This window comes from Halichoerus grypus, chromosome 10 (assembly GCF_964656455.1).
Source record: "Halichoerus grypus chromosome 10, mHalGry1.hap1.1, whole genome shotgun sequence".
In the NCBI taxonomy this organism is placed as follows: domain Eukaryota; kingdom Metazoa; phylum Chordata; class Mammalia; order Carnivora; family Phocidae; genus Halichoerus; species Halichoerus grypus.
Window position 1 is genome coordinate 71,001,159 of NC_135721.1, and position 144,179 is coordinate 71,145,337.

General features: G+C 41.5%; 2 protein-coding genes and 1 pseudogene across 2 annotated transcripts; 1 reads left to right on the forward strand and 2 right to left on the reverse strand.

The window, feature by feature from the left end:
* Window positions 1-9,264: 9,264 nt before the first annotated feature.
* Window positions 9,265-86,726, reverse strand: MSH2 (mutS homolog 2). Its single transcript, XM_036121649.2, has 16 exons — window positions 86,451-86,726; window positions 77,041-77,195; window positions 72,919-73,197; window positions 71,434-71,580; window positions 65,418-65,567; window positions 64,049-64,182; window positions 52,105-52,304; window positions 37,176-37,285; window positions 24,813-24,936; window positions 23,001-23,151; window positions 19,523-19,620; window positions 16,760-17,005; window positions 15,507-15,711; window positions 13,907-14,154; window positions 11,528-11,703; window positions 9,265-9,713 (listed from the first exon to the last, which is right to left on the reverse strand). The coding sequence occupies exons 1-16, from the start codon at window positions 86,659-86,661 to the stop codon at window positions 9,543-9,545; spliced, it is 2,805 nt and encodes a 934-aa protein (XP_035977542.1). The 5' UTR covers window positions 86,662-86,726; the 3' UTR covers window positions 9,265-9,542.
* Window positions 44,953-46,166, forward strand: LOC118554272 (annexin A2 pseudogene; annotated as a pseudogene).
* Window positions 86,727-96,374: 9,648 nt separating the features above from the next.
* EPCAM (epithelial cell adhesion molecule) lies at window positions 96,375-109,479 on the reverse strand. The gene is made up of 9 exons (XM_036121650.2): window positions 109,209-109,479; window positions 106,802-106,909; window positions 106,272-106,518; window positions 105,011-105,076; window positions 103,302-103,365; window positions 101,746-101,847; window positions 100,317-100,517; window positions 98,405-98,449; window positions 96,375-96,825 (listed from the first exon to the last, which is right to left on the reverse strand). The coding sequence occupies exons 1-9, from the start codon at window positions 109,282-109,284 to the stop codon at window positions 96,784-96,786; spliced, it is 951 nt and encodes a 316-aa protein (XP_035977543.1). The 5' UTR covers window positions 109,285-109,479; the 3' UTR covers window positions 96,375-96,783.
* Window positions 109,480-144,179: the final 34,700 nt, after the last annotated feature.

A 144,179-nucleotide genomic window follows, 5' to 3' on the forward strand; every position in this document is an offset into this window, starting at 1 on the left:
TTCTCCAGTGAGGTGTCCTTGAAGCACGATTCCTTCCCCAAGGGGAGTACGGTATTTACAGCGCTGCCCTTTAGAAATATGACACAACTCCTAGAAAAAAGAAACTGTTCTTTCTTCCAGCTCATTTATTTTCTGGCTCCTCAGTTCTCAACACTAAGGGGGAAAAAAAAAACTGGGGGAGAGAAAAGGATCCTCTTAATAAGTATTATGGTCTTCTGGAAGTCTATAAACAAGGTACAAGAACAGTAATTACCATTTAGACCTGGTTCTCAAAAAATCAGTTCAGGTCCATTATTTCCAGCTAAGCGAATCAATTCCAAGAGGAAGGGAGGAGAGGAACAATTTCCGAATACATAAGAATTTATTATCCACTTCTTTTTTTCTTTTTTAAGATTTATTTATTTATTTATTTGACAGAGAGAGAGACAGCGAGAGAGGGAACACAAGCAGGGGGAGTGGGAGAGGGAGAGGCAGGCCTCCTGCTGAGCAGAGAGCCGATGCGGGGCTCGATCCCAGGACTCACGACCCTGGGATCATGACCTGAGCCGGAGGCAGACGCTCAACCTTCTGAGCCACCCAGGTGCCCTTATTTCTTTTTTTCTTAATGATGCTGTGTGATGAGGCTTTGCCTTGAGATCAGTGTTCGATTGAGCTCTGTGGTCAGAGGACGTGCCTGAGGGTCAGGAGGCCCACTATCCGCTCTGCCACCAACCACCCATGAGACCTGAGGCCTAGCTCCCCAGCTCTGCATGCTGGCTTCAACACTCTGCCAGTCTGTTCTGTGGAGGGTCATTTTGTTCTAGCCATGCCCATGTCCGAGCGCTCCACAACCCTTCGTGACAGCCTAGAGGGAGGTATATACACAGGGGCACACCAGAGTCCATGTTCAAAGGTGCCGATAAGCTGGGTCCCCCCCGGAGCTTACACTCACTACACAGGTGTGTCCTGAGAGCCTCTTCCACACCTACGGTGGTCAGAACTGTGGGCAAGACCGACAAGGTCCTGAATTTGGAGCTTAGTTGGATTCAGTGGAAACAGGATTACAGAACAGAGTGGAATCTGAAGGAGTTATTACACGGGAAGGAGAAGAACAGAAACCAAAGGACACCTTAAGAGGAAATAAATATTAAAGGGGGGGGGGGTTCCGAAGATGGTGTGCAGAAGAAACATCATCATCCCAAAGCATTTACTAAGCACCGAATTAAAAATCCCCTGCCATTCCTAAAACGCACTTTTCAAAATGAGTTTGCTCAAGCGCCCCAATGAGGTAGGGTGAACAGCTAAAGACAGCATTTCCCAGCCCCCTCAGTGCAGGCACCCGCCTCGATTCTAGCCAGGAAGATGCAAGTGGAAGCAATGTGTACCACTTCCCTGTTTCCTTAAAGCTAGCAAGAACAACCTCACAAGCGCCTCCTTTCTGCTGCTTGAAGTGTGGGTACGTTGGCTGGAGCCCCAGTGGCGTGTTGGGCCATGAGGGCCTTGAGAAGAGACGCCACACACAGTGCAGAAACAAGCTCAAGGAATCCAGGGTCCCTGATGTTCAAGGAACCACAGCGCCGAGACTTCCTACCTCCAGATTTCTTTTGCATGAAAGAAAAATAGGGTTTTCCAAAATGAAATTGTATTATCATGAGATTCATAATAGAAAACGGCAGTCTTCCCTGCCTGTCCTGCTCACTGTCCAGAGGGGGCCGCTTTCAGCTCTTAGAATCCTCTGGCATTTGTCCCCATGCTTTTTATAACATGCTCATGCTGCTATGTCTTTATTTTGCAATTTGAGACATTATCTTACAGAAAGAACGTCAGATTTCCTCTCTCATGTACTTCCTTATCCCAAATATATGTACTTTTTTTTTTTTTTACTATTTTCCTTAAATTACTTGTTGGTGTTTAAATTATTATGACTAACTTTAAAATAAAATAGAGTGGAAATCAGCGAAACAGAAATGGACAAACAACAGAGAAAAATCATAGAAACCAACCAAACGCTGGTTCTTTTAAAAGTTAAATAAAATTGACACAATGAACACTGAGTAATGCATATAATTGCTGAACCATTCTATTGTACATCTGAAACTAACAGAACACTGTATGTTAGCTAGACTGGAAGTAAAGTTTAAAAAACCTAGTAAATTATTATGACTAAATGAGCAAGATACCATAGTTGAAGTGGGCAGTATACGATCATATTTTACTTTTTTTAAATGAAATTTTTATATCCCCGGAGTTAATAATCCCACCACATTTCTTCCCAATCACTTTTTCTTTGTAGCTATTATTCATTGAACCCCAAAGTCCTCCACTGCACCCAAACCCAGCAGGTCCAACCTTCCAGGGATTCCTGTCCTCCACCTGGTCGCCGTGTGATTTTGCTTCAATCTACTATTTTTCAATCTTGAAGGTTACTTAAGTCAAAGCGAATTCCGAGGGTCACAGCCTGCTTTATCTCCTCACCCCCACTCTCCCCAAAACGTGGACTTAAGTGTATGCAGGTTGGAAGTGCTGCTTTGATCCAACCAGCTAGGCTTTCGTTTGTCAGGTAACCAGAGGTCCTCTCCCATTCTATGTCCTTGGGATTCACTGGGTCTTTTTTCTCCATGTTTGGTTCTAGTGAAGGAGCCACCAAAAGAGTTTCAGGGAAAAGCATTATCAATGACTTTTTCTACACCTTGACATACTTGGGTACTAAGATCACAGCTGATAATAGGAGATAAAGCAGCCAAGTGTGCTGTTCCTGATGAGAGAATTACCAGCTGGATCAGAAACATGGTACTTGGAGAGGGAGCAAGGAGGACGGGACCCCGTCGGTGTAGCAATTGGGGTGCCGGCGTAGACTGACTACAACAGAGGCTTGAGTCTTGCAGGTGTACAACATCCATTTCATATAAGCAGGAAATATGAGACCACCCCAACGGACACACACTGGTGGCCCTTGGACAAAATCAGACCCGCAGACATATTCTCCTGGTCAGCAGCGTTTCTAAGCTTTTGAATGCTTTTAGGCTGGCGTTCACCTTCACCCCACTACCCTCCGTACCCCGCACCTGCCCGGCCCCGAGGGTGTGGCATTTGAGAACTCTAATAATCTGGTCCCTTTAAATTACAGAAGGTGGCGGGGGGGGGGCGGGGGGAATCTCCGAGGAGGGGCAGTTTCAAGTCACGCAGCTCAGTGGCGACGCAAGGGCTAAGCAGCTCCGACAGCCAGCCGTCCGGATACGCCACTCTGCCGCTCACTCTCACTCAGCCGCATGGCCTGGCCTGTGCGGGCTGAGTCATCAGTTTGCTCACTAGGAACAGATTTAGAGCAGAGCGCCTGAGACAACCAGCAGGGCTATTCCCCACAGGCTGGATAAAACCTTCCTGGCTCAAGAAAGAACATACATAACCTCCAAGTCAAGTGATCAGAACATCTGAGTGTGCCAGCTTCAGTGTCCTGCTAGAAATGCTGCTGACTTTTCATTTCATTCCCCCATTTTGCAGGCTTCTGGCCAACCATCTCTTTTCATTTCAACGTAATCCTTTGTCCAGAGTACAGTGCTGCCGCTTGATTAGAGGGCAGCATTTGGTGATTGGTAAAGGCCTGAAAGAACGTAGCAGCTTCTTAGCTGCTCAGTGTCCTTGGGCTCATAAGCCCTAGACAGCGGCCGTGTGTCAGCCGTAAAGCCGGCGGGCAGCAGGGCCCTCGTGGACGGACCCCTCTCGCTGTGTCCCCAGCCGCCAAGAGAGAAGCCTTCCATAGGAGTGCCAGCTTCCACCACAGAATTAGAAATACCTAACATCTGCACCACACCTCCCTCTATTTTCCTTAACTCCTGTTCCTTTGCCTGCACCACTCATTTTGACACTAAATAATATTTAGAAAGATTAAATTTATCACAAGTGTGCCTTTCAGATTCCTAACTATATTTTAAGGCTCTAAATGGAAAGGGGGAATAAAGTACAGATTTTGGAGACACGTTCCTGGGGTGCAGATCCTAGCTCTGCCACTTACTGGCCGTGTGACCCGGCCGGGTCCCTGAACCTCTGAGGCCAGGTGGCCTCATCTGTGGAGCGCAGACAGAAGTGCCTACCTCTAGGAGCTTCTGGAGGAACAAGCACAGGACCTTGTCCTTTCAGATACTCACCAAGTATTTAATGTTGCCAAACTGTTCATCCAGGTTGTCATATTCAGGATTCATCGTGGAAAGTCATTGTCATGATTGATTTGGCTGAGACACACAATGTTTTAACAATAAAATACCACATTAAAACTGATACTAAATAGGAAGTCCTGATCATTATGTGAAGAAAAGACAGAGAAAATAAACATACATCTTGCTGGACGGACAATGCATACTAAAATTCCAGATCAGTGTCTGAACTGAAAATAGTTACGCTGTCCTAGATTTAACTATGCTTAATTTGGTTTTAAGCTATTTCCATTCAAGATTATTTATAAAATTAAACTGGCTGCCAGTTATAAGTGTCACCAAGATTCTAGGAAATAAACATAATAGTAATAGTGTGATGATACAGGTTAACCGCTACGGTTAAACTTACTGGTTGCTTCTGAACACCAAGGGACTCATGGCCATTGTTCTTTTGTTAGAGCTAATGAATTGTCCACTGAGAGTTTTCCTTTCCTTCTCAATTTAACCATTTAAGGGAGTTTATAATTTCTCTTGACCTCTTTGAAGTGAACCAAAGGCAACAGCAGTGTGGTCTTCTATTCACCAAGCCTAGAAGTAAGAGCAGGATGGTCTAGTGAAGGCTGCCCAACATCCCATATTGTTCGTGCCACTGCTGAATTTCCCACAGAGCTGGATGAAAGATGTGTGTGGGCACTTCTGTTGGACAAACCACAAGCCAAAGCAAAAATATGCTAACATACATTGAATTTGGACCATGTTCTGAATGTTGTCTGACACCATGAAACACTGCTTCCAGGGAGGTGGGGAAGCTGCTGTGTCAAAGGCAAGGCAAGGGCTCCCCATTTCCCTCTGCAGCGGGCGGGAGGCATGGTTACCAGCAACGAGCCGTTTCCTACGAGGGACTCCTCTGTGACACGCAAGCTCGGCAGCACAAAGTTCAGACATCTGAAGGCCACATGGATAAATTCTGAAGCAGAATTATGAGAAAGCTGCAGCTCGCTCTATCAAGGAAAGTGGAGTGGGGAGAACAGCAGGCAGAAAACTATTATTTTAATTCGGGCTCCACTTCCAGGTTTAGCCTCAAACTGTGGGTATCACTCTGGGCATTTTTCATCACCATCCCCGGCCACACCAAATCCCCCTGACCCAAACACGCTGCACCCAGGAAGGCAGTGTTAGATTTCCTTACAAAATCCCCTTTACTCATTTGTTCTTCTTCAGAAGCTGATTAACAGTGTTTAATTTATTTCAGACCAGGAACCGGTTTTTCTTCTGACTGTTCAGCGCACCATTCTGATCAACAGAATGTAACTAACAAGCTTAAAGAGCCACTCAATACTGAATCAGCAGCTCATACCATATGCTGTGGGTAAAAACATACTTCCCAAAAAAGCTAAATGCAGAAAGACCAAGGATAGAAGATGCATTTAATACTTAAGTCTAACAGGATGTGCTTAGTATGTGGAACATTGAGATTTTAAGGGGGAAAAGTTATTCTTTAAATATATCTATCCTAAAACATCTTTCTTCTGTTCTGTTACAGTTTTTATCCTCACAACAGTATTTTAAGGGAAGAAATCAAATTAATTACAAAAACAATTGCAACTTGGATGGATCTTTAGTGCGATCTTTTAAAAAATGCAAAATCCTGTTTTCTCAGAAACGTGGTTATATGGCCCACAGATTTCATGGTAACAGTATGGTTAAGTTCTAAATCTTGGAAAATATATATTCGACTTTACTCCGGTATTATCCAAGTTCATGTCTGAGTGAAGAAAACCCAAACCACATCACAATTACAATTTTTAAAGGTAAGGGTCTTTTGCTTTTGCTTTACATTCACCATTCCAAAAGGAAGGAGACTCTCATTGAAGGCCTGGTTGCTTCATTAGCATATTCATGTAATAAGCACAGCTTAGGCCTGAAATATCTCAAAGGGCTCCATTATGTATTTGTCATTTTCAAAAACATCTTACAACTAAACACTAAATCTCTTAGAGAAATGAAAGCCGCCTGATTTATCAGAGCTTGATAGACTACGTTTTCTTAGCATCAACACCCCCTCCCCCCCGTTTCTTGTAGGGCTAACAACTAAAACCGTGGGCTGATTTCTGTTTTATGCATGCTTTTGTGTAGCAATCTAAAAACACTCTTTCCCCGCTAAGCAGGGGACGAAATATTTCACTGGAATTTTAAAATTGCTTTTGAATTATATGACAGTCTTCCATTTGGAAGTGACTAAATGATTTTGTCACCAATAAAAATTTCCACATTTAAATTCTTCCTAAGTTTACCTTCTACCCAAGCTTTTGGTATCCAGAAACGAAAAACTGATATATAACTCATCCTAATCTGTCGATGATGAAAAAGAGCACAGTAAATTAAAATGAGCATTTTAAAGGGCCCACTGGGTCTTAAATTTTCATTTGTTCTCATAACAAACATAATGGCAGTTTAACAGGAACTATAAAGCGCATGCACAACCACTGCCCGGGTCAGAAGACAGAATGCTATAGCACTCCAGAAACCCGCTAGGGGTCGCCTACCCCTCAGTACCCGGGCCTCCAGAAACAAACCACTCTCCTGACTTCCACATTCAATGTTCTTGTTCTTTAGTCTCAGCCCCTATGAATGCACCACCAAACAGTATTTACCTATTCTTCAACTTCAACCGAGTGGGAAAAAACTACTATTCCTATCTCTCACTTCTTTTGCTTATTGTTAAGATTCCATCCAGGATGTTTTGTAGAGCTGTAGTTAATTTCCAGAGCTGGGTTGTTTCCAGCTAGGGTCTATCACAAACATTTTTGTATACTCATCGTAGTACAACATGTCCAAGCATTTCTAGAGTATGCACCTAGGAGACTTGCTGGGTCCTGTGCATATTTTCCACATACTAGAAAATTATTCCCACCAGCAGTGTGGTCATGTCACATCCTCACCAACAGTTGGCGCTGTCACACTTTAAATGACTGTCAGTCTAGTGCGGGGGCGGGGGTAACCCAGCACAGTTTTCATTTTTCTAAATGGTGATTGAAGATCTTTTCATGTGCACAGACCATTTAGATTTCTCTTGGGTAAAGTCCCTGAACTTTTTCTGAACCAAGTTTTATGGAGATATAATTCAGATACCACACAATGCACCCATTTAAAGTATACAATTCAGTGGCTTTTGGTATACTCAGACAGATGCAACCATTAACAGTTTTAGAACATTTTCATTTCAAAAAGAAACTTTAGGGCACCTAGGTGGCTCAGTCATTAAGTGTCTGCCTTCGGCTCAGGTCATGGTCCCAGGGTCCTGGGATCAAGCCCCGCATCGGGCTCTCTGCTGGGCAGGAAGCCTGCTTCTCCCTCTCCCACTCCCCCTGCTTGTGTTCCCTCTCTTGCTGTGTCTCTGTCAAATAAATAAAATCTTAAAAAAAAAAAAAAAAAAGCCAAAACTTTAACTATCGTTATCACCTCCTTAGCTACCCGTTTTCTGCACACCAGCCCTGTGCAACTGCTAAACTACTCTTTCTATAGTTTTTTATATTCTGGACTCTCATATTAATGGAATCATATAATACATAAACTCTTGTACCTGGCTTCATCACTCATGTCCATCCACGCTCATCCAAGTTGTAGCACGTAGAAGTCTTTCAGTCCTTTTATGGCAAAATAATATTCCACCGTATAGGTATCCCACATTTTGTATGCTCCTTAATTCATCCATTGGCCTTGGCCAATTGGGGTGCTTCCACTTTCTGGTTATTATGAATAATCCTGCTATAAACTTTTGTGCACAAGTTTTTGTGTGTTTCTCTTGGATATATACCTAGGGATGGAAATGCTGAGTCATATGGTAACTCTGAGAAAATGCCAGGCTATTTTCCAAAGTGACTGTACCATTTATATTTCTCAGTGTATGAAAACTCCAATTCCTCCACATCCTCATCAATACTTGTTATCGCTTTTGATCTTAGCTGTCCTAATGCGTGTGAAGTGGAAGCTCACTGTGGTTTTGATTTGCCTCTCCCCATGGTATCCTGTACCTTTTCACGTGCTTATTGGCCATGTGTACATCTTCCTTGGAAAAGTATCTCTTCAGATCCTTTGGCTTTTAACTGGATTGTCTTTTTGTTATTGAGATGTACTAAGACTCTTAAATGCCCATTTTCTTAGTAACTGTATAGAGTAGTTCTTTATATATTCTGGTAATAAATCCTTTGATATCTTACATAGTACCAATATATTCTCCCATCATGGATCTAGTCTTTTCACTATGTGATGCCTTTTAATGAAAAGAAATACTTAGTTTCAATATAGCTGAGTGAATGGTGTTGTGACTTAAGACATCTTTCCCAGGGCGCCTGGGTGGCTCAGTTGGTTAAGCGGCTGCCTTCGGCTCAGGTCATGATCCTGGAGTCCCGGGATCGAGTCCCACATCGGGCTCCCTGCTCAGCGGGGAGTCTGCTTCTCCCTCTGACCCTGCTCTCTCTTTCTCTCTCTCTCAAATAAATAAAATCTTAAAAAAAAAAAAAAGACATCTTTCCCAAAGCCAAATCATGAAAATATATTTCCCTGTATTATTTTCTATAGAACTACAAAACTAAACACTAAAAGCTTTCCAGTTTTGCTTATACATTAGGTCAAAAATTCACTGGAGTTCATTTTTATATATGGAGTAGGGATCCAATTTCATTTTGTTCATATACGGCTATCCCATCATCATTTACTGGAAAGATGGTCCTCCCCACCCATATTCAGCAGGGCCAGCCACTAACTCTTAACCATTCCATCTCTGTCCTGTAAAATAAGAGAAGCAGACTAAATCAGGGTTCCCAATCTGAAAGGTTTTATTAAAATGCAGATTTCTAAGTCTTCCCACAGAGAGAGGTGGGAGAACAGCAGGCAGGCAGGAGGATCACACTAGGACTTCAGGTTTATAGTAAATTCCTTGGCTAATGAGTATGCAGCCAACCTGGCTCCTGCCAACATATGGACACTGTGGAGATCAATGGAAATGATTTCCATGGTTCTTTTTAGCTTTAAGAGCCTTTATTTTTGCAAAGTCTTTGGGTGCAACTTGCTTTTTCCGTATCATTTGGGAAGAAACATGTATACACGTCCTATCACAAAGAAACACAACGCATTTCAAATTCCACAAACTACATGACTTTATTTATAAAATTCAACACACCACCTACTATTGCCCATGTCCATTTAAGTATTCCTCAGCTACAGCTCTCATTCTTCCAAAATAAAAATCTTTGAAAATGTACTCCAAGTATTACTAAATATTTTATTAAGTTGATATCCCATGGGTCTCAAATTGCCAGCACTATGAAAAGAGGGTTAATATAAAACAATACAAAAGTGTTACAGATAACAGCTTATCAGTATTCTCTTCGCTCCTTTGGTGGGATTTTCTCATGTAGTAACTTTGATTCGTGAAATGATTTCATTTACAAAACTATTATTCTTTGCTATTACCTCAGCTTTCAGCTGTTTTAGCTTCATTGTGATGTTTTCTTCTGACATTTCAGTAAAAGGCACTTGCTTCACCTTGGATAAAAACTCCTGAATAATTTTTTCACCTTGCTGAAAGACATATGAATGCTCCATTAGTCTTTAAAATCTCTTTAAAAAGTCACAATAAATTGTAATGAATTGTTTCATTAAATTTCAATCTAAACACACCACCCAATATTCAAAGAACATTCTTTAAATTTTAAGCGTGCACTATCCAGAATATATAGGAAAGCCCTTAGTTGACCACATTTCGTCATAGCAAGTTATTAAAGGGTATTTATAAATACATTCTCAGCTGCTAATGAAAAGGGGCTCAATATTTTAGTAGTTCCCAAATCTGTCACCCTTTATAATCGATATATAAACTTAATCTTCTGGGAGAAAAAGAACTCAAGGTTTATAAATACTGTAATGCCTAGATAGTCCCTGAAAATTCAGTACTCGCATACACACAGAATTTTTAAATTACTATTTTACTGGCCAGTTATTGGCATTCTAAAGAGCATGGCCATTACTTGCCATGTGATCGTGGGGAAATTCCTTAACCCACATTCCTCATTCATACATGGGGATGATATTACCAACCTCACAGGGCTGTTGAGAGAACTGGAGAGTGAATATGTGTGCTCAGAAGTGCTTAGAACAGTGCCTGGCAAAGGGTAAGTACTATGTAAATGTTCATCATCACATACGAAGCAGAACTAAAAAGTCTGCTTTTCATACACGGAGCTAGTTGGTAGCAAGTACCTTAAGGGTTGAAAGGTAGATATCCAAATGGTAAGGTAAAGAAGATATATTTCTCTATTAAATAACAAGTATACTCTTTTTGAAATACAGACAGGATCTAGACTTAACGTTCATAGTTATGCATCTCCCTTAGCTTAAAGTTTTTTCAAAATACAACGTAATTAATATTATCAAAAGTACATGGTTTCTGTTCTAGTTGGAAACCAGGGATTACATAACAGAGCCTACCTAACCCCAGATCACTGTGTTGCTCGTAACAAGACCATTCCAAAGCAACCTCCCTAACTTAAACTAGTAGCAAGATAGAACACATTCCTCCTGCCTATACAGGTACAACAGACAAAACTATACCTTTTAAGCTTAAAAATCATACATGCTCATCTATTACTGTAACAATTATCTATCCTTCAGGTAAGAACATCAAAAAACTCACTGGCTAAAAGCTAAATCATGACAAGAAGTTCTCACAATGCATAACCACAGTAAATGCTGCCAGGACCCACCAGTGAATTAAGATCCTTTTATTTTCATTATTGCAGAGAATTATCCTTTACTTTTAAAAATATACATCAGGCATATGCTGTACCTTTCTGCGTGATTTTCACCCACCACTCAGAGAAGGCCTAACTTAAGATGCACTTCTCCCATGAGAACTGAAACATCCTGCCCACAAAGAGCTTTGTAGAGTAAACATGTCATATACCGCATTATTCTCCTTGACATGTTCATTATTATCTCCCCAACTAGACTCTAGACAACTGGAAGGCAGAACTGTGTTTATTTTTTTGTTAGTCCCTTAACTAAGCAATTAACTGAGTAAATGTGCAATTAACTGGACTTGACCTATTTGTTTATGAAGTAATCAAAAAAGGGCTTGGACATCTGTAACTCCTTTGAATTACTTACTTTAAACCTAGACTAATATTCCTGTCCTCCTACATTTAAAATGTGGTATTGACATGCTCTCTTATGGTCATGTACATAGTGCAGAAATCAAAAACGATATAGATGAAGTCTTCGCCAGGCAAAGAAATCTAAGTGAAAGGCAACAATGAATGATTAAGTATTAGAATCACACGGGACCTGACAGATCTAGCAACACAGGATTAAATAATTACAAACACAATGCGACAAACCTCTCTTTCCAGATAGCACCTCTTTGCTGCTGGTTCCATGTCATCATATCCTTCTGATTCTCTGATATTCTGAAACTCCTCTAGTTCCAGAGCTTTCTGTCTAGCACACTCTATGACATGCCTAGGGAAATTTGCAAGCTCTGCAACGTGAATCCCAAAACTCTGATCACAGACACCTAGAAGAAATTTGGGGGTTGTGAGGAGTAGGGCAGAAAGAGACAGCAACTGATGTAAATAGAACTTATCCATCTCACCTTGTCATTTGGAAACTTAATTTTGTATTTCAAATACATTAGGCCAAATGTTTCACAGTAACTTAGACGAAGGAATTTTAATTAAGCTTTCAGTGGAAAGTAATTATGACTTGGCACACAGTGTTTTGTTTTATCCTTGACAAATGTAGTAGGAAAAATAAAAATACCCCCCAAAAAAGCTTGATAGCGAATCCTCAGAGGTCTGGACAAATATCAGAATCTGAAGAAAAATTAATCAACTCAATTATCCTTCTGAGGTTTTCTCATTTCATAAGGGAGGAATTAAATAAAGTACGAAGAAAAAAAAAAACCAAGATAAATGTGTGTCACTAATTAAGAGCATTTTATTCAAAATATATGGCTTGTTACTGAACAGTCCATCCTCTGCCTATGTCATTTTCTGGAGATAGTGACTTCAGGAAATTGGCTGGATAAATACAAATATTTACAATACTGGTCTTAGAAAAGTTACTTACCAGTCTTACATAATCTTATTCTGATTCTAAACTACTGCAAACACATGACAATGGAATTTTAGACTCACGTTGCCAGTAAATTTTATAGACTAGGTAGCTTATCTTCATCCCCATTTGCAGAAAATAAATGGACTTACAACATTCCTTCCAGACATTTAATACAAATGATGCTCACAGAGTTATCATGGAGCTTCCATTTTTTGCCTCAACTATGTATCAACTATAAAAATTTTTTTGGCCTAGTTATATATCCCATGCACTCTGGGCTGGATACTCCGCACAACTAAGAGAAACAAACAAAAATAAAATAGAAGCAAATGTTGATAAACATCCACAGCGACGGATGGATTTATTCCTATCTTCTCTCAGGTCATCTAGTCTTTTAAAATTCTGAACCCAGGGGAGCCTGGGTGGCCCATTTGGTTAAGCGTCTGCCTTTGACTCAGGTCATAATCCCAGGGTCCTGGGATCAAGCCCCTTGTTGGGCTCCCTGCTCAGTGAGGAGTCTGCTTCTCCCTCTCCCTCTGCCCCCTACTCGTGCTCTCTCTCTCACTTCCTCTGTGTCAAATAAATAAAGAGAATCTTAAAAAAAAAAAAAATTAAAAATTAAATTCTGAACCCACTTCTTGGGGCGCCTAGGTGGCTCAGTCGGTTAAACGTCTGACTCGGTTTCAGCTCAGGCACGATTTTGTGGGGGTCGTGAAATCGAGCCTCACAGCAGTCCCCATGCTCAGCGGGGATGATTCTCTCCCTCTGCCCCTCCCCGCCCCCTCGCATGCTCACACTCTAATAATTAAATTCTGAACCCATTTATCATACAAAACACAAAACAAAAAGCAAAACTTCAACTTCGTGCTAAATGCCAGGTCCAACTAAAAGTATCTGTATTTTATATCAATAATAATAATAAACAGAGTAAGTCAAAAGGATTCCCACTGAAGCATAAGCAACAAAGGATAAAAGAACCAAAAATAATATTGTACTTATGTGTAACCAACTGATTGCAAGAAAATGTTCTTGGTAAATCAGAAAGCTATCTGAAAAAGTTATTCCAATGACTGGTGAAATGTCTAGGCAGCAAAAACTTTACAGCATGTTAATCTCACCAATTTGGTAAATCTCATTAGCTGTAGACCCACAAATGACAAACTTTTCCGAAAAGGATGAAAGGCCAACAAGTCATTCCCTATGTGAGAACTACTAACAATTTCAGGATTTGTGGAAACCCTACCTTTAAATGAGCCTGTTTATGTAACACACCCTTAAAAATACAACGAGATAATTATAATAAATGGTTCCTTAAGCAGCATAAGAGCCCTGGAACTTCAAAGGTTATTATTGCTACTATCTAGTAGATACTTTTGACGAGAAATCAGGCGGCCATGGGAGGCAGTACAAAACCCTCTGTGGTAATGTTGAAGAGCAGGAGTTATTCTTTCTGCAACTGTCTTATAATGAGTGGTCCTATTATGAGACACAGAAATATAATGTACCCTGTCCTTGCAGTCAGATTATGAACTAAGAGTAAATGTGTTCTGTACAAACATCAATAATTCATACTCAGAATCAGGCAATGACTGATGATGTCATGGGTAGAAGTTTCCCACTGCCACACCTGAGTTTACAGTACACCAGTGGTATACACTCACCTTTCTTCACCTGATAAAGCATAGTTAAGGTCTCTTCAGTAGTTAGTGCTGTGACATGTAGATTATTAACAGTTGGTATCTGATTGGCCAAGGCAGTAAGTTCATGAAAATGTGTTGCAAACATGCAAAAAGCACCAATCTTTGTTGCGATGTACTCTGATATAGCCCACGCTAATCCAAATCCATCATAGGTAGAGGTTCCTCTCCCCAATTCATCTATGATTATTAAAGAATCTTTGGTTGCAGACCTGAAACACATAATTACATGAAAATCACCCATGATATGTGATAATGCAAAAAAAAACTAAACTAAGGCAATACATTGGGAAAGATGTGCCACAAACATAACAGATCATCTTAATATATAAAAAATTCAATAGTCAATTAAAAAAAGAAAATGGGCATGGTCATAAACAACTGATGGAAAAGGAAACAAATAGTGAATAAATATTTTTTAAATTACCAATCTCACTAGTAATTGAAGAATTTCTGAATCAGCTATCATTCATTTCTTGCCAATCAAACCAGCCCAGATTTTAGAAAATACCGCATGAAGATGGCACAAGGGTGTCATGTTATGGACACGCAGCTGGTGCACGATGGCCGTAGCCCTACCAATCAGATATTAGCATTCTTCCTTTTCTCTTCTTTAACCAAATGTAAGGAGAGGATTTTTTTTTTTCTCAATTAGAGAATGCAACAGTACTTTTTTTTTTTTTAAAGTAGGCTCCACACCCAGCATGGAGCCCAATGTGGGGCTTGAACTCACGACCCTCAGATCAAGACATGAGCTAAATTAACATAACATTAAAAAAAAAAAAAGACATGAGCTGAGATCAAGAGTTGCACGTTTATCTGACTGAGCCCCCCAGGCGCCCCAAGAATGCAACAGTTCTTCATGTGCTTACCGGTCATTTGTTTTCTGTGAATTGCCACTGACATCTTTTGCTTATTTCTTTAATTTTTAAGTTATGAATATTAGCTTGTTGACCAATTATTATACCAAACATTTGTACTGCTTCTATAATTCCCCACAAACAATGAATAGTAATTTACTAGGCATCTACTACATGTGATGTGCTTTAGAAGACACAAGAAACGGAAGGCATAGCTTCTCTACCTTTAAAGAAGTGTCTAAAAAAATGAAATAAAAACAAAAGATTTCAGTAACCCCTAAAACAAAAAACCGAGTAATTACAGGCATGTCAAAGAGTTCAGAGAAGAAATACCCATGACCTGAGGCTTATGTGACAAGGAAAGTCATCAGAGAAGTAGAATTTCTGTCACTAAGGCCTTTAAAGATTGGAAAGGACATGGGTAAACATTCCAGGTACTGTGAACAGTTCAAGCAAAAGCATGGCAGTGGTGGGGGTTATAAGGCGAACAACTACCAAAAATCTTAAGACAAATTTAAAAATCAAAGCTTTCCTCAACTATTAACAATTACCCTTTTAAGATAATATGAAGTGCATAAAGTTCACAAGAAAACTATTAAACTAGATAAAGGTTCTCCGATGTTTTATCGATGAATCTGCAAATGTACTTCTAACAGGACAGGGACATTCATTTCCATTTTGAGAGGACTGGGAAAATCACTCACCTGAGAATAGAAGCAGTTTCTAGCATTTCAGCCATGAATGTGGAGACTCCTTTCAACTGACTGTCGCCAGCCCCTACACGGGCCAGGATGCAGTCCACAATGGACACTTCTGCTGACTCACACGGCACAAAACACCCAATCTGGGCCATGAGAACGATCACCCCAGTTTGGCGAATATATGTGGATTTACCTCCCATATTGGGGCCTTTAAAATAAATTACATCAAAAAACAAGATTATTAATTTATTTCTGCCACTAATAAATTGCTAGCCCTAAATCGCGTTCTTGTGACTAATCACCTGGTCGTACAGATACGGCATATAAGCAGCAGAACCATCAACTGCCAGAGCAATGCTATTCTCCCTTCAGACAAACCTACACTGCACCCTTCATCGACAGGACCATAAAAAATATACCTTACCTGTAATTTGCCTAGAAGAACCATAGATTTTCCCACAGCTCATACAACTGCCTGCACGATAATTTTATGTCATCCAGAAAAGTAGTACACATCTAATTGATTAACTAAACACAGTAATTCATTAATAAACGAGGCTATTAGTGAATGGGTCAGTATGGTCTAATCCTTCAAATCACTTAAATTCCACACTAAAGCCCTAAGACACAACCCTATTTTTCGCTAAAGTATAATTTATTTGTCTGGGTTAGATCATATCAACAACCTGAAAATCCATTTGGGGAACTAGAATATTATCTCTGTTTCCCAAATATATCTGGTCAAAGACTACCCCCTCCACTTTTGTTCTCTAGAATCTGGTTGGTTAAGATCTAAAAATACTTCAGCTTGAGAGACAGGCTGCATTAGTCTATAAGCAAACTTTTTTTCATATTTCACACGAATACAGTCCCATGTCTTTAAAAGAATTGCTACCCTAGGCTGAGGTCATTCCAGCAGTCAGTTCTGCTTGACCTTCAATGACGCACTATCAAAAAGGTCTGGCTTTGAAGGCATGTTCATTTTTAAATGCACTAAACCCCTGGAACAGAAGTTTCATATAAAGATGACTTTCGCTCCTAAGGCCTCCCCTTCCTTCCAAATCTTCCCTCTAACCCAAATGTGAACATATTACTAACTAGGATGAATAACATGTTCCTTTTCTAACGTCAAGAACTAGGATTTTCTTCATCAGTTTTAAATATTCCACTCCAACATAAAAAAGGGGAAACATTACCCCCCCAAAAAAGCCCATAAATTAGGTGGGGTTTTTTTGTTTTATTTATTTATATATTACCAGTAATGATGTGGAACATCTGTTTATCTTTTTCAAAGTGAACATCATTAGGAATAAATGCAACTTCATCTTGAACTTCAACACAAGCATGTCTGGATGCTTTCAATGTAATTTTTCCTTGTCCTTTCTCCAAAATGACCGGTCGTACATATGGAACAGGGGCTCCATTTGACACATGTGCAAAGCTGACAACAGCATCTAGCTGAGCTAACACATCATTGAGTGTCTGCATTGGTTCTACATAGCCTGTATAAAAATAGAAAATGTGCACAGAAATACTGAATAAAGAAAATACATATAAGCAGTTAGAGGAATAAATTTAACTTCCCTATTTAGGAATTTAAAATCCATTTTCTAATTTATATACTTAAAAAATTAACAGAAGTTTGCCATAACTAAACTTCAAAGGAACACCTAAAACCTCCAAGGTTAAAACGTATTACTACATCTTCCCCTACTATGAATAGACTTCAAAAATAGAAAGAGTGTGATGCCCTCCCTTACCAAAATCCATTAAAATAGAAAACACACAGCTGCTTATCATGATACATGCAAACACCAGGTTGTAAGAGATAAAATTGTGACCATCAAGGCCTGTGCCTGTATAAACCTGACCATACGAGTGTTACTTGAGCTTTTCTTCCCCATCAGTACCACATGCAGTTGAATTTTAGCAAAATTTAGATCCATAATTGTCACTTAAAATACTTTCAATGAGATTCTACTCTTCTAGAACATTAAAACTAAAAGCTATTATGTACACTAAAAAATCCCTGACAGGTGGCAGGCAATTCGTGTTTCAACAATAAAAATGGTCAAAATTTATAGAACAGATTCTGAAATTTTAATAGCGAGGAGGGGTTGGTAAAACATCCCATACATTATGTAGAACTATCACACGGGCATCAATGTGTCAAAAGCTTCAAAGGACATTCATGAGAATTAATGAAATGGCAGGAAATAGGATTCATCTTTGACTCCCTTGTTCCCCATAAAAGTGATAAAATATTTTAAAAATAAAAATTAACTTATGAATGGCTGAATATAAATAATTCTGTTACTGTCTCATCACTTTTAAATTTATTCCTGTCTTACATAACAGGTATTGTTTTAAAAAAAAAAAAAAAAAAGGAAAGGAATGGTTCACACTACCCTATCATGTAGGAACAAGAACCTGCAAGAATTACTTAAACATTAATGGAGTACTTATTGTAACTACTTTAAAAAAGGAAAACTGAAGCCTCTTAAGGTATCTCACATCACCTAGCTCTTAACAGCATCACCTAGTCTCATTTAATAGCAAGATAAAGAACCATAAAGATAACCCATTACATTTTTAAATACAGATAATGTGTATATTAGACCAAGAAAAGGTTTCATTTAAATTCAAGGTAACTCTAGGGGCACCAGGGTGGCTCAGTCAGTTAAGTGTCTGCCTTTGGCTTGGGTCATGATCTCAGGGTCCTGGGACTGAGCCCCGCATCGCGCTCCCTACTTGGCGGGGAGTCTGCTTCTCCCTCTCCCTCTCCCCACCCCACTTGTGCTCTCTTTCAAATAAACAAAATTAAAAAAAAACCTTTAAGTTTATGTTTATTTTGATTTACCATAAAATTCATAATAGTAAAATAATTTATAGAATTACACAAGTACATATTAAATGAGCTTTTACCACTCAATAATTCAGCATGAATATCCTGGAAACGAGGACATCCTCCTACTTACTCACAATACAAACTCAAGAAATATGACACCAGTACCATGTTCTCTCTTATTAAACTTCACCAATTTGTCCTCAGTGTCCTTGATAGCTCTTTCCCATCCCCAACTCCTGGTCCTGGATCCATTCAAGGACCACCTACTGATTTGCTTGTCGTGTCTCCTTAAGTCTCCTATAATCTAGAACAGATCCTGGCCATTCCTTTTTTGCTACCATGACACAGACATTTTTAAAGAGTACAAGCCTTAAAAAAAAGTCCCACAATCTAAATTTATCTCCGTTTTCCCTTCTTGTTAACAATCAGGTTAAACATTTTTGTCAAGAATACCACATGGGCAATACTGTGCTCTTCCCTCTACATCACATCCGGAAGCATATATATGTCATTTGTCCCATTACTGAGGATGCCAACTTTGATCCCTTGGTTGAAGTAGTTCTTTGGTATATTTTTGAAAGGCACAATAACGGTTATACTCAATACACACGTGATGACAGGCAAAACCTTCCAGTTTAACACATCAGCCTCACCTTGTGCTTCATTCTGTGCCAAGGGCAATACCATAGTGTCAAGCCATGCAATTTTCTCAAACAGTGCCCTCCAGAAGAACTCTGAAAATCTACAAAATGGCACATAGAACTTGGAAAGGCTTGTTTCATGTGTAATTTTCTATTTGTTTTTCAGTGATATTTATTTCCAAAACTTAGAGCATGGGCCCATAGATAATCTAAGATTATTAGTGCCTTTAGTCCTTGGTGTTTCTGTTCCTTGTTACAACTACAATAAATTTTGTGCTTTTCTGCAGTGTGTTTTTCAGGGTATTCCCATTCCTTAGCCTGCACTAGCTTCTCTTTCTATTTATAAGTTATTTCCAGTTACTTTTCCCACCACAATACAGCATGCATTATTTAATAGGTAGCCTAACATAATAGTCACAGTATGTAACAGCTTTTTAAAAAACCACTCTTGAAACATCCTGATATTTTTTCTATTACTAAAAACCAGGTTATATTCAGAACATTTTATGTATTGGTTCTATTAAATTTACCTGAAGAAATATTGACAATTTCTTTAACAATGGCATCCTGGGCTTCCTCATACTCGGTTTTATTTTTGGTATACTCTTCATTGAGAGAAGTCAGTTTACTGCAAGTCAAAATAATGACATTATTAAAAATATCAAAACAGGGCGCCTGGGTGGCTCAGTTGGTTAAGCGACTGCCTTCAGCTCAGGTCATGATCCTGGAGTCCCGGGATCGAGTCCCACATCGGGCTCCCTGCTCAGCGGGGGGTCTGCTTCTCCCTCTGACCCTCTCCCTGCTCGTGCTCTCATTCTCTCTCTCTCAAATAAATAAATAAAATCTTTAAAAAAAAAAAAAAATCAAAACATCTACTAAAGTAATGTGTACTATAAAGCACCAAAACAATAATTAAAATGAAAATGTGAGTAGAAAATGGGCAACTCATTAGGGACAGATGTGGATGGAATTCAGTGTATTTAACATTTACACTGTTTGGAAGAGCCCACTGGCACAAATCTTGCTATAACATTTATTCCCCTGAGTAAAATTCTGATCTGTGACCTTTTCTAAAATATTTAAATGGAATTAAGTCTTCATCCTCATTTCAGATAGAGGCCATCTCCCCCCCACTTTTTTTCAGATTTTATTTATTTGACAGAGAGACACAGCGAGAGAGGGAACACAAGCAGGGGGAGTGGCAGGCAGAGGGAGAAGCAGGCTCCTCGATGAGCAGGGAGCCCGATGCGGGACTCGATCCCAGGACCCTGGGATCATGACCCAAGCCAAAGGCAGACGCTTAACCGACTGAGCCACCCAGGCATCCCCATCCCCCCTTTTCAAATTCACACACGCACCACACAGTTTTCTCTCATTACTGTAGTATGGCTGTCTTTTGATATTGAAGGTTGTCAAAGTAAGAAAATGTTTTGAAAACCAAATCTTATTGAGTAAAGAAAAAAATGAAAACTATAGGTTGAAATAAAAAAAGAAGGATGAGAATAAAGTAAAGGAAAAATATTCACCTATGTCAAAGAAAGAGAATGAAATAAAAAACAAAAAGACAAGATCGGGGGCACAGAGGAGAAGAGAAAGAGGGGGAAGCATTCACTAGATGGAGGAGGACATCGACCAAGGCAGTAACTGTGAACTTGATGGATTAGCTGACTGCATCACACACACATGCAGCTAAGGCACAGTGCATGGGCAAGCAGCAGCAGCAAAAACTACTAGGAAACAGGCAAACAGAAAGAATTAAAGGAAGACAAGCAAGAGGCAAAGACATTGTGAAAGTGAGACCATTATGTGAAGGAGAGCAAACAAGAGATGAAAGTGGATGGGGACAGGACCAGACTGTGCAAGTCACAATAGATTTTCCTGGATGACAGACACTGGAGGATTTTAAGAAGGAAAACTGTATGATCAAAGAATCAGATACACAGCAAGCAATTTGTTGACAAAAATGAACAAATGAATCTTCCACAACTTTTAGACTAAATGTGGTCATTCAGCTCAATCTCTTTTACTTGTAACTAACCAATGGCAATTTGAAGATGGTTTTAATACCCCAAAAGTTCTATCTCAATTAAGCCATTATTGAATATAGCTTGAATCAGAGATATAGTTTGCTGGAAAAACAACTACTATTAAATTGGGCAATAGGAGAGCTAGCTGTTGAGTACCTAATGTTAGCTGTCTAATCCTGGGGAATTGGGAGTTTCAGCTTCTTCATCTAAATAATGAAAGAAATAAACCTATTTATTTCAAAATTGTTACAAGAAACAAACCAAACAGATTGTTTTCATTCCTGGGGTGTCTGAACACCCAGAATAATGACTGCACATAATAAACACTCAAAATACTTGCTGAATAAATGGATAAAAGGGGATCACATACACAAAACTACCTGTAAAGTACTGGGAATATTCAGGAGGGGTGGGTGTAAGGCCTGCCATAAATTCTAATATAGTACAGAAGGAAAAAGATATATGCCCCCACCCCAAATCACGGAAGATTATTTCAAAATAATTCTTCTTTCACCTATAAATAATTTGCTTCAGAAACTTTCTAACATCAGTGAAGGAAAAGAAAAACTTATAAAATATTTTTCAACATGAAACAGGATTTTGAAAAAGCAACAATCTAGTGAGTGGCCTCACTAAAGATAGTAGGCATCTCCCTAACTAATTTATATATCCAACTGATATACCAGAATTTTTTAAATTGATAAATGATATCAAAGCTTTCTTACAAAAAACAAACGTGAAAATAATTATAAAGCAGAGATATGATGGGAAACTCTGATATGGAAGCGTAATATAAATTAACTATAATACAATCTCATATTGACAAAAGAATGGTGAGACAGATATGTAAAAACAATTTTTATTTTTTTATTTTATTTTTTTAAAGATTTTATTTATTTATTTATCTGATAGAGAGAGAGCACGCACAAGCAGGGGGAACGGCAGGCAGAGGGAGAAGCAGGGTCCCCATGAGCAAGGAGCCCAATGTGGGACTCGATCCCAGGACCCTGAGATCATGACCTGAGCTGAAGGCAGACGCTTAACCAACTGAGCCACCCAGGTGGCCAAGAACAAACTTCAAAATTTATAAATAAATAAATATTTATTTATTTGAGAGAGTGAGGGAGGAGGGGAAGAGAGGGAGAGAGCGAGAATCTCGCTGAGTAGGGAGCCTGACTCAGGGCTCAATCTCACAACCCTGGGATCATGACCTGAGCCAAAATCAAGAGCCAGCCACTAATTCCACTGAGCTGCCCAGGCACCCCATGAAAGAACAATCTTTTTTTTTTTTTTTTTTAAGATTTTATTTATTTATTTATTTGAGAGAGAGTGAAGTGCGAGAGAGCGAGCGAGCGAGCACAAGCTGGAGAAGGGGCAGAGGAAGAGGCAGAAGCAGACTCCCTACTGAGCAGGGAGCCCAATGTGGGGCTCAATCCCAGGACCCTGGGATCATGACCTGAGGCGAAGGCAGACACTTAACCGACTCAGCCACCCAGGTGCCCCGTGAAAGAACAATCTTAAAAACAGACCCAAAGGGGGCACCTGGATTGCTCAGTTTGTTAAGCATCTGCCTTTGGCTCAGGTCATTATCCCAGGATCCTGGGATCGAGCCCCTGTGTCAGGCTCCCTGCTCGACAGGGAGCCTGCTTCTCCCTCTCCACACCCACCCCCCTGCTTGTGCTCTCTCTCAAATAAATAAATAAAATCTTTATAAAACAAATAAATAAATAACAATAAAAAAAACCAGACCCAAAGTATCCCTTCAGTCAATGAGGAAAAGAGGAGTTATTTAACAAGGGGTGTTGGAACACCCAATGAGGCTCTTATAAGAAAATAAAGCTTCATTCTTACCTGATACCTCATATCAATTAACAAGTAAGGTAAAACTTCCTTATCATAGAACATTCATGTCTCATCAGAGAATAATTTATAGTTCCATGGAGCTACTGAAGGCTTAACAAAATAATGTAGGCATACAAACCTGTTGGTAAATTTAACACCATTCTTCTGAATGTCCACTGTACTGAAGTTTTTATTGTTACGAAGGACTTTTTCTTCCTTACATGTTACGCGAAAGTAATAACCAAACTGTGCACTGGAATCCAGTTTAATCTGTTTGCCAGGATCCAAACCTTCATGATACGGAGATAAAGAAAAAGTATGTCATAGATGTCTACAGCCATCTTTCAATGTAAATGTTTAAAATAATTAACTCTTATTACAAGACAACACAGTGGAAATTATTAAGATGATCTAACTGGGAAATACTGAAACTCTACTTTACTCAACTACATGAATGAAGGCTATCTATAAAATCCTCCAACTCTCATATTAATGGTAGCTTCTGACATGGAAGTGCTCTCTGGGTACAGCCAACCAAAGCTGTAGAGCACAACAGTGGGCTATGGGCACAGGGATGGATACGCTACAGCCCCTGCCCTTGAGGAGCTCTGCACCAGGGTTCTTACTTCACTGAAGCATATCTCTGGATCTAATACAGAGTAGGATTAAGGGGGAACAAACACACCTTCCAAACAAAAACTTAGGACTCTCACAATAAAACTCTATAAAACTAGGACACATAGTTTCTGTTAAGTGTAAGAAACTTCACAAAATAAGCAATGATCGATCAGCTAGATTTTATTTACCTAAGGTTTTTGAGTTTTTATAAGTGTGTCCCCATCATCTCATTCATCAATGTGATCTTTAGAGTATAAATCAGAAGAGAGAGATCATCTACAAATTTGATAGCTAAAGCATGGTTATCAAATATTAGTAGCAGCAAACAACTAAAGACAGACTTCACTGGACCGGGGAGGAAAGAGATCATAGAAAGAACGTAGAAAAGAGCTATGAAATGAGAAGGGTAAAGAAAGGCAAAGATTCTTTACCTAGGGTCTAGTCCATATATGGATTCTCCACTGTAACTATTTGCAAAGTGTTTTGTATGTGTAGATATGGACATATTTCTGGGAAGAGGATTCATAACTTTCATCAGATTCTCTAAAAGTTTAATAAGAATTACTGCTTGAGGGGTATTCTAATACGCTAAGATATATTTATTCATTCAATACACATGAAAGATGCTCAAACAAAAAGGTTCATAAATTCAGAACAAATTAGTGTGAATAATATGAGACTAATTGGGGAATTAATCTAGTATGGGGCACCTGGGTGGCTCAGTTGGTTAAGCATCAGACTCATGATTTCGGCTCAGGTCATGATCTCAGAGTCCTGAGATCGAGCCCCACACTGGGCTCTACACTGGCTGAGGAGGAGCCTGCTTAAGATTTTCTCTCTCCTTCTCCCTCTGCCCCTACCCCCACTCACGCGTGCGTTCTCTCCCTCTCTCTCTCCTTCAAAAAAAAAAAAAAAAAAAAATCTAGTATGGAAGGCAGACATTTAAAAAAAGCTGATGTTAATGCAGTGCTCGGGAACCCCAAAGCCAAATCAATGAACTATTCCTAGTAGAATGAAGCTTATAGAGGAGGTGATGTTTAATACAGATCCTATTTCAAGGAAATGATGCAAGGCCTCTTGGTTGATTTGTGGGATCATCCTGGGGTTGGAGAGTAGTAAGAGACAAATCTGGAAGAGAGTGAGGCTCCAAACACAAAGTATCCTGTACCTCAACTTGGAAGTGTTTATAATTTCATTCTGTGGAAGAAAGGCCTGGCACTTTAAACAAGGAAGTGGCATGATCCACTGTGTCTTCTAGGCAAGTAATTCTGGCACCAGTGGGGATACCATATACACAAAAGAATTATTCAAACCGCCAATGAGGCCTTCTTACCTAAATCTCTCGCTGCACTTACTAATGTTGACTGCATCTTCTTTTCCAAGTCATCCATAATTTCTCTTAATTCACTCAGATTGGGATCAAATGAAGGTTTCACAAGGAATTCATGGTTTTCCACCTATAGACAGAACAAAGAATAACTAAATTTTATAAATGATGGGTAAAGATGGAAATAACAATGTATTTTCTTTTCCTTCATTTAAACTTCACTTGTATTTTGAGTTAAACTTATGTTTTAAGTTACTGTGCCATTTAAGGAGTTTAGATGTAAAATTCTGTTTATAAGGAGCTTATTAGAGCTCTAGACATCCAAAAATTACTTAGATGAAAAAGATGCAGAGCTTATGTCACTAGTAGTATTCAGTATTTTTATTTACACTTCCCCCTAAACAATGTTCAATATGTTCTTCCTAACCATTACTAAAGAATGTTCAATGTTCATAGCCTATAAAAGAATGTGTAGTTTTTACCCAAACCAAGGATCCATCTTAGGAATCTCAAAATTTTTTTTTAAAAAAGCTACAGAATTTCATTTCTTCAAACTGAAAGTTGATCAAAATCTTTCAAGGGGGCGCCTGGGTGGTTCAGTCGATGGAGTATCTGAATCCTGATTTTGGCTCAGGTCATGATCTCAGGGTCCTGGGATCAAGCCTGGCCGTCACGCTTCATGCTCAGAGTGAAGTCGGCTTGGGATTCTCTCTCTCCCCGCTCCGGCTGCCCCTCCCCCTGCTCGTGCTCTCTGGCTTGTTCTAAAATAAATAAAATCTTAAAAAAAAAAATCTCTCTTAAATACTTTGTTTCCCTAAATTCTTACCAACAGCCATCAGGAAACCATAATGAAAGACAGATCTCACTTACAATGGCAAATGTATACACAAAATATTTAGAAACCAAGTCTTAACTATTTAGGACTTTTTTAAAAAAAGATTGACTGACTGATTTGACAGAGAGCGCACAAGCAGGCAGAACAGCAGGCAGAGGGAGAGGGAGAAGCAGGCTCCCCGCTGAGCAAGGAGCCTGATGCAGGGCTCGATCCCAGGACCCCGGGATCATGACCCGAGCCGAAGGCAGACGCTTAACTGACTGAGCCACCCAGGCATCCCAACTATTTAAGACTTTTATAAAAAATAACTGCTTACTGCAATATTTACAACAACTGGTAAGCAAAAAGGTAAACTATGAAAAGAGAAAACCAAATCAATTAACATCTACTCATTCCTAAGAGACTGTCCAATAGGAATCCCTTTTTGAAACAAAACAATTAAAACTTAGACAAAATTAGGAAAGAATACCTTTTAAAAAAGAATGCAGCTTATCCTTACAGACACTAAGAACTATTAAAAAGAATTAGGGGAGGGAAGCCTGACTGGCTCACAGAGCATGCGACTCTTAATATCAGGGATTAATAAATTAAAGCCCCACGTTGGGTGTGGAGCCTATTAAAACAAACAAAAACTACTAAAAATAATTATGTATAAAAGCACAATATAGGAGAGTCAGTTTTCTAAGACAAGGAGATCTTCTAAAACTTAATAAATGGGATTAATATAATCTCTTTCCAGTTACTCTCCACTTATTCGAGCACACCTTCTTCACATACCAAAGGTGAACACCACAAGAATAAGGAATTAAAATTACAAAAAGCTAGCCAAAAAAAGAATAAAACATTGATCAAATAACTTTCTCAATTTAAACTGACAAGAGATTTCACTATACTAAAATTTAAATTTTTGAATAAACCAAATTTAAAAAAAAAACAAAAAGATTTGTAAAAATAGCTACACAAAATGTAAAAATGGAAAGATTAACTTTTTTTTTTATAAAGGAACTTGGTTTGCATGTATTTGAAAAATACCAAGGTCATTAAATAGGCAAATATAAAAACATACAACTCACAGATGAGAAAATAAGTAGCAAAGTAACCCATAAGAAAATGCTAAAGCTCAATAAAATATATGAATATTTAAGTAACCTTAAGATATTCTACAGCTATTTTTTTTTTTAAAGGAAAAGAAATCCTACTACCAAATACTGATGAGGCTACAGTGAAATTAGCATACTCATTCATTTCTGGTGAGAATCTAAGTTGTTATAACCTTTAAAAAAAGGCAGTATGAGACAAGATTCAGAAATATTTGTTATACTCTTTGACATAGCAATTCTACTCCCAGGAATTCAACCTAAGGAATAATGCAACAGATGCAAAACAACACAGGGATGAGTAAGATCTCTGCAGATTTATCTGTTACAGCAAAACCCAGAAATGATAAACATCACACATTTGCACAATGGTACATCAATAATATCATACAGTTGATTCAAAGAGACAGTGAAGATGATCTAGAAAAAAGAACCAAGACTTAGGATAATTCCAAGGGAAAATAATACTGCAATGGTGGGCTGACATTGCTGAAGGATTTGCCTCTTCCAGTGAACTTAAGAGAGGCAGAGCCATGTGGGGCTCAGTGGGGCTCAGTGGGGAGTCTGCTTCTCCCTCTCCCTGCACCCCCACTTGTGATCTCTCTCTCAAATAAATAAAATCTTAAAAAAAAAAAAAAATTTACCTGTACTACTACTATAGTAGAAAGACTTCCTATAATCAGAGAAGTTACATGAAAGATAGATTTAAGTAATTAGAAAGGAGAAATTAAATAGGGAAGATACTAGAGAGCTTAAAACAAACAAAAGCACTCCACTATCCTAGAAATACTAAATATTATAAGCATTTATTAAAATAAATGTATAGTTGAGTTAAAAAAAAAAACTAGACGTCAGAGCCCCTGCAAAGTGGAGGGTTGCCAGCATAAAACCAGGCCACAAGGACCATTTTTAATAGCCATCTTTATCGGCACCTGGATGGTTCAGTCAGTTAAGCATCTGACTCTTGGTTTTGGCTTGGGTCACTATCTCTGGGTCCTGGGATGGGGCCCTGCATTGGGTCTGTTTGGGCCCCGTGCTGTGGGGCTCCACGTTCAGTGGGAAGTCTGCTTCTCTCCCTCTCCCTCTGCCCTCCCCCTGCCCCGCACTTGTGCTCTTTCTCTCAAACAAATAAATAAATAAATCTTAAAAAACAAAAAACAAAAAACAAAGAACCTCTCTCAGCCTGAGCCCGTAGGAAAGGGAAGGAAAAGAGAGAATTTCCTCCCTGACAAAAAGCCAGCCTTCACTGGGGTTGGGATTTCAAATGTCTATTTTTGTTGGCAGTGGAAAAAGGCTGCTCATTGTTGCCATTTTTATTATCCTTTCCTTCTACAGTAGTAGATCTGACCACTTTTCACAGGATACATAACTATCAAGAACAAAGAATCCAGCTCCGGCTTCCCATGCAGCTAGGTGTGGAGATAGGACTAAATTCTGGCCAACACAACATGAGCAGAAATGACGTGTACCATTTCCATAATGTGTCCCCCACTTCTCCTTTTGTCCTCTCCCACTCGCTGAAATAAAGGTAAGGTAGTAAGCCAACCTGGACCTTGAAGGCAATACCCTAAGGGTTCTGCTCTGGAGCAATAAAGGAGGAGGCAGGTCCCAGAGACAGCAGGGCTGTCCCACCAGCCCTGTGCTACTACGCTCATGCTGCTTTGACAGAAAATCAAGCCCATATTCTTGTTTAAGCCACCATTATTTATTTATTTGGGGCTTCTTTTTTAGTAGCTAAATCTTTGCTCCAACAAATCAAAAAAACTCCAGGCTGAGAAATTAACTTAAAAGTGTTCTTGGCTTATGGGGCACTGAGGTGGCTCAGTGGGTTGAGCGTCCAACTCTTGATTTCAGCTCAGGTCACGATCTCAAACCCCACGTGGGGCTCCATGCTCATCTGTCTCCCCTCTGCCCCTCCCTCCTGCCCACACACCCTCTTGCTATCTCTAAATAAACAAACAAAATCTTTAAAAAAAAAAAAAAAAGTGTTCCTGGCTTACATTGTGGGATATATGGCAAGAGTAAATTTTATCTGGGGCAAGGGGAGGATGTATGATTTGCACGGACAGAACCCAGAAAGATGCAAATTCATAATCTAAATATACATAACAGAGAAGGAAAGGAGCCACCAACAAGAAGAGTCAAAAAAAAAAAAAAAAAAAAAAAGACTCAGCAGAAACAAGGGGTAGATTTAAACCAAGAAATTTTAAATATGGAATATTAAGTATATTAAAATGTTTGAAATAATAGAGAATGGAACACATGAGCAAAGAACAAGATGCTACTTTAAAAAAGAAAAAAAAAGACTAGGCAGAGTTAGAAATGAACCAAATAACTTTTATAAATAAAAAATACAGTCATTGAAAAAAAAACCCTATGGACTGGTTAAACATATCAGAGCTGAAGAGACAGTGAATTGGAACATCTGAAGTAATCACAAAGAGAGCAGCACAGACACATGGCAGAAAAAGAATGTGAAAGTCTAACATATGTCCAATCACAGTTTTAGGAGAAGAGAATGAAGGAACACATTTAAAGAGATAATGACTGATAATTTTCCAGAATTGATAAAAGACATGAATTCTCTGATTAAGAGAACACAGCAAATCCAAATAGAAAAAAGAAATCCACTTTTGGACTCAGAGCAGTAAAAGGAATCAATATCTGGAACCAAGACTTCTCAACAGTAATTCAAGCCAAAGGACAGCACAACACAATATTACAGATACTTGGGAAAAATAACTATCAATCTGGAATTGTACACCCACAAAAATTTCCTTCAAGAACAAGGGTGATATAGACCTTTTCAAACAAACAAAACCTAACTAAACAGACTGCCAATAAAAGAACTCCTAAAGAATATTCAGGAAGAAGGAATGAATGGCAAAGAAATTGGTAAGCATATGGGCAAATCTAAACTTAACACTGACTGTATAGAATGGAAAACTAAAGGGGTAAAGAAACAGAACTAAAATACCTGCCAATAATGAAGAAATGTACTCTGATCTCAGATATCCTAATGCCCTAGTATTTTGGGGGTAAGTGAGAAAATACTGACAGACTTGATTTTGATAAGTTATGTATATACATTTTGTAAAAATTTGTGAATAACTTCCAAACCAGTGCGGGTGTGATAGGAAAGGCAAAATGGAATTTTAAAAACCCAATCAATATATAAGAAAGATAGAATGAGTAAGGGGAACCAGGAAGACTAGGAATCACAAAGTAGTATGGTAGAAATAAATGCAAATTACCACTTAAAAAAGAAATTTAAAATAAATAAAATCCAGCTATAAACTTCGTTGACTCACAAAGGATGGAAAAATATACATCATGTAAAAAACTAAAAAGAAGGGCTCTGGCATAGCCCGCTTACTATCAGACAAAAAAAAAAAATCTAAGGCAAAAAGCATTACTAAGGATACTGTCCCTAAAGAATGATGAAGGTTCAGTTCACCACAAAGAAAAGTACAGCTGAGGGCACCTGGGTGGCTCAGTTGGTTAAGCGACTGCCTTCGGCTCAGGTCATGATCCTGGAGTCCCGGGATTGAGTCCCACATTGGGCTCCCTGCTCAGCAGAGAGTCTGCTTCTCCCTCTCCCGCTCCCCCCTCTTGTGCTCTCTCTCTCTCAAATAAATAAATAAAATCTTTAAAAAAAAAAAAAGTACAGCTGTGTATTGAAAACAAATCAATAATGGACTGAACTATATAAAGAAATCCACACTTCTCTCAATAACTCAGATCAAAAATTAGCAAGCGTACAGACAACATGAACAAAACTAAAGCTTTATCTAATCTAATGGACATACAGAAAACTGCAACCAAAATTAGGGAGCACACATGATCCTCAACTACACTGAGAACTTTTATGAAACTGACACATACCAAGCTTAGAAATGAAACAGGAATAAAATTCTGAAAACTGAGTAAGAGACTGTACCTTTAAAAACTTATAGGATACATTCAGCTAAAGCAACACATATAAAGAAAAGTGCAATCTTAAATGCTTACTGAAAAAGAAAAGGCTGGAAAAATAGTGAGCACTCAACTAAAGAGGTAAAAAAAAAAATAGGTGGAAAAATATACGTTAAGAACTGAAATTAATGAAATAAAAAGCCAAGACACAAAACAGGATTGAAAAAGTCACAAACTGATTCTCTAAAAAAACCCAGACAAACTATGGAAAGGAAGAAATGTTGGGGGAGGTACAAATTATATTAAAAATAAGCAGGGAATATATCTGCAAATACAGCAGTGTTTTTAAAAAATAATAAGCATCACTATGAACAACTTGAGGCAAGTGGAAAACTCAAAGAGAAGTATGTATTTCTTAGAACAAGGGTCTAGTATCCAGAAAATATATAGAACTCTTATAACAACAACAAAAAGACACTCCAATTTTAAAATGAGCAAAGGATCTGAGTAGAAATTTCTCCAAAGATATACAAATAAACGGCCACCGAACATATGAAAACATGGCCAACATCATTAGCCACCAGGGTAATGCAAATCAAAACCATAATGAAATACCACTTCACATCCACTAGATTGGCTATTAAGATAAATACCCAAAAAACAAAGAATAGGGGCACCTGGATGGCTCATCAGTTGGTTAAGCAGTCGACTCTTTTTTTTTTTTTTTTTAAAGATTTTATTTATTTATTTGACAGAGACACAGTGAGAGGAGGAATACAAGCAGAGGGAGTGGGAGAGGGAGAAGCAGGCTTCCCACGGAGCAGGGAGCCCGATGTGGGACTCGATCCCAGGACCCTGGGATCATGTAAGCAGTCGACTCTTGATTTTGGCTCAGGTCATGATCTCTGGGTCCTAGGACTGAGCCCTTCGTTGGGTTCTGCGCTCAGCAGGGAGTCTGCCTGAGTATTTCTCTCCCTCTCCCTCTGACTGCCACTCCCCACAAGCGCCCGCTCTCTCACTCTCTCGCTCTAAAATAAATAAATCTTAAAAAAGAGGTAATTATTAGCAACAATGTGAAGAAATGGAATCCTCCTATATTGCTGGTGGGAATATTAAATGGTGCAGACACTTTGAAAAACAATTTAGTGATTCCTCAAAAAGTTAAACATAACATTACCATATGACCCAGCAATTCTATTCCTTAAGTAAGGAATGTGATTGTGGCCAGGTACTCAAATACTTGTATATCACTGCTCACAAAAGCCTTAATCATAATAGCCAGAGAGTCAGAAACAACCTGAAGGTCCACCAACAAACAAAACCAGCTGAGGGGAGTGGGAGGTACAGGCTTTCAGTTATGAAATGAGTAAGTCTCAGGGATGAAAGGTACAGCTTAGGGAACATAGTAAATGGCACTGTAGTAGCGTTGTATGGTGAGCATAGCATTACACGTTGAGTTGTCCATGTTGTACACCTGAAACTAATGTTAACATAGTGTGTCAACTATACTTCAATCAAAAAATAAAAATAAAAAATAGAAAACAAGGACAACTATAAGCAAAAATATCAACATGTATTTAGAGATAATTCTAGGTGAGAGAATATGAATACTTCCTTTTTTGATTTTTTTTTCATTTCCAAGAACAAAAATATTGAAGCATTTATATACTATAGTATCTTTACAGCTTACATATACATACTCACACAATGATATAGTTGTATTAGGATCATGCAACTGTGGCTTTTTAAAAACTATTTCAATTTTTTCTGTCCCAGTATTGTCAGTAAAGATTTATCTAACATTACTACTTTTCCAATAATAGAGGAAATGTCAGTAAGTGTATGTGAAAACTAATATTAAAAGATAAAATGCTCACAGTATAGAAAGATTTTAAAATTTAATATATCTCACTAAATCACACAATCTAACTGACATTATTTTTTGGTGCAAACTCATTGCCTTTTTGAACCTTGTCCTGGGGGCAATATAAATCTACGTTTCTATTTATTTCAGAAATAGAAAATCTTTCCATAAAATTTATGGAAAGCAGACACACAAACACCTGAAGCATTAGATACAAAGCTAAGCCTAGGAAAAAAGACAAATTAACCCAACCATGCATGTAAATGACTGCTCCCTTCACCACTTAAGCTCCTTAAGTGCACAGCTGGAAAACATGAGTAAAGCTTTCAGAAATCATACATGAAATGATTGCTATCCTCTGAGGTTTGTTCAAAGTAGTTCTGAGTCATGTAATTTAAATGCATAAATTCATTACAAGTATCTACAATGACAGTGAAGGGTTGAATTCACTTTATAACCCAAGATAAGTTTAAAGGTTTATAACGGAATAAAGAAGATATTATATTAAGCTGATTCCCTAGAGAATCTAGAGCAGGTTTTAACTAGGAATCATATTTATTTAAAAGACAGCATCACACTATAAAACATGAAAGCCTTTAGTTACAGGACTGTATCTTAGTAGACATGACTGGTTGTCTATACCACAGTCATTCCCCTTCTACCCCCTTCCCAGTAGTGCTCTCTCATTTTCTGTATCTCCAATAGAGGGATAACCCACCCCTAGTTATCTTAGGCCCATCATCACATTCTATATCCCTGGCCACAATCACTGCTTAAATGGTCCCAACAAGGCAACTTGCAGGACTCTTCCTTGGAACGTTGCATGAATTGCTACTGGTAGGCAGCCAACCTAGGTCCAAAGAGGAACCTGCATTTAGCTGAAATTCAAATCACAAAGATAGAAGAGTTCAAGAAATTAGGTCCTTTGGATGGTATCATTGAGCTGCTGGATCAAGCAACTCTACATTAAAGCCTACCCTATTTCTAGACTTCTAATTTCATAAACCAGGGTGTACTGAGGTTTAAGTTATGTGCAAAATAAAGAGTCCTGACTGATACTGAGTTTAACCTCAAACAGTCTACTCAGAGGGGGGAAAAAAAAAAGGAAATCCACAACTCTTATCTTATTGACACAGTACTTAATGTTGATGAGGGGTCCAGAATATGCCATAGTGGCATAAAAATTATTCCAAGATGAAAGCATCCGAGAATAGACTTTGTTTCTGAACCCTCTTATCTCCCTAAAAGCAGAGCTTCCCAAAAGAACTCAGTTGTTGTAAATCCCCTCCCAGAAGTTTCACAACCAAGGAAGTCAAAATTATATCTTCCATCTATTCTCCAAAGGGCTCATAAATCACTCCTAAAAGTCATTTGTCTTCCCCTAAGTGCCCCTTTTCCCTCTCTATTCCCCAACAGTATATAAGCCCCAAATTCTAACAGCCTCCTTGACTCACACTTTTCTGTGAACTCAAAAATCTGTTCTCTTGCTAATCTGTTTATCAGTTTAATTAGCAGACCTCCAAACAATGAACAGAAGAGAACAGGAAAAAAAGTTTTTTCTCCCCTACAAAGTTAACTACTTAATGTTCTACTTTCAGATTAAGAAATTAAGGTTTGTGGGCGCCTGGGTGGCTCAGTTGGTTAAGCGACTGCCTTCGGCTCAGGTCATGATCCTGGAGTCCCAGGATCGAGTCCCGCATCGGGCTTCCTGCTCAGCAGGGAGTCTGCTTCTCCCTCTCACCCTCCTCCCTCTCATATGCTCTCTCTCTCTCTCTCATTCTCACTCTCTCAAATAAATAAATAAAATCTTTAAAAAAAAAAAAAAAAAGAAATTAAGGTTTGTTATAATCTTAAGTGACAGCAATGAAATTAGGACAAATGACCTCTTCTTTTCCAGCCTATATCCATATAATTGCACTGCTTGCCTTCCTAAAATCCACTCTTCCCAGACACAAAATCTTACAACACTCTAATCCCATAGCATTATTCGAGAATTAACACTATTTCAAAGTCACAGTATAGTCTAGTTTAACAGATATGTGTCAAGTATTTCAGATCAAAGTAAAAAATCTTAACCCACAATAAGGAAAGAGTATAATGGAGCTGGAGGAAGCCCACCAGGTTGCCAACACTGTTCATCTGAAGAGGGAAGAATGGTCACTTTTGCCTCTATACTTCTTTGTATCATTTTGTTTCACTTGTTCTAATAGTATGTGTTACCTTCATAAGTAGAAAAGCTTCAAATAAAGAAAACACTTTAAAAATTTACATTCTGGTATTTTGGTCCATCATCATTTTGGCTTATTTGCTGCCAGTAGGTATGTATCCCAAGGGCTGGATCTATGTGGTCAAAATACTGCATGACAGGAGGGATGGAAGGCCAGAAGGTAGGGAGGGAGTAAATCAAAAGGCGTAATATGAAACAAAAGTATCCAACACTTTATCATCCTGCTGCTTTTTGTAATTATCATAGTAATGGCTAATAATCTTGTATATAATGCAAACAAAATGCTTACTGCAGGAGATAGCTTTTACTGTCCAAGAGTGGAAGAGGGAGAAGAAAGGTCCTATTAGGCAGGGCCTCCACATCTATTGGGCAGGCTGTGAATGTGATGACCCAGATAAAAAGGCAGCTGCATGGGGTCTTCAACAGAAGATCTGTATACTGACAGAGGGGCTACAAATTTTAAGAAACTCTTGAACACTCCCAATTTATACACACCAACTTCTGGCCAGATAATGCTCAGTGACTGCCCAAGAGCACAGCGCTTGCAGCAGGCTGCATATTGGTGAAAAGAAATCACATGCTCATTCTCACTTTGAAATACGATTGCATTCCTAATTTATTAGGAGTAATTTATTTTATTAGCAAGTAGTTCTCAAAGTGTGGTCCGCAGACAAGCAGCATCATTTGGGTACATGTGAGAAATGCAAATTTTCTAGCCCCACCCCAGACTGAAAGATTCTCATTCTGGGGAGGGAGCCCAGCAATCTGTTTCAGCAAGCCCACCAGGTGGTTCTGATACATGCTTACATTTGAGACCCACAATATTAAAAGCATGGCAACTTTTAGAAGAATAAAGTTCGCCACAAAGGGCAAAATCAACTGCAGCATTTCAGCAAAGCTAAGCTGCAGAGACAATGAAACACTCTGATTCTTGCCTTCCCACCTCCCTATTTTAGTCAGAGCTTTTATTAACTACACCTTTACATGCTTTCATTTAAAGATGTTTACAGGGGCGCCTGGGTGGCTCAGTCAGTTAAGCATCTGACTCTTGGTTTCAGCTCAGGTCATGATCTCAGGGTCCTCAGTGAGGAGTGTGCTTGTCCCCCTCCCCCAATAAATAAATAAAAACTTTAAAAAATAAATAAAGACCATTTACAAATATCCAGCTCTGCCCCATCACAGGAAAGGCCACATCCCCAGCTCCTGGTAGCAGAGGCGATTTCAGCATGTCTGTGAGCAGTATTTCTGCCCGCCACTGATCTGAAAGTTGTACACCTAAAATCATTCCACTAAGAGCAACATTACAAAGGTCACAATAGCTAAAATGCAAGTTTTCCCAAATGAGGGGCAAACAATGCAAGTTTTTTGGCTGCTTGGGCCTATCACTGACAAAACAGTACCAGGAAAGTAAAGCATCTATCCTATATATGCATATGCATGGATTTCTAAACCCAAAGAGCACAGAGTAAATGAGGTTTGACTGTTTTAAACCTCAGTTAACGATCCAGTAAAAACAAAATAAATCGACATCCCATAGGGCAAACATTAACCCAAATCCAATTATTAAGAATGCAAAGAATCTAACAATTAGCAAACCAAACTATTACTTTAATATGAATGATGTGAGAGCACATATTCCCTGCATGATCATTTTTGACAGAAAATTTAGTGTAGAAAATTTTAAAGGTATTATTTTTAAAGTCATAAAATTGAAAAACCCTACATTTAATGGCCCCATATTAAATTTGTTCTACAAACTTTTGACAGTAAATTTTACCATTTGATAAATTTGCTTTCAATTTCATTTTCATACAAGGATATTTTCAACTATTTCAGAAACTATTCCCACTTTATATTTATATATAAATTACTGCTTAATATTGTTATAAACCTGAGGACACAGATCACTTACACCCTAAATGCTCTTCTCAACTAACAAGAATTTGGAACTAAACAGTATTTAGAGTATGGTTAACTTTTTAGTTATATCAACAACTATTTAGGAGATACACACATATTCTATCCTCTTCCCCCAAACACTTTCCTACATCGAAAATAAAGGAGAAGTTGCCTTCTCTTGTGTTCCATATTTACCTTTATCTTCTCTTTTTCAGTGACTACAATTTTCCTTCTCTCTTGAAATTAAAACAAAATTCAGACTGCATATGTGAAATCTTTTACTTGTGAGATTTCCTTTAATCAGGCCAGTTATGCCCAACATTCATTTCCTGTTAATCTTTCTTCATCCACTAAAACAATTATTATTTTTAAGAAAACAACAAACTTGCCCCATCATTTAATCTTATGTCCACGATCTCAAAGGTGCCTCATAAAAATGCCAAAATTAAATACGAAAAAAAGAAAATCTGAAAAGTTTTGACATGCATTTCAAAAATACTTCGCTGCTTAAATTCAAGAGTAGATTACATACCTGATCCATATCTAAAGTTGTTTCTATCATTTCCTGAAATTTGGAGAAATCAGAACGAAGATCAATAAAAGGAGTGACAAAAACTGCCAACAATAAACTCTGGTGTTTTCCTAAAAGAAAGCAAAAAATAATAAAATAAAATGGTCCTATTTTGAAAAATGCAAGACCACACATCATAAAAATTCAACTGAGATAATAAACAGCATGTGATCCAAAAAGCACAAGTAGTGCAGCAGGTCTCCAAAGCTACTATTTACTCCCATATTTTAATTCAAATGTGTTTAGTATTTATTTTATAGGAAGGGAGATCATCTGGCACTCAGAGCTTCCTAATAAAACACTGCCTCCCTACCTGTCTGTAATCTCCTTCATAAAGAACACTAGAGATGCAGAAACATGAAATTAATTACAACTAAATGAACTGTATTTCTTCACAGATTTAATAACCCGAAGTCCAAGTCATTAAAATAAAATGCCTCTAACTTACCTTATATCCCCAATTTCCATTAATACAGTGTTCCAATTAACAGAGATTAAATCAAGCCAAGTATTTACACTGGCACTTTACTTGATGCTATTTAAGAGCACATGCTAGGGAACTGTATGAGGAGTAAGTGAAGCAGCAGAGGCTATAGTGTGAAAGGCATGAGTACAGACCTGGGTGCCAACCCCAACTCTGCTGCCTACTGGCTCTGTGATCTGGAACATGTTACTCTGAGCCCCTTTCCCGGGTCAACAGGAGTAATGACAACAGCAACCCAGAAGAGGAATAAATGAGGTAACTTTACATAACACTTAACATAATATGCTTGACACTTAACAGGAGCTCAGCTACAGTTACCATGTATTGTTATTGGTTACACTACAAGGATTTTTTTTTTTTTTCTGATCTCCAATAAATTCTTTTACAAGTATTCTGCAAATGATCTCTAGCCTACTGCATTTTGTTCCAAAGCAATAGTTCCTAACCTTTTCTAGAAGTAGCAGTAGCTCTTAATTGAGAAAACGATGAAAAGCTACTACGAAGTCAGCAAAATTATTTTAAGAATTCACGTTTTATTCATCACAACAGCATCTACACATATTTAGAAAATAGTACATATGTGTGAAACATCATTTAGACAGTCTCTAAACAACACTTTGACCACATAATGTCTGTTGTGCTTCAACGCCTGGTTCTTTATTCTGAATTAGCTAGTTCATATGCTATTGGTAAACAGGGGAATAATGGAAGCAAGGCGCGGAGGTGGCACTGGTTCACAAATGATTTTTTCCTAGCCCATTAGTGTTCTGAAGCAATCAAGGGCAAGCTTTCACACAATTAAAGAGTAAACTTAGCAATATGTGAGGACCTCGGAGTAGTTGGCCTACTGGCCAGTGTACTTACCACTATGCTAAGACACAAAGAAAAGCAGAGTATAGATGAAAAGTACAAAAACATTCGCTGGTGTTTAAAAGAATTTTTTTTTTTTTTTTAAAGATTTTATTTATTTTTGACAGAGAGAGAGAGTGTACAAGCAGGGGAAGAAGCAGGCAGAGGGAGAGGGAGAAGCAGGCTCTCCGCCGAGCAGGGAGCCCGATGCAGGGCTCGATCCCAGGACTCTGGGATCACGACCCGAGCCGAAGGCAGACGCTTAACCATCTGAGCCACCCAGGCGCCCCAGAATTTTTTTTTTTTAAACTAAATTCTCTACCCTGGTTTGGATGTTTAACTTTTGTGAAAATGACCTTTATTAGAAGCAAACAGCCTTACAGGGCATCTCAAAGGAGGAACAAGAACCCTAGACTTTAAGGCTTCATGCAAAGAGTCACCTGATGCTCGTACTGGGTACAAATGCAATGGACATGTATGTAGGCTACTGTTTCATTAAAGTTTGCTAATGCTTTTGCTATCATTTTAAAATTTTCATATACTTTGAGGTCTACCTTAACTCCATTTTTTGTTATGTTTTCTAGCACACGACACTGAAGAAAGTTAAGTTTGCTAAGAATAAACACACGGTATTATCACAGAAATACCTGTACAACCTTCAGAACCTGTCATCCTCAACATGTCCTCGGGTCCCTCAAACACACAGGCCCACCTTGCTGCAGCTCTTCTCAGAGTCAATAGGCCCCTTCTGAGCTCACCTGCTCCCTATCCTGCAAACTTTCACTAACATCTTGAATTCTTTCCCCTACCTATAATTTGTGCTGAGCCCCAGCTGTCAATTTCCAACTGGGTTTTTTTTTCCCCCAAATGGTTATAGTTTTTTGAATTAAAAATAACAGCTTTACTGAGATATAATTCATATACCAAACAACTCTCCATCTTAAAGTGTAAAATCCAATGGTTTTTAGTTTATTCACAGATTTGTGTGAACGACTACTATGATCCATTTTCGAACACTGTCACCGCTGTCAAAGAAAAAGGGAACCCGGGCGCCTGGGTGGCTCAGTTGGTTAAGCGACTGCCTTCGGCTCAGGTCATGATCCTGGAGTCCTGGGATCGAGTCCCACATCAGGCTCCCTGCTCAGCAGGGAGTCTGCTTCTCCCTCTGACCCTCCCCCCTCTCATGCTCTCTCTATCTCATTCTCTCTCTCAAATAAATAAATAAAATCTTAAAAAAAAAAAAAAAAGGGAAACCTGTACCCATTAGCAGTAACTTACCATTACCCTCCAACCTCCGGGCACTCCTCCAAGCCCAGGCAACCTCTAATCCACTTCTGTATCTATAGATCTGCCTATTCTGCATATTTCACATAAATGGATCATATGATACTGTGACCTTTTTCACTTAGCATAATGTTTTCAAGGTTCATCTATGTGGCACCATGCATCCGTACTTCATTTCTTTTTATTGACGGATATATCACATTATACAGATATAGCACATTTTATTTATCCATTCATCAAGTGATGGACACCAATTGTTTTTTTATAAACTCCATTTTTCACTAGTTATCACAGCCTAAAAGGCCCTACACAATCTATTTAGGGTCTTCACGCAAGGACTACAGACCCTTAAATTCAAAGTAATACATAAACACAGAAAAAAATTCCAAATTCATTTTCTCTAACATCTAACTACAATCTGACACCTCCTTCCATTATTAATGTGTGCAATACACCACAGTAGTATTCCCAGTACCTATGTCTTTGTCATCAATCAAAATCCCAGATATATTTTCATATCATATTACAGTTTTGGGAGATAATTTTAAGTATCATTTAAATTCATTATTAGTTCAAAACTTAAGACCTTAGTAGGGCTTCACTCAGATCATGTTATTTAATGCATTAGTAAAAAGTATTTATTTCTTTATCAAGTTTGTTTTATATTTTGATAAGTGTGTTTCAATATAATTGGTTTCTTCTGCAAGTCTGTATTACTTTATGCATTTAAAAACACTATTCTGAAGAGGGGTTCATAGACTTTATTTAGGGTCCACAGCACACAAAAAGTTAAAAACCTCAAATAGGCCTTACCTCTCTGGCCTCTACTCATAACATGGCCCTTATTCTCTATCTCTATGCTTGACCATTCTAGCCTTCCCTCGCTCTGTCAACAAGCCTTAGGCACTTGCACTAGCTGGTCCCACTAGCCTCCCCCCAGATCTTAAACAGCTGGCTCCTTATCAATCAAGTTGTGGAACTCAGACAGCAATTCCACAGAGACCATCCTTGACCAAAAGATCGAGTGTCTCCCTGGCCCCAGCCAAGTCACTCTATCATATCAATATATTATACTTCCTTTACTGTACTTATTACTACTTGAAATTCTTGCTCACTGATGTTTATTGTCTGTCTCCCTCTATCCTTCCACTATTGCTGACCCTCCATAAGAACAGGGACATTAACTGTCACATGTACTGTTGTACCTCCTAGAACAATATCTGGAACAAATTAACTGTTGAATGAATGACTTGAAGGAAGGAAGCAAGGGACTGGTGAAGCAATCACTGGTCATTAGTTCTGATACACACAACACTCATCTAGCAAGCATACTCAAGATGACACAAGGAAATAATTGTTAGCTTCCTAAGTGCACCAAAATATGAAATGTCCAAGTAAATCAAATCATTAAATAATTTTTTTTTTTTAAGATTTTATTTATTGCGGCGCCTGGGTGGCTCAGTCATTAAGCATCTGCCTTCGGCTCGGGTCATGGTCCCAGGATCCTGGGATCGAGCCCCGCATTGGGCTCCCTGCTCCGCGGGAAGCCTGCTTCTCCCACTCCCACTCCCCGTGCTTGTGTTCTCTCTCTCGCTGTGTCTCTCTCTCGACCCGAGCCGAAGGCAGACGCTTAACGACTGAGCCATCCGGGCGCCCCCATTAAATAATTTCTGTAGGAACTCCAATTCACTGCCAGCCACTAAAAGATTTATTGTAACTTCTTGAAGTTGCTGACAGCATACACAAAAATAAACTCGAAATGGATTAAAGCCCTAACTGTGAAACATGAAACCATAAAACTCCTAGAAGAAAACATTGGCAGTAATTTCTTTGACACTGGCTACAGCAACTGTTTTCTAGACATGTCTCCTAAGGCAAGGGAAGCAAAAGCAAAAGTTGACTGGGACTATACCAAAATAAAAAGCTTTTGCAGTGAAGGAAACCATCAACAAAACAAAATGGCAACCTACCAAATGGGAGAATATATTTGCAAATGATATACCCATTAAGGGGTTAATATCCAAAATATATAAAAAGAACTTCTACAACTCAAGACCAAAAAAACAATCCAATTAAAAATGGGCAGAGGACCTGAATAGATATTTTTCCAAAGAAGACATACAAATGGCCAAGAGACACATGAAAAGATGCTCAATATCATTAATCGTCAGGGAAACACAAATCAAAACCACAACAGATTATCACCTTATACCTATTGAATGGCTAGAATAAATAAGACAAGAAGTAACAAATGTTGGTGAGGATGTGGAGAAAAAGGAACCTTTATGCACTGTTGGTGGGAATGTAAACTGGTGTAGCCATTGTGGAAAACAGTATGGAGGCGCCTCAAAAAATTAAAATATAAATACTATATGATCCAGTAATTCCACTACTGGGTATTTTTTACCCAAAGAAAACAAAAACACTAATTTGAAAAGATACATGCACCCTCTGTTTACAGCATTATCTGCAATAGCCAAGATATGGAAGCAACCTAAGTGTCCACTGACAGCTGAATAGAATAAAGAAGATGTGGTACTGGGACGCCTGGGTGGCTCAGCCGGTTAAGCGTCTGCCTTTGGCTTGGGTCATGATCCCAGGGTCCTGAGATCCAGCCCCACATCGGGCTCCTTGCTCAGCGGGGAGCCTGCTTCTCCCTCTGCCTGTCGTTCCCCCTGCTTGTGCTCTCTCACTCTCTGCCAAATAAATAAAATCTTAAAAAAGTTAGGGAAAAAAAATGATGTGGTACGTATGTGTACACACACACACACACACAGGATTATCACTCAGTCATTAAAAAAAAAGGATGAGATCCTGCCATTTGTGACAACATGGATGGATCTAGAGGGTATTATGCTAAGTGAAACAAGTCAGACTGAGAAAAACAAATGTATGATTTCACTTATATGTGGAATCTAAAAAACAAAACGAATAAACAAGCAAAAAGCAGAAACAGACCCATAAATACAGAGAACAAACTGGTGGTGCCCAGAGGGGTGGGAGTGGGGAGATGGATAAAATGGGTGAAGGGGAGTAGGAGATACAGGTGTCCAGTTACGGAATGAATAAATCACAGAGATGAAAGGTACAGCATAGGGAATGTAGGCAATGGTACTGTAATAGTGTTCAGGGTGACAGATGGTGGCTATACTCGTGGTGAGCACAGCATAACATACAGAGTTGCTGAGTTACTACGTTGTATACCTGAAACTCATATATCACTGTGTGTCAACTATACTCAAAAAAAATTTTTTTAAGTTAAAAAAAAAAAAAGAAAATGACTATGAGACTGTCTAATTAAGTTAAATGAGCAAGCAACACTAAAATCAAAACAAACTACAGGCTAGTTCTGGACAGCAGATAGAAGTGCCTCCTTACACATGCCCTACTGACACTAACCTCAGAGCCAAGGCCTGGCACTAGTCACAAGTCTGCTACATCAGACTTGTGTTCATATAGTCCATGACTGAGAACATCAATCTGAAGTCTAAATTAATTATAAAGCTGGCATTAACATTTTATTCTATTAAATATTTTGGTAAATGATAATAAAAAGACATGAGTTTCAATTAACAAAAATTTAAACAACTTATTCTATGCCTACATTTCCTTGACTAATTTTACATAAATTCTTTGTATTAATTTCAACCTCAAAGTTTTATTAAGCATAATTAAACTTTACCTGACCCCTTTAATGTATTTATGAAATGTATTTAAAAGTCCAGGTAAGTGAAAAAATGAGGACAAGATACTGCTAATCAAAGTTTAAGTGTTCACACAAATATGAGGCTGGAGCCAACAAATTCCCAAATTAAACGAAGAAGCCAACAGAAGTAGAAGTGCAGGTGAATCATGGTAAAATGGCTAAGTAATTAAATCACTCTGAATGATGACCCTGGGTGCAAGGTCATCTCTGCTCTTCCTTCCCTGCTGTCAGCCACTCTGCAGTATGGCCTCTCATCCTTCCTCATGGCCACCGCCTGCTTCCTTCACTCACCCTCTCTTGTCTGTTTCTCTAGCCACCGTCATCCCTCTTCTTAAGTACAACCACTTGTCTCGGTTCCCCCATTTGCTAGTAATACTTTCTCTGACACCACCCCTCATTTTCCTTTATTACGACTGTCATTTTGACAAAAGAGTACTTTTCTCTTCTACAATGACTTTTTCTTCTGATTCCACTGATTATTTATGAGTATCATTTTACACCTGTGCTAGTAGTCCCTGGGAGATAACAGAAAACATATCCGTCTCTGCCCCCAGTTCCTGGCACAGAGCTCCTATAAACTCTTGTAATTTCCCAAGTGTTAAGAGCACTAGGAGCATCTCTTGTTCTAAAAGGGTGATTCTACGGGGTGCCTGCCTGGTGCCTAGATGAAGAGACACACGCTTTACCAGGCGTCCCTAAAGAAATTTTCTTATAAATCTTGTGACTGGAGGGGCGCCTGGGTGGCTTAGGCAGTTAAGCATCTGCCTTCAGCTCAGGTCATGATCTCAGGCTCCTGGGATGGAGCCCCACATTGGGCTCCCTGCTCAACGGGGAGCCTGCTTCTCCCCTTCCTTCTGCCTGCCGCTCCCCCTGCTTGTGCTGTGTGTCAAATGAATGGATAAAATCTTAAAAAAAAAAAATCTTTTGACTAGAACTGGAAATGAGTACAACCTTCTTGGAAAAGTAATTTGTCAGTAAATAATTACTTGCGGTTAAAATGCAGACAAGGCCCCTCTGGTCCTACAGGTCAGAGAAAGCAATTAATGTGTTCTGAACTGAAGAAGAAATGACATGATCAGATGAGCTAGGAAACATTACTATGAATTCACTGAGGAGGATGCACAGACCAGGGGAGGGAAAATAACAAATGTGAGGTTTTTAAGAAGAAATTAAACAGAAACATGAATAATTGGATATGGGAAGAGGGAAAAGTTATGTGCCTCAGTGTGATGGCTGTTAGAATCAAATTTACCAATAAAATAATCTAGATAGGGGCGCCTGTGTGGCTCAGTCGTTAAGCGTCTGCCTTCGGCTCAGGTCATGGTCCCAGGATCCTGGGATCGAGCCCCGCATCAGGCTCCCTGCTCGGTGGGAAGCCTGCTTCTCCCTCTCCCACCCTCCCTGCTTGTGTTCCCTCTCTCACTGTGTCTCTGTCAAATAAATAAACAAAATCTTAAAAAAAAAAAAAAAAAAAACTAGATATTTAGAGGAGTTGTTTTAAGCACTATCAGAAATTTACCCTAAATGCACAATACCATTATTCTAGGTTTTGTCTCAACTTTTTAATTTTAAAAGCTACAAGGGGGCTCTACAACTGGGGACGCTTGCAGCTCTCAGCGCCGGGCCCAGCTTCCTTCAAAATGTCTAGTATTCACAAAATTCTCTACAAGTTCAGCTTGGAGGGTGATCACTCCATGCCCCCAAGTGAATATGGGCTGGTCAAAGCATACACCAATTTTGATGCTGAGCGTGATGCTCTGAACATTGAAACAGCCATCAAGACCAAAGATGTGGATGAGGTCACCATTGTCAACATTTTGACCAACCGCAGCAATGAACAGAGACAGGATGTTGCCTTTGCCTACCAGAGAAGGACCAAAAAGGAACTTGCATCAGCACCGAAGTCAGCCTTGTCTGGACACCTGGAGACCGTGATTTTGGGCCTATTGAAAACACCTGCTCAGTATGATGCTTCTGAGCTGAAAGCCTCCATGAAGGGACTGGGGACTGATGAGGACTCCCTAACTGAGATCATCTGCTCAAGGACCAACCAAGAGCTTCAGGAAATTAAGAGAGTCTACAAAGAAATGTGTAAGACTCATCTGGAGAGGGACATCGTGTCTGACACATCTGGTGACTTCCTCAAGCTGATGGCTGCCTGTGAAAGGGTAGAAGAGCAGAGGATGGCTCTGTCATTGATTATGAACTGATTGACCAAGATGCCTGGGATCTCTATGATGCTGGAGTGAAGAGGAAAGGAACTGGTGTGCCCAAGTGGATCAACATCATGACTGAGTGGAGTATCTGATAGGTACAAGAGCTACAGCCCTTATGACATGCTGGAGAGCATCAAGGAGGTCAAAGGAGACCTGGAAAACGCTTTCCTGAACCTTGTCCCATGCATTCAGAACAAGCCGCTGTATTTTGCTGACCGACTGTATGACTCCATGAAAGGCAAGGGGACTCGCAATAAAGTCCTGATTAGAATCATGGTCTCTCTCAGTGAAGTGGACATGTTGAAAATTAGGTCTGAATTCAAGAGAGAGTACAAGTCCCTGTACTACACTCAGCAAGACACGAAGGTGGACTATCAGAAGTGCTGCGGTACCTGTGTGGTGGGGATGACTGAGGCCAACGACAGATGAGCATCCAGGAGTGGTGCTCCTTTGTTTCCAGCTAACGGTTCTAGAAAATAGCCCTGTGAGGATGACATTAGCATCGCCCTCCCCATCCTTATTTCAGTTGCTTAAGCATTGCCGCCTCTCGTGTCTAGTCTCTCCTTTTAGCCAAAGAAATGAACATTCCAAGAGTTGGGAGTGAAATCTATGATGTGAAACACTTTGTCTCTTGTGTACTGTGTCATAAACCGATGAATAAACTGAATTTTTACTTTAAAAAAAATTAAAAATGAAGAAAAGAAGCTACAAGGGATAAGGGAAGCCAAGTATATTTTTTAAATAACGACTTCTTAGAGGAGGAAGATGATTTAGAGTAAACCTTCCATTACTCAATGCAAGTCTGCTTTCTAAGCCGCTGCTGCCCTCTGCTGTCTCTGAACTTATTTTTATTTATTTTTTTCAGGAATAACGTTAATGTAACTTTAAACCTAGACTTAATCAAAAACCAAAAACACCGTAAGATAGGAGAACATAATCTGAAGCAATATACTAATACACACAAAAAAATTTTTTTTGAGCGAGTGCATATGGGCACGAGGGGCAGAGGTAGAGGGAGAGGACAACCTCAAGGTGGCTCCACACTCAGCACGTAGCTGGCTTCGAGCTGGATCTCACGACCCTGAGATCATGACCTAAGCCAAAACCAAGAGTTGGACACCTAACCAGCTGAGCCACCCAAACATCCCTAGAAATAATTTTTTTATATCTTTTTTTGTTTTCTTTTAATGATTTTGTTTGTAAGCAATCTCTGCACCCAACATGGGGCTCAAACTCACAACCCTGAGATCAAGAGTCGCATGCTCCACTGACTGAGCCAGCCAGGAGCCTCCATTCTGTTGTTTTTTAAGACAAAATTCAGAACAGTTAAGTTCCTAATGACTTGGACACACCTGGACTCTTCAGTGTTTCTTTTTTCTTTTTTTTTTTTTTAAGATTTTAATTATTTATTTGAGAGAGAGAGAAAGGGTGAGCGAGAGAGACTGCACAAGCAGGGGAGGCGCAGAGGGAGAGGAAGAAGCAGGCTCCCCGCTGAGCAGGGAGCCAGATGTAGGACTTGATTCCAGGACCCTGGGATCACGACTTGAGCCAAAGGCAGACGCTTAACCGACTGAGCCACCCATGCACCTCCTCCAAAGTTTCTTACAGAAAGAAAAGAACATAGCTCTTAGCACCACAACACCTGGAACAGTCTTCCTCCTCTAACATTCTCTAGGCTGGGTGACTTCAAACACTGTAGGGCAAACATCAGTTGCCAAACTGATAATGTGAAGCTTTTGATTTAGATAATGTTATGTTCTCTCACAGGTGTATATAACTTAAGCATAACCCCCCAAAACACCATAAGATAGGAGAAATTAATGACCTGTTGCAAAACTCTTGAGTACACTGAGCCACACATATGCAGGAGGAAGAGAGCCAAGCTACTCTTAAGCCCAATTCCTAACTTCTGTGCTTATTCCAGGGAATGAGAAAGATTCCCCAAAGAATGTGTACAACTGTATTTTTTTACCTTTTCTCTTTGGGGGAGGGGGGTTTTACATATGCTTTTGAATATCTGATGAAAGTTACAGATCTTTTCCCAGAAAAAATACACATACACAGAATCTTGTATAAAATGTAAAGACCCTTCTAAGAACTCATTCAAAAATCCTAGCTTTGGGGCGCCTGGGTGGCTCAGTCAGTTAAGTGTCTGCCTATGGCTCAGGTCATGATCTCCTGGGATCGAGCCCCACATCGGGCTCTCCGCTCAGTGGCAAGTCTGCTTCTCCCTCTCTCTCTCTGTGATCTCTCTTGCTTTCACTCTCTAAATAAATATCTTTGTATTTTATTTATTTGACAGAAAGACAGCAGGAGAGCACAAGAGGGGGAGCGGCAGACAGAGAGGGAGAAGCAGGCTCCCTGCTGAGCAGGAAATCTGATGCAGGGCTTGATCCCAAGACCCTGGGATCATGACCTGAGCCGAAGCAGTCGCTTAACCAACGAAGCCACCCAGGTGCCCCAATAAATAAAATCTTTAAAAAAAATTCTAGCTTTAAGTTACTGGTTCTGAATGAAAAAAGGGCCAAACAGAACCAGGGTGGAGGACTCTTAAGGGGAAAGCAAACTATAAAAGGATCCAGCAATTCTATGGGGCGCCTGGGTGGCTCAGTCGTTAAACGTCTGCCTTCGGCTCAGGTCATGATCCCAGGGTCCTGGGATCGAGCCCCGCATCGGGCTCCCTGCTCCGCAGGAAGCCTGCTTCTCCCTCTCCCACTCCCCCTGCTTGTGTTCCCTCTCTCGCTGTGTCTCCCTCTGTCAAATAAATAAATAAAATCTTTAAAAAAAAAAAAAAAAAAAAAAAGGATCCAGCAATTCTACTTCCTGGTATGTATCTAAAAGAAAGAAAATCACTATCTCAAAGCGATATCCGCACTCCCTTGTTCAATGCAGTATACTTACAACTGCCAAGATATGGAAACAACCTAAGCGTCCATCGATGGATAAATGGATAAAGAAAATGTGGTGTATATATACAATGGAATATTACTCAGCCATAAAAAAGAAGGAAATCCTGCCATTTGTGACAACATGGTGGACCCTGAGGGTATTATGCTAAGTGAATTAAGTCAGGCAGAGAAAGGCACTTATGACCTCGCTTAAATGTGGAATCTAATAAAATTAATCTCACAGAAATAGAAAAGAATGGTGTTCGCCAGCAGCGGGGGGGGGGGGGGGGGAATGGAGGAAGGTGGTCAAAAGGTACAAACTTCCAGCTGTAAGATTTAAGTTCTGAGGATGTAATGTATAGCATGGTGACTTATAGTCAAAAATACTGTATTGTGTATTTGAAAGCTGCTAAGAGATTAGATCTTTAAAGTTCTCAACACAAGAAAAAAAGCTCTGTGAGGTGACAGATGTTAACTGAGCTCATTGTAATTATTTCACAATACATACATATTTCAAATCATGGTGCACACCTAAACCTACACTATGTTATATGTTAGTTATAGCTCAATAAAACTGGAAGGAAAAAAACCGTCAAACTCAGCAGTGAAAGCTGGTAAGATAATGACTAGACCGTGTTTGCTGGATTTAGCAACAACAAGTAACTTAGCAAATGCCATTTCAGTACTGTGGTCAGGGGTGGAAGGCAATTGAGCAAATGGAAGGTGGAAATGTAGGCTTTCTAAAACCTTGGCTGGGAACAGAAAGTGAAAAAGAGATGTAGGTACTAGAGGACACAGGAACAAGGATGCTTTTTTTTTCCTGTGGGAAAGAAGAGATATAGGAGAGAAAAGGTTCAAAACAGCTGATACAAGTGGCTAAGAGTGAATTAATTATTTAGAATCCTATCTCTGTGATAATCTGATATTATAGCCCTGCTACTGGTTAATCCCCTTGTGCTCCCAGTTAATCCTGTTGAAATGGAGCCATAGGATATGGAATCAGAAAAGCACAGCAGTAAAAGATCTTCCTTTACTAGATGAGGAAATTGAAGCACAGGGAGGGTAAATGGCAGCCTAAGCTACACTAGAGAAATGTGGGCACAGGGAAGATTTAAGACCCATTTTCTTTAATTCCACTTTGGTGGAACAAAATGCAAGGGCTTTTAAGTGTCATCAGTCTAGGGGCGCCTGGGTGGCTCAGATGGTTAAGCATCTGCCTTCGGCTCAGGTCATGATCCCAGGGTCCTGGGATCGAGCCCTGCATCGGGCTCCCTGCTTGGCGGGGAGCCTGCTTCTCCCTCACCCTCCTACTGTTCCCCCAGCTTGTGCTCTCTTGCTCTCTCTGTCAAATAAATAAATAAAATCTTAAAAAAAAAAAAAAGACTTTCTTTAAAAAAAAGTATCATCAGTCTAAAGAGGAGCCTTGGCTAGAATGGGAATACTCTTTATACAGTGGTACTTTAAGATAAGTGCTTAAGATATCTTCCACACGTGGCGAGATAATTAAGGGAAAAGGTTACCATAAAATTAAAATTAAAGCTATGCTTATTTTGGGGCTCCTGGGTGGCTCAGTCGGTTAAGCGTCTGCCTTCAGCTCAGGTCATGGTCCCAGGGTCCTGGGATCGAGCCCCACATCGAGCTCCCTGCTCGGCGGGAAGCCTGCTTCTCCCTCTCCCACTCCCCCAGCTTGTGTTCCCTCTCTCGCTCTGTCTCTCTCTGTCAAATAAATAAATAAAATCTTAAAAAAAAAAAAAATCTATGCTTATTTTTTATCTTGTCAGTATAGAGTTGAGTTTAAGTCTGTCTGCAGAGAAAGCTTTCTCATAATACTGAAAGGTTTAACAGTTCTAAGGGATGGTGATTTTTAACTCTGAAACTTAAAATGCTTTACGTATTACGTATATAACTTCGTAAGTTTCTACAACAAATAATTTAGTACTTACGTTCACTTAAAAGTTAAAAACTACACTTGTAAGGGCAAGCTGATTTTATCCACCAATACTGTATTGATTAATATGTGACTTTGCACACTTTATTCTGGTAACTTCATTCTGATGTCAACTGTTAGAGATCATCAAGACCCTTTGTCTTGGGATGCCTGGGTGGCTAGCCTGGTTAAGCAGCTGCCTTCGGCTTGGGTCATGATCTGAGTCCTGGGATCAAGCCCCACAGGGAGCCTGCTTCTCCCTCTCCTCCCAACTTGTGCTCTCTGTCACGTTCTCTCTCTCAAATAAAATCTTAAAAAAAAAAAAAAAAAAAGACCCTTTGTCTTAACTTTCTTTTATAGGTGTGCTGGAAAGGTTCACTCCAGCAGGCCTGGAATTAGCTTAAAGTTCCTTTATGGCAATGATCCCTGGTCAAGGCATGTTGTTTTGTAATCATGGATCTGAGGATAATCAGGGTGGTTTGTTCAGCTTGTCAGCACTGTTTCTGATTGATAATTTGCACCTGGTTTCAGCGAGGCCTTCCAGTGCCAGAGGGTTCTCCTATAGAGGCTGGTTACAGAACAGGAATATGCCCAGCAAAACTTAAGAAAGTCCAGCAAGACTCCATTTTAAGCTCCCTAGTTCCAAGGTGTTCTGCACACATTGGTGGTCCCTGATGTGAGAGAAAGTGCACCTCACCAAGGACCTTTCAAAAGGAAGGACAAGGGGCGCCTGGATGGCTCAGTGGGGTTAAACATCTGCCTTCAGCTCAGGTCATGATCTCAGGTCCTGGGATCGGGCCCCGCATGGGGCTTCCTGCTCGGCAGGGAGTCTGCTTCTCCCTCTCCCTCTGCTCCCCACCCAGCTTGTGCTCTTTTGCTCGCTCTCTCAAATAAATAAAATCTTAAAAAAAAAAAAGGAAGGACAATAGGAGCCTGCCCCTGACCTCCCTGGGCCCCTGCCGTGAGACTGGCTGTGACGCATTATCCTTCCCCTGGTGCTACTCCTAGACTGTACCCTTTTCCTTTAATAAACTATAGATTTGAAAGCAATGTCATTTTGGGTCCTGTGAGTCTTTAGCAATTGAACTCTGGTCAACCGCCACTGCTAGTGCAATAAATCCAGTTACCCTAAAATTCACTTCTAAAAAGCAAAAATTTGGGGCGCTGGGTGGCTCAGTTGGTTGTTAAGTGTCTGCCTTCAGCCCAGGTCATAATCCCAGGGTCGTGGGATCAAGCCCCACGTTGGGCTCCCTGCTCAGCGGGTAGCCTGCTTCTCCCCCTGCTCATGAGCGAGTGTGCTCGCTCTATCAAATAAATAAATAAATAAATAAATCTTAAAAATAAATAAAATAATAAAAAAATAAAAAGCAAAAATTCTAAGTTGTCTCATGATTCCTGACTTCTGCAATGTAGCTATAGGTCAATACTAACCTGTTATTAGAAAAACTTAAGAGTTACCAGACCCAACTTTATAAGGACAGCACATGTGCTAAGTATATTGAGAGTAAAGGAAAACAAAAACAAAATCATTGTTACCTTCGTATTTTTCCAGAGCCCGAATAACATTAGGAAGTTGATTTATACCCTGATAGAGTCGGTAACAATCTTGTAAGTTTGCTGCTTGTCTCTGAAATTTCTTGGCAAGTCGGTTAAGATCTGGGAATCGACGAAGTAAATCTTCTTGTAAACTCTGCCTCAATTCTGCATCTTCTACAAAAGCTTCCACTAAATTCAGTCTGAAATAAATTGCACTGGTATTAATCTTAAATATTTTGGTATAAAATTAAAATCTGTCTACTAGGTACATAAGAATCAACTAAATGAACTCAAAAATTCTACGCAGGAAGCTTGACTCTATCCTTAAATGTCAGCTTCTTAGAGAGGATGGAAAGCTCCGTGATACTGTGATGTAAGCACTTTCTGATTAATAACCAAACTAACGTTAAGTAGTATCAGAAGATACTAATATATACCCAATTTCATTTGCCTTTCATCAAATTGCCTTTTCTTAAATAGATGAATTTCATTATTGGGACACTGCTGTTACTGACACATTAGTGCACATGTAAACAATGATCTTCAATAAAACCATTACAATTCAAGAATGTTGCCAAATCCAATACTTACTCTATCAGAAGTTCTTATAAATTTTCAGAATGCATTCTAAAATTACCTTATGACAGTACAAAGCCAAAAATTTCTAATTAAAAAACTGAAATAAGTTTATTGCTTCCCCTAAATCAATATATAAAATCTTGGCCTGTTCGAAGAACTATAAAACATGCAGCTCATATTGCTTTTGCAATTTATTGGAATCCATAGCTTTCCATTTCCTTCCTTGTAACTCACCGCAAGAAATGTTTTGGGGGGAGGGGAGGGGAAAAAAAGAAATGTTTTTACATCATGACCCAGCACATGCATGCACAGATATTGTAGGAGGCATGATATGCCACCTCAAAACGTGCCAGTTTAGAGTCCTTAAGGACTATTTTGAGCTGACAACAATTAAGAAGCAAAAAGAAAAGCCCTCTGCCTTCTCCCTTATTTGCCCAAAAGCAGGACATAAATTTACAAATGTCCTCTCCCTTCTCTCTTTACCAGAAAGGACAAAAGTTAACCACAACATTAGACCCTTATCAGCCTGGAAATGGTACCAGAGGAATCTACATAACAAATTTTAGCCTTTATCTCTCATTAGCTTCCCATAATTTGCAGCCCTAGGAACTCAAAATCCTTCTCCCTTGTCTCTTCTCCGAAAATTTATTGTTCCTTTGCTAAGATGCTATATATGCCCAAGTTCTCATCAACCCTGGAGTTACTCATCTGAGTGCTCCAGTGTAAAAGCATAAACTTGTTTTTCTCTTGTTAATCTGTCTTTTGTCAGTCTAATTTATAGGGCCTCAGCCAGGGAACCTACAAGGGTAGTAGAAAAAAAGAAATTTTCCTTCCCTACAATATATAATTAAAATAGGCTACACAAACAATACTTACTACTCTTACTATATGTAATGTACTGTTATTTTTCTTTCATATTTAACTCATCCAAAAATGCTAGTTTTCACCCACTACACTAATTTCATAACTCACTACTGGGTCACAACTTGCAATGTGAAAAGCTGTATTACAGATCCTACTGCAGTAACATATATATAGATGAAAGGTAAATTTTAGTAATCAAAGGTATGGTGGGGGCGCCTGGCTGGCTGCCTCAGTTGGTAGAGCATGCAACTCTTATTAATCTTGGGGTCGTGAGTTCGAGCCACACGTTGGGTGAGGAGCCTACTTTAAAAAAGGCGGGGGGCAAGGAAAATCACAACAGGCATAGCAAATGGTCCTAGGTTCAGAAGGCTATGAATAAGCAACCATTTCCTTCTATTTGTAAATTAGAAGAGCAGTAAATTAACCCTTGAATTACACAAGGACAGAGAAAGGAAACAAATCAGCTTTCTAAGTTTCTTAACTATTCACTGATCTCTCCAACAGCATTTATAATTCCTCCATCATCAAAATGTTCATCCAGCATATTATATGAGGGGAAAATTATGCTGCCCCCTAAGCAAGATTTCTGAACCTTGACAATACTGACATTTAGGCTAGACAATTCCTTGTCATGAGGGGCTCTTCTGAGCTCTTTAACAACTTCCCTGAGTTCTACACTTGACACTCTGGTGACAACCCAAAATGTCTCCAGGCACTGCTATACGTCCCCTTGCCTCAGGTTGAGAACCACCAGCTTAAAGAAACTTGAATCACTTTTTAAAAGATGAAAAGGGAAAAATAACTAAAATCCTATAGAAATGTCAAGGTAATATCTAGGCAGCTGACAGCAGATACGCACTATGGCAAATGCCAAATTAGTAGGGGGGGGGGTCCTGCTACCAAGCTGGTATTATACTGTGTACCAGTCCCTGTGGCTATGAACAAACTTCTAGAACACTTCAGGCACTTACTGCTACAGAAAAGACTTCTATGGCTTGTACTCTAGATTTAAAAGATGAAACAGAACTTGAGTAGACAGATGCAGTCAAGTCCCATAATCCAATAAAGCAAATTTGGGCCTTCCTACCTAAGCCTCTGGCTCTAACTGGGCACCTATCTAAGTTCGGTTCAAGATCACCAGCATGGAAGTCACTTGGAGGCGGACAGTACAGTATTCCTGGGGGTGAAATTTCTATGCGCTTCTCATGCACCAACAGTTTGATAAAGTCTGAAACCTAACAATCACAAGAAATCCCTGAGTTCCCATAATAAAGTGGGGAAAGTGACATAAAGGGGTGAGGAAAGGATGAAAGAAACCTGATGCTTGGCTGACCGACCCCTGGTCTTTCTTTTTCTCTTCTTTTCCTAAGACTCCCGTATCCTTAGGCCACTCTTAGGTAATTGACGAATCTACAGAGAAGATATTTCTGATCAAGAATCTTCCAGGGGTGGGGCGCCTGGGTGGTTCAGTCAGTTAAGTGTCTCCTTTGGCTCAGGTCATGATCTCAGGGGCCTGGGATAGAGCTCCACATCGGGCTCCCCACTTGGAGGAAGCCTGCTTCTCCCTCTCCCTCTGCCTGCCACTCCCCCTGCTTGTGCTGTCAATTAATAAAATCTTAAAAAAAAAAAAAAAAAAGAATATTCCAGTGGTGCCTGGGTGGCTTAGTTGGTTGTGTCCGACTCTTGGTTTCGGTTCAGGTCACGATCTCAGGGTGGTGGGATTGAGCCCTGCGTGGGGTTCCATGCTCAGCAGAGTCTCCTGGAGATTCGCTCTCTCCCTCTGCCCCCTCCCTGTTTGTGCATGCTCTAATAAATAAGTCTTTAAAAAAAAAAAATCTTCTTTTAAATCTTCTTAAAAAACAAATGACCTTCTTTAAAAAAAAAATGCTTCTTCCCTATTCCAACTATTTTATCACTGTTTCCTCTCAAATTGATCAGGGAATTAGGTCCTAAGTCATCAACACCACCTTTCGGCCCTGTAATCCGCCAAAATGACCAAGACAAATGTAGAGGGGCACCCACTATGTTCTCTAGGTCTTTTAGAAAACAGAGTTGGTCCTTTGGCCACAGACATGCACATCTACAAGCAAGATGATGATGACACTATATAGACAACAGGGGAATGGCACTATTCAAAAAGTAACACCCCACGAACGTTACCATGGCAAAACTCGAAGAGTCTACACAGTGTTATCCAGCATGCTGATAACTAAGGGCAAGATTCTTGCCAAGAGAATTAGTGTATATACTGAGCATATTAAGCATTCAGCTTCTTGAACCTGTGAAGGAAAATGATCAGAGAAAACGGAAGCCAGGAGAAAGGTACCTGGGTCCAAGTGAAGCACCAGGCTGCTCCACGAGGAGAAGCACACTTTTTAAGAACTAACAGGAAAGAGCCTGAGCTGCTGGAAACCCATTCCCCATGAATTCATGGCATGATAGACATTAAAAAAAAAAAAAAAAAAAAGATCTCTGGAATGTAGAAATGTTTGTCTTAGTTGAGTAGAAGTGTGATGTCCCCTCCCCCAAAGAAATACTTAAAGCAAACTTTGTGTCCTTAAAAAATAATCAACACCATTCAAGAGCATAAAGTTCCAGTAGGACTCTAAGAAGTAAGACAGCAAGGGAATAAAACAGCTTCTAAAACATATAGTACAAGGCACTTTACACAGCCGCCTCAATCTTTGGTCCAGGTATCATTAAAAGCTCAATAAATTGCTAGTTTCACAGTCTGTTCAGTATGCCATTTCAGAAATAATTACAGTATCAGTTTATGTACCGGCTAACAAGTTTTTTAAAAGGATTGCTCTGCTGTTTCTATGACAATGCCACTCTTAAATCACAATTTGAGAAGCTCCAAAGTTACTGTTGGCATAACACCAGTATACCTGTCAATCCTACACAATAAAATTACTCAGCTGTACACAATTTGACACAGTAATTTGCAAACTGACTAGAATAAAAAAGAATTTTTTAGGGTCAGTTCATCTCTAAAATTGGAACAGAATAAATCATAAATTAATCATGAAATGTTTGGTATCCTAAAAAAGCCACATTCTGTCCTTTCTTTAAAACTAGCATTTCTGGGGATGCCTGGGTGGCTCAGTCAGTTAAGCGTCTGACTCTTGGTTTCAGCTCAGGTCATGATCTCACGGGTTACTGTAGGGCTCTGTGCTCAGCATGGAGTCTGCGTGAAACAGGATTCTCCCCCTCTGCCCCACCCCTGACTCGAGTTCTCCCGCTCTCTCAAATAACTCTTAAATTTTTTTTTAAAAAACTAGCATTTCAGATCTCTGATTGTAAGAACAGCTGACTGGCATTTCACGACAGCATATTTATATGGCTGAGAACAAATTTGGTCCCTAAAAAACTGCAATCATAAATTTCTGAGTCTCTTCTTTACCTGTTCTCGCATGATTAAATGCAGTCAGAACCACTCATCTGATGTGTACTCTGCTAGGCCTGAGAAGATTAAAAAAGGAAAAGTATGACAAGATATAAAGAGAGGAACATGCTTTTAAGGAATATTCAATCTAGTGGAGAAGGACATGCTCCATCTTATAGTTAGTGCTGAGTAACAAGTGAGATAAAAAATGTAATGAAATGTGATATGGACAAGAAAACTTCACTTTGGGGCATTTCATTTGCCTGTATTTTGAACAGTTGGTATTTATAGAAATAGGACTTGGGGGAGACTACTTGGGATGGGAGGCCACAGCAGAGATTTGAAGGGAGAAAAGTAAGAGGATGCAATGGAAAACTGAAGCAGAGAAAGAACAGGAAAAAACTATGTCCAAAGGTAAAAATGAAAAGGTTAGCTTTGGAGAGGAAAAAGCCAGGGAGTAAGACTGAAAATACAGATACATTTTGAGACTATAAGGATTAAGAAGGAGATGATCTGCTTAGAGGCAGGAGGCAGCTGAAGACTTTCAAGAAAAGTGAAAAATTTTGGATTGGTCACTGTCATTTGTCACGTAATAAAAGTAAGAGGAGACACACTCCAGGCCTGGACTATTAACTAAAGATACCCTTGCACAGAAGGATAATATAACCTGGGAAGACATTAAGTCTAAGGACCGTCGGAGTATAGCACTGCCTCAGAAAGCAGGATATACTATCACAGAAGCTCCACCACTATTTATCTAAATTTACAGGAGCCATACTTTTATTCAGAGACTTACGTTTCCATTAAAACTGCTACATGGGGCACCTGGGTGGCTCAGTCGTTAGGCATCCGCCTTCATCTCAGGCCCTGATCCCTGAGTCCTGGGATCGAGCCCAGCACTGGGTTCCCTGCCCGGCAGGAAGCCTGCTTCTCCGTCTCCCACTCCCCCCTGCTTGTGTTCCTTCTCTCCCTGTCTCTCTCTGTCAAACAAATAAAATCTTAAAAAAAAAAAAAAGACTGCTACATAAAGGGAGCCTGGGTGGCTCAGTCGGTTAAGTGTCCAACTCTTGCTTTCAGCTCAGGTCATGATCTCAGGGTCATGAGATTAAGCCCCAAGTTGGGCTCCATGCTCAGCACAGACTGTGCTTGAGATTCTCTCTCCCTCGCCCCTGCCTCTATTCGTGCTCTCTCTCAAATAAATAAATTCTTAAAAAAAAAAAAAAGATTGCTACATTAATTGTATTAAATTTTATAAAAAACAGGGGCGCCTGGATGTCTCAGTTGGTTAAACATCCAACTCTTGGTTTCAGCTCAGGTCATGGTCTCATGGGTCATGGGATCGAGCCCCACACTGGCTCTGTGCTCAGCGTGGAGTCTGCTGGAGATTCTCTCTCTCTCTCTCCTCCCTCTGCCCCTCTCCCCACCACGTGCACTCTATCTCTCTAAAAGAAAGAAAGAAAATCTTAAAAAAATTTTATATAAAAAGTAATTCAATTTTAAACTAGAAGGCACTAAGAATACCAAATTCAACATATACAGTAATTTCATAAGAGTGAACTATTTCATATGCTACCATATATTCAATGTTCTTTAGAGAATTCTAACTTTAAAATTAGCAAGGCCTCATATGAATCTAAAACAAAAACCTAGAAGATTAAAAGCAAAAGTCCTAATATATGTGCAAAAATGAGGACTCTTGGGACAGATCAGAAAGTAAGTTAAAAAATAGTAATATGGGGGCGCCTGGGTGGCTCAGTCGTTAAGTGTCTGCCTTCGGCTCAGGTCATGATCCCAGGGTCCTGGGATCGAGTCCCGCATTGGGCTCCCTGCTCGGCGGGAAGCCTGCTTCTCCCTCTCCCACTCCCCCTGCTTGTCTTCCCTCTCTCGCTGTGTCTCTGTCAAATAAATAAAATCTTTTAAAAAAATAGTAATATGAACAAAGTTCTTTTTTTTAATTCAAGTATTTTTATTTTATATACAAAGAGCTAGCATTAAGGTAGGTATCTTGGATATCTGTAGTAAGGTAGGTCTCTCTTGGGATGACCCATTCAAGGCAGTTCACTTAATCCAACTTAATGAAGCCCATATTCTTCAGGCACTGACAAACACTAGTGGCACATATTGAGGCCGTATTTCTTTTCCTTTGAGGCCCTATTTCTGGATCAGACCATGCCAGTTTATGCTGATGAGGAAAGGACGAGAATCCTGGCTGAATTTCTTTTTTAAATACTTCTTTCTTTCTTTTTTTTTTTAAAGTAAACTCTACCCCCAACCTGGGGCTTGAACTCATGACCTGGAGATCAAGAGTTGTACACTCTACTGACTGAGCCAGCCAGGTGCCCCTGGCCAATTTTTTTTTAGATGACTCCAGAAAGTTACCCATCTTGCTCTCTTAGAAGCAATGAAGCAAAAGGTGGACAGAGTTATTATTATAATTTCTAATTTGATTGTTAGATGGAAGTACAAAAAAGAAATTACGTAGATACTTGCTCCTAAAAGGTAATAACAGTAATAACTTACCATTCTCATTGAAGACGGAAGTATTTAAGCCATTAGCTAAAAATAAAAAGTATTTGTAGTCTCAGTGCAAATAGGTTTTAGTGAATGGAAACAGCGTGACAACAGATACAGCCATTCCATGGATATAACTTAAATAAAAGTCAAAATAATATGTTCCATTTCTGGTATTAAAGTCCAATTTGGATCAAGTTAAATAGCACTGATAGAAGTAATAAATACAGTGCAGCAATTAAGCACATGGGCTCTGTAGTCAGGCCAGCCTGGCTTTAAATCCAGTCTCCACCACATTACAGCTGATGAATTTGAGATGCTTAGCAAACTGCCAGGCAGGCACAAAGTAGATACCAGTCTTCTCACCCTCCTCCTTCTAATAGCTTGACAATAATCTAAAGGTAATCCCATTTCCATCATTATTCCTGAAGTTATCAACCAGGCTATTGTCCTTCATAAGATGTATGCACCAAACTCAAAGATCTAGTCACATCTGTCCCTACCTCTGCTCTAATGAAAACAGAAGAAAGAGAAATCTTTGTTTTGTTTTTTTTTTTTTTAAAGATTTTATTTATTCATTTGAGACACAGAGATACAGAGACAGAGAGAGAGCATGAGCAAGGAGAGAGGTAGAGGGAGAAGCAGGCTCCTCGATGAGCCAGGAGCCCGATGTGGGGCTCGATCCCAGGACCCCGGGATTATGACCTGAGCTGAAGGCAGACGCTTAACAGACTGAGCCACCCAGGCGCCCCAAATCTTTGCTCTTCTTAACAGAATTCACCCACAGCAACATAATTTAAAATTAACTCTTGGGTACCTGGCTGGCTCAGTCAGTAGAGCATGGGACTCTTGATCTCAAGGTCATGAGTTCAAGCCCCATGTTGGCATTAGAGTTTACTTAAAAAATAAAATTAACTCTTCACTTACAGATTCCCACTACTTACTCTTCTGGAAATCACCCCAAAATAATAATGACAGTAGGAAACTGAAAACATGATTTCAGTGTTACCCTGAATAAAGATCAATCCTAAATGCTCAAAGAGGGAGACAAGAGATTTGCCCGGAGGCCCCGGAAGGTGTAAACCCAAGGTATCACAGCAGGCAGAACTGAGAAAAGGAAATAAAACAAGGAGACTGTCCAAACAAGAACCTGTATTGAGGAGTATAACTTTCTCTCCCTACTCTGTGGAATTTCACCATTTGGTCTTGAAAACCAAGGGCCTTCCTATTTGCTGGCAATCAAAAAAATTCTCACCAAGATAAAGAGGAGAAAACAGGTCTTCTCATCTTACAGGTACAGAAAACCAGATTATATTCTGATTCATAAAGCTCTCCTCACAAGTGTTATTTCTAATTAAGTCTTGTTAGACTACCAGATTTTGGAAATTATTGCTATGCTCTGTGGGAAAAAAAAAACCTTTATTTACCCTCTAAAAAAAAATCTAATTTTGATCTCTTATCTTCTAAGTAATTTGTTACTCTGGTAATATAAAAGTGACATCCCAGGTTTCAGAAGAGTCTAAATACATACGTGCTCTAGTTGTTGAGCCAGAAGGGGACCACTGACACCTGCTCTGTTTCCACAAGACCAAAGTTAAAAATATAACCAGCGACCTAGAGCTTGAGGGTTAAATTACCTAATTTTTCTTTAGGAAAAAAAAAAAAGACTGGTTACTCCCAGGGCAATGGTGGCAATTCACAAAGAGTACAATAAGAAATATACTCAGCAGGGAGTCTGCTTGTCCCTCTCCTTTTGCCCCTCCCCCCGCTTGAGCTCGCTCTCTAATAAATAAAACATTTAAGAAAAAAAGAAATGTGTCCCTGGAGCTGTACAACAGAGAGGCCCTGAGGAAGAGGTCCCAGGAATTAGGGGACAAGAATAGGAGAATAATCACTGTGCATCCCTCTGTTCTGTTTGAATTTTGACACATATAAATGTTATTATTCACAGGTAATTAAAAATTATAAACTTTTGATGACTTGCAAATACCTAATCCTTCCTATTTCTTAAGTTACTAAATCCCACTCTTCCTGCCCAACAAACCTGACTTCAGAAAAGTCCCCTTAGCATCTCAACTTCTGCATTTTCAATAGAATATCAGCACATCCACAAATCACTAACCTTCTGAGTTATTTTTATTGTAAGGCTCTTTAGAATGCACCGGATTAACACTGAGCTTAGTAATTATGTGTAGGGTGTCTTACAATACCGACCAACTACTTTATGTTTGCCTGGCAACGTCCCAAATACTGAAGAGATCATTATGTTTTTGTGTATCATCAGTATTCAGTAGGTATTCAACAAATTCTTGAATGATTTGACATCATAGCCATAAAAATAACGAATCTTTTACCAATTCTGGCAATATAACTTAATTTGCCAAATGGAAAACACTAGGTACAAAACAGGACCTTTAAAAATAGCCTAATTATTGAGAAAGGTAAAATAAAGTTCATCTAGTTAATAAAATATTATGTACTTATTAAAAATTAAAAACGTTGAATATAAAGATAAAACAGCAATGGCAAAAAAAACGCTTATGATAATATAAGCATAAGTGGGGAAAAACTGGGGCACAAAACTATATTATGATTTACAATGTATTTTTTTTTTTAAAGACTTATGTATTCATTTTAGAGAGTGAACACATATGCACAAGTTGGGGGAGGGGCAGAGGGAGAGAATCCTCAGATTCCCCACTGAGCCGGGAACCCAACGCCAGAACCCGAAGCAGGGCTCAATCCCATTACCCATGAGATCATGACCTGAGCCCAAACCAAGAGCCAGACCCGTAACCGACTGAGCCACCCAGGCACCCCTGCAACTATGATTTTTAAAAAAGGACTAATGTAAAAGTGCACCATATAAAATGACTCCATTTATATAAAGTTCATGGAGCACCTGGGTGGCTGAGTTGGCTAAACATCCGACTCTTGGTTTCAAGCTCAGGTCATGATCTCAGGGTCTTGAGATCGAGCCCAGTGTCTGGCTCCATGCTTAGTGCAGCCTGCTTGGGATGCTCTCTCCCTTCTCCCTCTGCCCCTCCCCACGCCCACATGCACTCACTGTCCTAAAAATCTTTTTTTTTTTTTTTAAGGTTTTATTTATTTATTTATCTGAGAGAGAGAGAGAGAGAGAGAGAGAGAGAGAGAAACAGCATGAGAGGGGAGAGGGTCAGAGGGAGAAGCAGGCTCCCGGATGAGCTGGGAGCTCAATGTGGGACTCGATCCCAGGACTCCGGGATCATGACCTGAGCCAAAGGCAGTCACTTAACCAACTGAGCCACCCAGGTGCCCCACACACTCACTGTCTTAAAATCTTAAAAATAAATAAAATAAAGTTCATAAATGGGTAAAACTAATTAATCTATAATGTTAGAAAGACAATAATCACTTCTGAAATGAGGAGGGGTAGTAACTAGCAGGAGAATCCAGGGAAGTTACTAGGGATGCTAGTCACGTTGTTTCTTGATCTGATTGTTGTTACACCGATGTGTTGTTCACTTTGTGAAAATCCACCAAGCTGCACACTTAGAATTTGTACTCTTATGGATATTATACTTCATTGAAAAGTCTTAAAACTCATATCTAAAACAAAGGATAGGGGCGCCTGGGTGGCTCAGTCGTTAAGCGTCTGTCTTCGGCTCAGGTCAGGATCCCAGGGTCCTGGGATCGAGCCCCGCATCCGGCTCCCTGCTCTGCGGGAAGCCTGCTTCTCCCTCTCCCACTCCCCCTGCTTGTGTTCCCTCTCTCGCTGTGTCTCTCTCTGTCAAATAAATAAAATCTTTAAAAAAAAAATAGGGGCGCCTGGGTGGCTCAGATGGTTAAGTGTCTGCCTTCGGCTCAGGTCATGATCCCAGAGTCCTGGGATCGAGTCCCGCATCGGGCTCCCTGCTCAGCGGGGAGCCTGCTTCTCCCTCTGCCTCTCTCTCTCTCTCTCTCTCTGTCTCTTATGAATAAATTTAAAAAAAATCTTTAAAAAAATAAAAAAAAAATAAAATAAAACAAAAGATAAAAATAAAATATACCCAAGTGCTAATCATATTCGGGTAGCAGGATTATAAAACTTTTTCTTTCATTTCCTCAATTTTAGAGATTTTCTGAAATATATGTTTAGGCTGCGTTAAATCCTTTCTAAAATAATTGAGTAAGTGTTTCCTATGTACTAGACCTTCTTCAAAGTACTTTATATTATATATATTAAATCATCTAGTCTTCATAACAATCCTATGAAGTAGGTTATTACTGTCATTTTAAAAGGAAGGAACTACAACACTGAGGTTAAGTAACTCGCCCAAGATGACACAGCTAATAAGTGGTAGAGCCATAATTTGAACCAAGATACCCAGGCTCCCAAGTTCATGCTCTGAAACACTATCCAACCATTTTCATAATAAAACCTTATTTTTTTATAGTGAAAAAAATAGTAATTAATAAACTAAGTTATTCTATCAATCTAAATCATTACTACTCTATTACTGTGTAGGTAGCTCTCTGTGTAGTCAGATGCTAAAATATAGGAGCAAATTTGCATACTACAGTGGCATAATCCTGGAGTAATGAGAAGTTACTCAAAGCTTACAGAAGTGGACATGAGAAATATACCTCTCTTCTATTCTGTTCTTATCCATGAGAGGCTGCTTAATCCACTGGTTAACCAGTCTTTGTCCTTGAGGGGTTTTGCATTTATTCAGCAATGCAGCCAGAGACTGAGAGCCAGTAGTATCTTCAACAGACCCCTAGCAAACAAACAAACAAAAAAAGGAAGAATGGCATGCTCATTAGTGAAAACCTTACTGTGCCATGAAAAATAATTAAAGAATTTTGGAAACAAGAACACTTAATATTCTTTAAATACTAAATGTGAAATCTGCACAGAAGTTCCTCTTCCTCAGCTGGGTCACTGTCAGGCTGGATGGCAGTCTATACTGCAGCACCTGAGTATTTTGAATCCACAAAGTGGTGGCTTCCCAGATGCCATCTCATGTTTAATCTAGCACCTCCCATTTCCATTCTTTTAAGACCTTCACAGTGTGGTGATCTCAGTTTAAATACTGTCCCATTTTGGGGCGCCTGGGTAGCTCAGTAGGTGAAGCATCTGTCTTCAGCTCAGGTCATGAGCTCAGGGTCCTGGGACCGAGTCCTGCATCGGCCTCCCTGCTCAGTGGGGAGTCTGCTAGAAATTCTGTCTCTCTCTCCCTCTGCCCCTCTCCTGCTCATGCTCAAGCTCTCGCTCTCTCTCACATAAATAAATAAAAATCTTTAAAAAAAAAAAAAAATACTGTCCCATTTTGTCATCCTAAGTCATCTCTGGAGAACTGGTACTAATGGCCAGACCAAGCCCACTGAAAGTCTTGAGTAAAGCAAACCCACGATCATTTGAAAACAGCATGTGAGAGGCCCCCAGTTGTGTGAAAGCCTAGCCTGTGTCTTATGGTGCTTTAGAATGTATGTATGCGTGTTTAAATGCATGATACATATTCGTATGTGTTGCCATGGCTATATGTTGAAGGCCAACATAACTGGTAGACAGGGTCCATTAGAGGAAATGAAACAGTCTTTTTGGTGGCTATTAAAGCAAAATGTGTATAAAGAAATATTTTTTCTTAAAAAACAAAACAAAACACAAACTCTTCCTAAAAATCAAACTTCCAACCTTTTAATCTGTATTTTCTGCAGTGTATTTTTCCTCAAACCAAAATCACTTTATAATTACTACAGTTTTAGACATAAAACTTAATGTAATTTTTTAAAAACTGCCAACATAATAAAACTATTTATAAAGCTAAGACAAATACCATTTATATAACTTGCAACTAGAAAAATTTTTAAAAACTGCTTATCTAAGTATAATAATATTTCATATAGAATAGAATAATATTTCAAAATATTTAAGCTCCTTAATAGTATTCTTCAGTATATAATAAAGGAAACATTCAATATTTTTAATCCATGTATTTTTTTTTTTTTTTACCTGGAAAAGGTTAAGGGCTCTGACTGCTGCAATATCCAACTTCATGTACTGGCTGAAGTCAAAAGTAGTCAGTTCAAACTGTCCAAAGTTTGAATCATCTGATAAGAGTTCTAAAAACTTGATTACTGCAGACAATGCTGAAGCTGCAACCTAAGATGAAGAATTTAAAAGAAAAGATTCTGTGACTAAAATCCTAGAGATTAAAAAAAAAAAATGGCAAAATGGAAATAAATTCTAAACGTGATCATTTTCCTTGGTGTTCCTTCCCAATCCAAATCAAGAAAATCAGAAAAGTTTAAATAAATCTCTTAAGATTAGAAATGATTTTTAGAAAGTCAAAATTTACTGTAATAGTAACACTATTTATAATAGCCAAAAGTGGAAATGACTCAAATGCCTACCAAGGTTGGTATGTTCGCCCCTATGGTATACTGCACAAAAAGACAGAAGCACCAACAATGCAGTGACACACGACAATATGGATAAATCTCACAAACATAATACTAAACAAAAGAAACCAGGCACAAAAGGCTACAAACTATGATTCATTAATATAAACTATAAAAACAGGCCAAACTAATCTGTGCTGTTAGTTAAGAACCAGGGTTACGTTTGGTGGGTAATGATTGGAAGGAAGCATAAAAAAGGTCTTTGAAGTGCTGGTACCATCTTGTTTCATGGATGCTGGCTATTTGGCTATTTGCAATTTATGAAAATTCAGTTATACACTTGTGATACATGCACTTATCTACATGTGTATTTAATAAGTTTCAGCGCGCCTGGGTGGCTCAGTCAGTTAAGTGTCTGACTCTTAATTTTGGCTCAGGGTCGTGAGATAGGGCCCTACATGGGGGTCTGCGCTTAGTGTGGACTCTGCTTGAGATTCCGCCTCTCCCTCTGCCCCTTCCCCCACTCAAGCACCCGCTCTCTAAAATAAATAAAATCTTTTGAACATAAATAACTTTAAATAAACTGTCTATGTTATTACTATAACATAAGTTTCAGGACATCAAACTGAGAGCCCAAAGATGAATCCTACATACTAAAACATACTTGAGAGCGCCTGGGTGGCTCAGTCAGTTAAGCGAATGCCTTCAGCTCAGGTCATGACCCCAGGGGCCTGGGATCCAGCCCCGCATCGGGCTCCCTGCTCAGCAGAGAGTCTGCTTCTCCCTGTCTCTCTCCCTCTACCTCTCCCCCTGCTTGCGCTCACTCTCTGTCAAATAAATAAATAAGATATACTTGGTACTAGATTGTAAATTGTAACCTATTTTCCCTAATTGAAAACAGTCATCTATGTGTCCTTGCCAAACTCTAGCAAATGTGTAAGACTGTCAGAACCTCCTACAATGTTACCACACAGATAAAAACACTTCTCAGTAACCCTAAAAGCTTCTTGATATTTTCAAGAGGGAAGGTTTTTTTTTATTATTAACATATAATGTATTCTTTGTTTCAGGGGAACAGGTCTGTGATTCATCAGTCTTACACAATAACACAGCGCTCACCACAACACACATCCTCCCCAATGTCCATCACCCAGCCACTCCATCTCTCCCACCAACCTCCACTCCAGCAACCCTCAGTTTGTTTCCTGAGATTAAGAGTCTCTTATGGTTTGTCTCCCTCTCTGGTTTCTTCTTGTTTCATTTTTTCCTCTCTTCCCCTATGATCCTCTGCCTTATTTCTCAAATTCCACATATCAGTGAGATCATATGATAATTGACTTTCTCTGATTGACTTATTTCGCTTAGCATAATACCCTCTAGTTCCATCCACGTCATTGCAAATGGCAAGATTTCATTTTTTAAGGTTGCATAATATTCCGTGTGTGTGTGTGTGTGTGTGTACACCACATCTTCTATATCCATTCATCTGTCGATGGACATCTGGGCTCTTTCCATAGTTTGGATATTGTGGACATTGCTGCTATAAACATTGGGGTGCAGGTGCCCCTTCGAATCACTACATTTGTATCTTGGGGGTAAATACCCAGTAGTGAAATTGCTAGGTCGTAGGGTAGCTCTATTTTCAACTTTTTAAGGAACCTCCATACTGTTTTCCAGAGTGGCTGCACCAGCTTGCATTCCCACCAACAGCATAGGAGGGTTCCCCTTTCTCTGCATCCTCACCAACATCTGTCACTTCCTGATTGTCATTCTGACTGGTGTGAGGTGGTATCTCATTGTGGTTTTTGATTTGTATTTCCCTGATGCTGAGTGATGTTGAGCCCTTTTTCATGTGTCTGTTGGCCACTTGGATGTCTTCTTTGCAGAAATGTCTGTCATGTTTTCTGCCCATTTCTTGATTGGATTATTTGTTCTTGGGGTGTTGAGTTTGAGTTCTTTATAGAGTTTGGATACTAGCCCTTGATCTGATACGTCATTTGCAGATATCTCTTCCCATTCTGTCGTTGTCTTTGGTTTTGTTGACTGTTTCCTTCGCTGTGCAAAAGCTTTTTATCTTGCTAAAGTCTCAATAGTTCATATTTGCCCTTGCTTCCCTTGCCTTTGAGGATGTTTCTAAGAAGTTGTTGTGGCCGAGGTCACAGAGGTTGCTGCCTGTATTCTACTCAAGGATTTTGATGGATTCCTATCTCACATTTAGGTCTTTCATCCACTTTGAGTCTATTTTCATGCATGGTGTAAGGAAATGGTCCAGTTTCATTCTTCTGCATGTAGCTGTCCAATTTTCCCAACACCATTTGCTGAAGAGACCGTCTTTTTTCCACTGGATATTCTTTCCTGCTTTGTCGAAGACAGCTGACAATAGAGTTGAGAGTCCATTTCTGGGTTCTCTATTCTGTTCCACTGATCTATGTGTCTGTTTGTGCCAGTACCATACTGTCTTAATGATTACAGCATTGTAATAGAGCTTAAAGTCCAGAATTGTGATGCCACCAGATTTGGTTTTCATTTTCAACATTCCTCTGGCTATTTGGGGGGCTTTTCTGGTTCCATACAAATTTTAGGATTATTTGTTCCAGCTCTGTGAAAAAAGTTGATGGTATCTTGATAGGGATTGCATTAAATATGTAGATTGCTCTAGGCAGCATAGACATTTTAACGATATTTCTTCTGCCAATCCATGAACATGGAATGTTTTTCCATTTCTTTGTGTCTTCTTCAATTTCTTTCATGAGTATTCTATAGTTTTCTGAGTACAGATCCTTTGCCTCTTTGGTTAGATTTATTCCTAGGTATCTTATGAATGTGTATTCTGTAGCTTTGGTATGGAATGTTCTTTTTTTTTATTTTTTTAATTTTTTAAAGATTTTATTTATTTATTTGACAGACAGAGACACAGCAAGAGAGGGAACACAAGCAGGGGGAGCAGGAGAGGGAGAAGCAGGCTTCCTGCCAAGCAGGGAGCCCGATGCAGGGCTTGATTCCAGGACCCTGGGACCATGACCTGAGTTGAAGGAAGACACTTAACAACTGAGCCACCCAGGCGCTTCTGGAATGTTCTGAATATATCTATGTAGTCCATGTAGTCCAGTGTGTCATTTAAGGCCCTTACTTGTTCATCTTTTGCTTAGATGATCTGTCCATTTCAGTGAGGGGAGTATTAAAATCCCCTACTATTATTGTATTATTGTTGATGTGTTTCTTCGATTTTGTTATTAACTGGCTTATATAATTGGCTGCTCCCTTATTAGGGGCATAAATAATTACAATTGTTAGATCTTCTTGTTGAATAGACCCTTTAAGTATGACATAGTGTCCTTCCTCATCTTTTATTATAGTCTTTGGTTTATAATCTAATTTGTCTGATATAAGGTTTGCCGCCCCAGCTTTCTTTTGATGTCCATTAGCATGATAAATGGTTTTCCACCCCTCACTTTCAATCTGGAAGTGTCTTCAGTCTAAAATGAGTCTCTTGCAGACAGCATATTGATGGGTCTTGCTTTTCTATCCAATCTGATACCCTTTGTCTTTTGACTTAGCTCATTTACATTCAGGGTAACTATTGAAAGATACGAATTTAGTGCCATTGTATTGCCTGTTAGGTGACAGTTACTATATATTGTCTCTGTTCCTTTCTGGTCTATGTTACTTCTGGGCTCTCTCTTTGCTCAGAGGACCCCTTTCAATATTTTCTGTAGGGTTGGTTTGGTGATTGTAAATTCTTTTAGTTTCTGTTTGTCCTGGAAACTTTTTATCTCTCCTTCTATTTTCAATGACAGCTTAGCTGGATAAAGTATTCTTGGCTGCACATTTTTCTCATTTAGTACCCTCAAGAGGTAAGTTTCTTTTTTTTTTTTTTTTTTAAAGATTTTATTTATTTATTTGACAGAGAGAGAGAGACAGCGAGAGCAGGAACACAAGCAGGGGGAGTGGGAGAGGGAGAAGCAGGCTTCCCGCCAAGCAGGGAGCCCGATGTGGGACTCGATCCCAGGACCCTGGGATCATGACCTGAGCCGAAGGCAGACGCTTAACGACTGAGCCACCCAGGCGCCCGAGGTAAGTTTCTAATACCAGTATTACTACTCATATATACTGGCTTTTGATTACATCACACACACAAACATTAATTATTCAATTTATAAGAATCAAACTAGGGTGCGCCTGAGTGGCTCAGTCGTAAAGAGCCTGCCTTCGGCTCAGGTTATAATCCCAGGGTCCTGGGATTGAGCCCCAAGCTTCTCCCTCTCCCACTCCCCCTGCTTGTGTTTCCTCTCTCGCTGTGTCTCTCTCTGTCAAATAAATAAATAAAATCCTTAAAAAAAAAAAAAAAGAATCAAACTATTACATGACAGGCAATCACCACAAAATCATGATAATCATAACAGTCCCAGTTCATTCTAGTTTGAAATCTACTCTGAGAATTCTAAGTTATAAAGTTTGTTCTGTCTTGCTTAAGTATACAATAGAATTTTTCATTTTACTTATCAGTGACCCACAAATATCAAGAGCTTCCAATATTTTTTAAATATGTAAAAATACACCTCAAGCCATACTCACCTCAAAGATTTGAACAAAGAAACACTTCAACCAGTGAAAATCCCATAAAAAATTACATTGTTTCCATATTCATTTCTACCACGAAACATACATAACCAGTGCCAATTTTTTAGCCAAACTGTTAAAATGTAGTATTTAGGGGTGCCTGGGTGGCTCAATCATTAAGCACCTGCCTTCGGCTCAGGTCACGATCCCAGGGTCCTGGGATCTAACCCCACATCGGGCTCCCTGCTCCGCGGGGAGCCTGCTTCTTCCTCTCCCCCTCCCCCTGCTTGTGTTCCCTCTCTCGCTGGTCTCTGTCAAATAAATAAATAAAATCTTAATAAAAAAAAAAAATGTAGTATTTATTATGCACTACACGTACTATATATACTTTCACCCTTATTATTTCCTAATCTTCACAACAATCCTTTAAGATTTATGATCTAGGGATGTCTGGGTGGCCTAGGTGGCTCAGTGGGTTAAGCATCTGCCTTTGGCTCAGGTCATGATCCCAGGGTCCTGGGATGGAGCCCCGCATCTGGCTCCTTACTCAGCGGGGAGCCTGCTTCTCCCTCTGCCTGCACCTCCCCCTGCTTGTGCACTTTCTCTGACAAATAAGTAAATAAAATATTTATTTTTTAAAAACTGCAGAGTCTTAAAAAAAAAAATTATTTAACAAAAAATGAAACTGCCTCTCATAAAGGTAAAGTAATTTATTAAGGAACCCACAACTTCTACATTGTAATGCTGTGCTAGGTCTTTTTTCCCCCTACAACCACTACGCTATCTCATCCACTTAAATGACAGTAATCGGGCTTTTTCCTGTGAAATCAATAAAACTCTTCTTGCCCTAAGGATATATGTTGCATAAATATAATGGAATTATATTTAAGGTTATGTTTCAATTTTTCTAGTCATTTCCTTAAATTTTTCACAAGCTTCATCATAGTAAAGATAAACTTAATTAGTATCAGTGATCCACAGTTTAGAACTTCACAGAGATGAATCAAGCAGCCTTCTACAAGTCATGATCACAATTTAAGAGTAAATTTGTATTGTAATCCACATACCTGATTCTCCATTTCTGGCAAGACAGCACTATTCACCTGCTCTCCCTTTTTGCCTTTCAACAACCGGTTGAGGTCCTGATAAATATCTTTTGTAAAAAAGTCAGTTCTTTTTCTTTCTGTGATCAGAACTCCTCCTCTCTGAATAACCTATTTTACAAGGAATAATTTAAATTACTTCAAGAAAAGGATTTAACAAAGAAATGAGAAAAAACTATACCACAAATACAGTAGCAACAGCTTAACCAATTATTAACCCACATTAAATTTTTATATAATGTGCAAGACATTGGTAACATATGAACAAGTATTTTTAAAATCTATAAGCTAAGTTTCCATGAAAATTTAAAATTAAGTTCACATAAAGTTTTCAAAAAATAGTCCCAATAGTAAAAACTCTTAATAGAGTAATAATACCTGTGGAATGCTGCTTAGATACTATCTATGCTAACAATGCCCATCATAGATTTGTTCTTTCCCAAGCAGTTTGTATGGCATTTGAGGCCCACAAAAAGAAAAGAATCCTTAGGGGATACATCGCTTAAATACCTAAATAAAGCACACACATACACAATCAGTACAATCAGAATTTTTTAAAAAGACTCGGTAAAATAAGAGGTTAAACGTCCCACTTGAACTATCAAAAAATAACCCTGAAGACCTACATCTTATTTATTTGATAAACCCATGCTAAATACAGTAATAAATTGGTGGTTTTTTAATGGACCTGAATAACCTCCCCCCACCCCAACTGTGAAAGCATTACTTTTTATCAGTTGTGATCCCCTAAAGATGACATTCTGTTACTTTTTTAGGAAGGAAGGAAGGAGACGGGGAAATGATCTGAAGCAGAACAAGTCTTCAACAAAAAACAGCCTGTTCTAACGTCCTCTTAAAGATACAAAGTTCCTGGGGCGCCTGGGTGCCTCAGTCATTAGGCATCTGCCTTTGGCTCAGGTCATGATCCCAGGGTCCTGGGATTGAGCCCCACATCGGGCTCCCTGTTCCGCAGGAAGCCTGCTTCTCCCTCTCCCACTCCGCCTGCTTGTGTTCCTACTCTCCCTCTCTGTCAAATAAATAAATAGAATCTTTTTCAGGAAAAAAAAGGAGGCGCCTGGGTGGCTCAGTCGTTAAACGTCTGCCTTCAGCTCAGGTCATGATCATCGGGTCCTGGGATCGAGCCCCGCATTGGGCTCCCTGCTCCGCGGGAAGCCTGCTTCTCCCTCTCCCACTCCCCCCCGCTTGTGTTCCCTCTCTCACTGTGTCTCTCTCTGTTAAATAAATAAAATCTTTAAAAAAAAAAAAGATACAAAGTTCCTGTGAAAGATGAACATCAAGATTTTCCTGAAAATATGTTACTGTATTTAGATACAAAAAATTGACTTTTGAAGTTTTTGTTGTTTTTTTTTTAAATAAAACAGTGTCTATCATGTTAATTAGTCTTTCCTAGGCTTAGATTTTCCTCCATCACTAACTTGATTCCCTTACCTGCCTCAATTTTCCCATGTCTCCAGCAGTCTCTCCTCCTGGTAAAACACATTCCTTTGGTCCAATCTGAATCAGCAGAGCCTCCAAATTGGAGAACTGATCATTGTCGGGGAACTCACAAAGTCCTAGCTTCCGCTGTATGGAGTCAACATACCCAACTCCGACCTGTCTTTGGCCATCAACTGTAGATATTTTAACACCCACGACACCAATGGAAGCTGACATATCATTGTTACCAAAGAGAATGTCTTCAAACTGAGAAAGATTACCTGGAGAAGCCTTAACAAAGATAAAGAAAAATTTTAAGAACTGTTGACTGTACTTTAAAATTTTACTAGTAAACAAGCATTACCCAACCCTGACCAATTTTATTAACAAAATTTTCTCTTACAAAAAACTGCTTATAACAATATATTCCAATTATTATTACCTCATTTTCTATAAAGTATCCTCCCTATTTTTCCAATTATTTTCAGGACACTTGGGTCATATCTAAAAATAAACGTATCAAAAGAGATTTTCAATTTGAAATTTGGCACTGGATTTATACACATAATCATTAAGGTGTCCAAAGTGATAATCCTATCAATGGTATGCTTAAATTTCTATATCCTGTGAAAATATCTACCCATTAGTTGCACATACCAGTATTTTCACTGACTATACCACACAGGAGACCAGTAAAATTAGCTAAAAATGCTGACCTCGGAAAGTCAATTCTCTATCAATATATTTATCTGTAAAAGGCAGAGATTGTTCTATATCAGTGATTTCCAAATACAGGGTCCTTGACCTATTTTCAGTATTTCAAAAAGATTAGAAATCTCTAAGACTAATCTTCTAAGACTACACAAGTCAACTAAAGGTTCAAGTTTCTTTGCTTTTGGCTGAACTTGTGTCAGGTCAGTGGGTGACACTACATATTTCAACCTGATCAGAAGCTGAAATATGCTGGTAGCATATGGCATTTTTGGGGGCAATTGACGGCCCATGCTATGAAACAGGAGATAGTCACAAATTGTCCAAATGACCATGGTGACAGCCAATCTTAAGCAACCAACAGCCATCAACAGTTCAGTAGTTCCTGAAGGTGTTTAGCGTCATAATCATGACAATCATTTATTTTTTATAACATGATTCTAAATATCTTATAACTATGGATTGTTGATTAAAATCTGGATCAAAAATGAAATGGAAGGGGGCACCTGGTTGGCTCAGTCATAAGAGCATGGGACTCTTGATCTCAGGGTTGTGAGTCTGAGCCCCATGTTGGGTGTAAAAATTACTTAAAATCTTTTTAAAATTTTTTATTTTGCTTATTATTTTTTCTTAAAGTAGGCTCCATGCCCAACGCTTGAACTCATGATCCTGAGATCAAGAGTTGCATGCTCTACCAACTGAGCCAGCCAGGCACCCTTTAAAAAAATTTTTTTTAATGAAATGGAAAAAGCATTATCTTGCATTCAAATTTTAAAAGCAGATTCAACTGCAAATGTAAACATCGTACTTTTACGTATATACTTTGGATTTGCACAGATTATGAAGCACACCTTTAAAAAACTCTCAAAAGGGAACCAGTAGCTAATAAAATTGGGTTCTTGAGGGTGCTTGAAAATGATTAAGACTGGTAACCTGTGAATTAAATGGTATCCAAGATCTTTTCCTGCTCTGAACATACCACTGAGAACATGAGAAAAAAACCAATCATAGAGATCAACTATTTTAAATATCACTAAACTTTATCACAGAATCAATAAGCTAAAAAATGTAATGATAAATCAGTTTTTGCAGTTTTAGATCTGAACTTAACATGTCAGGATGAAGATACCACCTTTTTAATCTGATAAAAATAAATATTTGAAAAAAATGTCCCCAATGTAAAAGGTAGGGGTTAAGGAGAATTCATCTTGAAGGATTCTGATATGTCAGAGTGAGGTGTGATGGGCTGATAAGGTAATCTCTTAAACTTAGGATTCCACATTTTGGTGTTACTGAGTTCTGTGAAGAATGAGATAGAAAACATCACTTTGTGGTACCCTCAATTTTCTACTAAAATCTTTCAAGACATAGGCTAAAACTCTAAATAAAAGCCCCACCATTCTCAGGGAAACACCAATGAAAAGCCCCAGGAAACTCTATAATGTTAAATGCTAAATTCTCCCACCCAGATATAATCTTCAGTAAATGTCTACATTTACAAAGGTGGGGAGGGGGAGAAGGACACACTATGGAACAAAGATTGAAGAAGATTATATTTGAGGATGCCTGGGTGACTCAGTTGGTTAAACATTTGCCTTCGGCTCCGGTCATGGTCCCAGGGTCCTGGGAACGAGTCCTGCATTGGGCTCCCTGCTCAGCAGGGTGCCTGTTTCTCCATCTGCCTGCTGTTCCCCCTGTTGCGTTCTTTCTCTCTTTCTCTCTGACAAATAAATAAATAAATCTTAAAAAAGAAAAAAAAATTATATTTGGGGTAGTACCAAGATCAAATGTTTAAGTATTCTATTAAACCTCACAAGAAAAAAAAAAAATCAAAGGATTTTCAAATTGGAAAACATAAAAAAAAAAAACAACCTTCTAATTTTACTGTTTATGGAGAAACAGATCCAAGAGAAGGTTGGGAAATTTGCCAAGGACACCCAGAGGGACAGCTGAGAAAAGAACATATGCTGACTATAAGCCCAGAGCACTGTCTCCCTTATCACACATTTACTCCCTTTCGAGAATAAATCTCGCCTCCCCAACTACATTCTAACCATTAATTTATTCCAGTATTATTGGGAACCTACTACTGGGAACCTACTCTGCAGGCACTGCATTTGAACATCAAACACAGGACCTTACAGACTAACAACGAAGGTATCATTATACAAAACAAAATAGCACTACTATGTCCATGAAGGCATAGAAGCATTCATGTCAATGAGCCTTTCTAGGGACACCAAGAAATATGATCACCATTAAAGTTCCTGACTTATAAAAAATTATAAAGTTAATGGAAGAGAAAGGACATACAAAGATACAAACACATTACAAATGTGTACAAATGAGGGGCGCCTGGCTGGCACGTGACTCGATTGTAAATTCAAGCCCCACGTTGGGTGCAGAGATTATTTTAAATTAATAAATAAAGTTTAAAAAATAAAAAAAAATTGAGAATAAAAAAGGGGGGGGTGCCTGGGTGGCTTAGCCAGTTAAGTGCCAGACTCTTGATTTCTGCTCAGGTCATGATCTCAAGGTTATGAGATTGAGCTGGCCTTGGGGCTCCTGCTCAGTGGGGAGTCTGCTTGAAAATCTCTCCCTCTGTCCCTCCCCTAACTTGCTCTCGAGCTCTTTCTCAAATAAAAAAATCTTTTTTTTTTTTAAAGATTTTATTTGAGAGAGAGAGAGAGAGAGAAAGGGATAGGGAGAAAGCACTAGCAGGAGCCCAACGTGGGGCTCGATCCCAGAACCCTGGGATCATGGCCTGAGCTGAAGGCAGACGCTTAACTGACTGAGCCACCCAGGCGCCCCTCAAATAAATAAATCTTTAAAAATAAAATAAAAATAGGGTGCCTGGGTGGCTCAGTCTGTTAAGCGTCTGACTCTTGATTAGGTCATGATCTAAGGGTACTGGGATAGAGCCCCACGTCTGGCTCCATGCTCAACGTGGAGTCTGCTTGAGATTCTCTCTCTCCCTCTCCCTCTTGCCCCTCCCACTCATGCTGTCTCTCTCTTGCAAATAAAGAAATAAATAAAATCTTCAAAAAAAAATTTTTTTTAATCTTAAAAAACAAATGTGTATAAATGAGATATTCGGGATACACTAAATCTGTGTGATACTACTTTAAAAACAGTAAAATCAAATCTTTGTTTAATGCTGGTATTCAATTTTATATAAAGTCTATTTTATTTAGGTTTCAGGGATACTGACTAAGCTCACATTTTCATAATAAGGATTTACTGAATTTCTAAATTGCTATTAAACTGTGATTTTAAAAACCACATGCTAAAGAATATTTATTTCTCAAAACATTTTATTATCACAACCTGATTAAAATATTAAAACACACAACAGAATTCCCCCACATCATTATTTTTTCTACTCTTAAAACTCATAACCAAATTAAAGAGGAAGATAATTACCTTAAATGCCAAATACCAATCATTCTCCTTTGAGGCCTTATTTCCAGCTCTATTCTTATAAACTTCAACTCTATACTGTCGAACTAGAAGAAGATCTTTTACAAAAGATTCAAAATTCATTTTACTAAGCACAACACTCTCCAGAGTCTTTGTTCCTAAAGAAAAATATTAAAAATACATGTTACAGATTTGAGGATTTAAAGTAGTAAGTGTTCAAGTACTCAAAACAATGGCTCCCCTAAAGCTAAATTCTTCTCTCAGTAATTCATTCCTTCAATAAACTATTTATCAAGCACTTATTACTCATCCCAGTTGAAGGGTATAAAAAGGTGTATAGATGTAGCACCCCACTCGGCCCCCTTCTGTGGAACCTACACATCAAAATAAAAAATTAAGAAGATACAAAGATAAAAAGAATGAATATATACATATATAGCTAAACTTACTTGTCCTTTCTTATAATTAGTTTCTCAGAAGTCTGAATAAAAGTCTTGTAACTATATTAGTGCTTGTACGGAATTAAACTTTTTCCAAAAAGTCCATAAAAATGAATTAGTCATTATTCACTGCAAAATGTTCTAGGTAACACAGATCAAAATTCAAAGGTTCAAAAAAGTACAGCAAAGGAGACTTCCCTTTCACCGATAGCCTACACATCCAATTCACCAGCCAAGTGCTATCAAGTTTATAAAATATATTCCCAAACACAAGCTGTGCACACAAGCATTACTTTGTTCCTCTCTTATATCAGTAAGTGCATACTACAAACACTGTTCTATATCTTGGCTTTTTTTAAATTTTAATATATTCTGGAGGTTGTTCATCAGTACAATCAGCTCCTTTCTGTTTACAGCTGCAAACATTCCAATGGCTCTGAGGATGTTCTATAATTTAGTCTTACTGATGGACATATAGGTTGTTTCCAGTCTCTGCTATTACAACAATGCTGCATAAATAATCTTGTACATGCTTCACTCCCCAAACATGTGAGTACATCTGTAAGATAAAGCCCCAAAACTGGAAATTATCAAAGAATATGAGTAATTTTGATAAATATTGCCAGACTATTCTCCTTGGTTGGCTGTGGCAATTAATACTATCATCCATAAGTATGAGTGCATCTATTTCCCCTATCCAATCAACAAGAGTTTTAAAACTTTCTGGTCTTTATCTTAGATCACTACTCAACTGGGAACAATCTTGCTTCTCTAGCAGACATTTGCCAATGTCTGGGAACATTTGGGTTGTCACAACTGGGGGACGGAGGAAAGGGGAGTACTAATGGAATCTAATGGTGAGGCAGAGTTGCTGTTAAACATGCACAGGATAGCCCCTCACAACAACAAATTATTCAGTCCAAAATATCAATAGTGCCAAGGTCAAGAACTCTTATTAGATAGGGAAGTGTCCCACCTTAGTTTTGATTTGCAATTATCAATTTCCTACAAAATTAATAAAATCACCCATACCACCAAATGGAATAAAAACTCAATTTTCATACAGGAGAGGTAATACCAATTATTCATTTAAAGGTAATACTTGGGGGTTCCTGGGTGGCTCAGTCAATTAAGTAGCTGCCTTCAGTTCTGGTCATGATCCCAGGGTCCTGGGATCCAGCCCCACATCGGGCTCCCTGCTCAGTGGGGAGAGCCTGCTTCTCCCTCTCCCCCTGCTTGTGCTCTCGCTTGTTCTCTAATAAATATTTTAAAATAAATAAAAATAAAGGTGATACTTGTAGATTATGCTGACAATTCTGGATCTTATTAAAGATTTAACCTAAGGGGCGTCTGGGTGGCTCAGGTGGTTAAGCATCTGCCTTTGATTCCACGGTCCTGTGATCGAGTCCCACATCGGGCTCCCTGATCAGCAGGGAGTCTGCTTCTCCCTCTCCCTCTGCCTGCTGCTTGGCCTACCTGTGTGAGTGCTCACGTGCTCTGTCAAATAAATAAATCTTTGAAAAAATAAAAAAAAAGATGTAACCTGATTTTTTTTTTTTAAAGATTTTATTTATTTATTTGACAGAGAGAGACACAGTGAGAGAGGGAACACAAGCAGGGGGAGTGGGAAAGGAAGAAGCAGGCTTCCCGCGAAGCAAGGAGCCCGATGCAGGGCTCGATTCCTGGAACCTGGGATCATGACCTGAGCCGAAGGCAGACGTTTAACGACTGAGTCACCCAGGTGCTCCTGTAACCTAAATTTAGTAACAGATCATGCCAAGTACACATATCAAACATAAACAAGCACAAAGATTAATTAAATGACATAAGGCAATTGTTTTGTACAGCTAAGGACAGCTGAGACTTCCAATATCCCTTTCATTAGTTACAAGTACTAGCAAGAATTCCCACTGTCAGACACCCTGAAAAAGGGCTCCAATCTTGCCTAAGGTTCTTCCCTAGAACATTCCTCATTACCTCACCCAGGACTGGCAAACAAGTATCTACAGGGACCAGGCAGGTACCAAACAAGCAAAGGAAGCCAAAAGAAGAGCAACAACAGAGCTGACATGACAAGTGGCTTCAAAAGAGACCATATGGAGTGGTGGGAACAGTGACAAAAGAAGGAAAGCACATCAGGTTAAAGGAGGAATCTAGACTATGTCAGAGAGAGCAGCCACTCAGCTCCAAACCCACTGCTGAACTGCAGGGATATTTACACCCCGAGTTTTCAACTGTGCAGATTTTTCAGAAGCAGCTCAAAATATGAATTTTTTCCCTGAAATCTCCCAATCTTTAAAATACAGGCAATCAGTTCAAACTTAGAGCAAAACACTATGTAGGCCACCAGTTTTCAACTCAGTATGTTTAACAGTCATTTTCTTAGAAACTTGAATAGACTGCTGTTTCTTTAGCTTGCATTTTTTTTAGCTTTTTTTATTTTTTTAGCTTGCATTTAGAAAGCAAGCTATATGAAAATTATGTTTACTCTAGAATCCCATTCAACAAGGCCTGTACTCACATTCTCAGAGGCATGTGCGAGACCGAAGGCCTCCAGCCTGCAACAGACTTCTATCTCCCAACTAACACTCACTTAGGATCAGAACCTGAGTGGAATGGTCGGCCCTATCTAAATTATTTCCTGGTTTGGGGGCGCCTGGGTGGTCAGTAGGTTACGTGTCTACTTTCGGCTCCGGTCATGATCCCAGGGTCCTGGGATCAAGCCCCACATCAGGCTCCCTGCTCAGCGGGAAGCCTGCTTCTCCTCTGCCTGCCGCTCCCCCTGCTTGTGCTCTCTCCCTCTCTGTCAAATAAATAAAATCTTTAAAAATAATTAATTAATAAATAATTTCCTGGTTTTGCCTAGCACTCATCCCATTTTGCCCGAGCCTCTCTTAGTTTTAATACTCAAAGTCCAATGTTCCAGGAGCCCCCTTGGTCCCAAGCAAATCAGAATGACCGGTCACCCTACCAATCCATCCAGTTGAATTCGACATGAGTAACATTATTCATTATAAAGACGTCATAAAAATAAAAATGAAGGGAAAAAAAACTTGCTCAAGAAAAGCAGCAGAGGCACCTGGGTGGCTCAGTCAGTTAAGTTTCCAACTCTTGGTTTTGGCTGAGGCCATGATCTCATGGTTGTGAGATCAAGCCCCAAGCTGGGTTCTGTGTGGAGTCCACTTTAGATTCTCTCTCTCTCCCTCTGCCCCTTACCCCTGCTAGTGCAGGGTCTCTCTAACAAATAAAATCTTTAAAAAAAAAAAAGAAAAAGAAAAGAAAAGGAAAGCAGCAAACTAGAGTTAATACAAAATCAGAGAAGAATTTCTCCTAAAGGCACTGATAAACGCCACTGTATTACCAGCAACTTCCAGTAAACACAAGAGTTCAAAAACACTGTTTTTCAGGGGCACCTGGGTGGCTCAGTTGTTAAGCGTCTACCTTCGGCTCAGGTCATGATCCCAGGGTCCTGGGATCGAGCCCCGCATCGGGCTCCCTGCTCCGCGAGAAACTTGCTTCTCCCTTTCCCACTCCCCCTGCTTGTGTTCCCTCTCTCGCTGTGTCTCTCTCCATCAAATAAATAAATAAAATCTTTAAAAAAAGAAAACAAAAAAACCCCACTGTTTTTCATATCATCCTTTAAATTAAAAGGCAAAATGTAAAGTCCAACTCAGCAAAAACAAATCTGAGAGGGAAAAAAAAACATTAGTCTGGCAAAATTCTGAAATAGCTCTTAAGTCATTAAACAAGTAGGATGTGCCTGGAGAACAGTCTTGACAGCATAGGGTTTTTAAAGCACCTGAAATTGAATGCCATCACAGGATGAACAAGCACTCTCAGATCCACAAGGCCCACCACTCCCTCTTATACCCAACTACTTTGCACATCAATGTTATCTACCTGGTTCTAGATAGAAGAATCCAGAGCAATCTGGTCTCTTTAATACTGACGCTTTCAACAGGAACACAGATTCATAACAGTGGTGATTTCTTAAGAGTGGGTGGGGTGAAGAGACAAATGAGGTGATTCCCCTCCCTCCATGGCCTCCCCTATCTCCATTGCTAATGTACAATCAGGCTGCCCAGCTGCCAAGGTTATCCTCCAAAGATACTATTTCTCTCAAAGGAGTTTCTGTGACATACTGGGTGGCAGTGCATTAAGTCTTATTTACTGACAAGCACCTAAAGTATAGCTACTCTATGTTGCTGGTGAAGAGACTGGCATTGTAGGCTTTGTCTAACCAGCTAGGAAGTAAACCTGACCTCCTGGTGTGAAATAAGGGGAACAGGAACAGAAAGCTACCCAGCCTCCACCTGGGGTACAGCAGAAGGAATAGCCTCAGGTTCGTACAAGATTCTTCTCTTCAAGAATAATTTGGAGACCCCAACCTCATTCACCTGACAATTACCATGTGCCTGCTACATGTGGACGTTGTCCCAGGGGCTAGGGTTCAGAGGCAGACATTAGTTAAAACATAGATCCTGCTCTCTAAGAGCTTTCAGTCTATTGGGATAGACAGGCAATAGGTAGAATAAATGCTGTGTCTAAGGTAAGGAGAAGATCCAAGAGCAGGGACTACCTAAGAGGGGCAGGGCAGCTAACCAGGCAGTCTTAACATGGGAATCAACAAAGGCTTCCAAAGGGAGATGCTTTCTAAGTTGAGTTTTGACAACAAAAGATGCACAAACTAAGTAACTTTCTTTTTCAGTGACTCACATTCCTTATTTATAAATTGGAGCTAGGTACTAACCCAACTCACAGGGCTTTTTTATAACACTGTGAGCACTAGAAGTTGAAGATTAAAAGTAGCTAAAAAGATAAGTCTAAATGCAAATAGAATGAGCCAGATAGAGAAAACAGAAAGCTACCTCTGAGAAGACGGGATTGGGATCCAGACCAAAGCAAAAGGCTCATCTCTTCACTGACACAATAGGGAGGAAAGAATGGGTACAGATGAAATTAAAAAGTATAGGTTCAGGAAATAACCCAAATGTCTGTGAACTGGAAAATGGATAAAACCAAGATATGGTATATCCATACAATAGAATATTATTTGGCAATAAAAAGGAATAAAGTACTGATAGCAGAGAGAAATCTTGAAAAGTGAAAGAAGCCAGTCATGAAAGACCACATATTTTATGATTCCATTTTTTTTTTAAATTTTATTTATTTGAGAGAGAGAGCGCACGCATGCACACATGAGCAGGGGGAGGGGCAGAGGGAGAGGGAGAAGCATACTTCCCGCTGAGCAGGGAGCCCAATGTGGGACTCGATTCCAAGACCCTGGGATCATGACCTGAGCCGAAGGCAGATGCTTAACAAACTGAGCCATCCAGGCACCCTTATGATTCCATTTTTATGAAATGTCCAGAATAAGCAAATCTAGAGAGATGGCAGGTTAGTGGTTGCCTAGCATTGGGAGAACTGGGGTGTGGGTGTGGGTGGGTGGGTGTGGGGGTGTGTGTGTGTGTGTGTGTGTGACTGCTAATGGGTACATGGTTTCTTTTGAGGACAAAAATGTTTTAAAAATTTACTGTGGGGGGGCGCCTGGGTGGCTCAGTTGGTTAAGCGACTGCCTTCGGCTCAGGTCATGATCCTGGAGTCCCTGGATCGAGTCCCGCATCGGGCTCCCTGCTCGGCAGGGAGTCTGCTTCTCCCTCTGACCCTCCCCCCTCTCATGTGCTTGCTCTCTCTCATTCTCTCTCTCTCAAATAAATAAATAAAAAATCTTAAAAAAAAAAAAAAAAAAAATTTACTGTGGGGGCACCTGGCTGGCTCAGTCAGTAGAGCATCCATCCAACTCTTGATCTCAGGGTCGAGGTCGAGCCCCATGTTGGGTATAGAGATTACTTAAAAAAAAAAATAAAAATAAATAAATAAGATGCACTGTGGTGGGGCACCTGGGTGGCTCAGTCAGTTGAGTGTCCAAATCTTAGCTCAGCTCAGGTCTTGATCTCAGGGTCGTTGAGTTCAAGCCCCATGTTGGGCTCTACACTGGGCATGGAGCCTACTTTAAAAAAAAAAAAATGGGGCGCCTGGTGGCTCAGGTCATGATCCTGGAGTCCCGGGATCGAGTCCTACATCAGGCTCCCTGCTGAGGAGGGAGTCTGCTTCTCCCTCTGACCCTCCCCCCTCTCATGCTCTCTCTCTCTCAAATAAATAAATAAAATCTTAAAAAAAAAAAAAAAGATGTACTGTGATGATGGTTGCTTAACTTTGTGAATATACTAAAAACCCCTGAATTATAAAACAAAACACTGAAATGTATACTTTATATGTGTGAATCAAAAATAAATAAATGTGTGAATCATATTTTATGTGAATAATACCTCAACAAACCAGTTATATTAAAAAAAAAAAAGTATAGGTTTGAGGGCAGGAAAATTGAGGGAGTTCTAACAATTTCTGCTTTCTATAGTCAGAGACAAGTTTGAATGCTAAAGAATGCTGGAAAGGTCATAGGCTCCGAGATTTGCCTCAAGTGCAAGTGCATGGGATCCTCATCAGGTATTTATAGTTCATCGGGCGCTACAGTCCAGATATAATTTACCAATCTAGGGTCATTTCTGCAATAAGCAATGCTGCCTAGAAACCTAACTAACCTTCTTAACTTGATCATGGTTTCCAGGTGGAATAGAGAAGCATAGGAAAAGGTTTTGTTAACCCTTTACCTAAATGGTATAATAATAAAATGAAGGAAAATTCCTCCCAAGAAACAAGTATGGGCAGCCTTACATTATTTAAAAAGATGCTCAGTTACACTGCACCTTGCACAGTGAAAACTTCAAGACACCCACTTTGGGAATCCCCGGGACATTTTTGAGTCCCTCCTTCTTTCACTTATTTCAGCCAATTTCTAGTAACAAATGATCAATCTTTTTATAACTGTTATTATCCAGGGCAACTGGGTGGCTCAGATGGTTAAGTGTCTGCCTTCGGCTCAAGTCATGATCTCCAGGTCCTGGGATCCAGCCCCATGTTGGGCTCCCAGCTCAGCGGGGGAGTCTGCTTCTCCCTCTCCCTCTGCTTCTCCCCCTGCTTGTGCTCTCTCTCAAATGAATAAATAAAATCTGAAAAAAAAAAAATTTTACTGTTATTATCCTACCCAAACACATATTAGGACAATCGTTTACCTAAAATGTGTGTTTGGCATAAACGTCTACCCTAAGAACTACATGCTTAGGAATAACTCACATTTACTTGCTAATCTCTGAAAAGTTAAATTCACCCTTAACACTATTCTCAACATGAATAGGAGGTGACTGTCTAGATTATTCTTAGAAATGTGCCCAGTAAACACCTACATTTTAACCTTCAAGAGCAATGAAAGGAAAATTTTTTTTTAAAAGTCTATACTCCAGTATAGAAGATTCTGGATATTCATACTAAATTTCCTTCCCAATAAATGGCTGTAATGCTTAGCATCCATTACTCCTTTCGTAATCTAAATTAGAAAAATAAAAGCATTAGAATCATTAACAGGTGCTTAGAAAAATCAGTGATTCAATTTACACAAACATACAAGGACGTTTATAACTTTTTACATCATTTTAAATGCTTAAGTTATTCTAAACTGCATAATACAAAAATAGGAGAGCTAAGTGCACTAGCCTTGAATAAGTTTAAAACTGGAAAGGAACTTAGACCATCATTAACTATGAAGCCATCCCTCACTATTTCTGGCTAGTCTTCACTGATCCTAATCTCTCTCCTCTTGCCCCTTCTAACCCAACCCCCATCTTACAGCCAAACATCCAACACACCACTCCACCTTGTCATCCAACCTCTGGGCCTACAGCATAAAATTTCAACTCAGTACAACAACAACAAAAAGTCTTTCATCCTCTGACCCCACCCACCTGGGCTACCCTCCTCCAGGTTCTCTGCTCCATAGACACCAATCTGCCCCCTTTCAGGCCCTCTCCCCAGCAAACGTCTAGTCCTTCAAGACTCAAGTGGAATTTAGCTTCTCATCCAATGCTTCTTCTGTGGTCTCCAATTGTTGCCATTCCTGTTTCTATGCCTCTTCAACAACTTGCTATGGTGCACACCTCCACAGTTCTTCACCTTCAATTATTGATTATTTCTGCCTTGCTCTCCACTAGAGTGAGCTCTGTGAAGGCAGGGATACTGTCTTTCCCAGTGTCCATAACCCTGACACAGCAGCACTCAACAAATTTTTGTCTGATGAATGAAATATTAACATTCCACCTGCATGTGGCAAAGGCAGGACTAGAACCCACGACTCCTCACTCCCCCCAGAATGCTCTTTCCATCATCACAACGATGCCGGGGAGTAAAGCAATCAACATAAAACATCTAGAACATCTAGCTCACATAGGGTGAGAAGTTTGTAGCCTTACAGGGAGAGATGATGCGGGGGAGATGGGGTCGGATTACGGAGGGCACGCAATGCCGAGCTGAGGCAAAGACATACGTTAGTAGCCCAAAGTCACACAGCTATTAAGTGGAGGCGCCGCGACGTGAATCCAAGAAATTTGGCTCCAAGTCCGAGGTCTAACAGCAACCCGTTCCAGATCCCCACACTGAACCAGAGGTGTTAAGTGGAGTGTGGGCAAAACCACATTGGTGACATGAAATGATCTCCCAAACCCCCTATTTTAAATCTCACTCGCGGACCGGAGTTTGCGGGGGAGATCTACAGGGCCAAGGCGGGGCCGCGGGCGACACCCACGCGACTGCTGTGCAATGAAAAAGAACAGTGTATTAAAACGCCTGCCAGGGTGGACGCTCCCTCCGTGTCCGTTGTTAGTTCAGGTCTGGGGCCGCTGCAGAGGGACACACTCAGGGCGGGGGCAGGGCAGGGGCGGATGGCGCCCCACTTGGCCAGGCAGCGGCCGGCGAAAGCGCCATCCCTGGGAGGCACCGACGTCCCCGCCCCCGTGCCTCCTCGCCCGAGAGCCCGCTCGCCGCCCGCGGCCTGAGGGGCGCCCACGCCGTCCTGGCCCTCACCTGCCGGCCCTATGTACTTGACTACCCCCTGGGTCTTGAACACTTCTCGGGCAGCCAGCAGCGCGTCCTCGTGGTGCGCCGTGTAGAAGTCGCCCCGGTCGAAGAGGCGCACCGTGGTGGTCGGCTTCTCCGGCATGGCCTGGAAGAAGCGCACGAAGCCGACCTCGGCCGCGCTCTCCAGCTGCAGCGTTTCCTTCGGCTGCACCGCCATTTCGGAACCTCTTCACCGCCTGCCAGAAGGAACTGCGCGACCCCCCTAAGCTGTTTCCCGCCTCCCTTCCCTCCCTCCCGTGCGGCGTCCGGCCTTTGCTGAGACACCCAATCACAACCACCGCTGCGTTTCGGTGGGTGGGAGTCCGCCGCGGCAGCCAATCATAGGCGGACGCGGCCCAGCTTCCCGCGCACGCTGGTAATTCTGTCTACTGCGCACGCGTAAACCTAGGTCGCGCGCCGACCCTGGCAGACGGCCATCCTTAAAAGATTTCAGGTCCAGGTGTTTCTGCCGCGCTCGCGTGGAATCCGGGTGGAGAGGTAGTTAAGGAAGGCGGCCAGGTGGGCCGCTCTGGCGGTTTTGAGTTTAGTACTCGGAAGCATGAGAGTGAAATCAGAAAGAACCGCGAGAACAAGGAAAAACCAGCCTTTTCCCCCATCACTACATTTTTTTTAAAACTTCACCTCCTCTCTGAGCACTGAGTAATGTATACAATCGTTGAATCACTATATTGTACCCCTGTAAGTAACATAACACTGTACGTTAATACTGGAATTAAATAAAACTGCCTCTCTCCCTAACAGCCTTTCCTTTTCCTTTTTAACCAACTGCCAACATCAAGATTATAGGTTTTTCCATAACCTCCTTATTGCTCTGTACTAGCCACATTCTCGTTTCCTCCACTCTGACTCATTCAAAAACATTTTTTAAAAAGATTTTTATTTATTTGACAGAGAGAGAGGGAACACAAGCAGGGCGAGTGGGAGAGGAAGACTCAGGCCTCGGGCAGAGCAGGAAGCCTGATGTGGGCCTCGATCCCAGGACGCGGGGATCATGACCTGAGCTGAAGGCAGATGCTTAACGAATGAACCACCCAGGAGCCCACATTCAAAAACATTTATATGGCCTTCTATGTGCCAGCCTCTTCTAGAATCTGAGGATCACTAGTAATGTTCAGTTTGCATTCTAGTGAATGAATTCAGATGATACAGTAAGTAAATGTATAGTAAGTAAACCGTTAGAAGATAACTGTTCAGGTGAAAAACAAAGGTAGGATGAAATTTTTTTTTAATATTGAGCAAAAACCTGCAGGTCAGGATGTGTCCTGCAGTTAGCTGCCTTAGGAATGGTATTGTGCGCTCCTGTTAAGCTCACCCTTAGCCCATGGAAGCAGCCGCAACCTGGACTCAGCTGCAGAATTACCCTGGGGGGCTTTTCAAAGGTATTCCTGGGCCCCACCCACATATAAAGGCTTGGAATTTCTGAGGGTGGGGTGTTGGGATGTTTTTAAAAACCTCCTTGGGTAGTCCTGACAATCAGCTCAGTTCTGAAACCACTGGCCTGCAAGTTAAAATTCAAATACCTTGGGAAGCAGAGGAAGTGGATCATCCAACTGCAGACTACTTTGCAACAGACTTACAGCTCCCGCAGCCTGCAGTACTTCTAGCCTCTCACTGCAGCTCTGGGATCTGGGCCAGTAAATTCCCCTTCCCTGGCACCTGGCTGGCTCAGTCCATAGAGCATAAGACTATTGATCTCCGGTCCTGAGTTCAAGCCCCATGCTGGGCCGAGAGCTTACTGAAAGATAATAATTATAATTAAAATAAATTCCCCTTCCCTTTCAACAGGTGGCTCCAACACAAACTTGGCCCTCTTCTGGAATGGCCCTTTCCTGCTCTTTGTCTAGCAAACTGCTAGTTATCATTCTGTCTTCCAGGCCCAAATGTCTCCTCAGTCAAACCTGTCCAGTTTCCACAGGTATAATTAGTTGCATTATCTTCTGGAGTACCACCTTATTCATATTCATATTATAACTATTCACTGCATTGTTTTAGAGATACCTGTTCACCTCTTGGACTAAGCACTTGGAGAGGACACCAATGGGTGTTTATAGTTAATTATAATGGCTACTCTTCATCAGCATTCATGGACTGTCAGGTGTTTTCCTTTGTTTTACATGTGTTTACTGTTTCAATTTTCAAAACTCTTGGTATTAGGTACTATTGTTATTCTTATTCGACAATGAAGAAATTGAAACTTGGAGATGTGAAGAACTTGCCCAAGATTACAGAGTTGGTAGTAAGTGGTAGAGCTAGAGTTCTGTCTTGCTCCAGATTCTGTATGCTTAACCATCTGTGTGATGTCATTTTTTAAAATGTTGGTGTGTTGGTGGGGTCTGGAGCTGACAGCCAAGAAAGAATTCTTGAGCCGTCTTCAGTGCAAAAAGGTGGTTTTATGAAAGCATGGGACAGGACCCGTGGGCAGAAAGAGGGATTGTGCGGGGCAACTGATTATATACCTCGGGGCTGAAGGGAGTAAAGAGAAGGGAAGTTCCAAAAGAATTTTCATATGCTAAAGAAGACTCAGGATCCTGGAGGAATGTTATAATCTGTCTATCTCAAGCATCTGTCAATGGACTGCAGGTTATAAGGACGTTTAATTTTATCTCCGTTTCCCTCTGCCTTTGTTTCCCACGTTGTGTATACCATAAGGCCTGGCACCTATTGGGTGTGCAGGAAATGTTTGTAAATGAATGAACTATGGCTCACAATAACTGCTTCTATATAACTTGGCTTTGAGTGTCATCTCATCTCTCCCCTTTCCTAGTTCACATTCTAAATAGTTCAGAGGGAGGCAGCATGGTAATAATAATATCTACCTCCAGGGTTGATGTGAGGATTAAAGGAGGTAATAGCTTTGAAAATATTTTGTAATCTTGGAGCATCTGGGTAGCTCAGTCGGTTAAGTGTCTGACTCTTGATTTCTGCTTAGGTCATGGTCTCCGAGTCATGGGATCAAGCCCAGTGTTAGGTTCCATGCTCAGTGCAGAGTCTGCTTGGGATTCTCTCCTTCTCTCCCTCTGCCCCTTCCCCACCCCCACCTCCTGCATGTCTCTCCATCTCTCTCTATAAAATAAATAAACAAAATCTTTATATTTTGTAATCTTTTGTAAACAGCTGAGCAAGGAACCTGATGCAGGACTGATTCTAGGATCCCAGGATCATGACCTGAGCCGAAGGCAGACGCTTAACTGACTGAGCCACCCATGCGTCCCAATAAATAAAATCTTTTTAAAAAAAGTAAGGCCTATGTATATGCTGTCTACAAGGGACTCATCGGAAATCTAAAGACACGTGCAGATTGAAAGTGAAGGGAGGGAGATGCATTTGTTATGCAAATAGAAGTGAAAAGAAAGCCAGGGTAGCAATACTTATACTGGACAAAATAGACTTTAAAACAAAGACTACAACAGGGGACAAAGAAGGACATTATATAATCATAAACAGAACAATCCAAGAAGATATAAAAATTATACACATTTATGCACCCAACTTTATGTATTACCCAAATACATAAAGTACTTAATAGTCTAATAACAAACATAAAGGAAGTAATTGATAGTAATACAATAGTAGTGGACTTTAACACCCCACTTACATCAATAGACTGATCATTCACACGAAAATCAACAAGGAAACAGTGGCTTTGAATGACACATTGGACCAGATGGATTTAACAGATATATTCAGAACATTCCAACCTAAAACAGCAGAATACATATTCTTTTTAAGTGAACATGGAACATTTTCCAAAGTAGATCAAATATTAGGCCACAAAACAAACTCAACAAATTCAAGAAGATTGAAGTCATACCATGCATCTTTAAGATTTTATTTATTTGAGAGAGAGAGAGAGAGAGAGAGCATGAGTGGGATGAGGGGCAGAGGGAGAAGCAGAGTCCTCGCTGAGCAGGGAGCCCGATGTGGGGCTCAATCCCAGGCCCCTAAGATCCAAAGGCAGCTGCTTAACCAACTGAGCCACCCAGGTGCCCCCCATGCATCTTTTCTGACCACAATACCATGAAACTAGAAATCAACCACAAGGAAAAAATCTGGAAAGAGGACAAATACAAGGAGGGTAAATAACATACTACTAAACAATGAAATCAAGAAATCAAAGAGGAAACCAAAAAATACATAGAGACAAATAGAAATGAAAACACAATGGTACAAAATCTTTAGGATGCAGCCAAAGATGTCTAAGAGGGATATTTATAGCAATACAAGCCTATCACAAGAAGCAAGAAAAATCTCAAACAACCTAACCTTACACCTAGTGGAGCTAGAAAAAAAAAAAAAAGAACAAACAAAACCTAAAACCAGGAGAAGGGAGGAAATAATAAAGATTAGAGCAGAAATAAATGAAATGGAAACTGAAAAAAACAATAGAATGGATTAATGAAACCAAGAGCTAGTTCTATGAAAAGATCAACAAAATTGATAAACCATTAGCCAGACTCATCAGAAAAAGAAAGATAACAAACAAAATCAGAAATGAGAGAGGAGAAATAACTGACACCACAGAAATACAAAGGATTATAAGAGAATATTATGAAAAATTATATGCCAGCAAATTGGACAACCTAAAAGAAATAGATAAATTCCTAGAAATATATAACCTCCCCAGACTGAATCAGGACGAGATAGAAAATTTGAACAGACTGATTACCAGCAATGAAATTGAATCAGTAATCAAAAACTCCCAACATGGGCACCTGGCTGGCTCAGTGAGCAGAGCATGTGACTCTTGATCTCAGGGTTTGAATTAAAGCTTTACACTGGATGTGGAGCCTACATTAAAAAACAAAACAAAACAAAAAAACTCTCCCAACAAATAAAAGTCCAGAACCATACAGTTTCACAGGTGAATTCTACAAAACATTTAAAGAGTTAATACCTATTCTTCTCAAACTATTCCAAAAAGTAGAAGAGGAAGGAAAACTTCCAAATACATTCTATGAGGCCAGCATTACCCAGAAACCAAAACCAGATAAAGGCACTACAAAAAAGAGAACTAGAGGCCAGTATCTCTGATGAACATAGATGCAAAAAATCCTCAACAAAATACTAGCAAACAGAATGCAACAATACATTTAAAAAATTCATTCAAGACACCTGGGTGGCTCAGTTAAGCATCTGCCTTTGGCTCGGGTCATGAACCCAGGGTCCTGGGATCGAGTACCACATCAGGCTCCCTGCTCAGCAGGGAACCTGCTTCTCCCTCTGCCTGCCACTCACCCTGCTTGTGCTCGCTCTCTCTCTCTCTGGAAAATAAATAAATAAATAAAATCTTCAAAAAAAAATCATTCACCATGATCAAGTGGATTTATTCTTGGGATGCAAGAGTGGTTCAATATTTGCAAATCACTCAACATGATATATCACATCAATAAGAGAAAGGGTAGGAACCATGTGATCATTTGAATAGATGCATGATAAAATGTTTGACAAAGTACAACATCCATTCCATGATACAAACCCTCAACAAAGTAGGTTTAGAGGGAACATACCTCAACACAATAAAGGCCACATATGAAAAAACCCATAGCTAACATCATACTCAATGGTGAAAAACTGAGAGCTTTTCCCCTAAGGTCAGGAACAAGACAAGGATGTCCACTCTCACCACTTTTATTCCCTCACTAGAAGTCCCAGCCACAGCAAGTGGACAAGAAAAAGGAATAAAAGGCATCAAAATTGGTAAGGAAGAAATAAAACTTTCACTATTTGCAGATGGCATAATACTACATATAGAAAACCCTAAAGACCCCACCAAAAATAACTACTAGAACTGATAAATTAATTCAGTAAGGTTGTAGGATACAAAATCAATGTACATAAATCCATTGCATTTCTATGTACTAATAATAAAGCAGCAGAAAGAGAAATTAAGAAACCAATCCCATTTATAATTACACCAAAAATAATAAAATACTTAGAAATAAACCTAACCAAAGAGGTGAAAGACCCATACTTTAAAAACTATCAAGGAATGGGGGCACCTGGGTGGTTCAGTTGGTTAAGTGTCTGACCCTTGGTTTCAGCTCAGGTCATGATCTCAGGGTCATGAGACTGAGCTCCTTGTCGGACACCACTCAGCATAGAGTCTGCTTGAGATTCTCTATCTCCCTCTGCCCCTCCTGCTCATGCTTGCTCCCTCACTCTCTCTCCTTCTCTCTCAAATAAATAAGTAAATAAAACCTTTTTTTAAAAAAGCTATCAAACACTGATGAAAGAAATTCAAGATAACACAAATGGAAGGATATTCCATGTTCATGGATTGGAAGAACAAATATTGTTAAAATGTCCATACTACCCAAAGCAATCTACAGATTTAATGCAATCCCTATCAAAATACCAACATCATTTTTCACAGAACTACAATAAACAATCCTAAAATTTGTATATAACCACAAAAGACCCTGAATAGCCAAAGCAATCTTGAAAAAGAAAAACAAAGCTGGAGGTATCACAATTCCAGATTTCAAGTTATACTACAAAGCTATAGTAATCAAAACAGTATGGTACTAGCACAAAAATACACATAGATCTGTGGAACAGAATAGAAAGTCCAGAAATAAACCCATAATTATATAGTCAATCTTCGACAAAGGAGGCAAGAATATCCAATGAGAAAAAGACAGTCGCTTCAACAAATGGTATTGGGAAAATTGGACAGCTATATGCAAAAGAATGAAACTGGACCAATTTCTTACACCATACACAAAAATAACTCAAGATGGATTAAGAACCTAAATATGAGACCTGAAACCATAAAAATTCCAGAAGAGAGCACAAGCAGTAATTTCTCCGACATCAGCTGTAATAACATTTTTCTAGAAGTGTCTCCTCAGGCAAGGTAAACAAAAGCAAAAATAAACTATTGGGACTATACCTCAAAATAAAAAGCTTCTGCACAGCAAAGGAAACTATCAACAAAACTAAAAGACAGCCTACTGAATAGGAGAAGATATTTGCAAATGATATCCAGTAAAGGGTTAGTATCCAAAATATATAGAGAACTTATATAACTCAACACCAGAAAACCAAACAATCCAATTTAAAAATGGGCAGAAGACATGAACAGACATTTATTTCTCCAAAGAAGACATACAGATGGCCAACAGACATAGGAAATGATACTCAACATCACTTATCATCAGATAAATGCAAATCAAAACAATCAGATATCATCTCACACCTGTCAGAATGGCTAAAATAAAAAACACAAGAAATGGGACACCTGGCTGGCTCAGTTGGAAGAGTGTGTGGCTCTTGATCTCAGAGTTGTGAGTTTGAGCCCCACGTTCGGTGTGGAGATTACATAAAAATAAAGAGTACATTTATTGTGGTGAGCAGAGTAATGTACAGAATTATAGTACTCCTGAAACTAATATAACACTGTATGTGAACTATACTGGAATTAAAATTAAAAAAAAATAAAAGTTTGATAAGAAAGGACAAAGGAATGGTAGTTTGTTAGGGAGGTCAGTGGGAATTTTTAGAGGAGTTTGGGGGCATGTTTTAGGATGACGGAAAAGAGTTATGAAATTATGTTGTATCTACAGAAGTGTTTTATTTGTAGAGGACAAACTTTCCTCTACCCTCTTAGGTTCAGTTCCTGGGAGTATGTGAATTAAACTGACAGAAGGCAGATTAACAGAAGAAAAGGCACAATTTTTAGTAATACTATATCCACAGTAGTAGAAAATATTAATAAGGCCAAATCCTGAGAACATCAGTGTTTCAGAGTCAGTGGAAGAGGGAAACAATCATGGGAGACTAATGCCAGCTATGCCAAAGAAGAAAATCTGTAAACAACATACTGGGGTAGGACATGGGAGAGTCATCATGATAAGCTGTGGAGAGATCACATGATTAAACACTGGGGAAAAAGGGCCATTGTCAATTGGTAGGTCAGTGTTGTCTTCAGAAGAGATAGGACAGAAACTTGAGGGCATGGAGTTGAAGAACGTGTCCTTATCGATTTATTGCCTCTTACCTGCAAATTCACTCTTTTCGCCTGCTCTGTAAAAATGCACCTGAAGCTTTGTCAGTGGAGGGCGCAGGACAGACCGTGCAAGAAGAAAGAGTAGTTCGCTCCCCTTGCAACACCTGCTATTTCCCCAGTGCACAGCCCTCATGGCTTCTCCAGCACACGGCTGCTCCTGCAGGGGACAGTAGTCAGCAGCTTCCCGGAGTACCTGCTCCCACACCCAAATTATAGAAGGCAGCTTTATGGAGGGCCTTTGGTGTCTGGGAGGACGCCTCCTCATGAACAGCTTTTCCCAGCACCCTACAGCAAGGGTCACAAGCTCATTCTGTAAAGGACCAGGATGAGTATTTTAGGTTGCGCCAGCCATGGGGTCTGACACTACTCAACTCTTCTCGCTGTAGCGCAAAACAGCCACACAATAAATGAGCGCAGCTGTGCTCCAACAGAACTTTGTTAATAGACACTGACATTTTTGTGTCATGTAACTTGCACATACCAGGGAACATTCTTTTCAAACATTTAAAAGTGCAAAACCATTCTTACCTCCCAGACTATGTAAAAACAGGTGGTGGGCCAGGCTGTAGTTTGAGGACTCCTGTCCTAGCCAGCAGGTTTTCAGCTGAGCCCCTCCAGTGCAGCCTCACTGCCACTTCCCTGCTCTTCAGGGAGCCCCGGTGCCCTCCCACAAGGTCCGGATCTCAGCCCAGGGAGTGGGGTTTAGGAAAGTAGAGCTCTTCCTTGGGTGCTCTCTCAGCCCTAGGGGTCATGGCTGCTCCTTGTTATCTATTCCCATTCTCTTTACTTCCTACTAGCTGTATCAATTTCTATTGCTGCCTAACAAATTACCACAAAGTTAGCATCTGATGACCATAAACCTTTATTATCTCAGTTCCCATGGGTCAGGAGCCTAGGCATTACGTAAGTGGATCCTTTTCTCAGGGTCTCGAGATTACAGTGATGTTGGCCAGGGCTGTGATCTCACCTGGAGCTGGGGTCCTTTTCCAAGTTCCCTCGTTGTTGGCAGAATTCAGTTCTTGAGGTTGTGGGACTGAGGCCCTCCCCTCAGCCAGCCTGGGGTTTGCTGGTAGGTGACCCTTCCCACAACATGGCAGTTTGCTTTAAGGCTAACAGGAGAACACATCTACAGTTTCTACTTCTTGTCTCCTACCTTTGGGCACTCTTTTGTAACTCCCTTTTAATTCAGTCGAGTTATTAGGGATCTTAATCACATCTACACCTAAAAATCTCCTGGCCTTTGCCATAAAGGGTAACTTCATCTTGGGAGTGGCAGTTCATCACATGCACAGGCCCTACCCACACTCTAGGGGAGGGGATTATATAGGGCATATTCATCAGAGATAAGAAATCTTGTGGGCCATCCTAGAATTCTGCCTACTACAGAAGGGATAAAAATTTTTGTTCAATCTAGCTTTTACATTTTCTTTAATGTTGTTCTTTTCAAAATGTTTTAAAGAATTTCCTATTGAAAGCAAAATACTTCAGGATACTTAACTTCATGTAAAATGTGTTTGTACTACAATCACTCATTACGTAAGAGGTTGAATGACTGGTGCTTTAATTCAACCAAGCACAGCATTCATGGTTTACAACATTCTCCATCAGTTCCGCCCCAAGGCTTAAGTGTTGGCCAAAGTGCTGATTTGTTTAAAACAGAAACTTAGATTCATTCAGAATAAAATTGTTTGATTTTCCTGTTAGAAGTTACATATTTTAGGTTATACATTTTCTATTAAATACACGTGATTATAAGTACTCATACAAAACTCTAATTTGTAGTTCGCATTCAGAGCATTTTTCACCCTGTTAACCTTATGTGTATACTATGAAATTTGATTCAATGATTCAAAGTTAGGAAATTCAGTTTTAAAATGTTTTATTTCACAGTTTGTAAAAAAAGTTCATATGTACAAGACTCAAAGTAAATAGGCAGCTTTCAATCACAAATGGATGAGACAGTCGTCATTCAAACTCTACTGTGGAAGCATACTTAAGGCACACACCTCAATGTTAGGCATAAAAAACTTTAACTATGCAGTCCAAGTTCTGGGTTTTATATCAGATCTGCAAAGATAGGACCCTGTGGTCAAATTTTAAGATTGGTAGAGTCAATTTGAAGCTGTTTATATATTGAGTACAGGTTTCACTATTACAAATAGGAGATGTTAACTAACAAAATAGTAGTCCTCAAAGATCTCTTTGTCCCATGCTCATACACTTGCAATCTGCTAATTTCCCTTCTTATAGTTACTCTTCAATTTATAGTCATTATGCATTGAGTTCCCTATGCATCTCACCCATCTCCTTTATCTGCAATAGAAGAAAAAGAGAAAAAAATTTTAAATAATTTTCCAACCTTTTGTTCATCCTGAAAATAGTTAAAAAAAAAAAAAAAAGAGGAAAGCAAGATGATTATCTCCCACATTTATGAGCCTTATTTGGAAAAAGAAAAAAATGTACTACAAGGAAGCACACACTGAATGCATGACCCAAACTGCTATTTGGAGGTAAGATGGCCAAAGTGATGGGGGAAGTAGCAGGTGAGCTAGATCTGTAAGAATGGATAAGGTCTTTATTAAATGTATGCCATTTTTACATCCAGTAAGAATCTTATTTTCTATCATCAATCTTTTAATTTTATAGATGAGGAAACTGAAGTTCAGAATTAGGTGACCTGTCCCAGATCACACAATTAGTTACGGGCAGAGCTGAGACAAGATGATGGAAACTACCAACGCTGGCAAACATTCTACTATGTGGCACACATGGGACCAGTACTTTATACACTCTACCTTGTTTAATCCTTATAACGGGTCTGTAATATTATCCCCAGTTTATAGATAAGCAAACATGGAGACTTAAAGAAGTTAAATAACTTGCCTACCCAGCTAACAAGTTGTCAAACCCACATCTATATTGCTCTTAACCATATAGTACATTGTCATTCCACCTTTCTGTTATGCTTCAGTTCAGGGAGAGTCTATCCCCTAGACCTGTGGTCACCAAACCAGGTAAGCCAGATAATCAACTATGGTATGGGAAAAAAATTTACAACTTTCTAGTTCTATTGGGTTGTTTTCAATATTCTTTTACATTTCTGTGTTTCTTGGTAAAATATTAGTAAAAAGTACATATACAATTACAAGTAAATACATAAATATGTAAAAATTGGTGGGTGTACTGAAAATGTTACTGACAGGATTCAGGAACAAGTATGTTTCACATCTAATTCCAAGTGGCTGACACACTAACGATCTGACAGTTTGTTTCCACACTAATGTACATGACTAGTTAGCATGCAACTGACCCACTAGGACATAAACTAAGGTCTTTTTTAATGATGATTTCACTGGCATAGAGACAGTGAATCAGGTCTTCAGTCCCATGGAGTTTCTCTAACGTGAATCTATAGAGTATGCCTCTAAAAGACCCCACTAAAAGTTGACACTTCATCAAACAAAAATCTCAGGCTTCCTATCCCACTACTCTGAGACAGAACTCAGTATCAGCTGGCCTGCTGTGGATCTCATGCAAGAGAATGCATTTAAGGGACGCCTGGGGGGCTCAGCTGGTTAAGTGTCTGCTTTTGGTTCACGTCATGATCTCAGGGTCCTGGGATCGAGCCCCGCGTCCTGTCTCCCCTCAGCGGGGAGTCTGCTTCTCCCTCTGCTCCTCCCCCTCCCCCTCCGCTGTTTGCTCTCTCAATAAATAAAATCTTTAAAAAAAAAAAAAAAGGAATGTAAGTAAGGGAGCATTGAAAGACAGACCCTAAGAACTACACTATAAAGGGGCTCCAGTATAATTGAGTCCCATCAGTGTCTTGGAAGGTATAGTGATTATCAGGAGTAAGAGATTAAAAAAGGGGCTTTTTATAAAGTAATCCATTTACCTCAGCCTTCTCATACTTTGCCATTCTGTTCTTTCTGGAAATAACCTGAATGGAAGAAAAATGATTACTATTTTAGAACTGCTATCGAAAGAAAAAGTTGATCCAAATTGACACATAAATGCTTTTAATGGACATAATTCCTATCTGAACAAATTTAACTTACAAATCTATCCACAGATGTTATTTCTTAAATTAAAATTTCCCTACTAAACTAAAAGAAAAAAAAAGCCTACACCTATCATGAGGTGCACTGAGTAATGTATAGAATTGCTGAATCACTATGTTGTACACCTGAAACTAATGTAACACTGAATATTATATTTAAAAAAAAAAAAATCAAAAAAACTTTCTAGACCTCCTCCCCTGCTAAACCAAAATCTTTTGGAACAACAACAAAAAGCCTAACACAACCAGTGAAACAAAAAAAGTTGCACTGAGAAAACCATGAATAATCTTTAATAACATCTAACAGCCTGGTACGCAGCCTTCCACATTTTGTTCCATCCTCATACAAATATACACAAAAACGTATGTGCGTGAGTTTTGGGAAAGGGGGGGCAGTCTAAAAAAATGGGATAATACAGGATCATTTCTCTCTTTGCACAGCCTGTATCCACATCACAGGAACCTTTCCAGATCAAAAACTATAGATTGTACTCATTCTTTTTAATAACTTTACTCCATACCATGGATATTCCACAATCCACTCATCCGTTCTCCTACAGACGTTTTCCAGATTTATCCTTACTAGCAACACCAGAATATATAACCTTGACCATGCTTCTTATGAACCTGTGCTTTTGTTTCTACAGAACAGTTTGATTTCTATGATTCTCTCATGCTTATTTCCCATCTGGATTTCTTCTGTAAATCATCTATCCATGCCTTTTGCTACTGTTTAATTTTCTCATCAATTTGTAAGAACTAATTACGTATTATGCATAACAACCTTTTTAGTTTTATGTATCATGGAGATTTTCCCCCAACCGAGCATTGACATTTTTTCACTTTACAGTATCTTTGCCATACAAAATGTTTAATTTCAACTCAGTCAAATATATATCTTTTCATTCATGGATTCCAGATTTCTTGCCTTACTTGGTTCCCTTTACCACAAGGTTGTACAAATATTTCCTAAATTAATTTTGTATTTGTTCTAATTTTTTAACATTTTGGACTATAATCCATCTGGAATTTGGGTTTGAAAATGGGTGCACTGCTCCATAACGTGCCATTCACACAGGTGGGCAATATGGCCCACCGTGGTGGGGTGAAATAGGAATGCAACATTTTTTTTCTTCCAGATGGAGAGTCAAATATAATTCCATTGAACCAAAAATCTAAGTTCCCACATACCATCAAATATATTTCTGAATTCTGCTATATTGTTAAGATTTCTAATGCTGGAGCATCCTTACATCTAAAATAAACCCTGTCTGTTCAGGTAGTACCTTGTTCTGCTGAAGCACTGCTAAATCCGATCTGCGAATCTTTTGTTTAGAGTTGCTCTTCATATTTACCACTTTCAATCCTTTCTATGCTAACGTTAATTGGGTTCTGTTGTTGCATTTCGTTGAATAGTTTGGGAGTTCAGGGATTTTGCACTGACGCTGGCAGGACTGGTAGACTGTTTGCAGCGAGAGAACTGATGGACATTTGTCGCCTGATGGCCACGTAACTGACCTGTGAGGGGCTTGGCTACGAGCTTTTCTCAGATTAGTATCCTTTCTTGCTTCAGAAAATGACTGTTTTATAAAAAAGGACCAGATGCAAGAGATTTGTTCACTATACCGAATTATAAAAAATGAAGCTTTTGTTTCATTAATATGTTCCAGAACGTAGCTCTCTCATGCTGTCGCCTTTTCTTGGAAGAGTATGCCCTCAAGGGAAAGTTGACTAGTTCTATACTCACCAGCACAACGATTCCAGCAATAACTGCTAGGGTCACAACCACAATGACAGCAATAATACCGGCTTGTAGACCCTGCATTGAAAATTCAGGTGGTTTTTCATCAACATAGTAAATTGCAGTTCGACCAGGATCCAGATCCAATTGTTCCCCATTTACTCTCAGGTCCATTCTACTGGAATGGAACAAGGATTCGTCTTTAACCTGTATTGAGAAGGATAAAAGCAATTTAAAATATTTAAGAAAACCCACCATGGGGATGCCTGGGTGGCTCAGTCAGTTAAGCATCTGCCTTCGGCTCAGGTCATGATCCCAGTGTCCTGGGATCGAGCCCCACATAGGGCTCAGAGGGGAATCGGCTTCTCCCTCTCCCTCTGCTTGTGCTCTGTCTCTCTCTCTCAAAATGAATAAATAAAATCTTAAAAAAAGAAAAAGAAAAAGAAAAAGAAAACCCACCATGGCCACACAGAATTACTTGTCAATTGTACTCTGAAAGAACCGCTGTCAAGGATCTTTGTGGTTTCAATGGTAACACTCTCAAGCGCTCAAACTTTAAAAAAACTTTATTGTGGCAAATTTTCAAACATATATGAAAGTAGGAAGAATAGTATAATGAAGTCCCATTATCCCTATCATCCCGGATTCAACAATATAAATACATGGCCAACCTTCTTCAATCCATTCTTGGTTTCATCCTTCCTCCCTTCCCCCTCCCCCTGGGCCATATTTTGAAGAAAATTCCAGGCTTCATCAGAAAATGGCTCACTAGAACATATTAAAGTTTATTTATTTACTTGTTGTTATTTTTTAAAGATTTTATTTATTTATTTGACAGAGAGAGAGAGAGAGAGAGAGACAGCGAGAGAGGGAACACAAGCAGGGGGAGTGAGGGAGGGAGAAGCAGGCTTCCCGCTGGGCAGGGAGCCCGATGTGGGGCTCCATCCCAGGACCCTGGGATCATGACCTGAGCCGAAGGCAGATGCCCAATGGACTGAGCCACCCAGGCGCCCCTAAAGTTTATTTATTTTTTTGATAATATATTAAAGTAGAAACAAATTATTTTAATCACACTAGTTACACAGCATTTCTTACATAACTTCTTGTTCATGGACATTATAATGGGGAAGGCTATACACACACCCTAAGTAACTATCAAGGATGCAATAGGTAAGAATTATGAGAGAAAATATTCTAGGTAAAAGAACTTGAAAAAAAGGCATAAATATACAACAAACAGGTCAGAAAGGTGGGTGAGAAAGACGCATGGGAGGGATGAGGACAAAGTTAATGGCAGCACAAGAACCACGTGGAGAACAGAGGTGTGGTTGATGTGTAAGTGGAGAAAAAGATGATGAAAGATCTTAAATCCATTGAGGCATGACAGACATGACATTTCTAAACACAGGAATAAAATGAGGAAGATTATACTCACATCTTTTTCAAAATAGTAAGCCACGTCAGCTATGTCCACATCATTCTGAGTTTTCTGAGATGAATTTTGCATCAGATCAATAGTGATAAGATCATTTTCATACTGGGTGAAAAATAAAAAATACAAATTAATATCAATACAACCAAAATCATGTAAAAATATCATGGTTCAAAAATCAGAATATTCAGTTTTTGATTTTCTGTAATCTACATGTGTCAGTGTTCCTTTCCACTTGGTACAAATAATTTACAAATCTTTGGGAGGTTTTAAAATCTATCCAAGGGAAATAAGACACAATGCAACTAAAGGTAATGATGATGCACATTTTCTTTTCAAAAGAGTATTTTCTTCCCTTGAAAAAAAATTTAAAACAAGGTATTAAAGTATCTTATTTGAGGGCGCCTGGGTGGCTCAGTCAGGTAAGCGTCTGCCTTGGGCTCAGGTCATGATCCCAGGGTCCTGGGATGGAGCCCCCCACATCTGGCTCCCTGCTGAGCGGGGAGCCTACTTCTCCCTCTCTTCTGCCTGTCACTCCCCTTGCTTGTGCTGTCAAATAAATAAATAAAATCTTTTTTTTTAAAAAAAATAAAGTATCTTATTAGAAAATAAAAACAAACATTTTAGTTGAGGGTGCCTGGCTGGCTCAGTCCCTAGAGCATACGACTCTTGACCTCAGGGTCGTGAGTTCAAGCCTCACATCGGTTGTAGAGCTTACTTTTATTTTTATTTATTTATTTATTTATTTATTTATTTTAAAGATTTTATTTATTTGTCAGAGAGAGAGAGAGAGAGGCAGGCAGAGGGAGAAGCAGACTCCCTGCTGAGCAAGGAGCCTGATGCAGGACTTGATCCCAGGACCCCGGGATCATGACCTGAGCCGAAGGCAGATGCTTAACCGACTGAGCCACCCAGACATCCCTGTAGAGCTTACTTTTAAAAAAACAAAAGAAAACACACACACAAAAAAGTATCTTATTTGGTTAGAACTACTTTTTAAAAATAAAATGCTAGGGGCACCTGGGTGGCTCAGTCGGATAAGCACCTGCCTTCAGCTCAGGTCATGATCTCAGGGTCGTGGGATGGAGCCCAACGTTGGGCTCCCCGCTTAGTGGGGAGTCTGCTTCTCCCTGTGTTCGCTGCACACACTCTCTCTCTCTCTCTCTCAAATAAATAAATAAAATCTTAAAAAAAATAAAATGCTAAAGAAATGCAATCCAAAATGCAATACGCATTTACCATGTTCTGCTTTTAAGGAGCAAAAAAGTATACTCCCTCCTGTCCTTAAAAATGACATTAATTTTCTGCCTTAAAAAAGTTCTATCACATATTCAAGTATTTTTCAACCAGAGATACTACATTTTCCTTAAGGGTAAAACTGAGGTTTTCAAAGGCTATGGAAGGAAAACAACAACAAAATTCAAGGAAATTTGAATTATTAAGTGTCCAGGGTTTAAACTGTATTCAAATGCAGTTTAACCACTACCAAAGTCATACCCAAACCATTCTATCCCACTAACTTTCTGCTAGAGCTCATTTATTAAAAACAAAAATCTTACCAGAATATTTGTGATATATTTTGGATCCAGCTGATAACGAGTTGTGATTGTCTTCGTAAGTGCACTGTAAATAATTAAAAATCTGTGTTTAAAAAAAAAGTGTACTACACAACATTAAGCAGCACTATTTTTTTAAGAAGCACTACTTTTTAACTAAGCAGGTAGTTCAAGCTCTAGAATTGTCATTAATCAAACTTGTTTTAAAAATGTTATGCCATTTTGCAACTATCATAATAATTGATTCATGCTAGAATCATCCATTGATGCTAAAACTGTTCAGTTCTAGTTTGATTAGAAACAGGATATTTATGAGGATCCCAATATCTGCCCACAGATTATATTTATCAATTACAAAGAGGTGGGGCACCTGAGTGGCTCAGTTGGCTAAACCTCTGCCTTCAGCTCAGGTCATGATCCCAGGGTCCTGGGATTGACCCCTGTGTTGGGCTCCCTGCTCAGCGGGGTGTCTGCTTCTCCCTCTGCCCCTGCCCCTGCTTGTGCACTCTTTCTTTCTCTCAAATAAATAAAATCTTTTTAAAAAATTAAAAAAAAATTATTACAAAGAGGTAACCAGTAACTCTACATTACAAACCTGATAGATATCCCCTTAATCAGAGTTAACATCACTAATAAAGAGACAAGAAGACATGTGCTTCCTGATGTGAGGTACTGAGAAGGACATAGGATCACTTATGTAGTTTTTCTGTCAAAAATGCTTAACCTGGAGTGCCTGGGTGGCTCAGGTGGTTTAGCGACTGCCTTCAGCTCAGGTCATGATCCTGGAGTCCCAGGATCGAGTCCTGCATTGGGCTCCCCGCTCAGCAGGGAGTTTGCTTCTCCCTCTGACCCTACCCCCTCTCGTGTACTCTCTCTCTCTCAAATAAAATCTTAAAAAAAAAAAAATGCTTAACCTCGATTTAATTATGAGGAAACATCAGGTAAATCCAAATCTGAGGGACATTTTATGAAATAATTTGCCTATACTCTTGAAAAATATCAACATCATGAAGGACCAAGAAAGGCCAAGACAGTGTTCCATATTAAAAGAGACTAAAGCATCACAACAGCTAAATACAATACATGATCTTAGATTGGGTTCTGGGTGAAAGGGGAAAAAAAAATTACCATAAAGATCAACATTGGGCAAACTGGCACAATATGGTGTAACATTAAATTTCCTGAATTTGGTAACTGTAGAGTGGTTACACAACAAAGTGCCTTTTGGGGAGCCTGGCTGGCTCAGCTGGTAGAGCATGCGACTCTTATCTTGGGGTCATGAGTTCAAATCCCACATTGGGCATAGAGATTACAAGAAAGAGAATGAAAGAAATTAAAGAAAAAAAGAGAATGCCTTTTATTCCTAGGAAAAGATAGACTGAAGTATTTAGGGGTAAAGGGGCATGACATCTACAACTTGCTCTCAAATGGTTCTGGGAAAAAAATATCTATACATGATCAGGTAGATATATAAAGTACACACACATATAAAAAGAAAATGGGGCAAAATGTTCATTGGTGAATCTGAGTGAAGAGTATTACAGGAATCTACTATTCTTGCAACTCTACTTCAAAATAAGGTTAAAACATTATAGTATTTTATTTTTTCACAAATATAAAAAAGCATTAAGACTTGTTTTAGTTTTTCTAATGGCTTAGAATGAAGACCTAAGTATCAACTGTGCAAATATAATGCACTTAACAGTACGTACGTCCTCAAACTTTGCGTATCATAAGGTGTTTCTCTTGTTTTGTGCTTTAGTTCAATGATTATCCAGCTGTAAAGTAAAAAGACAGTATTTAATGATTGACTATAACAACTCAGCCTTTTACAGTATTTTCCTAATAAGCTAACAGCAAAATTCCCAAGTGGAACTACAGTACAATCAACGGAAAAGGATTCATGCAATAGGTTTGCCCTTCATTTCTTCTTTGGCCCCCACACATTGCTCATAAAGCACTCTTCCAGAAGAAAACACCCTTTCGAACAGGTCAACCTCTGGCTTTGGGCCACAATACTCAAGGTCATGTAAAGCCAAGTCTTAGCTGGTCATGCTAGGCCACATTCAAGGGAAGAGACAAAAAGGCAGAGAGAAACAGAAAAGTGACCATGAGGCTCCAGAAGACCAAAGGAGAGAGTGCCTGCCTTGGTCTGGATGACTTTTCAGCTCTAGTGACTTTTAATAAAACCTCTTTTGCTTAAGCTAGCTTGAGTGTGTTTCTGTTCCTTTTTACTGTATAAATCTGAGACAACCATACTTTGGTTTTATTATTTTTATTTTTAATTAAATTCTAGTTAGTTAACATACAGTGCAATACTGGTTTCAGGAGTAACCATACCTCGTTTTAAAACACAATAAATGAGCAAATATATAAACAACTTAAATTTTTCATATACATTTAACACTAATCCAACTTTCAAATCTGATCAGTGTTAAGGAAAAACTGAAGAGGAAAACCATGTTTAGTATACTACCACAAGGAAAAATTTTTTAAATAAGAAAAACATATTGCTGGGGCGCCTGGGTGGCTCAGTTGGTTAAGCGACTGCCTTCGGCTCAGGTCATGATCCTGGAGTCCCGGGATCGAGTCCCACATTGGGCTCCCTGCTCAGCAGGGAGTCTGCTTCTCCCTCTGACCCTCCCCCCTCTCATGCTCTCTCTCTATCTCGTTCTCTCTCTCAAATAAATAAATAAAAATCTTTAAAAAAAAAAAAAAGAAAGAAAAAGAAAAACATATTGCTAGTGAATTCATTAGATATCTCTGGAAGGTTCTATAACAAACTGGTGACCAGTTCTGTGGAGGTAAACTGGGTATGGGGGGGGTGAGATAAAATGGAAACTTCGCACTGTTTACATACCCTTTCCTCTCTTTTGAATTCTAAACCACCAAATCATATTACATATTCAAAAATAAATTTACTTAAATGAAACTGAAAAGCATGAAAACAAGAACATGGGCAGCCCAACTCACTAGGTCCTCACTCGTTCGGAGCAGGATATTTCATCGTCATTATCCTTATCTGTTCTTCGGACCCCTGCAGTGTTCACACACCAGCACGTGGTGGTGCCATTGCACTGCTTGGCTTTAAAGAGCCCCTTCTCATCACAGTCGGGATCGTAGAGCCCATCATTATTCTGGAAAGCCCCCTCAGGTCTCACTCTTCTCCCAGACTTTGAGCGGGTCATTTCTGCTTTCATCACCAAACATTTGGTTGCCACTGTAAAGAAAGCTTAATGTCACACTGAAAAATAACTGCAGTTTTATGCTTAAGGAAAAAAATTTTAATTTAACTCCAAACTCCCAGAGCCAAAGAGTATTGCAGACTTACGTGTTCCCACGTTCACTTTCTAAATTTTAAGAAGCTTCAGCTATGAGATAATTTTGACAAAATAACATGATTCAAATTTGAGCCCAAAAAACGCCTCCCGACTTGAGACACATCAATTAAAGAAGGCGAACTCAAAATACAACTTAAAGGCAATGAGGATAATTATACTCACGTTTTGAGCAAATGACAGAATTTTGTGCACCGAGTGAAGTACACTCGCAGTGACCATTTGTGTTCCAAGAGCAGTTTGTGGTCAGTTTGTAGTTTTCACAGACACATGCTAGATAAATCAAAAAAACAAAATCCCATTTTAAAATGTGAATCCGACTATGAACTCTGGTGTCTTAGCTAAATTATACTCTAACAATAATGCCTAAGTTACAGGGCCACAAAGCCTTAAAATGTTTTATTTTTCAGCTGCAATTTGTTTTATTTTTCAGCTGTAATTTGAGTGGCTGATACTATGGTGAATAGTTTATATATTATACAGACATAGTCTAATTTGCATGCATTCCCATTTTGATTTTTTTAAGCCAATAATACAGCCCTCTAAACATCATATTCAGCTTTGCCTCCGTGATGATACCACTCCCAGTCTCAGATCCTTCCCTCCCTGGGTACTGCTAGACAAAACCTTGCTCTTTAGCTACTGACTCTTTTCCCGAAAAACAACAATTCCAATTCTAGGATCTGGAATAACTCGCATTTCCTCCCTCCTCCCAGCCCATTTTCTTAAAAAGAGATGCTTGCTTTTGAGCTTACTGGTAACACAGTCAACCCTTGGACAATTTTGTATCTTGGAAAAATTAATACTTTCACATGAACTTGGGGGCTGTTTTGTTTGTGGCCTTCCTAACCAAATTAAATTCTAGTACCCAACTTTGAAAGTGAGATTACACAGCTTATCCTGGATATTAATGCCAGTTTAATAGTTTTATCTTTGGGAACCTGGGTGGCTCACTTGGTTAAGCAACTGCCTTGGGGAGTCCTGGGATTGAGGCCCACACATCAGGCTCCCAGCTCAGGGGGGAGTCTGCTTCTCCCTCTCCCTCTACCCCTCCGCCTGCTCCTCTCTCTCTCTCTCTCTCTCCCATGTGCACTCACTCTCTCTCAAATAAATAAATCTTTGAAAAAATAGTTATATCTTTGACTATCTCAAAAGCTTTTTTAACTTCAAATTGGCAAGCCCCTCTAATTCCTTTTAATTGTCCAGCTAAGAGAACCCAATCATTAACAAAAAACAGTGACAAAACAAAGAATTTTTGTATTGCTCCTTCATATCTCAAGTTGGCTTTAGTTATTCCCTGTTTAAGTTATAATTAATATGAACCACCTCTATAATCTGTCCAGCACTCAACTCAGTATTGGGATCACAAAAGGAGATAGTGGCTGTCCTCAAGGAGTTAAAGCTTTACGCAGTACTCTACTATACCGCGGCTCAAAAGCACCTTTCCGTGCCCAAGGAATGTGAAATTTAAAACAGACCAATCAGGTACAGATTTTTCTGAACCTATAGCAGCTATCATCACTTTAAAGCAATTTAAGATTAAGTACTTAGCCTTGGACTGGAGCTAGAAAAACAGGAGCTGATTAAACCGCCATTATTTTGAAAGTGTAATGAATTTGGCCCATGCGCTGTTGGTGAAGGCTTCCTTTCCAGAAAGCTCTGGCCAACTGCCACTTTCTTACAAAAAATCAAGAGATGGCAGACAAGATGTTTATTCCAAACTAAGAAAACTGTAATCAAACCACATGCCCAATATATGGATAAGGGCGCTACCTTCCACACCAGAGATTGTTCCCTCACCACTTATATCGCGGTTTCCAAGACTAAAAGAAATGGAAAACTCTGGATGTTATGTGGGAGTAAAAACACATATACACACACAAGATATAAAACTGTGTTTCGGTTTAGGGCAATGTTTACAGCAATGTCTAAAAGAAAAGTATACTGGGATCAATAATGGGATTCTCTTGAAGTGTTGGGATTGTGGATTTGTTTTGTTTTTACTCTGTACAGGTATCGGTATTTCTGGGTTCCCTACAATAAACTTGGCATTACCTACACGATCCTTAAAAAAGGGGAAACACCCACACTCACACGCGAGGTCGTGAAGGCCCAGGAGGACTTGCTCCCGCACGCAGGTGCGTGGCGGCCCCGGCGGCCACCCTGCAGCCACCTGTCCCCGCCCGAGACCCACAGGTGCCCGGGGGGGGGGGGCAGCGGTTGGTGGCTACTAGTTTCCGCCACGCTAGGACCCCAAGCGCGCGCCCGGCCGGAGGAGGTGGGCGCGCCCAGACGGCACGCGGCCACCGCGCCGCCCCAGGCCCTCCTGGCCCATTCCGAGGCCGAAAAGTCCCCGGACGCGGCCACTCCGTTCCCTGCCTGCCTCCCGCCGCTGCTCCGGGCCATTTTCCTGGAGAGCGGGGCAAAGCGGCGAAGTGAGGCGGCTCCCTCGCGCCTTCCCGCCGCCTCCTGCGCAGAGGGCCTGGGCTGCGGCAGCCCCTTCACCACCATCTCCGTCTCGGATGCCGAGGGACGCCCCCGCCCGGCCCAAGCCCACAGCTCTGCTCCTTACGTTTGTGAGCCACGGCCACCGCCAAGGTGGCCGCCGCGAACAGGAGCCCGAACGCGAGGACCTGGGGGCGCGCCATACTGCGCGCGCGTCGTCGAGAGGGGCGCGAGGCGGGCTGGGGGCTCGCGGGAAGGCGCGTGGAGGGAGCCGGGCGCCGGGAGCCCGCTGGCCGGCCGGGGACGCGAGGCCTGGGACGCGCGGGTCCGCGTCGGAAGGACGGCGGCGAGTGCTGCCGGGAGGATGGCGCGAGCTCGCCGAGGGACTGCGCACTCTGCGGGCGCGGCGGGGCGGAGCAGACCTGCCTGACCTGGCGGCCCCGCCTCCCGGGCCCTGCCCCAGGCTGCTCACCTCTGTCCGCAGGTCCCCGGCGGTGAGTCACCGCCTGGGGGCGGGCGCGAGGGAGCAAGCGCCCTTCCCCCACACCCGGCGCGGCCGTTGGGGCGCCACCCCCTCCCCAGGTGTTCGCTGGCGGTGCCCAACCCCGCGCGCCCAGCAGGTGCTTCTTCCTGAGGCAGCCCGTGGGGGCTGGAAGGGCGGTGGGCTGCGGCCGTGACAGTTGGCAAGGACCCTTGGTGGCCACGGAGAAAAACTGAGTCTTCCTTTTACTAGAGGGAGCACGACGCTGAAACCTTGAAGAAATGGGGCCTGAAGGAAAGAGTGAGAGGTCTGGGAAGAGGAAGGTGGAAGCTAAAATGGAATACAAAGGAAAGCGGGAGTACCGTCCAAACCACAATAAAAAAAGTTGACGGGCGCGCCTGGTGGCTCAGTCGGTTAGGCATGTGCCTTCGGCTGAGGTCATGATCCCGAGGTCCTGGGATCGAGCCCCGGATTGGGCTCCCTGCTCAACGGGGAGTCTGCTTCTCCCTCTGCCCCTGCTCGTGCGCGCTCTCTCTCTCAAATAGATAAAAATCTTTAAAAAAAAAAAAAAAAGTAGACCTTTGAGCTTCACCTGGCAGTCATACTCCTTTGAAACTAGAAAAAAAGAACTCTCCCTGGCTTTCTGGGGATGACAAATTCATGTTCTTTATAATTATTCTCATTCTTCTACCTTTTTTATAAGCACTTTCAGCACTTGAGGATGTAAGAAAAGATGTTCCCATAGAGCCAAATGCTGAGAACTGAGACGATTTTGGCTTCGATTAATATTGCAGAACAATGTTGATGAGTCCTTTGAAGTAGAAACGAAGGACAATAATTTGTTTCAGTGCAAATGAATTCAAATTACAACACGCTATTATTACAGTCTTAAAATAATTGTAATGACTTGAGGCTTTCTAAGTATTAAGTATTTTTAATGTTATTTTGACTAGCTGTAATAGGATAACCTGTTTTTAAAAGGCTTTTTTTTTTTTTTTTTTTTTTTCTGTTTTAGAAATCATCAGTAAGGGGCGCCTGGGTGGCTCAGTGAGTTAAGCGTCTGCCTTCTTCCAGAAGGATGGAGGCAGATGCAGGTACACCAGCTAATGTGGTGGTGGGAGAATGAAAGTTCCATTCCCACTCTTCTATTTGATCACGGATGTATGAGGTGAGGTCACTGGCTGAAAGAAGGGTATGAAGATGAGATGGGAAAATTATTAGTTTATGTTTTTATTTTGACATAATTTTAGATTTACAGAAGAGTTGAAGATGTAGCACAGAGTCCTCAGTGCCCTGTACCCAGTTTCCCCTAGTGTTAACACTTTATAGGCCCATAAGAACTAAACATTGGTACAATATTATTAGCTAAGCTATAGACTTTATTCAGGATTTCCCAGGTTTTCCACTAATGATCTTTTACTGTTCCAGTTTCTGATCTAAGATCTCATATTGCATTTAATCATCATACGTCATTAGTCTCCTTCAATATGTGACCATTTCTGTCTTTCCTTTTCTCTCATGACCTTGACACTTTTAAAAAGTACTACTGTGGGGCACCTGGGTGGTTCAGTCATTAAACGTCTGCCTTCGGCTCAGGTCATGATTCCAGGGTCCTGGGATCAAGCCTCACGTCGGACTCCCTGTTAGGCGGGAAGCCTGCTTCTCCCTCTCCCACTCCCCCTGCTTGTGTTCCCTCTCTTGCTGTCTCTCTCTGTCAAAAAATAAATAAAATCTTTAAAAAAAAAAAATTAAAAAAAATAAAAAGTACTACTAGTCAGGGGCACCTGGGTGGCTCAGTCAGTTAAGCATCCGACTTTTGGTCGGCTCAGGTCATGATCCCAGGGTCATGAGATTGAGCCCTGCGTCCAGCCCTGCTCTCAATGCAGAGCCTGCTCAAGATTCTCTTTCTGTCCTTTCACCTGCTCTCTCTCTCTCTAAAAATAAATAAATAAAATCATAAAAAAAAAATCTACTAGTCAGTACTCTTGAGTATAGTACAGTTTTGTGGAATGTCCATCAGTTGGGGTTTGTGTGATATCTTCTTTTCTTTTTTTTAAGATTTTACTTATTTGAGAGAGAGAGGGGGGGAGTGCACAAGTGTGGGGGAGAGGCAGAGGCAGAGGGAGAAGCAGGCTCCCTGCCCAAAGCAGGGCTCGAACCCAGGACCCTGGGATCACAACCTGAGCTGAAGGCAGTTACTTAACCTACTGTGCCACCCAGGCACCCTCTTCATTTTATTTTTTTATTTAAAAAACTTTTTTTAGGGGTGCCCCATTTGCTCAGTTGGAGGAGCAAGTGACTCTTGATCTTGGGGTTGTGAGTTCGAGCCCCATTTTGGGTATAGAGATTACTTAAATAAATAAAACTTAAACAAAGATGATTAAAAAACTTTTAAAGCAAAATCTCTGACAAATTTATTTACTTATTTTACTAATCTACACCCAATGTGGGGCTTGAACCCATGAACTCGACATTAAGAGTCACAAGCTCTTCAGACTGAGCCATTCAAGTGCCCTTGAGAGTGTCATTTTAGAGTGGGACAGTGAACTTTCCTGGAAAACGTGATAGTATTTGCCAGGCAGTGTGAGTGTTCCTCTGAGGTTTTAGGTCACAATTCAAAGTGAAATCCCTCCGGGCTGGGTGGCTCAGTCAGTTAAGTGTCTGCTTTCGGCTCAGGTCATGATCCTAGAATCCCGGGATCCAGCCCCAGGTCAGGCTCCCTGCTCCGCGGGAAGCCTGCTTCTCCCTCTCCCACTCCCCCTGCTTGTGTTCCCTCTCTCGCTGTGTCTCTCTCTGTCAAATAAATAAATAAAATCTTTAAAAAAAAAACAAAAAAACAAAGTGAAATCCATCAGCTACATTGTGCGACTTCCTCTAGCAATAACCAGTTGCTCAGGTACAAGCTCTGAGAGCCAGGGAGTTGGGGTCAACAGAATGGGATATTCCAGGCCAACAGGACAAATAAGAGAAAGACCAGATGAGTGTGGAAGGTGTTTGCAGAAGTAGGATGACAATGCCGGGCCATGGCACCTAAGCAGGGTTCGGAAGTAAGGACGAGAGGGGACAGAAGTGTCTGTCAGACAAAAGAGAAGAACGACGACAACAGGGCTCATAAGCGAGGAGCTGAAAGGACAAGGGGTGACAGCAGGGGATTTGAAGGAGCTGGATGTTTAGAAGGACGGGAGTAAAGAAATAGTTTGGACATGACAAGCAGAACACCTAGGACACCCCCTGGCCCTGAGGTGCCTGGGAGGTGAGGGGAAAAGTAAAAGCAGCTTCCACGTGTGGGGGGAGCCAGGTTCATTCACTGTCTGGAGGCGGAAGGGATATTCAAGGAAGAGGAGGCTACCAGGGTGTTTGATGGTGACAGAGCAGGAGTCAGTAAGAGTGCCATGGGAGAGTGTGGGGAGGGCACAGGGGGACTGGATAAGATTAGGTGAGGAGCTCAGTGGTCCCGGGATGAATGGCCAATGTGACGTCGGGTGACCTAAAAGTCTTGCTCTTCTGGCAGTGACCGAGGTAAATGGGATATAAGGCATGGTCTGACTAGCCTGACAGGCTGTTGGAGGGAGATGGGAAATCAGCCTGAGGTGCAGAGTTTGAATGTTAATACAAAGGTCGAGTAACTTCATGATGACTGCCCTGCCCTGCAGAGTATCACGGCAGGTGGTGGCAATCTTGGAGGGAGGGGTGGAGGTGCTCTCTCGGGGAGGATACAGTGAAGTAGGGGCTGTGGGGTGACCAGTCTTAGCTTACTAACCACCTGAATGATTGAGTCATGATCATTAATAAGTACCGCGCATTTACTTTGTGGATGACTTAACCATTCAACACCAACAGTGTTCTTAGAGCTGGCTGGTTTCAGAAATTGTATTGTGGCCTAGACAGAAGGAACTAGAGTGTGGCAAACAGAGATGGACCTTTACCCTTGCCTTATCAGAATCAGAGAGGGGTGGGATCTTTATGATGGTCATATACAGTGTATGCAACAGCCCTGATGAGCCTGAGAGCTTATTTCAGACAGCGTTCAAGTTTAATGACATCTCCAAAGCAACCAGGTGTACATACATGATTCTGAGGAAGTTCCCTGTCCCAGTAACTGGACAGGGTCCAACAGGACTGTCACCCGGGTTCTCACATTGCTAGTTGAGAAGGAACACACTGGCAGCTTGCAAGGCACGAGAAAGAAACAACAAAGGAAAAATACACACTTACATGGCTTTCCTTTCTGGAATTATCTGTCCTCATAGGGCCTCCTGAGATGTCCTAGAAAATCAAGGTGTGTGATAAGAATGAGGTAAGTATCATAAACTTAATTTCACTGGCACTGCTATTCAGGTGAGTGGGTTATCAAGTGTCATGGCCCAGATGAACCTCTTATAACATACATCACTGTGTACAATACTGACTCAGAATGTACCCCGTTTGATAATGTTCCTGGGAGATTCTAGGCTGTCCCCAGGCGCAGTGCTAAGGATCAGCAGTCATTGAGGACTGGGTGCATTAGAGGGAGAATTATGGCCATGAATTGGTAGAAGAATGTGAAAGAAGAAGGACATAAAGGAATGTGGGTAGAGGAGGAAGGAGGATATGTCATATCTTATTTGGTTCCCTCTTTGTTAAAAAGAAAAAAAAAGGAAACTTCCAGAAATCTGTAGAGAAGACTATGAACCAATAAAGTAATTACCACATTTCCACTTCCATGCAGGATTTATTATGTCAAAAAGATAGCCAGGGGGCACCTGGGTGGCTCAGTCATTAAGCGTCTGCCTTCCGCTCAGGTCATGATCCCAGGGTCCTGGGATCAAGCCCCACGTCCAGCTCTCTGCTCAGCAGGAGCCTGCTTCTCCCTCTCCCTGCCGCTCCCCCTGCTTATACTCTCTCTCTCTCTGTGTCAAATAAATAAATAAAATCTTAAAAAAAAAAAAAAAAAGCCCAGAAAAAAAATAGGATGTGGGTCTAAATGCTACAATAACTCATAGAATATCTCAGACCAGTGGGTTAGTAAGCCATCTTGACATGGAGGACATCACATTTTGCTTCTATCCTTGGGTGCAAAAGGCTTTGTAGGGGAAAGCAGTGGCCCCTTTGGATGGCAGCGGCTAAGCAGTGAAATTATAGGAGTATAGGAGAACACAGGCATAGCTTGGTTTGTACATCACCCAAGCTGGCTCACTCCTATAGAAATCATCTGTTGAAAAGCACAGGTAAATTTATTTGATGCATGTTATTGGGCATAAAATGGGGGCAAAAATGTGAAAGCTGGCCTATAAGTAAGACTCAAGGGGCCCCAAAATTACCTAAGGAGAATCGTATTTCAGAACCAACTGGCAGGGAGGGGAGATAAAATGATTCCGTTTTAATCAACAATCAAACTGGGAGGCTCCACACTAGTTCTGTGGAGATTCAGGTTCAACAAGACAGGGCTCTTAGGGTTCAAGGTCCTCATGCATTCCCTTGAGGAGTGTCTAGCTTCAGGGGTGAGACAGATACCCACACAGAGAACTCAGTGCCCAGGATTAATAGAATCAGGATTGGTCTAGCTGCTCTCTCTTTAAATTATTAAAAATGTTTATGAAACAGATTAGTTTCTTTTTTGCAGCTTATTTTTTAGACTCTTCTTACCCTCGAGGGTTTTCAGAGCCTTATTTGGCTACTGATCAGAGATCTTCCTCACCAGGTAGTTCATTCAGCTGACCAATTAAGAAAGGAAGAGAAGGGAAAACGAATATTTGGTAAGCACTCCCAATGTGCTTTTTTCACATTATCTTATTTAATCTTCACGGAGACTGTTTTTCTTATTTCCATTTTACAAATGAGAGGACTGGTTAGGCACAGTAAGGGAATGCCCAAGATGGGCTGAATGATCGATCCGAGAATGGCGGCGCTAGGGCCTGACCCGAAGCTGTACAGCTCCGAAACCCATATGCTTTCCCCATACAGTTTCAGTGCTATCAGCCCTCAGGGTTATGTCTTAGCAGTCATAAACCTAGAGAAATATTTATTTGTATATAAGATAAGCTCTGGTACTTAATAATTTCTGATTGATTCCCAAAGAAGCTTGTAGTTAGGTGCTCACCTTTATAGGGGCCTTCATTCTTTGAGATGGGATATCATACTTTCTAGCCAAAGGGCTATAAAATATTTGTACTTTGCTTACTTCTTGTAAAAACACCCAGAAGAATGAAAGCAATAAAGCAGCCAAGGCCTTGTAACCATAGGAACCTTCCCTGTCTGCTTCCTACTGGGGGTTGGTAGCGGAGAGGGGACCCTGCCTGGTATCCATGACTCCCCACTCACTTTGGGATGATGCTGACTTCTGACTCCTAGCAAACGATTCATAGAAAAAATATCCTGGATTTATATCCAATGAAGCACTGAAGCATAGGTATGTTGTGCGTGGATGTAGGTATGTTTGCATCCAGATTGCTCAGAATTCAGAAGCTGTGTTGGTTGTGGGTCAAGAGCCATACTATATTGACCCATCCTCCCACTATTTTTTTTTAAAGATTTTATTTATTTATTTGAGACAGAGAGAGAGAGCACAAGTGAGGAGGAGGATCAGAGGGAGAGGGAGAAGCAGACTACCCGCTGAGCAGGGAGCCCGACAAGAGGCTCCATCCCAGGACCTCAAGATCATGACCTGAGCCAAAGGCAGATGCTTAACTGACTGAGCCACCCAGGGCACGCCCCCATTATTTTTAAAAAAGATTTATTTATTTTCAAGAGAGAGAGAGGCAGAGGGAACGGGAGAGAGAAACCCAAGCAGACTCTACTCTGAGCCCAGAGCCTGATGTGCGGCTCTATCTCCCAACCCTGAGATCAGGACCTAAGCTGAAACCAAGAATCAGAGGCTCAACCGACTGTGCCACCCAGGTGCCCCTCCTCTCATCATTTTTGAGGGCAATTCCAGTCAGAAACTTGAGTTAATAAAACCCTCTGATCCCCCAGAAATTCTTTCTCCTCTGTTGCCCCACTTTGGTTCTCATTGAAGGCTCTCTACTACAGATCAGTTCTGGTTGTGTGGAGATAAACTCTAACCCAGTTAGGTATTCCCTGCCCCACCCCACAGAGACCCAGCCCAGTGGACTCCAGCTCTATGCTCCCTCCCTCATCTGTGACTGATGCCCTTGTGCGGCTCCACCTAATTCACACCCCCAAACGGGACCCTAGGTTCTCTGGCCCTTTCCCCAGACTCAATCCTAGGCCCAAGCTCCCTGCTAGGAAATGATAAAGACAATGTACTAGTGATGGAAACCTCCCAGGTTAGATATTTCCATTTTAATACAGTTTTCTTGGAGACAATGTTTCATCCAAAAGAGGCACAGAAGTTGGTTTTGAGGGAGGTGTTTGAGGCAGTAGGGTCCTTTGCTACCTGTCAGATCACCCCTCTGAAGCACAGGGCTGGCTGGGGATTAATTTGTGACTTGTTTACTTAATAAGTTACTTAATTTAAGCTATGCAACTCTATGCTAAGCATTATTTGTATCCAAGAAGTAAAAGACATAGGCTCTGTTCTCAAGAACCTCCAGCCCAGTTGAGAGAGATCAGAAACATGTGAAGTTAAAAAATACGTTTATTTTTTACATATTAACAACAGACAATAAAACTAGAGTACAGCACTGAGCTTTCCAGAAGAAAGATAAGTCATGGTGCCCAAATCCATCATGAGACTGGGGTCTGGGGAGTCCATAAACTAATCTCCAGAAGAATCTTTCAGGGAATGTTAATTGCTTTTCTTTAGGCTCCAAAGTTATGTCTGAATATTGATCTCCTGAACACCAAGGAAAATGATTATTATTTGAACATATTTATGGCAGACCAACAAGAAAGCATTTAGCTAAGAGAACACTTTGGTTAAAAATTAAGCATGTTATTATTATATTTTAATTTCTCATGCAAGTCCAGTTCTAACAAATGGTAACAATTTGGACCGTAAGCGATAACATTTCAATAATTTGTGAAATCATAACTAGCATATATGCATTAACTCATCGAATGCTGTTGTCAGCCCTAAAGTGTTTGTCTTAGTCATGAAAATGGAGAGAAATGTTTGTGTTTCAGATAAACTCTGGCACTTAATAACTTCTAATTGATTCTAAAAGGAGCTTGTAACTGGGTGCTCATCTTTACAGGGACCTTCATTCTTTGAAATGGGTATTAGCCTTATTGCCTCCATTTTATAAATACACGGAGGATAGTCAGGTAGTTTCCCAAGAGTAGAGGCAGTAGGTAGAGAAATACCACTTCCCCCCCAAAGCTAGCTCTACCCAAAATCCATGTCTGGTTGGTAGAAGCACAGTTTTCTTTCTTTTTTGAAAGTTGTTTTTTTTTTTTTTAGAGAGAGAGTGAGTGAGTGAGCAAGAGAGTGTGAGCAGGCGCGAGGGCAGAGGCAGATGAAGAAGAGGGCTCCCAGGACCCTCAGATCATGACCCAAGCCAAAGGCAGATGCTTCACGGACTGAGCCACCCAGGCGCCCCAGAAGCCATGGTTTTCTGAGGCTGGTAACTTATGAATCTCCAGGGCAGGGGAAGGCATCACCTCAAACCCCTGCAGGGCAGTCAGCTTTACTGGATGGACCTCGTCTCCACATGGACTTCAGGTTCCCCTCAAACCTACATGTGTCAAAAAACCCTAAAACTGATTTGTAATTGTAAAAATTGTACCAGTTTGGAAGAATATCTAGAAGCGTAAAGAAGAAAACCAAAACCTGGGTGGCTCAGTCGGATGCATTTTTAGCCTTTTGTTCCTTATTTGTGCTTTGCTCTTCTGAAAGTGATTCTGTTTAAGCTCCCCCCTGCTCAGCATGAGTGTGTGGCTCCTTGGACCCTTGTTTCCATTGACTATTATCATCTTGTAAATCTTTGTCAGCGTGATAGGCAAAAAAACAAAAACAAAAACAAAAAACAAAACTATCTGACCATTGTTATAATTTGTATATCCTTGATAATTAATGATGTTAATTTTTTATTAATCATGACACTTTCTTTCCTTTAAATTATGTGTAGGTGTCCTTTGCTTACTTTCTATTAAAATCTCAATGGTTTTTATTTATTTTTTAAAGATTTCATTTATTTATATGAGATAGATCAAGAGCGAGCGAGAGCACAAGCGGGGGGAGGGGCAGAGGCAGAGGGAGAAGCAGGCTCCCTGCTGAGAAGGCCCCCTCCACCCTGCAGGGTTCTATCCCAGGACCCTGGGATCATGACCTGAGTGGAAGGCAGACGTTTAACCAACTGAGCCACCAAGGCGCCCCAAAATCTTAATGGTTTTTAAAATCAATTTTTATAAGCAGCTATGTGACAATACTTTGTCATATTTATTGACAAGTGTTTTTCCCAGCTTGTTGTTTGACTCATATTCTTATTTTTTGGATTTACAGAAGATTTCTATTTTCATATGGTCACATCTATCAGCCTTTTTAAGGTTTTTTCTTCCATGACCGTTATGCTTAGAAACAGATTTCTCATCCAGAAAGCACATAACTATTTGATAAATTTTTCTCCTAGTTCTTAAAAATGATATTATATTTGCAGTAATTCTTTAATTCATATGGACTTAATCTTGGGGCATGGCATGAGGTCAGGATTTAAAGTAATACATTAAAAAATAACCCATTTTCCCAATATCATTTAATGAAGTATCCATCCCTTTCCAATAGAATCATGATACTTGTCTCATCAGTAAGTTCTAGTCTTAGTCTAATGGCATTTTATTAATTTCCATTCACTTGTATATAGCTCTACATTCTTTTCCCCTTTTTATTTATACATTAGCTTTATTTACCCAATAGTGAACTTCTTGACTAAAGAGGGTTTCTTTTTACTTAGTCACCTGTCTTTCTAATCACTGTCTACTGGATTATCTGCAGTGCTGGGCACTGGGGATCTTCAGAGGGACAAGACAGGGTCAATCTGCTCAGGGAATTCACAGCTCAGGACTCGGGCAGGTTGAGCGGACTACAGGAAAGATAAGGGGTGTGGTATAGAAATGTCAGGGTGCTAGGAGAGCAGAGATGGCTTTACAGAGAAGGCGCTGCTCGAACGGTCCAGGAGGCAAACAGGAATTTGTCAGGCCAGCAAGTGGGGAAGGGCATTTGGAACAGAGGGGACAGTTGACACAGAGGCTGAAAGATGGGGAAGCTGTGTGACAAGTTCGGGAAGCCAAAAGTAGTTGCATAGAGCTAGATCACAAGGGGCATCCAGGGAGATGGTGGGGATGGGGCTGAAGGTAAGAGCCAGATGACTGGGGAGTTTGGATTTTATCCAAGTGATGAGTAATCCAGGGAGCGATGTGGTCAGAGATGGGGAGAAATTCCTTTGCTAGTGATACAGAAGACAGATTGGAGGGGCAGAGGACTGAGACGAGAGAGACCATATCAGAGGAGAGAGCAAACAGAGGCCTGAACTGATGTTGGCAGAGAGGAGGTCCTGGAGAAGAAAGTGTAAACCCGTGAGGGGCTTGGGAGGTAGAACCAATAGGATGTAGGAGATTAAAAAAAAAAAAAGAAAGAGGAGCAATTTAGGATGATTCTACTCTGGGGACTTGGGGACTTGGTAATGGGGTAAATGGTTGTCCTATTTACAAAGGCAAGGAGTGAAGGGGAGGGAGCAGGTTTGGTGGTAGATACCAAGGAGAAAATGAGTCCATATCTGAGTCTGAGGTGCTCATTATACAAGTAGGCACAGATATCTAGTATATTTGAAAGCACATGTCTGGGGCTAAGAAGAAAGTTTTGGAATAGGTACATGGATAGATACTAGAGTCCTCAGAATCTAAGGTCATAATTGGAATTGTAAGTACATATGAATTAATCAGCCAGGAAGACAAGAAAAGAAAGCTGACAGTGGATCTCTGGGAACACTGATATTTGGAGGAACTAGAGCCCTTAAGGAATATTGAGAAGAAACAATGGGAGGGTTAAACTAGCAGAGGACAGTCGAGCTATGGAACAGTTAAAAGAAACTGATAGGCAGAGGTCAAGCTAAGGCAAGAACTAAAATTGTCCATTGTGTTTGGCCCCCAGGAGGCTGTGGTGATCTTAGCAAGAGAAGTTTCAGTGGAGTGTTGGGGGCAGAATACCGAGTAGGTGGGAATGAGTGGGACATGAAGAGGTGGAGGCAGGGAGTACGGCCTCTCCCTCACCTTGGAGTGAAAACTGGAGGAAGATACTCTTCAGGTCTACAAACATTTATTTGAGAAGCTACTATGCATCAGTCATCAGGCTGAAAACACTGGGGGGCTGAGGAAGGGAGAGGAGTGAAGGAGACTGCCATGGTGAAGTGCTCATGCTAATGAAAGAGACAACAACAATACACTAAAATAAGCACCCAGGTAGGGGTGAAACCACCAAGGAGGAACAGAGGAAGGATGAAGGTGCATGGGAATGAATGGTGTGAGATGAAGATGCATTTAATTAGGGTACCCAGCAACATCTGCATCCTGGTCCCAACGAGCCACCCCTTCCTACCTCCACTCAGGTCCCCCTCCAACTCATTCTTTACACAACACTCAGAGGAATCTTCCAAAACCCAAATCCGATTACCCCATTCCCATTCCAGTGGCTTCCTGTTGTTCTAAGGACAAAACCCTAATTCCTAACACCACCAAGGCCCTCATGGTGTGGTCCCTGCTCCCTGTCCAGCCTCCCTGGGGCCCTTGCTGCTCTAGTCCTATTCTTCCCTCTGCTCCTCCAGCACGCTGTGCTCCCCCTTGCCCCTCCCTACCCCTGTAGGGCTTTGACCATGCTTTGCCCACCCCTCCAGTCTGAAATGTTCTGTCCCCTTCGTTTTGTCTAATCAATACCTACTCATCCTTCAGACATCAGCATGATCACTGTTTCCTCAAAGAAACCTCTACTGACCCTACCAGACAGGTCTGATCCTCCTAGAGTCCCCAGTAGCTATCTTTTGCTGTACTTTTTCCCAATGTAATTTTGTATTTCGGGGAGTATTTGAAAAATGTCCATCTCTCCTATCACACTAAGTTCTGTAGAGCAAGGACCAGGTCTTTCTTGTCCATTATATCTTCAGTAAGTAATGCAATGCATTGTTTATGTAGACAATAAATATGTTGTAAGTGAGGCTTTGGTCTCAAAACCCAGGTTTTGGGAAAGTAGACCGTATGAGGAACCACTTCTGCATGGGGTACGGGAGACCTAAAGCCAAGAACCCAAACAGACCTGCATTTCCTTCTTCTCTCCTCATTTCTCACCTGAATCTTGGCTCTTCCCGCTCCGGCAGAGCAGAAGGGCCGGTGATTCAAGAGTGTGATAACCTAAGCAGAACCATGATGTTTGTTCCTGTGCTTGCAGGTTCTCAGGTCAAGGGGGATATGTTTTTCAGGGTGGGCAAAATTTGAGCCCATTTGTCAGCTGAGGGGAAGGAGTCAGGAAAGAAGGTGAAGATATAGGAAAGAGACATAGTCAATGAAGCTCCTAGAGAGCGACTGTAATTAGCCTCACCCACACCTGGCTTTGCTGGACACAGTTGGAGGAAACCACATCACAGAACAGCCTGCTACAAAAGGCTGCATGCACCCAGGGTTGGTGGTTTGTAGAGCTGATGCTCCAAATGTGCAAGGGGTGAAGGTGTTGTCAAAGTATAATTTTCGGGGCGCCTGGGTGGCTCAGTTGGTTGAGCCACTGACTCTTGATTTTGGCTCAGGGCATGGTCTCAGGCTTGTGAGTCGAGCCCCACATTGGGCTCTGCACTGAGTCTGCTTATTTTCTCTCTCCCTCTGTCCCTCCCCTGCCAATAAAATAAATAAATAAAATCTTTTTTTAAAAGTATAATTTTCAAAAATTTAAAAATGTGATTCTGATACAAATATGAAATGAACACACATTAAAGATTCATCAATTAATGAGTGAACCAGTAAGACAGCAAAGCCTGTTCCAAGAGCACTGAGAAACTGGGTATTTACAGGCAAAGAAAAGGCATGTTAGAATACATTTGCTAAGTTAGATATAAAACTGGTTGACGTCCTACAGGACAACACAACTGTAGTTTATCCTTCCCATTGGACAGAAATAATTTGCATCTCTATTGGATAAAAATCTGTAAGCTAACATGTAACTTCACAGTGTCTGGGCTGTAATCAATAGTAAATAGCAAAGTCGAACTTGGATTCTTTCTTCTAGATAAAGAAATCATCTTAAGTGAGCCTGTTAAACAGTGCTAAACACTGAAAGGGCAGGCGTTGTCTTGCTTTATTTCCACATTTGGATAATTTTTCTTAATAGCACTGAAGCTGCTGACAAGAAAGTGGTCCAGGTGGTCCTAGGAGGTGTAGAATGGAGCAGAGAAAAGGGGAGTCAGAGGAAGCTGAGGGATGGAGATAAAAGAAAGGAGGGGTCAAGAGCAGGCTGACTAGATGAGGTCCAGGAGCAGGTGTAGTTAGGGAAGGAGAGTGAGAAGACAGGAAGAACAAGAATGTGTGCTGGGAGCTGAAGAGGTGGAACATTCCAGGGTCTCTCAGAGCTCAGGGTCCACGGCAGAAGCCTGGTGAAGTGGACTGCTGGGTTACAAATCCGAGGAGCTGGGAGCATAGGTTTCATGTTGGATGCATTGTCCACATGGATCTCGACTTCTAGTCCTTCCTGAATCAGTTGGGGTTTGCCCAGAGAAGCAGAAACTTTATGAATGGTATAGAATAAAGGATTTATTACAGGGATTATTTAGAATTACACAACCGTGGGAACTGGTAGAAGACAGCACAGCAAAGCTGCTGCCTTGGATCTAATGTTTGGCCTGAAGTCACTATAGGTCACCACACCGGCTGCCAGGAAAGAAAGCTGGATTTGACTGAGAGCGAGGACAGATGGGGACTCATGAGGACAAACTGAAACCCAGGTGTTATTTTTACCCCTTCTAACCTAGATGCTATGGGTGCCCTCCAGGAGATCCTGGCACCTTTCCCGGGAGCCACACACACTTGACCCAGCCCACAGAGAAGCTAAAGGAGTTCTGGTGGGAGCAGAAAGTGCGGTGGGTCCTGGTGCTGCCTCTTGCCGGTGAACTAGCTGAGCACACTGCCTGCCTCAGTGCCTGGTGCCCTGCACCTGCCTTTAGACCTTTAAAATCATGGCTGATGTGCATCTTCCAAATACCACACACATTTCTCTTGTAGCCAACACTTGCCTGGAATATACAGGGAGATATACACAAATTACGGATACCTGCAACAACATGGATGCATCTCAAGAACATTATGCTAAGCAACAAAAGCCCGATAAAAAGAGTACTTATTGTATGATTCCATTTACATGGAATTCCAGAACAGGCAAAGCTAACCTAGGGTGATAGAAATCAGAACAAAGTTGCCTGGGGCTGGGGTGGGGCTGGGAGGGGAGAGACTGGCAAAGGGCATAAGGAAATTTTGGGGGGTAGGGGGGTAATGGAAATGTTCACTATTTTGATAGAGCTGTAAGTTACACGAGCACACGCACTTGTCAAAACTCTCCAAACCACACCCTAACATCTGTGCATTTTATTTTACGTAAGTTATATCTCAATTTTTTACAAAATTAAAGTAAAGAAAAATGGTGCCCTGAGAGCTAAGGGCAGACTGATAAGCAACCAAGGAAAGCATTACGCGCTGTTTCCTTATATCTGTGTGCGGGCCACTTTCAAGAGACTACTCCCATCCGTTCACATCCTTGCCCTTTGATGGGAAAAAGGCTGGCAGGGCCTGCGACTCCATTCCTCACCTTCAGCCGGGAGAGAAATCAGAGGAGAGAAGCAAGTAGGAGCCAGAACTCCCAATAAAGAGACTAGGCAGATGAACTTAGGGTTGAACTGTAGAGCTGGGATTTTCTTTCCTTTTCTCCAAAACTTAAATTCACCGCTCAACAGATATTTGATTTCTAAACCCTCATCTAGCTCTCATTGTGTGTGTGTGTGAGAGAGAGACACATACACATTTCAAATAACGGAGATCATGGGAATCCTGAAGCTAGAGGACCCCGTTTCCCTGAGCCCAGAAGACATGGACTCCACAGCCACGCCAGCACCCGAACCCCTAGTGTCTTCCAGACTGGCCTCCTCATCGTGCTGTTTGTGTTTCTCGGAACATCACCAGTAACAACAACAAAAATCTCTTTCACGCCGTTCGGCTGTGTGGGTGCGCCTCAATCTCGGGGTGCAGAGTCCTCTCCCACCCGGCAGGTGGCTCGGGCCTGGGCGCCGTCACGCACAGCTGCTAATATGGAGGCAGAGGCCGGAGGTTTGCTCAGAGATCCCAGGGGGGCCAGGGGGTGGGGTCGGGGAGGAAGGCCCTGAAGGGGTGGGGGGTGGGGTTTGGGGGCTCGGGCCTCTGCCAAAGCCCTCCCCTCTGTGTTCTAGCCTCAGCACGGCGAACAGACCGGAAGAGCAGGTATTCTTAGAGGCCCCTACAGGTACCTTTACTTCAGGAGTCCTTTTACAAGCTCTGGTGAATTTTTAACTTCCCTTGGGTGAGATAAAAAACAAAGGCAGAAACTCCGACCGGTGACAGTGGCATCCTCACCCTCAGGCTGGTTTCTACAGCTCTGCTCTTTGTCCCCGAGTCTCCGCCCCTCCTGCGTCCCCAGGCCCCAGGGACCGGCGGAGAGGAGAATCACGTGGCTCGAATGGGGCCGAGCTCCTGGCAGTCCCCTGGGCTCCCTGCTGGGACCAGGCTTCCTAGGATTTCGGGCGGCTGCCCCCACTTTTTCTTTTCCCTTTTGTTTTTGTTGTTGATGTGGTTGTGTGCCCACAACCCTGGGATTCCCCCCACCTCAAGCTCCAGAATCCAGTTTCTTAGATTTCAATGTTTTTAAGGTCAGTGAAAAAAAAAAAAAAAAGAAAAGTTAAGCTAATATATTCTTACAGCACAAAGGAAGCTCTGTTGTTTTATTTCTCCCTAAAACTGATGCTCACCAGTACTTTTCAGATCTTGAAAGATGGGTGTACTATTTATTTGTAGGAAAAGCACCAGACCAAGCGAAGGTGCTTTTAAAAACAACCAGTCTCTCAGAAACTTCCTTCCCTTTCCTTTCTCCGATACCACCTTTTTAAAGACTCCTTTACAGAGCCCTCAAATAACTGAAGTATCAGGAATTATTTCCTGGGATTTTTTTACTCTGGTGAAATTGCATGGCAAATATTTCATTAAACACTTTTCTTTCTTTCCAGACTGAGATGGTAAATCTGGGAATCAGCCTGTGTGATATTATACAGGAAAACGGCTCTTTACACACACATGCCAAGGTATCTAGTAGATGCCAGATAAAGATGTATGAAGGAATGAATGAAGAACAGTCTGGGAGAAAAGGAGAAGCTGGGGATTTCTCACATGGGAGAATTCCTCCCAGAATAATCAAGAATTGACGGAGTCAATAAAAATACATGTTTTCCTTTTTTCTTAGCTTATTATTGGGGAAATTTTTTGAGGAAAACATCATTGGAAATTATCGGAAAACATTATTGGAAAGTTTAGGAGCCTGAAGAACTTTTAGATCCCAGAACTGCTGGGATCCCAGGCCTTACGAAGAAGAGGGGGTATGATCTTGGACTTGGCCCTGCCGGCTCATCATGAACCTGGGGTGGGGGTAGAAGACGGGTTGTTGTTCAGAATGTCCTGACCGCCACTTTCTGCTCTGGCTAGAGGGAGGCCAAAAACATTTGGTGAAATGTCGCCCAAAACATCCCTCCCTGACCCCTGGCTGCTCTGGGGAACTAGGACTGATTGCTCAGTTGACCACACAGACCTTTGGTTGGAGAGCTGCCCCTGTGAAGAACAAAGACTAGGGGATGGTGGAGGTGATGCGGGTGGTGTGTGGCAAGGTGCACAAGGAAAAGGGGTTGATGGTTCAGGACTAGTTGGTGTTAGCAGATCTTGGTATGGGCCGCAAGTCCATTTGTTGAGGCTGATAGTACAGTCACAGGTTCACCATAAAGCTGTTTTTCTGTTGGTATTGATCCATTTTTCTAGAAGCAGTTACTCTGGGTCATTCTTTAGGAGCCCCAACTCTTGTGATCGCATATTTTCTAGCCTCAGCATCGTGCAGCAGGCAAGTCCACATGCTCAAAATACTGAAAAATTCATGTATCAAACCTCAGCACTATTGATATTTGGGGCTGGATCACTGCTTGTGGGGGGCCTCTATCCATGAGATGTTAGTAGCAGCGTCCAGTTGTGACACCCCAAAATGTCTGCAGACACTGGCAAATGGCCCTGAGGGCAGAACTGCCCCCAGTTGAAAACCACTGCTTCAGACACATTACCCTCCATGAGATTCTTTACGTAGGCTGCTGTGATGATTGGTATTAGCTTGTCCAGCTACCAGAACAAACCAAGAAACTCCGTATCAGTTCATGTCGAGTTGAAGAGTGCTCCTGCCCAATTCTACGTTAGACTCAGAGAAATCTAAGGGTCAGTGAGCTCAGGTCCCAGGCTTTAGAGGGTCCTGCTCCAGGCCTGTTCCAGCCATGTCTCTTCCCCCTGGGTTAAGGGTCAAGAGGGCCACAGGAATATGCCTACTAGAGCCTGCACCTCCCTTTTAGACCACATTCTGGGTGCTCAGGACACCAAAATTCCTTGCTCAAAAGGGTCATATTTGCTTTCAGGGTTGACACGGCCTCTTCTCTGGGTCCCTTTTCCAGACTCTGGGCCATGCTACGGGGGAGGCCCAAGTGGGGCCAAGGGGTGCTACCTTTTGTCAATGTGGACGGAGCTGGGACATGCAGGCTATATGCTTACCCTGACTCCTGCAAATTTTAGACAAAGTTCTGCCCTCTCCTTCTGACACCACCAGCTCTCGAACAAAATGTAGTTGCTAAGAGATTATTAGCAGTTCCATATCACTCTGTCCCTCCCCTACCTTCGCCACCTTCCTCAGCCTCTGCAGAATGTGGTGATGAACACCAACCCCATGTGGAGAACCAGGAAGGAAAAGAAGAGACTCTGAGAGCCCAGAGAATCATCCCCTGCTCAAGCCAGGGCTAGACAGCTTTATACTGCTCCACTGAGCAGAGAGCGCCACTACCTAATTACCGTGAAACGTTCCCTGGAAAAACACCAGCATTCCTGGTAGATTTGCTCTCCTCCATTTGTATCTATTGGACACAGAAGATCAGCTTGTCCTTGGGGCAGCAGCCTCCACTCTCAAGCATTATTTGGTACAGTGTCTCCTCCTTCTCCTTGAAGCCATCTGGCTGATTTTCCTCTAGGTGGAATGAATCACTCTTGATTTTGAGCCCCTGTAGCTAGTTACTCACTTACTTGACTAATTCCATTGACTTATTTCATTACACCTTTCACTGAGGTGAGTCCTCCTAGAAAGAGCTTTTCAAGATTGAGGGCATCTGATTCATCTGGCTTTCCTCTGTGGGCCTAACACAAGGACACACACACACACACACACACACAAAACCACACACACACACACACAACACACAGCAAGCTGTTCAAGCATTACTTGTTACTCACTGAGTCAATTAACTTTAAAATTCAACCTGGTTGGGATTAAAGTCTCTGGGTTTTATGAGAAAACCAGTCCAACCAGTTCCCTCCTTTATGGCTCTTAGACCCTGAAGCTGGTTTGTTTTTTCAACTTAGAGCTTTGCTGTCCTCATTCACTTCCTACCTGGGCCCCCAGAGCCTTTTCACCTTGCAAAGACTGGGAACATGAGGGAAAAGCAAGTTTTCAGGATTGTATTGGTTTCTTAGAACTGCTGTAACAACCTACTACAAACTTGGTGACTTAAAACAATAGACATTTCTTCTCTCATGGTTCTGGAGGCCAGAAGTCCAAAATCAAGGTGTTGGCAGGACCATGCTTCCTCTGAGGAACCTAGTGGAGGATCCTTCCTTGTCTCTTCCAGCTTCTGGTGGTTGAGTCAATCCTCGGTGTTCCAACACTGATAGAAGTATCATTCCAGTCTCTGCCTCTCCACTGCCACATAACACTTTCCCTGTGTCTCTTTCCCCTCTGTGTCCAAATTTCTCTCTTGTCAAAGGGACACTAGTCGGGCACCTGGGTGGCTCAGTCAGTTGAGTGTTTGCCTTTGGCTCAGGTCATGATTCAGGGGTCCTGGGATCAAGCCCTTCATTGGGTTCCCTGCTCAGCCGGGAGTCTGCTTCTCTCTCTCCCTCTGCCTACTGCTCTGCCTACTTGTGTTCTCTCTCTCTCTGTCAAATAAATAAAATCTTAAAAAAAAAAAAAAAAGACACCCATCTTTGGATTAGGGCTCACTGTAATCCAGTATAACCTCTTTTTTATTTTATTTTTATTTTTATTTTTTAAATATTTTATTCATTTGAAACACAGAGATACAGAGGGAGAGAAAGCATCAGCAGGGAGAGAGGCAGAGGGAGAGGGAGAAGCAGGCTCCCTGCAGAGCCAGGAGCCCGACGTGGGCCTCGATCCCAGGACTCTGGGATCATGACCTGAGCCGAAGGCAGACGCTTAACCATCTGAGCCACCCAGGCGCCCATAACCTCTTTTTAAAAAAAAATATTTTATTTACTTATTTATTTGAGAGAGAGAGCATGAGTGAGAGAGCACAAGCAGGGGGAGTGGTAGAGGGAGAAGCAGATTCCCCACCGAGCCCTACGTGGGGCTCGATGCCAGGACCCTGGGATCATGACCAGAGCTAAAGGCAGATGCTTAACCAACTGAGCCACCCAGGTGCCGCTAACCTCCTCTTAACTTGATGACATCTGTAAACCCCCCATTTCCATACAAAGTCACATTCATAAGTACAGAGGTTTAGGACTTGAACATGTCTTTTTAGAAGACACAATTCCACTGGCTACAGGGATGAAGGGGCTTAATTCCCATAGCCTTTGGTACAACTCTGTCTTGGAGCACTATAGGACTCTACAGCTGTGTGAGCCTGTTCTCCCATCTTCTTTCTCTATATAAGGCTTTGTGATTGGGAATTTTTGATTTGCTCCCAGCTCTACTGTATGTACAACCTTGGATAAACTACATATCCCAGAATACTTTAAAATATTATTATACCCCTTCACAGAAAATTTAAGAACCTTACAAGAATAAACTTCCAATTCTTCACTCCCATCCACCTTTTGGGCTATTGTAATCACATGTTTTACTTCTTCCTTTTTTTTTTTTTAGATTTATTTATTTAATTTAATTTTATTATTATTATTTTTTAAGATTTTATTTATTTGACACAGAGAGAGAGAACACAAAGCAGGGAGAGTGGCAGGCAGAGGGAGAGGGAGAAGCAGGCTCCCCATGGAGGAGGGAGCCCAATGCAGGGCTCGATCCCAGGACACTGGGATCATGACCCGAGCTGAAGGCAGATGCTTAACGGACTGAGCCACCCAGGTGCCCCTATTTATTTATTTTAGAGAAAGAGAGAGAGTTGGCACGAGGAGGGGCAGAGGGAGAGGGAGGTAGAGAGAGAATCCTCAAGCAGACACCCTGCTAAGCGTAGAGCCTGATGTGGGGCTCCATCCTAGGACCCCATAATCATGACCTGTGTGGAAATCAAGAGTTGGCTGCTTAACCGACTGAGCCACCCAGGCGTCCCTCTGTTCATTTTTTAAAGTTTTTTCTTCTGTTTCACTTTGGCTCATTTCTATTGCAATGTCTCAAGTTCAGTAATTTTTTCTCTTGCAGTATCTACTCTTATTACTTCTCATCTCTAGAAATTTCATTTTTTTTTTCCCAGACCTTCCATTTCTCTTCTCACTGTGTTCATGTTTTCTATTTACTACTGAGCAAAGATTTAAGGGGATCTTCAAGCTCTTTCTCTCTTGTAACTCCATCTCTGCCCTACAAATTCCAGCTATTATCTGCCCTCTACCCCTGCACGCTGATCGCTCTCACAACTCAGCAAGTCCCCTGGGCTCTCCCTGTGCCATGGTCTAGACTATGTCTCTAGGCAGAAAACCAGGGCAATCACTTCATGCGTTTCCCTTCTCTTAGGGATCACAGACTTGTGCTGCCTGTTGTCCAACATCTAATCACATTTGTTCTATGCGTTTTTGTCTTGTTTTCTGGTTGTTTATACGGTGAGAAGGTAAATTCAATTCCTGTTACTCCATTATGACCAGAGGTGAAAATTCTGGGTAAATTACTTAACCTCTCCCCACTTTACCTATTCTGCCCATCCCCCCCACCCGGAATGAAAGGTATTATTAACCCCATTATATAGATGAGAAAGTTTAAGTAAATTGTCCAATGTCAAATACATGATAAATACAAAGCTGGAATCCTTATTCCAAAGCCCTTGTTATCCTATGGGTTATAAGAGCTTAAGGCAGTGCCTGGCACATAGTAGGAATTTGAGAATTCAAATGTTAGACTCTCCCTTTATTCTGTTACCCTCCTGATACCCGGAAGTTCAAAGGATATAAAATTGTATTAGATATCAAAGTTTATATGGGGAAATCCAATTTCTAGTATTGGGTCCCTTCTTTCCACATCCTCCTCGGGATTTTCAATCTCATATAGCTCTCAAATCCATTGGCTTTCTTTGCCTTCACTGTCGCATTCGTAGTCCAGATGCCTGGCCCTGCCTGACTCCCGTGGGAGCCTCCAGTGCGAATCTCTGCACCTACTCTGGCCTCCCTGACTTACTCTCTTCATCACAGCCCTAGGGATTCTTTCAAAATCAAATCTGATCGGGTCTCCGTCCTGTGTAAGCCGGTCAGAGAACCATTAGAATAAAGTCTACACATCTTGGCAGAGTGAACAGGATCTGCACGGCTTGGCCTCTCCAGCCGCTTCTCACACTGTAGTTGCGCTCACTCTCCCGTCCCACTCATGACCCGGTTGTCATTTCCCCAGATATGCTCTCACACATCTGCATTTTCACCTTTTCTCATGTGTCTGTACAATACTGAATTGCCATTTGAATGAAAATGTCTAGGTTCTTCTAACTCCTCATTTTACCTGAGACCCTGTGCCCCTCCTCTGGGACTTGCCAAGGCCTGGCTCTGGTTGGCCATCCAGGCAAGCTCTTAAGCCTTGGTCCTTACACTGACCCCTTGTCACAGAATCTACAATGTTTCAGTTTGCCTTATGAACTCAATAGGAGAACCCTGGCTCCTGAATGAGGATTATCATCCTGCAAGGTGTGAATTTCATGAGATGGCCCTAGGATTATCAACTCAAAATGTCGATAAAGCACAGGTGGGTGCCCATGACTAACCTTGGAGGGATCTTTTCTTATATCAGAGAAGGCCTGGAAGTTTCTTCTAGTCCCTTTGTTCCCAGATAGAATGAGCCCCACACCTTCTTCTCTACCTTCAGGGCTCCCGTGGGAGCAAATGGGACAGGATCCATAAATGGCTTTGAGTTCCTTGGTGAGAACCAGTGCATATGTAAATATTATATGCCGGAGTTTGTAATGGGAGTGTGTAATAAAGCCTGACGTCACCATTCTGAGCATACAATGTTGCTCAATGGAGTGGGACTATTGAAATGACCCATTAAAAGCCTGTGAGAAAAACGTGGAAAGGGAAGGTAGCTTCTGGGAGGAGGTGGGTGGCAGGCTCCTTGAGGGATTGAGGGTTCTTTCACTGTATCCTCTTCAGAGATTAGCCCAGTACGGAATATATAGGAGCTGCTCAGGATAGACTGCCACCTGCAAAGGTTATTAGAGGTGCTTCTGTGCTTGGGACAGATAATAGAGAACCCAGCCGCTGTGATGAGATCACCTCTGGCTCTGTGAAAGCAACAGTGCTTGGCAGAAGTGCTTGCTTACCAGACCTGGCTGGGGGTGTTTGGCCCTATACCAGCTAGTTAGATTGAAGGCTGGCCTCAGTGACCAGTGAAGAGGCAGCTCCCTACATGGTAACCTAGTCTCCTCTATTTCCATATATCTTGCTCCAAAACTAGGCGTCTCACCTCTAGAATTCAATTCTGTTGGGTTATTGTCCCTCAAGCCCCATGTTGGCTGTAGAGATTGCTTAAAAAAAATAAATAAAAGGTGTTTTTTTTTTCTCAATGTGAACATCCTGTTGTGAATGGTGCATGAGCTTTCCTTTTCCCAGTAGGACTTCTAATGGAGAACCACACCCCAGCAGACAAGAGATGCAGAGGTAAAACTGGAGGAAAGCAGCCTGGGAGGAAATCCTCCTCCAGATTCCCTCGGAGCCTGAGAAAGGGTACTGGTTGCCAGAAGGCGGAGGAAGGGGCAAGGAGGGGTCTCACAGCCAAAGACCAGCCGGTAGCGTGGGCCAAGATTTGGCTAATTGTGGATTGGGACAGGGTAAAGAAAAACAGGTCTCACAGAGGAAATTCCCTGGCACTCATAAGGCACATTTACACTCAGTCATGGGCATGATTAGGAAACAGTTTAGAAGCCATGACTAGCACTACCAAGGAGAGCTGGGTCCAGGGCTAGGAGGCAAGACCTCACGTTAGAGGCACTGGTGTTTCTGGGACCAGAGATTCAGACTCTCACACTATTGGCTTGACCTGTTACTTCCTCAAATGTTTTCCTCGGCTGCTCACTGATGTCTGACATTCATTTTAATGGGCAGCAAACTTTGCATTTAGGGAAGGGGGGAGGGGAGAGAGGGGGAGGGATGGAGAGGAGGGGAGGGATGGAGAGGAAGGGAGGGAGGGAGGGAGGGAGAAAGAAAGAGTCCAGCTGGGCTTACCTGGCGTGGGGGTGGGGTCTACTATGGTATAATTTTGCTCAAGTCCATCCCAATGAGGAAATCAATTTTTTCCCTCACAGCAGCAATGGAATAATTTCAGATGGCTTTAAGGTTCCCCAGAATAGGAAACAGAAGGAAACAAGGCCTTAACGAAGAATATGAAGGGGGTAGTAATGACAAGGTGGGGGGGCTCAAATTCTTTTGAGTTTTTTAAAGGCTCTCAAACTGCCATTCTGAAATGCAGTGCTGCCCTCTGCTGGCCACAGTGTGGTATAGCGCATCAAAACCAAGGAGGAGTACTAAGTCCTTTCCCACATTTGGGAAAGACTGAGGAAAGACTCTCACCGTGAGGCGGGAGGCAAATCAAACCCAGAACGATTGTCCAACCACCAGGAAAATACCTCAGAAAATACCCCCGAGTGTCTTTGGCTTTGAATTTAAGCAGGTATATCTAACTTCTCCAGCCTGTGCTTAGCGAATTAGGTCGCACCGGCTTAAATGTTCAAAGAACGATGGCTCAAAGCACCACCCACCCTACTGCGGGGCCATGGGCCCCTCCCAGAGCCCCCTTGGAGACTCTGCCCTGCTCTGGGGGTGGCGGCGCGCGGTCTGGGGCTCTGGGCACCCTGGAGAGTCCCCCATGCTCTTCTCTTGACTCCTGGGCCCTCAACAGCTCCTGGCCAAAAAGCCCTTTGATGGAACTTTCCTCCGGCTACGTTGCTGACCCTGGCACTGCTGATTCCCGACTCGGCCACAGTTGCCAAGCCCACAGGTACCAGTTTCTGTGCAGAGGACAAGGACCCAGCAGAGATTTGGGATTTATTCAGATACGCTTGTATGACCAAGTAAGTTAGATGCTCTCAGTTGCCGGGTAATGCGTTTGGGTATTAAAACAAGCTACTATGCTTAGGGGCTTTTCTTTACTCTTGTAAAACCAGATCTCTGCAAATGGATCAGTAATCCAAATAGAAAACTCTACTGCCAGTATTTCCTCTCTATTCCCTTACAGGTTTAACTCAAAACTGCTTTCATTTTCTTTAGAGGCTTTTGAAATCTTCCATAATGAAGTATGGGTGCATATTCATCCAGTCCCCTGGGGTAAGAAATGGAGCCTCAAAGAGAAGGTATTCTCCACACAACTCCTCAGTAATCAGTGGTATTAAGTATTAGGGTTAAACTGATCCTTGGAGAGAAAAAAGAAAGTGTTTATGGGTTTATAGACTTTTCTCAAAGGCACACTGGGAAACATGAAACATGGGTCTGATTTCAGAGGCTGGCAGATGGAAGCATATCCAGTTTTTAAAAGCAATCACCAGGCAAATTATTATATCTGACACAAACAAAGGAGGCCTCCAAGACCCTGAGGTGTTTTTTGCATGTGGAAGAAGCTGATGAGGCAGCAGTGATCCGAATCTGAAGATGCTCAGGTGACACTCCTTAGGCCTTGCAGCATGTTTCTATTACTGTAATGGGGAGCCTCACACCTCTCCTAATACCAGTCTGAGGACTCATCCCAGCTCTGATAGGAGCTACTGGGAGCAACAGACTTTGCAGAGGACCCAAACCATAAGATACGTGTGTTGAAAGTTGTCGCCTAGATGGTTCCACAGGTTGCAACCAGGGTGGTCACACAGGCCCCATGCTCAGAAGGGTCCCACACTCGGAGGGGTCTGTACTCGGGATTAATGCTCTGTGGCCACTGTCTTGCTACTTTGACCTTTAATCAGTTTAAGAATTATTAAACCAGATAATTTTAAGAATAATTTTACCAGGGGTGCCTGGGTGGCTCAGTCGGTTAAGCATATGCCTTCGGCTCAGGTCATGATCCTGGGGGGAGTCCCTGCTCTGCAGCAAGCCTGCTTCTCCCTCTCCTGCTCCCCCTGCTAGTGTTCTCTCTGTCAAATAAACAAATAAAATCTTAAAAAAAAAAGAAAGAAAGAAAAGAGGCCTTGATACAGAATTCCTCTTCCTGGGATAAAATACCGGCACAATATGAACCTCTGTTGATTTGTCTCCCAAAATCCCAAGTGGCAATAATTTCAGAGACTTACTCACAGGGAACATGCTGATAGTTGATCAGAATGTCCCATAGTGCTCACTGTGCCCACGCCACCTTCCTCCCTGCCTGTCTAATGCCTACCCAGCTGGTCTCCACTGTCCCTTTAAGCCCTGAGCACCCTGAGCTTTCTCTTCTGAACTCTCACAGCGTGGACTGGGACTCGATCTTTTCTAGGTGTGCTATTATTTTAGCATTTGCTGTGTGGGCTTTAGAAGCTCCTTGCTTCTTTGAGATCAAGGACTGTGTTTTTCCCCTACCTTGAATTGCTCTGAAGGCCAAGCCCAGGCCTGGACACCAAGTACTTTGACTTGCTGCAGCCACTCAGCCTTCCACACTGTTCCTCCATCACTCTGGACCTGTCCCTACCACAGGGCCTTTGCGCTTGCTCTCCCCCCTGCCTGGAAAGACCTTTCCCCAGCTCTCTGCAGGGCTTGATCCCTCCTCTCTTTTAGGCCTTTTGCTCAAATGTCACTTCATCAATGAACCTCTCTCTGACTACCCTGGTGAACATTCCAAACCTTCTCTTACTCCCGTTGGTCCCCATTCCCATTCCCCAACTTTATTTTCCTCCAAACTGCTTTCACCATGAGGCATACTAAATATTACAGTTATTTGCTTATTGCTTACCTTCCTTCTCTGGAAAGGACATTCTAGAAGGATGGTGATTTTGTCTGTTTGCTGACATATTCTTACCATCTAGACCAATTACGGGCACACAGCAGATGCTCTAACAAAACGTGCGGAATTAAACAAAGAACATGTTCAACAGATTCTTATTTATTTCAGTTAAAGTCCCACTGCATGGTTTGTGGTTCATGGAGGATACAGGCCCTGTCAGGGTCAGAGACAATAAGGGAGTAACTTGGGGGATAAAGAATCCTTTCTCTCTAAAAATTAATTTGCTACTTATCTGAGTTCCTGGATAGTCATACGGGGTCTCAGTCAGTGTAAGCAGTGTGCCCTTGTGCTCCAGACCCTGTTAGCACAGCTATTTGGGGCCTGTGCTGGGGAGGCCAGAGGCACATGTCCTCTGGCTCAGTTCCACAGTCTAGCCAGGGAGCGGGGAACAGAATGAGAAAATGTGGACAAACTGCGAGAGGGCAGAGCTGTATAAATGTAGACCTTTGCTCATTTGTTCCCTCCTTCAGTAACTGATGTCCTGCTGGAGCGAAGGAGGCCTGTTCTGCTGTCGAGCAAGTTGGAGATCCTTCAGTTCTAGGAGCCACTTGACCACCAGGGCACAGTGTCCCACAGGAGCCACGAGGGAAGGAGCTACGGGCTTCCAATGAGGCCTGGCTGCATGGGGGCCTTTGGGTGGGCTCCGCTTTAAGGGTAGCATTTGGCTAGAGGAGACTGCAGGAAGCACAATCCAGGTGGGGAGAGTGGCAGGCTCAAAGGCCACCTGCAGGAAACTTCCAGGAGCAGTGGCTCTTGGGAGGGGGTGGGGGAGCTAAGGTGGAGATGGACAGCGGCACCAGGTGGAGGGGACATGGGCCACCGCCAGCTCGGGGAGTTCAGGTAATGAGAGAGGACTCCGGTAGGTTTCTGAGGGGGAGTGGGACATAAAGGTGTGCGCTCTTCCAAGGCAGCATGTAGCAGCTGCTGAATCAAATAGGACCGTGTAGGGGTTCCTGGCCCCCAGAGATGGACTTCAAGAGTCCACACACCCTCTAAATTTGTAGGCACAAGTTTTTGTCAGCAGTTTCCAAAGCTCAAGAATGACTGTGTGGTGGGCATTATTGATGATCCTCCCAGGCTTCGTGTCTACCCCTTCCTCACACAGCCCACATCCGGCAGGGGAAGGGGACCCCAGCCCCAGCTCCTGGGGTCCCCGGTTAGCACAGCCAGTCAGCACCATCGCTGCTTTCACGGGGGCCCCTGTGCCCTGAGCTGTCCAATTAGGGTGACTCTTAGGATTCTTGCTTCTCATGTTGGGCTGGAGCTGTTTCCTCTCTTCCTGGGGACATTTACGGCCCACCTGAGCCATCTGGCCACCAGGCTGGGGGTGTGAGCAGATCAGGGAGAGAGGATAGAGCCTAGGGAACCACAGATAAAGGGAGCCAGACCTTGATTAAAGCAACTCTGAAAGGCAAAACCCTCTGCATGATTTTTGGGGCACTTAGGGACAAAATCAGTAGAGACCCTGCGGTGTCAAAGTATGAAAAAAAATGGAAACGCCGTTGCTTGCAAACTTCCAACTGTCAATTATGCAGCTAACACAAGCTATAAGCAAGAGCAAAAGCACGTTACCTCGTGGGCTCCAAGGTGGCATCAGCAGCTGACTCTCAAGAGCGTGGAGCTGGGGACTAGCTGGTGTTCTCAGCTTGTTCTGGAGGTCCAGGACCAAGCAAGCATCTTGTCTTCTTCTGCTGAAATGTGGATGGGCTGGCCCCAGCCCAGGGCCCGTTGTGAGTTCTCTCTTAATGCAACAGAGTGTTGGAGGCAGGTGCGTGCTCCCTGCACGTTTGTAATCACAAGGCAGACACATGCTGCGCTGTCTTCTTAGCAAATGACTGAGAGCACGCGTGTCTGCCATGAGCGGAAGGGACCATGAGTCTGCGTCCTGAGAAGGGGAAACTGAAGTAGGAAAGGACTCCCTTAAAACAAACAAACCAAAACACCTGGCTTCCGCCAAGCAGATGGTCCTCTCCGGGTCTTCAGCTTCCAAGTTCCCCTTCTGGCTTAGCTGTGGCAAAAGATGGCTGAAACCTGAAAGCGATTCTTCCTTTGCAAGTCAATGGGCAGAGTCTTAGAAGGAAAGGAAAAACAAAAGTACAGTTAAAACCCTTCTTTCTGCTTATTGGGAACAGTCCTGTACATTTCCCTTCCCAGAACTTTCCAGGAGAAGCCAATGGCTTCTTGGCCCCTGAAGGCAGATCTGGAAAGGGTTTGGAGATGGAGACAGAAAAGCAGAGCACATGATGGTTTAAGGCTTGGCATAGGCAGCTGTGACCTGGGAGCTGGGGCTGGGAGGAAAAATTGTTATATAATCACAGCTCACATTCAGTGAGTGCCCATATGTGCCACATGCTATTCTATGTGCCTTTTTTAAAAAAGATTTTTTATTTATTCATTTGAGAGAGAGAGAGCGCACAAGTAGAGGGTAGGGGCAGAGGGAGAGGGAGAAGCAGCAGCAGGCTCCCCATTGAGCCAGGAGCCCCACGTGGAGCTCAATCCCAGGACCCTGAGATCGTGACCTGAGCTGAAGGCAGATGCTTAACTGACTGAGCCGCACAGGCGCCACTTATGTGCCCTACTCAAAAAAAAAAAAAAAAAAAAAAAAATCTTCACTATAGATACCGAAACTCAAGGATAAGCAATGTGTCCATGATCACTCGAAACTAGGAAGTGCATGACTGGTGTTGAAGCCCTAATGGTCAGATTCCAGAATCTTTACTTTGAATGCCAGGATGAGAAGGCCACCACCAAGGACACAGGCTATGGCCAGGAGTCCAGGAGGTGGGGCGGCATGAGCGGTACCTGTGGTTTGCAGAGGGCTTTCTGGTTACCCTTATTTGGGTGGATTTGGGGTTTCACAGAGCAGTAAGTTTCCCCCAAATTGAATAGTTACCCTTTTATTTTGTCAAGTGAAAACATTAAAATAAAAAAATGTTCTAACATCATTTCATAAAGTAAATGCAATTTCTTTTTTTTTTTTTTTGAAGATTTATTTATTTGAGACAGGAGAGAGAGAGAGCGAATGATAGCGAGTGCAAGGGGAGGGACAGATGGAAAGAGAAACTCAAGCAGACTCCACGCTGAGCACACGGGGCTTGATCTCATGACCCTGAGATCGTGACCTGAGCCGAAACCAAGAGTCGAACGCTTAACTGACTGCACCCCCCAGGCCCCCAGATAAATGCAATTTCAATGCAAAGAAGGACACAGTCTGAGAATATAGGCCAGTCCTTCCAGTTGAATGAATCTACCTTTGTGAACACCTCCCTCCATTGTCCTCATTTTCTTTAGCTGACTGTGGGCTGGTGAAAATGTCCTCATGGGTGGCACCTGTCTCAGGAGCCTCATCTGGGGACCGCTGCAGTGCCTCATCTGATCCTCATAAACCCTCTGCAAGGGAAGCAGAGAAAGTCTTATTGTTCCCCACTTCATCAATGAAGAAACCAAAGCCCAGAGAAGTGGGAAAATTTAAGGACACACAGCTTAAAAAAAATGGCAGGGCCAGGTTACAAACCCAGGGGTTTAGACTCCAGATGCCACGCTCTTTCCTTGTGTATCTCAAGCCACTCACCAGATGAGCTGACTGGCCCCCAGGCTGACTCCCCTGTGTGGACCTGCCTCTGTTCAGAAAGAGAGGGAACACATTTAAGTGTTGTTTCCATCAACAGGGCTCAGAATGTAACTGCATAGCTGAGAGCCAGTCTCCGGATTCAGGACAAGATGAGAAGCCTCTGAGGGGTAAGGAAGGAGCACAGGGCTGGGCACACAGGGCGGGCAAGAAATCCTTGCAGCTTAGGCACGGGAGTATGATTCTGAAGACCAGTTTTTACTTAGGATTTTCTGTGGAAAGAAGGGAGAAAGGGAAAACATCTCTGACACAGTTGATAGGATGCTATAGAGAAAAGGGAAAAAAGGCTGGAGTCCAGAAAAGACTTGATGGAGGCACCCTGGGCAGTGAGGGGAGGAGGGAGGCAGCAAGAGGGGCTTGTCGCAGCTGGCAGGTGAGCGGGTGGGCAGGTGGCAGGGGGACAGAAGCCCCAAAGTTGGCATCTATGCTCCTGGTTATCACCCCCGCCTACTGCTCTAGCATTACTGTCCCTCCCCTTGATTTCTGTGCACCATGGTGCCCCAGGAGATCCCACTTCAGGACCTCTGAACTGCTTCTGGGAATGTTCTTTTTAAAAACCGGCACTTATTAATGCCTGTTCATTCTTTGGTGACTTCCCTGACTGCTGTCTACCAATCAGAGGGGCAGACAGCCCAGAGCTACCTCAGCCCACCTCCAAAAAGCAATGAACATTTAAATTATGCTAAGCGCACCCAGCCTAGAGGCAGCTCCTTAACTAGTGAGGTGCTCATGAGGCCCATGGAAGCAGTAAAGACCACACCTTATCTGGTTCTGGATGAAGTCAGCACCCTGAACCTTTCCTTCATAACCTTATTATGGTTTGCAATTATGCAGGTGACTGTTGGGTCAATGTCCTTATGCCACTAAATAGTCAGCTACCTGGGGGCGGGGCTTTGTGTTTGCTGGCTGTGCTATCTGCAGCCTGGTGTGGAACCAGGGGCCGGGAGGGTGCCCAGGGTTTGATGAATGGCTTCTCTCCTTGTTCTGCTGGGGAAAGCCTGGCTGTGCAGCTGACATTTTGCTTTCAACTCACACTATCCTTGGGGCTGGGATAGGAGGGGTTGGAGGTCATGGCCATATCTAGAGAACTGTTTCCAGGCTACTCAAGGTTGTGTTTTCTTCCTAGCCCAAGGCTCAGAACCCACTGGGTTTGAGGTCCTTCAGTTCTAGGACAGTGGAGCCTGTCACCTGCTGACCAGAGTGCGGTTCGGGCTCTTCTGAGAGGCGCATGCTGGCTGGGTCTGAGTGGTTGTCAGCTCTGACTGTGGAGGACAAAGGAGACTTTGAACCTGTGGGATGTGGGGTGGAGCAGGAGGGGGACCTGGGCACCTGGGAGACCTGTCATTCCCAGTTCGGCCACTAAAGGGCACTGTTGCTCCACAGGGCAGAGCCAGGCTGGTGGCCGCCATCACCGTGGAGCAACCAGGACAAGAGGTGACACACCAGCTAAGGTCACTGAGCGCCAACCATGTGCTAGGCACTTTGAATACTCTAATTCCATAATCACGCAAGAGAGGGATGATGAAATCTCTTTTACAGACGAGGTAGAGAGGATCAGAGATTAAATGACATTTTCAAGGTCTTCTGGCTAGTAACCGGCCAAGCCAGATTTCAAACTCAAGTCAGCCTAAATCCACAGTTAGCACCTCCCCCTGGGCACTCCCTCAGCCATGGTGCCAGATCTTGTCACGCTTGCCCTCCTAGCAGCCACCTCCCAGGGCTGTTGCCCATAGCATAAGCTTCCCTCACTCAGCTAATTTTGACTACCCAAATTAACATAGAGGCTACTGACTTGGGTCTAAAATTTAAAAGTGGGTTATTAAAATGGTTTATTCGAGGGCGCCTGGGTGGCTCAGTTGGTTAAGCGACTGCCTTCGGCTCAGGTCATGATCCTGGAGTCCCTGGATCGAGTCCCGCATCGGGCTCCCTGCTCGGCGGGGAGCCTGCTTCTCCCTCTGACCCTCCCCCCTCTCATGTGCTCTCTCTCTCTCATTCTCTCTGTCTCAAATAAATAAATAAAATCTTAAAAAAAAAAAAAAATGGTTTATTCGAGTCCAGAGACCATTCTTCTGTGTGTGTGGGGAGGAGGAAAGGGACAACAGATGTGCCCTTCCAGAACCCACTCTTCTGGTCTCATTTTGCAGTGCGGCCTCCTCACCCTGCCAGCCCTCACACAGCTGCCTCCGCGATTCCCTGCAGATGTGATCACATCAGTACCGCCCTTGAGCAGCTCCTGCAGCTCCCAGGAACGTCCCATCCCACTCCTTAGCCAGCACCCGAGGCCCCTCATGAGCTGGAACGTGCCATGTCACCTTATTGCCCACGCCTACAACAAACAGCGCACAAACCCGCACGCTCAGCCCCAGCTCTGGCGCACAGCGCTCCCTGCCCCTGAGAGCCGCGGGCTCCCCCCCACCCCACAACCCCACCCCGCGGAGCAGAAGGCTGAAGCTTCCCATCAGGTGGTGTAAGGAGGAGTAACCCCCCGGAGACTGCTGTTGCAGTGCTCACCCACAGGGGGAGCCCACGAATGTTCCTTGTCGTCCCTTCCTCAGCCCCTGGAAATGTTCAAGGACAATACAACCACAAAAGCAGATGCATGTGGTGTAATGCTCCATACAGTGCAATGTTTGTGTAAACATTTCCAGAACAGGCAAATGTCCTCAGGCTGACACCAAGGAACACATTTCCTGTACTTTTTTTTTTTTCCGGTGCCCATAGTGAGCTCCAAGGTGACTTAAACACCATCTGGAGGTTAACCTCCTGGAGGACAGGGACAGGGTTGTGAACCCCTGGGTAACCTCCTAGGCCCGGCACAGCACTGGGTCTTCAGCAGTGTCCTTGCTAAGAATGTTAGTCTGTCAATTAATTCTTGACTGGGTGCATGAGCAGCTGTAGGGATGAGCAGGTCATTTCAGGGTAGCATCACCTGAAACAGAAACAGCATTGTTTTAAGAGGCTGTTGAAGCCCAGAAGAAAATGGTACTTTCTTCTTCCTGTTGCAGGAGATGGCTATTTAAAACTACAGGGCATTAGACCCAGAAGACAATGAGACCACAAGTGAGCAGTTTGATCTAGCACTCTGGGCTGGTGGGGCTGACGTGCTTAGATGCAGAAATCAGCAGCACCCCTGGTTTGGGCAGTCACGCCTTGGCCCACTCTCTTCTCCTGTTTCTCAGTTAAGTCTTATTTTGAAGTCCAAAGAGACAAAGCCTATGGGGGTGTTTCCCCAGCTTCCAGAAAGTCCAAAACAGATGGGTGAGGATCATGGGTCTCAGCCTCTTCCAGGAAGGGCCACCCCGGAGCAGATGAGAAATCAGGATCCGGTTCTCAGTGCAGGCTCTCCTGACTCCGGCCCAATCTCAGTCTCATCCGCAGGGTTCCAGCTTCCCCCCATCCAATGTCACAGGGAACCTACCTACTCCGGGTTGGCATGTCAGGTAAATCTTCTGTCAATATGCATTTGCCTATCCCTGTTCCACAACTAAAGCACCTTTGGTGTCAGCTGGTCTGCCTGCATATGTTCTCATAGCCTCATGTCATCAAATGCCCTTTGAACATTGTAAACATGTTATATACAACTTACTTGTGCCTTCTCAGTAACTGTCTGTTATATGACATTTAAACTATCTGGATGGTCTTGGGGTGCCTGGGAATGGTAATGCCGAACATCACAGCCTGGGCTTCCATGATCAGCTGCAATTCCATGGTATTCATTGACAGGGTCCAGCAGCTGCCCTTCCCTGGGCTATGGATCCAGAAGCTCAGTCAGTTAAATGTCTATCTTTTTTTTTTTTTTTTTTTTAAAGATTTTATTTATTTATTTGACAGAGAGAGACACAGCGAGAGAGGGAACACCAGCAGGGGGAGTGAGAGAGGGAGAAGCAGGCTTCCCGCGGAGCAGGGAGCCCGATGCGGGGCTCGATCCCAGGACCCTGGGATCATGACCTGAGCCGAAGGCAGACGCTTAACGACTGAGCCACCCAGGCGCCCCTAAATGTCTATCTTTTTAAAAGATTTTAATCATTTATTTTTCAGAGAGAGAGCACAAGCAGGGGGAGCGGCAGGCAGAGGGGGAAGCAGGCTCCCTGTTGAGCAATGAGCCCGACGCGGGACTCGATCCCAGGACCCCACCGAAGGCAGATGCTCAACCAACTGAGCCACTGAGGTGTCCCTAAATGTCTGACTCTTGATTTTGGCTCAGGTTATGATCTCAGGGTCGTGAGATGGAGCCCTATGTCAGGCTCCATGCTCAGCAGGGAGTCTGCTTGAGAGTCTCTCTCCCCCTCTCCTTCTGCCCCTCCCCACTGCCTTTGGGCTCTCTCTCTCTCAAATAAATAAAGCTCAAATAAATAAATAAATAAATAAATCTTTAAACTATCTGGCTGGTCTTGTATACTTTACCTCCTTTAGAACCACAGGAAAAACTGATTGCTATTATTCCTATGAGAGATGGAAACTCTCTAGGATCTTGTCCAAGGTCACCCTGCAAGGTAGTGATGGGCAGGACCTCTGGCTCCTGTATCAGCAGCCCTACCAGCGAGAGCTCTGTCTATGCTGTGTAGTAGCCCCAAGGGCCACATGCAAATGTGTTGCTGTGGCAATTGGCAAAGACGAAGCCACTGCAGAAGCTGGCACAGGTGGGCAG

Coding starts and splice junctions, on each gene's coding strand:
- MSH2 (XM_036121649.2), bottom strand. CDS start 86,661: ATGGCGGTGCAGCCGAAGGAAACGCTGCAGCTGGAGAGCGCGGCCGAG. Junction 73,198..77,040: donor ATTGGTATTTGGCATTTAAG/GTAATTATCTTC, acceptor ATCTTTGTTAAG/GCTTCTCCAGGTAATCTTTC. Junction 9,714..11,527: donor GGTGCTATCTGGAAAGAGAG/GTTTGTCGCATT, acceptor TATGTCTTTCAG/CAAGGTGAAAAAATTATTCA.
- EPCAM (XM_036121650.2), bottom strand. CDS start 109,284: ATGGCGCGCCCCCAGGTCCTCGCGTTCGGGCTCCTGTTCGCGGCGGCC. Junction 106,519..106,801: donor TTCTGTCATTTGCTCAAAAC/GTGAGTATAATT, acceptor CTTTCTTTACAG/TGGCAACCAAATGTTTGGTG. Junction 98,450..100,316: donor TTGCTGGAATCGTTGTGCTG/GTGAGTATAGAA, acceptor TCTTCCATTCAG/GTTATTTCCAGAAAGAACAG.